This window comes from Labeo rohita, chromosome 2 (genome assembly GCF_022985175.1).
Source record: "Labeo rohita strain BAU-BD-2019 chromosome 2, IGBB_LRoh.1.0, whole genome shotgun sequence".
Taxonomy (NCBI): Eukaryota; Metazoa; Chordata; class Actinopteri; order Cypriniformes; family Cyprinidae; genus Labeo; species Labeo rohita.
The window spans coordinates 3369935-3514113 of record NC_066870.1 but is presented as its reverse complement, the minus strand read 5'-3'; the positions used below and the strand labels follow the sequence as shown (position 1 = coordinate 3514113).

Sequence of the window (144179 nt, the reverse complement as noted above, 5' to 3'; positions counted from 1 at the left end):
ATGACAGGTTTAAAATAAAATGCCCATAATATGATCATTTTTATAGCTCTTTTTTTTCTGAGCCCTTCTTATTTTTAATAAGCATTTTATGTAAGTCAGGTCCACATTGCTCTGTCCATTTCAAATTCAAATCTTGCACTTGAATGAAGACTAAACTATTCTAGGGCAAAAGATTTTTACAAATAGTTTTTGAGGGTTGAATCATTTTGCTATTATGCATCATTTAAAATCTGTATGCTCAAGTGAGTTTGAATGCAAAGAAGCAAAGTTAACCCATGTGAGGAAGAAAAATCACATTCTTAACCTATTGTGACATCCTTCATTCACCCCTGTTGCGGCCATCAAAACAAGCAAACAGCTGAGCAGATTTATGGCTCTGTCTCATGCGGTTAACATAAATCAATAATGTTCTCACAAGACAAAGCCTGTGCAGTCTTTCAGCCTCCTTTGACTTAAAGGTCAAAGAAGAAAATATCACAACCTGAATGTGTGAAATGGATTGGAGGCAACCTTAGAGTGGTAAGCAAAACCTTCATCCGATTCAGAGCAAAATACATACTGGATAAGAGCTGTAAATCACCAATCCTCTTATGGTGCCAAGACCAATAACAAGATCATCTAAAGAGTCAGAATTCTTTCAGAAGCTGATCAAGCGATTTGAACAGAGGCCATGTTACATCTTTTAGAACTATATATAATAATATGTTTCTAGTTTCAAATTAATAAATGACAGATAACTGGCAAATAATCAATCACCAAGTGAAAATAAATACTGGAACAATATGCAGAAAACAGTGAAACAAAAATAAAGTACTAAATCTGCATAATTTATTTATGCTGCGTAGCATTGCTGGTATAGTATTATTATTATTCAGCATTTTCAGAACTTACTCAAAAGTGCTTAAGTTATTGGAAAATCAGAAAGTAGGTCACAGAAAGGATTGTTTTACTGCTATTTTAGATGCTTTCTTTATTTGCTTTGGATGGCAACAGTGCTTCTGTCGCCAAAGGCTTGTCAAATAATCTGGTAACAAATTCAAAAACTGTCAACTTAAAAATGCAGAAAAATCAGGAAAAAGGTGGGTAATTAATCTGTATGTTAACTATTAAATATCTGGAATGGTATGACACTGTGTATACACTAGGGATGCAACAATACAGTTTATCCACGGTTCGGTTTTTAACCACGGTTTTTGGTTCAGTTGCTTTCTGATAGCTTGCCATATGAGTGTTTTGTTTTTGTTTTTTTTTTTTTGTTTTTTTTTGCATCTAATTAACAACAAAATACTCCTGTAGACCTCTGTACACTGGAAAAAGCGTGGATTATTACATGTCTGCTTAATATTTCTTTTGAGAGAGGTATTTTTCCGATTTTTACACAAAATAGGATGGGTTTCATTCATACTGGACACCAGAGGGCGCCTTCGTGCAGAAAATCCACATAAGCGTCAAAGAGATAACACTGATGACGTTTCAGCCATGATAATCCATAATATGGATAGAGGCATCGCTATTGCTGTAACTGAATAAAAACAAGATATAACTTTAAACATTTTGAATGATGAACTGTAAGAACAGTAAACACTCGTCTGCAATAATATATGGTTTATCTGTGTTCTTCAAGCCATCTCGGGTATTTTCATAATGATTATGTATATTTGTAAGCCATTGCTACTCAACATACAGTATAGAATGTATTGTCTACCTCATTCTATGATAAGAAACCACATCAGATCACAAAAGGAAGTTATTTCAATCACTCGACTGATGCTGTGAAGTAAAAATAAGTTATAATGTTCTTTTTTTTTGGACAGAAAATTTAGAAAGGCTTATCATTGCATTTTATTAGAAGGAAAGATGCTCTGCAAGTGTTGCTTTTTCAAATATAAATGGGGAGGCGTTTCCTCATCTCATCATGTGAAATCAGGGACACACACACAGCAAATTTTGAGAGAAATTCACAAACACGTATTGAGCCGTGGATGTCGTACAGAATGGTTCGATATTATATTGAGTACTGTGACATCCCTAGTATACACTGATCAGCTTCAGCATTAAAGGACACTTATTGTGCATGTCCTCGCTCATAATAAAGTCCACTGAGATATCGCGTTCCACCATGAGAAGTGATAAACCTCTACTCAACGTGCGTTGCTGAAACGTGATATCCAATAATAAAATAATTATCCAAATTAAGGCAGATGAAGCATCTTCCTGAAGAAGAGAAATCTGAGTGATGGTGCATGCATGTGTTTTTGGGGCACTGGAGGCGCAGTGCCTCGGTGGGCGTAGTTTGCAAATTGTCATGATTCTGAACAGGCTTCAGACAATCATCACACCCAGATGGTGTTTGCATAATATCTGCATCAACCACTAACATAGCACTGTGTAAAAATAAAAAGGAAACTATCTAACTTTCTTTTTTTATAACTTAATATACTACACAGTGGCACTGTAAGCCTAAAGGAAGTCACACAACGAAAGAGAAGTTAACAGCTATTTGTGACTAACATCATGCAGTTTAATGAAAAACTATGTGAGTGGTGCTCTGTGGCCCACCGGGATTCTGAACAGCCTCTTGAGTCATAGCTGGGAGCTGCGGACAGACATTGATGGCGCCACTGATGTGCTAATAAGACACAAACAGCTGTACTTCTAACATTTTTACTGAATACATTGAATAATCATTGTCAGTGCAGGGTGAAAAAAGTAAGTAAACTCTTGAATTTAATAACTTGTCAGAAATGCAGACTAAAACATTTTCTGTAGCTGCTTATTTTTTTATTCTATTTTTTGGATCATCTCTCCCCACAAATCGGTTTCATTTTATGAATATTTCTAGGTTGTCTTGAAAGCTCCGCTCTCTTTGGGTTATGCCATGGCATATGAATTGGCTTAAGGTCAGGACTCAGGAAAAGCCATATTTTTTCTTTTTTAACCTTTAGTTGATTTACTTGTGTACTTTGGATCGCCTAACCTTTCTAAAGCTTGGAGTCATGAACTGCTGTGCTGACATTCCCCTGTAAAATCCCTTGATAAATCTTAGAATGGATTGTTCTTTCAATGTTTGCACAGAATCCAAACCCTGGAGCAGAGAAGAACCACAGTGCTCCTTCTACCATGCTTCATAACTGGGAAAAGGTTTTATTGTTGGTGTCCAGTGCCCTTTTTTCCCTAAAAAAAATGTTGTGGGTTTTCAGTAAATATTCTGAACTGCCTTTACTTTTGGGTCCTTTGTTTATTTGCATGATGCACATTAACCAGTATTTCTTGAGAGCAACAAATTTATCAGTAACCAGGCTTAGTGTGCCTTTATTTGAAGGGCAGGACACCAGTGCAGTTTTTATTCCTTAATTGAGTCCATATAGCTTTTTAGAGGTTGTATCACAGAGGTTCACCTACTTTTTCCAGTCTGCTCTGTCAATGAAAAGTACAACTGTTTGTGTGTAATTAATCATACTGTGTTTGTCTATAATTGTGAATTATGTGAAGATCAGAGGCTCCAGCATGGTTCAAAAGCTTTATTAGCATTCCAGCGGCCCTACATTTTTTGAGTAAGCAATATAAGAATCCAGTTCACAGACTTATTGTTGTTACTGTATATACAGTGCACAGCATAAATGAGTATACCCCCTCTAAAACTTAATAAATTCAGCAATTACTCTATACTTAGAAGAAATGGTAGGGTTCTTTGTAGATATAATGTTCTAACAAGCCAGCTTGATCAATTACCAAAGAAGAATGTCAAAATTATTCAGCAAAATAAGATTTTCTTATCAAGGTGATAAAATGGTGTGTTGCAAAAATGAGTACACCCTCCTAAAGCTGCGTTCACACTAGCAGCGACTTCTGTTCTGTCCAGAGGCTGGCGACTAGGTTGCTAGTGGGCGTTCTCGCTACTGGTTGCCTTGACAGCGAATCAGGTTTCTTGCCCGCTAAATACAAACATTTTGGAGGCAAAAGACTAAATATAATATAAATATAAATTAAATCTGTACATACAAACAAAAACGAATGAAAAGCAGAGCCTACTTTTTTCCATTGAGTATGTTTATCTATGGCTGAGAGGAGAACGATCACATGAGCTCTACCGTCTTCTTTCCTATTGGCTCCCGAAAGTCGCTCTTCATTTGCATAAAGTTGAGGGATTCTCGACTTTGTCGCGTCGCTGGACATGCCCCATCTGGTCGGCAACGGCCGTTGTAGCTCGATGTCGCTCTTGTCGCCGAAAAATTTAAATGAATGGGATCGTGTCGCTTTGTCGCTGCCTGTCACTTGTAGTGTGAACGGGGCTTAAAGGTTACTAAGTGTAGGTTTAAGGCTATATTTGATCAACAGGTAAGTATATTGAACCAAAACATTTAAAGACAAGAAAGTGTTTATAACCTGCTGAATCATACTAAGACTTAATGCTGGCAACAATGAAACCACTTGGGAGAGAACTGCCAGGTGACTTATTTCTTAGCATAAAAGAGGACAGTGGTACAAAAGGAATACCAAATTATTGTTTCAAGTGTGAAAATATAGCAGAAGTAACACTGACATTCAAAAACAATGGACTTATGACAAGGCTCCTGAAATAATCAGGCCTTCACTTTAAGTTTTTTATTTAGTGATGAGTGAATTTTTGCTAGAAAGAGAGCAGGAGAAATACCACGCAAGTGTCTCAGAACTGGCAAAAGCTGAAAAGAGTGACACTTTATCTTGCAGAGTACGACACGTCCTGCAGAAGTGACATGCTTGGTTGTTGTCACCACTAGAATCACCTACTGTAGCTAAACCACAATAAACTCATTTAACCTCTTCCAAGATCCATATATAAAAAATATAGACTTCTGGGAAACCATACTCTTGTCTGAAGACACCAAGTTGATCATTTCAGATTCAAAAGCATCCAAAATGTTCTGGTGTTGCTAGAGGAGTACAGTGAAAAGTGCCTGGTACCCATAGTGATGTTCAGTGGTAGTAAAGCTCTTCTATAGGGATGTATGAGTGCTGAAAGTGTGCTGGAATTGTGTTTTATCAATGCTTTTGTGAATTCACACACCATTGTGTGATGTAATACAATAAACTGAAACTGAAGATGCTACTCTCCCCTCATTCCCTGCATTATTGGGCATTTTTTCAGCATGACAATGAAGATATCCATTCTCCCAAGGTGAAAATCATACAGTGGATACTCCACTCAATCTTAACACTCTTGAGCAGCTGTTGGGGATTCTGTAGAGATGAGCTGAGCAAAACTCCCCATTAAAGACCAGGGCATTTAAGGAGGTTGTCCTTGAGGAATTAAACAGGACAGATGTGAAAATTGGTCATGAACTTGTACACTCAGTGCCAAGAAGAGTCAGAGCAGTGTACCTGGAGTTCTGGGGGACATACTAAATACTAGAATATTATACATTTGCTGAATTAAATCTTGGGTGTACTCATTTCTGCAATCCGTCATTTAAACAAAATTGGCGAATTTACTTATTTTACAGAAAATATTGACATTTATTTTGTTGTTTTTATTAAGTATATGATTAATACATTTCAATTAATAAATTTCAATCTTTCCAGGAATTGTATTAGTAATCATTAAGAAAATACATCTCTTATATTTATTCAGAGGGGGTGTACTCATTTATGCTGTGCACTGTATATTGAACCAAAATAAAGACAAGTAATTTCCTGACAGTTAAAAGTGTTTTATAGCCTACTGAATCATACTCAGACTTAATGCTGTCAACGATGAAACCACTTGGGAGAGAACTGGCAGGTGACTTATTCCTTTTTATAAAAGAGGACAATGGTACAAGAGAAATACCAAATTATTGTTTTAAGTGTGAGAATATAGCAGAAGTAGCACTGACATTCAGAAACATACATGCTATGTTTGGATTTACTTTTTTTTCTTTAACTCTCTCTGAATTTAAAAAGGTATCTCAGCAATCATGCCATAAACAAATTATTGTAGTCCACATTATTTATTTACTAATTCCTTTTCATTCCTGTTCATTAATTTATTTAACATTTACATTTATTAATTTAGCACATGCTTTTATCCAAAGTGATATACAAGTGATTCATCATAAAGACAAGTGCTCGTAATACAAAGATGCAGTTAAGTGCTCACAGAAGAGATGTTTTATGCAGCATTGTAAAAAACATTGTAAAAAATTTACTGCAACAGGTAGGAAAAGTAAAACGAATTGTAATATGCAATCTACATAAGATACTGTAAGATGTAATCTACACAAGCTTAGGATGCTTTAAGGAGACACGATTCAGAACATTCTAGCAACCAAAAGCAATGAGCTATGCATTTTAAATAAATGCATTAAAAAAAAAAAAAAAACCGTGTAGTATGTTTTACCATGTCCATTGGAATTCTGCAGATTGTCCTCCGTAATCAGTGTGGAAAAGTTAAAATGCAAAAAGTAAAATGCCATAAATTGCATTTTTTTTTTTACAGGTACGTTCTGCAGCCAGAAAACGTTGGCATCGCTGGCAGGACAATCACGCGCTGCGAGTCAGAGTGGCGAGAGCCATGTCCATCCCCACTTCCCCCACCCGCATCAGCTTTCATAGCATCAAGCAGACCACGGCCGTCTGACCTTTACACAATAGCTTTTCCTCTTTAATAATTCAGCCACACAGTTGGACTGCAAGTGGCACGAAAGACCAAGTGATTGTTTTTGGCCTTTAATGGTCAGAAGTGACATCCGACAAGCAGTGAATTTGATTTATATCTCTGTGTAATTTTGTCAATGGGCCTGAACTGAAGGGTTTCAACGGAACTGATGAAATGTTTCTTTTCACTCAGTAGATTGCAGCCATCCAGAACACCCTAGCATCTGTTTCATCTATCTATCTATCTATCTATCTATCTATCTATCTATCTATCTATCTATCTGTCGTAGTTGATTTGTATTTTAACTCTTTCCCTACCAGTGTTTTTTTTAAGTTGCAGAGCCTTTAAAAGAACAGAGCCTTTGCTTTAAAAAATATTTTTGGTTTAAAATATTCATGCATTCATCCATTCTTTTTTTTTAATCTACGCTTGTATGTGGGCAAGTTTTATTTAAAAAAAGCAACATTTGACCAAAAAGATAAGAAAATCGCATTTCTGTAAAAGATTACAGTATCTGAATCAGATTCAGGGTGATGATCAAAACATAGATGGAGTAGATAGAGTCCATAAACTTGCACAGTTCTTAACCACTTCCTGGATCAACATTTAATTTGTTAAAGTTTGGTAGTTTATGCTGTTTGATGTTTAATTGTGTTATTTTACATATGCATCTGCTTACATATGAGACTGCTTCTTTCTGCACTTCTTCTTCACTGTTTTGATCCAGACTTCCAATATTTTTTCAGAAGATATTTAATAGCGTCTCCTACCTATACGGTAAAAACACTGAAAGCCAGAAAATTCAATGGCAGGGATGCGCTGTCTCCGAAATGATGGAAAATTGGTGGGGAAAGAGTTAAAGGATTAGTTCACTTCCAGAATTAAAAAAAAAATCCTGATAATTTACTCATGCTCATCTTGCTCTAGCTCTATGACAATCAAGTTGGAAAAGTCACGCATGGTTAGTTCTTCGTCTGTGTACTCTGGTTCAAAAAGGTAGGGTAGGACGAAAAACTCCATTTCATTTTCTTCTCCAACTTCAAAATCATCTGACATTGTTGTTTTACATTTTTTGTAAAGGGCGTTTTGTAAAGGACTTACTTTGCATGTTCACTTTGTAAACACTGGGTCGGTACTTCTGCCGAAGTCACACGTGACCTTTCCAACATGTTTACGCAATGTGTGAAGTCATAGACATGCATCACAGATCTACTGCAAGACAAGCATTTGTAACGAGTGATGTAGAAACGGCCCTCTCCCGCCCCTGCAGTCTATCTATAACACATTCTAAGGGCTGGCTCTACGTCACATCTCGTGACGTAACCTCGACTTTACTTTTAAACCCAGAAGAACGAAATTGCTCAAAATGAAAAAATAACCAATTTCCACTTTTTGATAACATTTATGAGTGCTATTAGTGTTTTCACTGAAATGCAGTCTGTACAAATCTGTTCACATCTCAAAAAATGTGTTTTAGGGTTTCATGACCCTTTAAAAAGCATATACATTTTTATTTTTTTAGAAAATGGACAATCATTTTGCTTGATAAGACCCTTATTCCTCGGTTGGGATCGTGTAGATCCCACCCTTTGAATCTGCATTGAAACTGCAGTTTGGACCTTCAACCCGTTGGCTTGCATTAAAGTCCACCACACTGTAAAAAACAATTTGTTGAGTCAACTTAAAATAATTTGTAACCTGGCTGCCTTAAAATTTTAAGTTCAGTCAACTCAAAAAAAGTTTATTCAACTTGAAATGTTAAATTATATTAAGTGACAACTTAGATATTTGAGTTGAATCAACTTAAATTTTTAAGGCAGCTGGGTTACTTACCCATCTGTTAAGTTTAGCAAACACAAATATCTAAGTTGTTACTTAGTACAATTTAACATTTCAAGTTGACTAAACTTATTTTAGTTGACTGAACTTAACATTTTAAGGCAGCAGGCTAACAAATTATTTTAAGCTGACTCAACAAATTGTGTTTTTTATTTTTTACAATGTACAGTATATGGAGAAAAATTCTGAAATGTTTTCCTCAAAAGACTAAATTTCTTTCTTAATGAAGAAGGATGTATTCTTGGATGACATGAGGGCGAGTAAATTATCAGGAAATTTTTATTCTGGAAGTGAACAACTTCTTCAAATATAACTGGTAGCTGACTGTGCCACCTAGAGTAGGTAAAGACACTCCAGGAACTCAATAATAATTTTTTAGGGTAGGGAACGGATGAGCATTCAGCACACTGATCAGGCAAATCAATTTATTATAAAAAAAAGTCCCAGAGTTCTATTATAAAATAATCTTAATAATCTAAGTTTAGTCCACACTTGGCATCTGAATCACACTTGGAACTAGAGACTTCAGATCTCTACCGCAGCAGAAGATGTGGCAACCTCTACTAGCTAGTCCAAAAGTTATCCAGCGCCGCTGAAATACAGCAGTAATTATCCTAGTTATCCTGCCTGACATGCCGAGAATCCAGCAGTGCTCCGTTGGCTACTCACTGCTCACAGTCTAACAACAAATGGAGCCTTCAAACAACATTCTTCATCTTGAGCCAATACAAATGCCATTTCACTCTGGACATCATTCTTTCAACAATTGCAAGGGCCAATGCTTCATGGTATCGCTTTCATAAGTTCTCTCACTTTGAAGCTAGACAAACCATCTGAAACTGACACTAATGTCGGTCATTGTTTTGCATAGAACTCCATCAATGATCTTAAAGTGATTTTTAATTATCATTCCTAGGGATGGGATAGATTGTGCGGTTGTGTGCATTTCTTGGGTGAACTGGAAGAAACTGCTGCTTCAACTTCATTCAGTCTCATGAATATGCAGCCGTGCACAGGAGAGAAGCAGCTGAGGTCAAGATTATTACAAAACCAATCTATACATTTTTTTTTTTTCCACCAAACTCTATAATTTGCATTTAGAACACTTTGAATATATATGGCAGGAGTCATGTGGGAACATTCTGTGATATTTTTTCACCTTTTTTTAAAGCTTGAATGTGGTCGCTTTTCACTGCCGTCATTTAAATGAGTGCAAGCAGAAAACGTTTCTTCTGTGACTTTACTACAAATGTGATGTCTTCAACTGCTGGCATGTCATGGATGATAGAGCATTTAAGTCATTTTCATGGATCCGTGTGAATGCAGATCTTTTTGACAATGTTGTTATTTGACTACTTTTCAAAAATGCAAATCATTGTCATGTAAACATACCCTTAATAACTAAAAGGGCAGAACATTTTTAACCTATCTATCTGTCTATTCATCTGTCTCTCAGTCAGTAAACTTAAAAGCCTTTTTAAAATTAGTAGAGGCAACATCAAGTTAGAGAAAATATAAAATATATAATGTTTAATTGCTCCTAGACTGTAGGTTTAATTTACATGAAACTTGGTATCACCCTCATGAAAAATCATTACTAAAAATGTTTGGGATACATCAAAGCAATGCAAAGATATATCTATATCTATATCTATCTATCTATCTATCTATCTATATATCTATATCTATATATATATATATATATATATATATATATATATATCTATATATATATATATCTATATATATATATATATATATGTGTGTGTGTGTGTGTGTGTGTGTGTGTGTACAGCAAGTTGTGTCAAATTCAGGCCATGCTGCCATATTCTTTGCAAATCACAGCAGCCAAATTTTAGCAGCTAGTAATGTCAATGCCAACCATTATCCATTAACCATTAAAAATATTCACTAGTAACATGTACCAAATCTTCCAAAATCAGCCACAAAGTGGCACTTTAATATGCAACTTAATTTCTTGCTTTGAGTTATGCTAAAGTCTAAGTTGTTTCTTCTGAATATTTGCATAAAGCAACAGTATTTATTTATTTATTTTTGTTTATATGCCATTCTACCTTTTTTTTTTTTTTTTTTTTTTTTTAAAGAGACATACTATTTTAAGAAACTCCTTCTAGGCCATTTATGAGATCTTCACCAAACTTCGTACACATCAGCTATAGATTATACAATTGAAATTTCAGAAATATATTTGAATGATAGCTAAGGCCACAGTACTAATGTTCTCTGACATGACAACAAATCCTTTTAGGTCTCAAAGATCAAAACCAGTGTAAATGGTTTAATACATTGACTTGTAGTAATCCTAATGATATTGAAAACACATTGGCTAGTTGCAAGACATGACTGAATACAAATCCACAGTATTTGTCTCTTTTAAAATAATACAAAGAATAATACTTCCGTAAAGAGACACATAATATTATATTGGAATAGTTACATGGCATCATATCACCTACAAGAGCCGTTGGTGTGTGTGTGTGTGTGTGTGATGTCCTTCATACATGTAAATATACTTTACATAAGGAAAGACAGTATTTTATTTTCAAATGATTTGATTAGTCAAGTGTGAAACTTGACTTAGACAAGTGTTATTAAGGTCATTAATATGATTTAAGCGATGGTGTTTTTTCAATCCTATATCAACAGTGTACACTGATACGTGATTTTCATACCTTTGAATAAAAATGTGCAAAAACTAGTTGGTCAGGTAAATTATGTAGATAATAGAAGATAAACCTTTCTCCTCATGATTAATACTGTATATTTGCCAAAGAATACATTTTTGTATTTCATTTAATTTGAAATTAATTTTGTAGTTTTAATACCATGTTTTATATTTGTTTATTTGTGTGATTTTCTGCCATGATACTTTGTATATAATCTATTTTCTGTAATTTAATTTACAAAAAAAGCCAAAATGCCTTAAAAGTGTGAGGATGTAAACAATGTACATAGACATTACATAATCAGTGTTATTGCTCTGTTTAAATACAAAACATTGCGAAAACTCAGAAAGAGCCTCTCTTGTCTCTTGACACTTCATTTATGTAGTCATTAGCCAGCATTAGTTCCTGATTACATCAGACTGATGTTTTGTGCAGGATTCAGGAGACTCCTTTTACTTGACTGTACTCTATCAGGTTAAGACGCTTCTGAGAAATAAGCTTCAGATGAAATGTCTTCCTCAAAAAATGCAATGTTGGGTTTCAGAGATTCTGCATGAAGAATTCTATAAATGCAAATAATTTTCACATGCTTGAATTCTTTGAAATTTCAAATGGCCAGATTGTCCCTGAATAGAAACAACTATATTCTGTAAGTCACATCTGAGAAGTCTGTATTTACATTGTGATTTGTTTACTTGGTTTTGGTTAAGCCACAGGATTGTGTATTATTATTTTCTTTCTTTTTTTCTATGCTTACTATTATTATTTTTACTAATTGTGGTCTTCGGGAGCCTAAACATAAAAAAGATGAGGGTAAATCTGTCACAGGCTCACTCATACTTTCCTTCCAAATACTGCAAACTTGATTCGTCACAGAGAATCATCTCAGTATATGCACCAAATCCCATTTTACTCACATTTTTGCACTTTTTATCACAGTTTACCAATGCATATCACACCCTTGACATAATAGCAAAAACATCAGAATCAATATGGATATTAATGCAGGTTTGTAAAAATATGTTGAATAAAATAATAAGAACATCACATCCAAGTGCAAGGCACTGATGTATCTTGGGAGGACGAATGTTATGTAATTCATACACTGATTTCTCTGGGTGAGTTTTTCTTGGCCAGAAAGGAAATGGAGCATAAATTCATCCTTCATTCACCTTTTTTCCCACCATTAACAGGGCATTTGACACGTTTTCCGGCTTGTGACAACTACAGGTGTTATTACAGTTTGCATATGATAATGTCAGGCATGTTCTGTGACAATAAGTGTGAATGCACTTAAGACATATCACTACGGCAGTGCTTTAAGGCGTATTTGGAAAGGGAAGACACTTAGGAAGTTTATTGGGTATTTGCACACTTTCTGGTTGGCAAAAAATAATGAAATGAACTTGAGGGGAACTGACTTCATACTGTACAGCTACTAAAAAATAAACACCCAGTTGGGTGTTGTTGGGAAAATGTAAGTTCTGAGAAAAAGACACAGAAGCCTCTAGGTTTTTATATTTTGTTATCTAATGCAATAGCATTAGTTCCATCCATGTCATCCATGGCTATATACAGCATTTACTGACAGTGTGTTAGCAGTATAAGCTTGGACTTTGAAGCTATTTTAGTAGGCTGCATTGCCTGGAGAATGACTCATCCCCAGTGACCCTAACATACTGGCGTGGATTAAAACCTCTAGTGGATTAACTGAGACGGTTCAGACGGGACCCAGACTGCAGTGAAGAGCACAAGCTCAATGACATCTGGGTGCATATTGGCCAAATCCCAAATGTCAGTCTAAGAACATGATATCATTAAGAATGCATTACAAATAAGCTCTTAATGCATCATTTGGTATTGTTTTCTCATTTATGATTTGTTTTTATACCTCAGCAAGCAGACAGATAATCTTTCTAATCCAATCAAATGCAGCTCTCACACTTCAGCGTATTCACATTTGGACATTTTGTTATAAGATTCAGTGTCTTTGATGTCAAACCTGGCATAATTAATAATAACTGTGAATAATTTTATTGTGTATTTTATATGTATTGACCATTGGTGAAAATTATACTTTTTTTCTAACTTTTTTTTTTTTAAGAAATATGTTTTATTCATTAAGAGAATATATAATCACACATTTGGCACAATCTGTTTTAGCCTGATCTCAGGGCAATTCGTACATATTTCACGAGGTGGCTAAATCGTACGACCTCACTCATACAAATTACGATTTTTTAAAGATGCGATTTTAGCGAAAACGTACGTATTTTACGAGTTGCACAATAGAGGGTATGCATTGACGTCACTTTCCCGCCGGGACACGCCCCCTCAGCCGGACTGAGTGGCAAAAGAGCCTTCAGCGTGAATGGATTTAATAGGGGAGATGCTAAAACAAACGATAATCGGTTTAAACTAACGGTTGCTGAACTTGATATAATGTTCCTAACAACTAAACAAATATCCAGTGGTCAATGCATATTGATGCAGCCAGAAATCGTGTTTTCTGATTTTGACGCCGGGGAAAATAAAGCAAATTTGCCTGTGAACTCATTTTGTAAATACAAAATAGGTTGGTCTAAACCCCGGTGATCACTTATATCAATGTTATATATATCGTCATATCGTCCAGCTGAAAAACGCATATAGTTTCTTTGAATTGCAGCCATTAATTTTCTTCTTTCAGCAGTCTGTAAAAATGTTCCTCGGATTTCTTGTAAAATCTCTTTGTACAGTCAATCGTTCTGGTTTTGGAGGTGTTTTGTGTGTTCTGTTGCAGCATTCGCGTTGAAACCAACGCTGCCACTTTTTGCCACTCAGTGGGCGGAGCCGCAGCCACTCCAGCTGACGGTGACGTCACGTGCATACCCTCTCTACGTATGAATTTGTACGAATGACCTACACCTAACCCCGCCACTATACCTACCCGTCACTGAAATCGCACGAATTCATACAGCCTCACTCTTTAGCCGCCTCGTAAAATATGTACGAATTGGTCCTCAACAGTTTGAAATTGCTTTCATGTCCTTTAATGTCAATGTATAGCTGGAAACATGTTACTGTTGACTGTGAACTGGTGGGCGTGGTTTTTAACGCCGACAGCGGACACGCCCTCAGCGTTTGAGGTTTTTTTTTTTTTTTTTTTTTTTTTTTTTTTTTTTCTTCTTCACGATTTGGATTTCGTATTTTATTTACGTGGCGTTTTTTATTTATTTAATTATTTTTTTTTTTTTTTTTTTTTTTTTTCAGATTTGACTGGGTGGTTAATAACATAAAGTTGTTAAATTACACGTTCCTTCATTTTATTCATGTCCACAAAAATTCTGTCAACTATGTTACTAATGAAACACTTCCCAAAAACAAAAAAATGGTTTATAATATAACCATGTGACCAGCATCATGTAATGTTATTTTTTTCTGCAGCAGACATTTTAAACATGGTAAATGTCCTCTTAATTTTTTCTATATTTGATCTCCAGTGACCTCTTGTCAAGGAGTATATTAATTGCTTGTGCTGATATGGTTTGCGTTGTTTTTATGATTTTAATTAAAATAAATATTACAATTGGTGGTCAACCTGTTTAAGAAAATAACATTTAGTTTGCCAGACAAAGCGTGCCATTGAAATTCTAAGTCAAAATGGTAAAATCGTTAATCATATTACTTGTAAACCCATACAGTTTACTCAACACCAGCAAAAACTTCTTTTTCTTTGCAATACAAAAAAATATGTTTAATGTTAATCATCTTTAAGGTAAACATATTTTTTTATTACAAAGAAAAATATGTTTTCGCTGGTGTTGAGTGCTTCTAACAGATTAAATATACTGTATCAACTGAAATGTTGTTTTCACACCTTTTTGCTAATGTGAAATGTACCCCTAAATTATAGAATGGCCTGACATGAAATCTCAAAACATGAAATGTCACTGGTAAACAAAATGTAATTGATATTCTCCACACCACTGCAGTTCTATTGTTTATTTGTTTTTTGTTCATTCATATGACGCACATCTTCCTCTGACAAGCACACAAAAGAGCATTTATTCACTGTAATCCTGTGAGACCTCCGGAGAGAAGGGCTAAAAGCCAGGCTGCACTTTCTCTAGCATGCTTTTATATCTACTAAAGCAGAAATTTTAAAACGGTGGCATAAATCTGCGCTGCTAATAATGCTCACTCGCCAGACATATTGCAGGAATCAAATACAAAGCATCACCACATTGTTATATCTGCACTGACAAGTTACAAATCCATGCCTTTGTTCATTTAATAGCATGTTTATGTGCCCTATTAAACTGGCTATTCTCCTAAAGACCAAAGCATGAAGGACACTTCCATGTGCTTTGAACCTGGTGTGCTGACTTTGAGTGAAAATGCCAGTGCCCTTGATCACAGAGGATGCGCCTGAGGTCTGACATAACAGAAACTAAGCTGTGAAATTGCAAGAATGAGCCAGCACGACAGCACACTTTTGTGTGTTTGATGCAACACAGCCTTCATGCACAGAATGCATACACATCTACATTTTTATGTATGTCACAGTTTGTAAAACACATTGTTAGTCCTTTCCAGAGCATCTTAGCAGTGAATTCTAACTGTAAAATCTCATCAGGCACCCGTTGCTCAGACCCATTTCTGACCTATAAAGGGTGTAACATGAGCAATCATCTATTTGTGATCAACCTTTTATAGTTGTTTTGTAATGTGATATTGTGTTATATTAAATTGATTTTTGAAAGCATTGTAAGACATGAGCATGGGGAAATTTTTATTTAGGGGCTGCCTAACATTATTACTTAATGCTGGGGAAATCATGTTTCAAGCAGAATAGTTTACTTTTTTTTTTTTTTTTTTTTTTTAAATATATATTTTGACAATACATTTTGAATTGATGTTAAACCTATTTGAGATTCTGAATACTACAGAACAATTTTGGTTACACTGATGTCTTCTAACGTGTTAAACTAAGCGTTTTTGTATTTTATTTTATAATAAGCTTTTACAGAGCCAGTTAAGCGGTTCTTGAGTCTCCAGTTTGTGTATGCTGCTTGTCTGCCATCTAGTGGCTAAATTATTGAATACAGTCATGATTGTATGATGGCAAGACTGTGTGAACGGCATAATGCTGCCAAAGCAATAAAGAAAAAACATATTACATGAACATATATTAATGGCTTTATAATACATACACTGCCTTTCAAAAGTTTGGAATCAGAGTTATTAAGAGTTTATATAAGAGTTTTAAAAAAGAAGTCACTATTGCTCATAGAGGCTGTGTTTTTTTTGGTCATAAATACAGAAAAAATAATAAAAAAAAAACATTAATATTGTGAAATATTATTTCAATTTTAAATAACCGTTTTCTGTTTTAATACAGTATAAAAGTAATTTATTCCTGTGATGCAAAGCTGAATTTTCAAATCAGATTTTCAGTGTCCCATGATTTAGGAATCATTCTAATATGTGGACCTGGACCACCAAAACAGTAGCATCATTAGACTATCATTAGAATTTATCATTAGAATTGGATATTATCATTATAAAATCAAGAATATTAGGTAAAGATCATGTTGTAAATTAAAGATATTTTGTAAATTCTGTAAATATATCAAAATGTAATTTTTGATTCGTAATATGCATTATTAACTTTACTCAAATATTTACTCAATATTTTGATTTTTTGCAGCCTCAGATTCCAGATTTTCAAATAGTTGTATCTCAGCCAAATATATATCATATCCTAACAAACCATACATCAATGGAAAGCTTATGTATTCAGCTTTTAGATGATGTATAAATGTCAATTTCCAAAAATTGACTCTTATGGCTGGTTTTGTGGTCCAGGGTCACATATGCTGATTTATTGTCAAAGGTGGAAACAGCTTTTTCTCCTTAATTTTTATTTATTTATTTATTTATACTTTTAGTATCTATTTATACTTATTTACAAATAAAATGTTAAAAAGAACAGTGTTTATTCAAAATAGAAATCTTTTGTAACAATATATGAAGAGTTCAGATGCAAAACCAGCTAAAAGCCATCTCGGTCAAAAATGAGATAATGATACTGAGTGAACCTGACACATATTATACGTCCATCAAATACTTTTACTTCAAACTCGCTAAATTCCAGCCTCAGACCAATTAGAAGTACCAGTACTTACATAGAAACCGATACAAAGTAGCCAGAAAGAAATGCTCATTTTAAAGAAATACGTCAGATGGATTTAGAGGCTTTTGCATCTGAACTCTTTATATGTACACTACTGTTCACATTTCTTTCCTTCCTTCCTTCTTTCTTTTTTTATTTCTTTTATTTTGAAAGAAATTAATACTTTTATTCAGCAAGAATGTGTTAAATTGATAAAAAGTGTATTTGTTATCACAATTAAAGGGATAGCTTACCCAAAAATGAAAATTACGGTATGTCACATTTTTTAGTCCAGTTGTATTTGTCTGAAAGAAGAAACTCATATACACCTATGATGGCTTGAGGGTGAGTAAATCATGGGATAATTTTCATTTTTGGGTGAACGGTTCCTTTAAGTAAATGAATAGAGAACAGTGTTAAATGGCAAAAAGGTTTCAGATACACGTTTCCTTCTCTCCCATACAGTAGTTTGTCTATGTGGCTCACTTGCTGGAATTCAGGTCAAATTTGAGCTGAGTGAAATAAGCATCCCTGATGTTCTTTTATTTGGTGCTCTCTGTGAGGAGGCACAGCTCGTCCTATACGACTCTATCAGTGCAGCGTGAAGACAGTCTGAGCTCTCGGGATCTCCAGTTCTGCTGCTGTCGGCCCGTCTCTACACACAGACTCTCTTTAAAACTGTTCAGGTAATGGTGCCAATTTATAATCAGACTTTATTCTTTGAAGTGCCAATTTCTTTAATTGTTCTGCCAATCATGGATGCATTCTTTTGAATGTCTGAATTGTTGAGTTGATGTCTTAAACTCTCTGGGTGTTTTTCTCTGTATGTAAGAGCTCTCTCTCTGTGCACATGTTTTATGTCTGTCTTATCTAACACACCTCATTCAGATCATCAGCTTGTTAGGAGAGCTGCATTTTGATTGGAATGGTCCCTATGCAGTGTTCACCGCTCACTCACTTCACCTGGCAAAATGTGTCCATTTGGAAAACTCTCATCAAACCTCATCAAAACCTCATCAAACACAGACAAAACAACAGTAGCACATGATTAAATGACCAAACTTTCATTTCACAATAGCCTATATCCAAGAACATTACTTCCTGAGTTTTTGTAAATTGATTCATTTAACATATAAATTTGAAAGTAAGTCAAAGATTTTCAAAAGAAGGATAGATACAAAATGTTATTTATGCACCTGCTGCACAGTTACCTTCATGCCGACTGTTTTATAAAAGCAATCAGAAGAAATACAATGCATTGCTGCACTGTTCACTATAGCAACATTGATCTCAGTGAGATGGCTTTGAAAAGAGGTAACATGTACAGTTATGACAAATGGAAATAGGAGATTAATGTGTTCATTCGTTTATGCATTCAACTTTGTACATCTTTGTTCTATGAAAAAAAAATGCATTGTAAGAAACAGAATGTCAGACAATAAACTTAGAAATAGTTTGACCATATTTAATCTAAATTCTTTTTCCATTTGTACATTTTGATGTAATGTATCAGACACAAGTTTTGTGATCAACATAGACTTTTATAGAATATTTTTGAGGGCTTTGACTGTATTCTACACAACAGTACACAATTTTTGTAAAGTATTGTATAAAAACAACAGTATTGAACACAATTTTTTAATTGGTCGGGTAAAGCTGACTATTTGGAAAGTATATAAACATCGAGATCATTATGGTTGAACTGTTTAAAGCTTTTGTGAAGTCTGGAGTTAGAACAAAGTGCTTCATAAACACAAATTTTATTTCTTCGAGTGATGATGATAAATTAGAGTTTTGTTTGTATTAAAGACATTTTTTTTACAAAATTAATAGCTTAATTTTGGAGTCAACAGCTATATTGTATTAAATTGTATTGTATTTATTTATTATCAATTAAAAAACCTTCCTTATGACGGGATGGTAAAATAAACATGTTTTAAATGTTAAAATTTAAAAGCCAAAAGTCTCTCTCTGTCTAGTATATGTCAAAAAAATTCCAGTATATCCTTTTTCTTCTTCTTTTTTTATGACATCAATTTAAAGTGTAGGAGACAGCAGGGGCAGGATAATGGAACACCCCCATTACTTCACAACTTTCTGGACTGTGGGAGACTGTGGGTCTGTCCTGTTAATGCAAGTTAATACAAGGGTGCTAAATCAAGGGTTGATGTGAACTCCTCTGCTGCAGGAAATGAGAATATTACCACTGGGCCCAGCGCATGGGATGACCTTGATTGAAAACAGTGCATAGACTGAGGAGTGAGAAGAAAAAAAAAAAATCAGATGCTGGAATGTGATTTTGCCTTGTGCTGTTACTGAAAAGATTTTTTTTAGCCTCCTGTCAGACAGTATAACACCTCCACCGCCTGTCTGTTTTCACTTCTATTCAAGAATCATCCATCCATCAATCCATCTATCATCTATCATCTATCATCTATCTGTCTATCGATCTATCTATCTGTTTATTTATTTATTTTATTTGGACACTTTGTGAATTATGGTTCTCTCTATGAACTTAATAATAAACATTTTTTTTTAAACTGGGTATAATGAAGTGACATTATTCTACCCATTTTTCAACCATTGAACATTAAAAGGAAATTTAAAAGTGTAAAAATTTATTTTTGGCTGATATTTGGCTGAAACAATTGGTCTTTGGTCATGTAAGTCAGCTGCTACCGTCACTTTGAGAGTCAAAAAAGCATATCAGGCAGCACAAAATTAATATCTGTGACTCCTGATGATATATTTTTACATTTATACATTTAAGGTTTTATGAGACACAACCAGTCTGTGCAAGAAACTGAATATTATTTACAACTTGGCTACCTGTAATCCAGAGCCTCAGTGAAACTGGGAAATCTGATTCTTTTCCATGAACTATTTTTTTTTTCTTTTTTTTTTCCATAATCGTGTAATTATGTCACGTACATAAACACTGATGTTTTATGATATGCTATTTTGACCCTCAAATTTACGGTACTGATTTGCATTTTATGAATCACCAAGGACCGCCTGATGAAAAAAAAATCCTCAGATGCCTGTCGTTGTGGCGTCACACCGACAGAGGCCGCTCCCACGATAGTTGATTGACATGAGCGTCTTACCTCAGATCAGCTGCTCAGAGTCCGTCCTCTTGTTTCAATGCCGGAGCAGGGATGTGAGTTAGACAAGAATATCTCTGATTGAGCGATTGAGGTGGATGTACTGTTCATTTACTCCCAACATCTGAGCCGCTGAAGATGCAGTAGATTACGTTTGTTTGTGAAGGGAATGAGCCTCCCGATCTACATATATCTGTCTATGTTCGCGCAAATCATTCATGATCCAGCTTCATTTACAGCAGAAGTGAGTATAAGGTTTTTTTTTATGAATCTTTGTGATCGCCTTTCCTAATAATGTGCTAGTTAGCAAGTTTACTGGCTAAACGTGGCTAAACACGGCTAAAGTAAACAGGCTCGTCACTCCACAGAGAGAAGAGAGGGGCGGGGCGAGCAGAGCTCATTTACATTTAAAGCAGCCTCGACCAGAATGAGATGATTTTTGCAGAGCTGATTTTGGCAAGGTAAAAAGGGTGTTGTTTTACACAACCATTGAGAATTTTTAACCAAAGTATATTATAGACTTTTCATTAAGACCCTAAAGAATCATATCAACTTGTGGAAATGGGCATCCGACGACCCCTTTAATGGAAGCTGTAATGGTGCCTATTGGTCTCTACTAGTAATTGGTTGCCTTCTATTGGTGGCTTGTTAAAACAACTAAATCCTAATAGAATGTGTCCTAAAACACACTACAGGAAAGCCATTTTTAATGGTTTTAGTGGTTAAAAGTGTATGGTTTGTAATGTTTTAATGGTATTTGTAGTGGAAACCATTTGAATTTCCGGGATGGTATCTATTTTTTTTTTTCTTCAGCTAAATTTTTTTAGCTTTATTGTTCCACTGAAGAAGAAAAAAAAAGTCACCTATCTTGGATGGTTTGATGGGTGAGTAGCTTAAATCAACTATTAACTAGCTGCTTGTTAGCATGCATATTACTATTGGCTGTTTATTAGTACTTATTGAGCATTTATTAATGCCTTATTCTGCACGGCCATAGTTTAGATCCCTTAACCCTATACCATACCTAAACTTAACAACTACCATGCTAACTATTAATAAACATCAAATTAGGCGTTTACTGAGGGTAAACTCTTAATTAATAGTGATTATGTGTTCCCTTTTCTAAAGTGTTACCACCGTTATATTGTATTTACTTGCTTGAAAAACATTCCAGAAAACACTGCTAACCCTTACCAAAAAGAAGTATACTTCAAGTTTATTTTATTAAGTGTACTTAAGTAAAGTTCAAGCATATTTTTAAGTATACTTTACGTAGCAAGTATACAAATATCAGTGTACTAGTAATATACTTGTAAGTGTACTATTTCAGTACACCTTGGGACTAGGCCCATTTTCTAGTATATAAAAGTATACTTTTAAGTATACTTTAAGTATAACACTAGTAAACTTTGAGTACACAACTAGTTTACATCTATGCTTTTAGTTTGTACTGCAACTATACTAAACGCTGCAAGTATACTTGTAAGTTTTCTTTAAGTGAATTTTACATTATGCTGTAAGCATACTACTATGTCCCTATTTAGGTATTAATTTGTATATTTTGTAATATGAATATCTGAACATACAAAACATCAAAAGAAAGAACATCTACTTGTAAACAAAATCATGTTATTCTAGCTTCATGCATTCTTTGTCATAAACACTTGAATGTTTCATAAATAAGGAAAAAAACAAAAAACAAACAACATTTTGAACACAATGCTGAAAAAAGACTTTGTTTGATTCAGAATGATAATCAAAACGTAGATGAAGTCCATCAACAGCCCAAAGCTTGACAATCATTCATTCACCTCTTCATGGGTCACATTTTATTCCATAAGGCTAGTTTTAATGCTTTTTTATGTCTGATGATCATGTTAGATTACATGTGAAACCATCTGTTGTTTCAGTTTCTTTTTCGCTTGTTGTTTTGGAAATTCTGTACAGAAGATGTGTACTAGCGCCCCCTACCGTATAACAATAAAAACATGGATTCTCTGAGCTCAAATATATTTCAACTTCAAGTTTCTAAGTTCTAAGTATATTTTTAGGTATATTTCTGAGAAGTACTTAAAAAGTAGACTGAAAGTATGCTTACCTATTTTTAGTTTAAAAGAAGTATTCTAATAGCACACTTGAATAAACTTATTTTTCATAAGGGAATAGGGATAGGAGTAAACAATTTTGTCTACATTTTAAAGCATTTAAGTGAGAACAAAACTGGAAGAGAAATGATTTGGAGATAAAACATGAGTAGTGCATTCCAGTGAATTATTAATGGGATATTTCTTTTCACGTCATGACACGTTAGGCTAAAATACCAAGCGTTACGTTACTGTCCTGACGTCTAAAATTAGAACATAGAACATTTACAGCTCATTCAGTCAAACTGACAGATAAGGATTATTTGTAGCTCAACTTTATGATTTAAAATGATGTGTTTTAAGTCATTCTGAGTGGCGCTTGCCCAAACCAGAAGTGCCTCCCTTAGTGACTCAGTGGATGTTCACAAGCTATTTAAAGCAAGTCCAATTTGTTACCCTATTTAGTGTACTAGTTGTGTCAGTAACCACGTTACTCACCCGAGGGCATCATCAACATCTTATCAAAACACATGCTGCCATAGTTTTTTTTAGTGAAAACATATGCCACCCATTTGATTAGCTCCTCCACAACACACCTCTAAATGCAGACGTTCCCGTACAAGCTGTAATGTTTTCCAAGAACATTAAAATGAAAAGGATTCAGAGAAAGGAGGCTGTTTAAACCAAGCGTGACATTTATTAAACTTTTTTTTGTATTGACAAACAGGTATGATGTTGGAATCATTTAGGCATAACAGACTGAAGAGCCACACAAAAAGGAACGTTTGAGAGATAGTTGGAGACAGTGAGGACAGTGGACCAATGGCAGGAAACACCTGCGTGGGTTTTAATTTAAAAAAGAACGACGTTGAAATAAAATTGGCATTATGTTGTATCCTCATTTGAAGTGTTCTGATCATCTGAAGAAAAGGAAGAAGAAAAAAAAAATCAACAATTGACACTAATAATAATAAGTGCACATGCATCAAGATGAGACTCAGAACTTTACAGAGTTTGAATTAAACATTTAATGCTGAATGCACAACTCAATAAATAAAGCATTCAAGAAAAAGTGGAAAAAGGGTGGTTTGTCATACCTGTTCAGCCAGCCATGATGTGCTTTACAAAAGCTGTTGGGAAAACAGAAAAAAAAAATCAAAATCAGTATTTTGTTCTAATGCATTTTTAGTTTATACTATTCTGAGCCCAATTTTCTGATTTGAACAAAGTCATTTATGCATAGTTGTTTTAGTTTTGTAAGGTGAAAGAACTTAGACACATCCAAAGTCATATGTAATAGTAGATGAGACAACATTGCCATCTAGAGGTAAACAGCACAATCGCATTCTGATTAGAGATCCAGTATTCTGTTCTCATTATCACTTACACTCCATAGACACGAACTGTGATGTTATCAGTCTAGTGTTGACAGATGTTCATTTATAAGGTAGCACATAATAGTGGACATGCTGACACTGAATGAAACAGCTGAACAGCAGGTGATGGAGGTGTAAAAGCGTGTACAAACTCACCTTCGTAGTTTATACAGCCGTTTGCATCCTCCTGCCCAGCCATCAGCTGCTCAACCTCATCTTCCTTCATCTTCTCACCTACGGAGAAGACATGAGCACATATTCTCAATAGGGTTTCACAGCGCTATACATGAAAGCAGGACAGGCTTCTCATGACCATTGTGTAATTATAAAGTGTCATTTTGTCATCTTGTCTTTGGAGTTGCTGGTCTGATGCCAATGTATTCCTTGAGTTGAGAAATATCCACATTTGTAATTATGGGCTGTTTGCTTTATACTAATTTATATTAAAACAGTAGTGCTATCTGTTGTTTACACTAAGAATTGTTTATTATATTATATTATGCTTAATATATCATATGTAGAAGACCTCCGGCCAAAACCATGATTTTGAGGAATTAAAAATGTTTAATAATTATTATTTGATTCAATAAAAATATTGGAATTATCTTGTTTTAAGGGGGAAAAAATTGCTATAGCCAAGGGATATTATAGTTAACTAAATCTGTACTAGAACTAAAACTGTAAACTGTAAGCTGTAAACATAAAAAATGTAAATAAAAATATTAACTCAAATAAAGTAAAATATAAACTGAAATATATTTATTTCAGCTAGGTTCCAAGGTAACATTTCTCTTTTTAATTTAGTGTTTTAATGACTAAAACTAAAATAAAATGTAAAAAATGTAAAAAAAAAAAAAAACTGATTCAAAACTATAATGGTATCTCAGTGATACAGTAAGAGAACCCAGTGTTAAGGCTAAAAAGGTACTTCCAAAAATTTACTACAGGAATTTGTGTATGTGACAGAATATTAAATTAGTTTATACTTATTATTTTAAGATGATAAAGCTTACCCAGGGTAGCGAGGACGTGTCTGAGTTCAGCACCCATCACTGTTCCATTGCCCTCTTTGTCGAACACTCTCAGGCCCTCAACAAAGTCTTCAAAGGTGCCGCGGTCTTTGGCCTTGCAGATGTGTTGATGCATGGGCAGGAACTGATCAAAATCCAGCATCTTCACATTCATTTCTGCCAAAAAAAGACCCAAGATGAATCTCTGTGGCATGATCAGGCTGAACAGCCTGGCTCTTGGCATTTTAAAGTGGGCAGTCAGACATATGTTCCTTTCAGATTTATAGACCGTGGAAGTCTGATTGTGTCAGGTTCAGGGTCTCACCTTCAGCTTTGGGTTTGCCTAAGACGTGCATAACTTCAGCGTTGGTGGGGTTCTGACCCAATGCCCTGATCAGATCTCCACACTGAGCGTAGGTGATTTTCATCTCGTTGGTTGGCGTCCTGTCAAACAGTTGGAACGCATCCTTGAAATCTGCAAAGAAAAAGACAGTCGGACTTGAGTTTCTCACCTTCCAACAGACATAAACCCTCTACGCTGCCTGTGCTTTAGATCACTGGTGGTTTGAAGTCTCTGTTAGATCTCTGTCCTGGAAATATGGTGTTGAGTTTTTTTTCTATTTCATTCCTTCACTTTTTGCCAAACTCAAAACTATGCGAATGATCTGCTGTGGTGACCCCCCCGTTAAGTTAGCTTCTTCTGCTGAACACAGAAGATATTTTGAAGAACCAAAAAGTTGACGGTAGCCACGGACTTCCATAATGTGGAAAAAAATACTTGGTTACTAACGTTGTTCAAAACTAACAGCATTTGTATAATCTTAGAACTGTACATTTGGATCTGATAACAGACCACTCTTAACTGTAATGTAAAAACATTAATTTCTGCATAAGCTGCTTTGATATGATATTTATCATGAAAAGTGCTATACAAATAAATGTAAATTAAATTGAAAGAGAGGGTGCAAAATCATTGTTAGACAATGATTTTTGATATATGCTGTAATAATAAATTGCACTATTTTCTTGGCTACGGAATTTAAAGGTATCCATAAAATAATATTTAAAAGCTAATTTTGCATAAGACATTAGGAACAGTTTTTCAAAAAAATAAATAAAACTTCTAAAAAATTCCTGATTTTTTTTTAAATCAAGCTTAAATGTAAAATTGTTAAATGTATAAAATGTATCTTTTTACCTTTTGTTTAGTTTTTTTTTTTTAACTGTAAATAACATAATAACAACAAAATGCTGAATTATATTATATTTATTTATTTATTTATTGGAGTATTAGCAATAACAGTTTAATTAACACAGGACTTTGCTTTACATGTACTTGTATTATGTTAAAATAATATTGAAATGCACATAAAAATCTGACTTACCCTCAATCTGCTCAGCAGTGAATTCAATCTGCCAAGAAAACAAAAAACAAAATCAGTTAATAAATAATCATGCAAAAATCTGAAGTTACCAACAATAAATTACCAACAAAACTATAATGGGATTACATGACTATGAATGCTCAGGTCTTATTTGTCCTCCAGGGCGTGACCCGTGCTCCGGACACACGCGGCTGTCAAATGTCTGGCCACTCACCAGGCTCTGGTTACTCAAACTCAATCCTGTTTGTCCTGTGACTCATTGTCCAAAAAAATTTATGAGCAACCTTGAGCCAGAGGGTGTGTGTGGCCCTGTGGGTGCACACCCGATACCCCTTTTGTCATTATAGCACAAACTATTACCAGCAGGCTTGGACAGTGATTGAAGGCTGCAAATGCACAACACTGACAAGATGCTTTTTATGGTCTTAGGAAATGGGGAAATGCCAAAAAACGGAACAGTTAGGCCTACTTAAAAAGATATTACAACCTAACCATGCAACTGCATTTTCGCAGGCATAACTTTGTATTTTGTCCATATAATTGACAAGATACTGATTTGTTAATGCATAATGCCCACTGAAACATCACAATGCCACTGGATGCAGGAAATTATAGTTACTGTAAATTATCATTCAAAGTACTCAGAGTTCATTAGAAATACTGTATCTGTTCTATGTTCTATGTGCTTGCTTTATGTCTTTAGAAATTGTGAATCTGTGACTGCTTCAGAATTAACTATACCGTACAGTTTGGGTGGTCCATTTTAGAGCAGCGCAATCAGAATCACATTGTGTGTGGCCTAAACCTCAATGGTTTGGAACATATATTATGGCTTCTCCCAACCCCAAAATTTCAGACTATGGAAACGGGGTGTAGAGTGGCAATGCTGACCACTGAAACGACTCAAAACAAACGTCAATTTTCCACCATTACACTAGGAAATCCAAATATTTCTTGACCTGCAAAAAACGGAAGGCTCGAAAAGTGATATGCCACCGGGTATTACTGATGATATGTTGTATTTATATGTTTCGTGTTTAAATATGCAGAACTTCTGCGAGTGCCTAAAACATTTGGATGTGGGAAAGACAGAATGCCGGATTCTCAGACAATAACAAAACAAACACTTACAATTGTTTAGTTCAAGGAAATGGCTTTTCAAATCAGTTCTGGGTTCTGCGTATTAAACAAATATGTATGCCAAGCAGTGACTGTGGAAGACAGAATTTTGTAGATGCTCAGCCAATAAATCTGCAGGTTGTCCTTTTGGACGCACTACACCCTCGACATCAAATGGTGCCTCTGATGTTGCTCAAAATAGCTCATGAACATCAATGAAAGCAGTAAGAGCATAGCAGTTGCCTGTGAGAAGGTAACGTATGTCATCAGGACATTCAATTGAGGAACTGATACCAAGATACTCTACATTCTTAAAAACAGAAGTTCTAAAACAGGGTTTTCGCAGTGATGCCATAGAAGAACCATTTTGGCTTCCTCAGAGAACCTTTTAGTGAGTAGTTCTAAAAAGAACCATTTTTCTTAGTGTGAAGAACAGCTGATATTCTAAAGTATTCTAAATTCTACAATATTGTGCAATGGAAAGATTCTATGGATGTTAAAGGTTCTAAATAACCATATATGCCAGTAAAGAATCTATCAAGAGAAAGTGTCTTAAAGTCTTTGGTCAGAAACATATTTACCAATAATAGGAAAACTGAAGGCTAGTAAGATTTGTTGTTCAGCGTAAACCAAATGGACCAGTGGTTACATAGATCTTACTCAGACTAGACACCATATTCAATTTGATAGAACTGAAATTTAAGTTTTAAGTCTCAAATGTTCACAACATTTCAACTGGAAGCTCTATTTCTAGTTTTTGTCATCCAAACGCTCCACATCTACGTATGTGACACTGCAAGCCACTGATGGTTTGCAGTCTCCCCTGACCAAGATCTATGTAAACGTATTTCAAGTCCATCTCTTGCTGTAGATCTCAACAACTTAGATGTTAGTACCTTGACTTCAGCTGGGTTAAACTCTGGCTCCTTGGGGGGCTCAGGCTCTGGGGGCTTGGGTGCAGCTGCTGGTTTGGGCTCTTCCTTCTTCTTGGGGGCCATGTTGATGGTTACGATGCAACACAGAGGGATGGAGACAGCACAGGGTCAGACACACTCTGGGTACAGGACTCCATGCTGCTGGAGGCCCCTTTATCCTCAGTCTGACAGGTATGCCCTGCCCCCTTTTGTCCAAGAAAGGTGTCAAATACAAAGAGGAACGCCGTAAAAGGACAGGGCCAATGGCTTCTATTTGAGACACATTGTCCCCTCACAACAGACGCTCTCGTCCATCTGTACTGGGCCGTAGGGGCTAAAGAGTTTGTTAATTTAGCTAGAAACTTGGGATTGTGGATTCTGGTCATTTTTACCGCCACAGTGACTCATTCAGAGTCAGACTTGGGGTCTTCATAATGCATGCCACATCTTTTCTGAATACAGTTTTCAGCTGTTCAGAGATAAATTGGAACAGCAGGGTGTACATTTCTCAAGTTCAGTAAAGAACCATTTTCTAAGAACCATTTTTACCGTGTGAAGGTCTTGATGTTATTTTTGGAGATTAAACAGTTCTTTACATTTATACGAACTAGTACATCTTTTATTATTCTACAGAACTTTAAATCTTCTATGGATTTAGTCTGCAAACCTTTTTATTTCTAACACTAATTTTCAAGAGTGTAGAGGCAAAATGATGTGCATTTCACAGCTGAATGTAAATAAGCAAAATATGGTGCTATAAGTGCAGGTTATTACTCATCAGTATTCATCTACAACATACAAAAGCTCTGAGGGATTTTCTGCCAATCAAAAAGTAATGGAAAAACTAATTTCTATAGCAAATAGAGCAGAACACTAATTAAAACCTAAATACATACATAAACGAATAACGTCAAAGAATTTTCCTGGGTCTTGCCAAAAATAAGTGGTATACTAGATATTTTCCTAGACATTCAGACTAGATTTAAATCTAAATTAGCTAAAGAAAACAGCCAATAAAAGAAACTGGTGTACCTGAGGAAATCTTCAGACCTCCAAATCAAAAAGAAAATAATATTTTGCATACAGAAAATGAAAACTATTTTGAGACCATTAGATTTTATTTGCAGTGTGACATTTTTTTTTTTTTTTTTTTATTTTATTTAGTAGGATTTTTTTTTTTTTTTTTTTTTTTTTTTTTTATTATTATAAAATTTCAATTGCCACAAAACTTGCAAAACTGCTAAATTCAAGTTATTTTTATTAAAGACTTTTAGGCATTTTTTGTACTTTTTTCATGCCAAAAATGATTTTAAGCTCTTACTGAAGTGAGTAATAATAACATTACAACACATTAAATTTTCATGGTCCTGATAGCTTCTTCTTCTTCTTTTTTTAATCCACCCACATGGACCAAACTGTATTAACTCTTAGATGATTTTTATGCATTTATGTATGTATATATGTATGTATTTCTTTCTTTCTTTCTTTCTTTTCTTTCTTTCTTTCTTTATTATACTATCATAGTAAGGTTTTCCCAGTGGAAAAAAAAAATATTGCTCAGAGGTTGCTTTTCCTAAGCTCAGAAGACTCCCTGATTTTCCCATTTTAGCATCAACAGTGCCTCCGAAGGTTTTGGTCACACTTTATTTTAAGATCCAGTTCCCACTATTATCAAACCATTAACTATAGCTTTTGCCTCAATAAACCATGGGAGATCTCTTTATTTTCTTGCTGTAATCTCATTTAAAACTTCATTTACTGAAACATTTGAACATTTTTTCCTCCTTTGTTCTTTCATTTTTTTTTCTTCACCTTTAATGGATAGGGCTGTAGGAGGAGAGACAGGAAACAATGGGAGAGGTGAGAGGAGACTCGTGGTGTCTGAGGAGCAGCTGTGCCACATGTCAGAGCACAGCCCGCATAACTAAGTGGGGATTGTCTTATACGTCACATTCAGATATCGAATTTGAGTCACACTTTCATCTGGGGACTAATTAACTAACTGTTAACAACAATTTGCCTCATTTAACTCCTAATTTGCTGCTTATTAATAATAAAGTAGTTGTTAAATTTTTGGTATGGGGTGGATTAAGGGATCTAGAATATGATCATGCAGAATGAGGCATTATTATGTGCTTTGTAATTACTAATAAACAGCCAATATGCTAGTAATATGCATGCTAATAAGCAACTATTTAATAGTGAGAACTGGTCTCCAAACTAAAGTGTTACCTAAATTTGTCTTTCCCTAAAACTTTATTTTTGGAGAAACATCTTAAATGATTGTTTTCCCGTAATATTAAAAACATTGAAACCGTGCTTTATAATACTGTGCATTTCAGATCAGTAGGTTGATAGATTAAATTCATCTCATCTTCATGTTGCAGCACACACTTCAAAGGGATAATAAATGTAAAAAGGGCAAGATATGTGCTTGCATTTAAATATAAGTCATGATTTCTTCATTATAATCATTGCATAAGTAATAACTGCCTGCACTAAAAGACCGTAATGATAATGATGAGAATGTATGCGACCTCTTTGATTGTTGGGTTGAGTGAGAATGAAATGGATGAGAAAACAAAAACACTGATCATGAAATTTAATGTCTATATTAAGAGTGAAATGATGTGGAAATAGGAGACGAAAGTTTTCATTTGATGTTCATTAAACTTCAGCTCCGTCTAAGAGAAACGTTTTAGATGTTGGAGAGATTCCTCTGGGTTATTCAAATTCGAAAAAGCTATTTTAGGTAAACTGTCTGTTTTGTGACAGTTAAAAGTGGATGCTTTTTGGTACCCCTGGAAATGTGCATTTCCAGTAAGCAATTCTGAAAAAGTTCTAGGGCAACGTCCTGGAGTTGTCCACTCTTCAGCCAAAAGACCACCAACAGTTCTTAAGAGATGCAAATGTGAGGGATCACAGCTGATTCAACTCAAGTGTTCAATGATAGTTTGACAAACAAGATCAGCTGTTAAGTGATTTGTTGTTGTTTCCACAAAGCAAACCTCAAGTGTTTCTTTTTGTACAAACAATTTGTTCTGCTTGATAACTAATAATCAATTAACTAATGTTATTGCCGTTTAATTTATAGGGACAGTAAACAGGATAGGAAACTATGAATGGTGAAAACATTGCACATGCATTCTGTATAAAATGTTGCAATTTACAGTAAATGCATCTTCAAAGCAGCAGCAATGCTCTACAGAAAATATAGAAATAACAGTAAAACTTTAATTTAAAGGCTTTATGCATAATGCATTATAAATATATTCATAATGTACACGTGCAAAAATATGCAAAGAGTTAAATGCATTATCATAAATGACGGTTTGTTTATCATGTTTCAATGCATTACACTTTCTAAAAGTGTATATAATGTAATATAACTGTTTATAACTGCAATTATTCATTACACCATAAAATGCATTTTAAGGTTGAGCATTTAATGTAAAAATTCTTAGAATAACACTACTTTAAAGGTTTTAAGGGAAAGAAAATGATAAATGATCAACCTGTTAGGTGCAGCTGAGGTATATATACATAAACACTAAATATGTAAATATGTCATTGTTTATAAGCTGAGAACATGTGTTGCTTTCTGATTAGATCATTCACTCTAATTTAAAGTTGTAACATCTAAATGAACACAATACAGCTGCTTGTTGTTAGGACATTATGTGCTGTAATGCGCCCTGCCGAATAAAAAAAGTGCCTCTCATTGTACAATGAGCATATAACCACAATTATAATAATTTTATGAATAAGGATCAATGTACTTCAAAAAAAAAAAAAAATGGCTTGAAGTGCTTTAGTATAGAAATTGACTGATTCTCAGAACCTCCAGAATAGCCATTTTTGACACTTCTGTGAACTTAATATGAAGTTCCCTTCCCAGCCAACCTGCCACAGATGGAAAGAACTGTGTGCCGGTCGTGGGTATAAATGGCTCCAGGTTTGCATAACAACACAAGCTGTGTAAAGACTATATCAGGTGTTCAGTGCTGAACGCATTTTAAACATGCCTGCCATGAGACCACAGAAGACAGGCCTGTAAACCATGCAAGATCTGTTTAGAAAGTTATTTTGGCAACGACCTGTTGTTCACTTGGTATGAACTCTGGGAGGAGTGCAGCTGAATTACAATGGCAATTGTCATTTGACCCTTTCTGAAGTGACCTTCATGTCTAAAAGCAGCTGCTTGGGATCAGCAAACAATTTACAAAGGCTGTTATGCAAAGACAGTGAAAAGCAGCATGCATGCAAGAGAGAACAGAAGCAATTAGAGTGACCAAAAGAGAATAGTAACATTTAATGCTACTCACTTCTAATCTGCAGTGATGGTTAAGCTGAAACAGCCTTTATGAATCTAACTCCCATGAAATGAAAAGGTCATTGTGTAGAGTCACATACTTTAGTTATAAAAAGCACATACGTATCAGAGGTCTCAGAGCTTTTCATTGTTCAAACTAATGATTTTCCAGCTCTATATAATTTCTTATGTTTTTAAAGCTCTCATTTATACACAGCTGAAATGTTTAAAATTATTACATTTTTGATCACAGACAAATTGGCTAGTCTATTTGTTAATGAGGGATTTGTGGACACATTAATGCTTGTAGATTTGTGGAGTAAATATTACAGTTTTTATTTTTTTTTTAATTTACTAATTGCCTCATAACTGTCCCCGAGTGGCATGTTGTTACTAGTTACTATTTTCTAAATGTAAATGTAAATGTACTTATTGTAATTAATGGCTTCATACTTCACTTTTCATTAAAACCTACCTGAATTGAGTGAAATCATTCAGTTGCATTCATAGTGTTGCTATTATGCCATATCTTCAATAAAAACATGGGAAATTACTTATGAAAATATTCATATGTCTGTATATATATCATATAATAAATGTACCTTTCATGAATCTCTTTTTACTGGGATTCTGCTTTGCCTATAATCACTTCATATTAATTTATTAACTACACTGTCAAAATACAATTTTAAATAAAGTAGTTGATTTATTTTACATTTTTATTCATACACACACAAACACACACATACATATTAATAAGAATGATATCAAAGTCATTTATACATTCTGTATATGTAAATTTATACATATCAGTAAATTAACAATTGTTTATTTTTATTTTCTATAATAACACATTGACTGGTGCATCATCATCCCGCACATGCTGTCTAATGTTGCAAATTAAAAGTAAATTCACATTCCAAATATTTAATTAGAGAGACATTTCATGTATAAAACACAATTATATTTAACTAATATTTCAAACTTGGATTAAATCAACTGTTTTAAGTATGTTTATTGATTTGACAGTTTGTAATGTGATGTATATCATTTTATTTTCAAATTAATCAATTTTGACAATTGATTTTTCACTCCTAGTCCTTTAGACTGCACAGTGTCATTGCTGCAGCTTTTAGAGGATCTGAAATTTACTTAAGGCAATTAGCATTTCCTCTTAAAACATGTCCTTCAGAACAGCAATGATCTGCCTGTAAATTTCCTCTGTTAGTTCAACTGTGTTTGATTTTGCTTGATTCACTATAGGTGTGCATTACATTGGAATGTGATCCTAGATGTAGATCTCCTCTATATAGCTTCTGAAACAACAACAAAACCATGGAAAGTTGCTTTTATAAAATAAATAATTTTTTTCTGACTTTTGTGTATCATAGCTGCGTCACAGTGATTGCTACTGTATTTCAGTAGTTAGTGATCCTCCTTTCTTTGTAGACGTACAACATTCCAGTCATATGCCCTTGAAAATCACAAATGACCATCAATATTATGTGTACATATTGACTAAACATTAATGTTCCAGCTTTTAGGGGAACAAAACTGGAAAGAGAAACACACGATAGATCTGTCTACAAACAAATTGTACAGATAAACAAATAAACAAATATTATAATATAAGGAAATAATGTCTCAAAATCTGATCGGAGAGACTTTGAGATGTACTTTATATATTTATACTGTAATGGTGAGTGGACTGCAAAGTTTAGTAGATGTGAGAATCTAATCATAGGCTTTTTTTATTAAGGCTAGCCAAATAACAGGAATATAGGAATTCAATACAGATCCACAGAATCATAGTTTATTGGAGACATTTACACTAGGATATAGCAAAACAGGAACAAGACAAAGGAATACTAGAACAAATGGCAATATATACAAATGGAAACAAATGGCAGTGACAGGTGAGACTAATTAATAAACAATGAAACAAACTCAAGCACAAGAAGAACACAAGAAGTGAAAACAGAAGAAGTGGGAGCATGATGCAACAAGTCTTTAGAAACACTTCAGAAGCAGCATCCTATGAAGGCCGGGCTGAACTGCATTGTTAAACAGGAAATTGAGACAAATGATAAAACAGCAACAACAACAAAGCTAAAACCAGTCTAAGCTGGTTGGCCCGTCTTAGCTGGTTTAAGCTGGAAGTAGCTGGTCTCAAAGCCTGACCAGCTAAAGAAGTGGTCAAAACCTCTCTAAAACCAGCCTGCAAACCAAATGACCAGTCTGGAAGACCAGCTAAAACCAGTCAACCAACTTAAGTTGGCTTTAGCTGTTCTTTTTAGCAGAGATAAATCTCAAGATATTCTTAAAACAAAACACGGTACACAACATGGCTAAATAATAATAACTATAATAATAATAATAATAATAATAAGAATAAAGAATAAAAAATAAACAATTTATAATATCACATTTTGGTAATATGTAAGTCAACAACAAAAAAAAAAAAACAATTTGTTGAGTCAACTTAAAATAATTTGTTACCCTGTTGCCTTAAAATTTTAAGTTTAGTCAACTCAAATAAGTTTAGTCAGCCTGAAATGTGAAGTTGTACTAAGTGACAACTTGGATATTTGAGTTGACTTAACAAAAAAACTGTTTTGTTAAACGTAACAACTTGGTAAGTTACCCAGCTGTCTTAAAATTTTAAGTTGAATCAACTCAAGTATCTAAGTTGTCACTTAGTACAAATTAATATTTCAAGTTGACTAAACTTATTTGAGTTGACTGAACTTAACATTTTAAGGCAGCCAGGTAACAACTTATTTGAAGTTGACTCAACAAATTTTTTACAGTGCATACATACATAAGTATGTATGTAAATAAGTAAGTTAGTTAGTTAGTCAATTAGTTACCACCACACTATGAATCTATGGGTATTATGGGCCAAAAAGGACACATTTTGTATTTGTTTGTATTCACTATGGTTTTAATCAAACAATGGTTCAGAAATATTTTTTGTTATGTTGGTTAAAAAAAAACAAAAAAAACACTCCACATCCCGATAGCAATCACTAAGTTAAGTGGTCTAAAATTAATTTATGTGTATTTAAATCATCTGCGAATGGTTTTCCCATGAAATTGGGCTACTTTAACACTGTTGCTATGGGATGTTTTTCATGTCCATGGGTTTAAGCAACCCCAAAAACCTCATATTTATCCCCTGAAATGCAAATTTTACAAGGGGAACCCTGCCAAAAAATGTGTATTTTACCCCGCCAAATGCGAAATGCGATTGGGCTAGTTTTGGACTAGTTTTGAGTAGCAATTGGGCAGGATTTGTTGTGAAAGCCTGGCAACCCTGGTATGTCTTTGCATAGCACAGCACAACCTGTTCGCGCAAACATGATACATCACGGCAGTGCATTAGTATTTTATATTGTGATGCATTTATATTGTGTTGCATTTAAATATAGGCCTACCTTACTGAAATTCCCAAGATGGCTTGATGAACACAAATTATGCTGTCACAGTTGCATTTACTGTCTTCATGTTTCATCAGTCAAACCATCTCTATCTGCTTTTTTCAACTACAGCAGCAATAGTTTAGTGCCCACATGGTATTACATCATTGGTTTTAATGACTTCTATGAATTATTAATGGACAGCAGGACAATGATAAGAGTGTACGTAAAGCTCACATCAGCCAGTTTTGGAGTAAACAGCTCGAGGGAGTTTGTTTAGTAAAGGTCACAGTATGTAATACGATCGATAGCAAAAAAAAAAAAAAAAAGGTTTTCTGTGTGTGATGTCCCAAATGTTGTTTCTGCTGATGATTTGAGCTCTTCTGTGCTCAGGATGCTGGGGGCTGATGTTTGAGGTAAAGCCACTACTGATTCTGGTACAGCAGGTGGTGGGACATTTTCCAGAGATGTTGTTATGTTACAGGGGTTAACAGTTTCAGAAGGGAAGGGTGTCACCTACTGGCTCATTTGTGCTACGTCTTAGCTTTCAGGCCCATGTGTGCCTCTTACAAAAATGTATGCATATGTCAGACCTAAAATATATAATAATAAATAATATTTGTTAAACCAGTGTGAAGCTCTCACTAAATACTCAAGTGTCATTTTGCTGTAACTACTTGTGGTCTTGACCTTTATATTAGTTTTTTTTTTTTACAACCACTAGGACACATTTCTCAATACTTAGGTCACTTTTTCCAAATCTGCACAACAGCAGTCAATGTGGGCTAAACTGTGGATCATTTATCACTGCTTTGGCACAAAATGCATTCAGTGATTACAGATTACAAATTACATGATTTTTTTTCTCACTCAGACACAAACACCACCAAAGCTCTATGCACCTACAGGCCAATTTGCACGTTTACATACTCTTTTCGAAATTGGTAAACATTATTTTTAAGACCTAACATAATACTAAATGAATACGACAGAATTTTGCTACATTTCTACAGCAATACAATGTTGAAATATATTTTACATTTTAATAAACAAGTACTTTTAAAGCAATTTGCTATAGCTGAACACCTACACAATTGTAAATCTTTCAATTTCATTGCCATCTGTATAAAAGGGGAAAACTTTTGTAAACATATGACATATACAGAACTGCAGTGAATTCTATGCAGTCAGTATCATTCTTGTTTTATAAACAGTTTTATCGAAGAATGCGTGGATTTACAGTTTTTTTTTTTTTCAGTTGCTAACAAGCATTGTTTAATACTGAAGTCATATTTTTAAAATTGTTCACACCTTCAGTGGAACAGAAAGTCTATGATACATAAACTGTGAATCATTTTTCATTGCTTTCAGGCAAAATGCATTTAATTTCCACATTTCTCAAAATCCATGGACACTTTTGTCATTTATGCTTCACAACCTGCAAAACAAATTGCTTTCAAAACTGATAAACACACATTCAAATCAGAATGAAAGCAAACTGTCCATTTCTGCAGGAATTTTCTTAAAATATAAAATATTTTACTATGAATACATTTTACTATGAAATTGAATAATAATTACTCCAAACACAACTAGCTGCAATTTCAGCTAAAAGCCAGGACAGATGTCCTATTTTTGGCCAGTCTATCACAGGGATGACAAACATGCACAAATTCATACTCACACTCACAGTCTCCAGTTCACCTATGTCTTTGGATTGTGTGTGTGTGTTTTAAGTATTGCTTATTACAGTTTTTTTTTTTTTTTTTTTTTTTTTTTTTCCATTGCTAACATCCCTTTGTCCAATTTGTAGTCACATTTTCAAAACTCTAAGCACAATTGGCACAACATCTGTCTGTTATGGCCATACCCTTAACACAATTCATGTTGTTTTCACACAATATTCAGTCAATGGCTTTGTTCAAAACAATACAGAGAAGCAAAAAGAAAGAAAGAAAATGTCTAGATGAGGGAGAGTTGGACGAAGGAGAGGACTGGTTGGACCAGGGAGAGGACAAGGTGTGAGAGAGGAGTAGTTGGACCAGGACTGTCTGGTTTGGTTCAGCTACCAAATCAGACATCAAGAGATTACAATGGACAGTTAGGACTGCTAAGAGGATTATTGGTGCTCCTCTGCCCAACCTCCAAGATCTTTACACCTCCAGAGTGAGGAAAAGGGCTAATAAAATCACTTTGGACCCCACACACCCAGCTCACTCTCTCTTCGAACTGTTGCCTTCTGGTCTGCACTACAGAGCACCAACCTCCAGAACGGCCAGACACAAGAACAATTACAACATTCATTACTATAAACTGTCCATCATAACTGACACATTTATACATATAAAATGGAAAATTGTACATTTATAAACTGCACACTTGTAAATAATATCTGTACATTCATTTAAACAATTACATCTTTTATTATGTAGTGTTATATTACAGTAGTGTTATAATTCATACGCATGTCTGCACCATCATGTATGTTTGCACTAGTCTGTATACTTTCTGCACTGGAAGCTTCTGTCACCATATCAGATTTCTTGTGTGAACATATTTGGGAATAAAGCTCTTTCTGACTTTCTGACATTCTGACTAGGGAGGAGAGGTAGAGGGCAAAAGGCAAGGGGTTGTGTGTGTGTGTGTGTGTGTGTGTGTGTGGTACTTGTTTTTGCTACATTGTGGGGACCAAATGTCCCCACAAGGATAGTAAAACCTGAAATTTTTGACATTGTGGGGACCAGCCTGCGGTCCCCATGGGTACAAAAGCTTATAAATCATACAGAATGACATTTTTTGAGAAAGTAAAAATGCAGAAAGTTTTCTGTAAGGGTTAGGTTTAGGGGTAGGGTTAGGGTAAGGGGATAGAAAATACAGTGTGGACAGTATACAAACCATTGCGCCTATGGAGAGTCCCCACAAAGATAATGAACCAGACATTTGTGTGTGTGTGTTTATTTATGATCATGGCTTTATTGGCCATTTCATTTTTCCTAAAAAAAAAAAAAAACCTTTACTGCAGCAATTCTGTCACTTTTCTTTTACATTCCTTAAAGTACTGATGACTCCTTTACGATGCTGTACACATACTATTTAAATGAATCCACACATTGACACACACACAAAATGAAGAGTTCAGCTGACTGAATTTTTATTTATTTATTTATTTTTTATTTATTTTTTTTTATGGATCTTATATTGTGTGTTATATGCACAAGTAATGCAGTTTTTGTAATGTCATTAATTATTAGCATTTTGACAGTCTGTACACTATGATTGACCATATGTTCCTGTTGGATAGAAAACTAGTGCTAATGTTTTGACCGAATGGGTTTGCTGTGTTTTGATAGAGTATATGTAGAAAAAGGGACTCAGTATTTTGAAATGTAGAGTTTGTATTTATTATTGTTATTGTGTGATGTAGGTGTGTTGCTGTGTTAAGAGTTTAGAAAAATGACTTTAAGTATTGGAAAATGCTTGTAAGCAACTGAAAAAAACTGTAAATTTGTTTTAATTTATAATGCTTTCTGAACTTATTAAATTTATTTATTTATTATCACAAGTGAAAAAAAATTGTAAATATTGATGGGTTTTTTGTTTTTGGTATTTAAATAAATGGTTGGAAAATGCTGAATTTATCGATCATCCTTTGTACTGTAATACAGTCAGTAAAATGAATGTAATTTTATTCTTATCCTATAACGAAATACTGTCAACTATTAAACTCCATCAAGCCTTGTTGTACTTCATTATAATTTGTTTCTACAATCTATCATTGAACATATAAGACCTGATTTGATTATTTCAATCATAAATGAAATAAAGACTGTCTAAAAAATGCTTTTGAGACTTATTTGATTATCATTGTTTACGTACATAATTTATGGAATTGTATATTTAAAATACCAAGCCAAAAATAATAATGATGGTGCTGGACAATTTTCACAATTTGTATTTCCAAAGCATTTATGCAAAAGTTAATTAGCTCAACCTCATTCACAAAGTGATTCATTGAGCCTTGGTGTATATAATAATGGCCACCTTTTATGGTCACACTTTATTTTAAGGTCCAATTCTCGATAATAACAAACCATTAATTATGACTTTTGCCTCAATAAACTACCAATTTGCTGCTTATTACAAGTTAGTAAGGTAGTTATTCAATTTAGGTATCGGGTGGGATTAGAGATGCAGAATATGGTCATGCAGAATATGTGCTTTATAAGTACTAATAAATAGCCAATATGTTATGAGTAGGATGCTAATAAGTTAATCATGAAAATTGCTCCCTATGCTAAAGCATTACCCTAATAGATCAAACCCAACACAGCCTGATCTATAGGATACTACTGGGTCATGCTATAGTCAGTCTTCACAGGCAGGAAAAGGCCACCAAAGAAGTCACCCTCTGAAAATGACAGCTTTGAGGGATTTCAGTGAATGAGAAATATCAGTCCTGTTAGGAAAGTGAAAAATCGCAGCTCGTTCACATAGAAGATTTATTCAAAAACACAGATTTGTTTCTGAACGACACGGCTAATCAGACACATCTCTATTTGAAGCTCACCCAGCTCTTATCTAATCAATACTAATCCTAGTGCACACATATCTTTCAATCTTTTGCAAATAGGTGGCTTTTTTTGGTACTCCTCCTATAAATGAGTTACAGAGAAAGACCTTTCCAAATGTGGCCAAGGCTGTGTTTGTTGTTCTGTGCTATTAGGTTAAACATTTACATTTAGTCATTTTGCAGACGCTTTTATCCAAAGTGACTTACAAATGAGGACAATGGAAGCAATCAAAATCAATACAAGTCTCAGTTAGCTTAACACAGTACACGTAGCAAGTTTTTTTTATTATATAATAAAAAGAAAACAGATAGAACATATAAAAAATAGAGGAGCTAATGCTATTCATTTTTAAAGATAGAATTAGAATAAAGTGTGCTAGAGGTAAAGGGTCAAATAACATAAAGTTAACAATGCTAATCATTGCTCGGTCTTTCTAACGTGGTTCTTCAGCTCTCAGGTTAACAGCAAACTGTTCACAAATGCTTGCCCTCAATATAAAGTGTGCCACAATAAACAACAAGCACCTGAATGGAAGGGTGCTTTCTGTTTTGGCTTAGCACTGCACAAATATTTTTACTTTTCAGCTAAATAGTTGTGTGTGAGAGTGTGTTCATTCTCACCTCGAATCTCTTTTCAGTATTAAGACAAACACATGTTCAATGGTCACGAAACACTAAACTACATTTTCTGACATTTTAACAGATGTATATGTGTTGCACATCAGATGGAAGATAAGGTTAGCATCTGTTAATTTCAATTAGAAGAAAATTGAAATTAACAGATGCTAACACACACACACAACAACCCTGTACATCTATCTTTGTGAGGACATTCATGGGCACAATGCAATCGTTTTACCCTAACCCTACCTATCAGAACTAAAACCCTTACCCTAAACCCTAAACCCTAAACCTAACCTTTACCCAATTCTAAACTGATCCCTAAAGTCTTGACCCTCACACAGGCATTTAAAGGGGTCATCAGATGCAAAGTTCACTTTTACATGTTGTTTGACCATTAATATGTGTTGGCAGTGTATGTACAAATCTACCCTATAACGATAAAAATCCATGCAGTGGTTTTTAATTAATCTGTAAAAAAAAAATATGCCCTTTTACATCGAGTCATTCTCAGATGCCTGTTGTTTGTGAAGGGAATGCACCTCCCGATCTACCCATATCTGGCTATGTTTGTGCGAATCATTCGTCATCCAGCTTCACTTTTTTTATGAATCTTTGCAATCACCTTTCCTAATAGCGCGCGCTAGTTAGCAAGTTTAGTGACTAAACGCGGCTAAAATAAACAGGCTCGTCATTCCACAGAGAGAAGAGAGGGGTGGGGCGAGCAGGGCTCATTAACATTTAAAGCAACCTCGACCAGAACAGAATGATTTTTGCAGAGCTGATTGAGAATTTTTAACCAAAGTATATTATAGACTTTTCATTAAGACCCTAAAGAATCATATCAACTTGTGGAAAATGGGCATCCGATGACCCCTTTAAAGGGGTCTCAGAAAGTGAGAACCAGCTAAAATGTCCTCACGTCGATGATCTAAAACTCAAACTGGTCGTAATTTAATGCATTTTTTGTGCCTTAAAAATATAGCTATCACATTTACCTATGCCTATGCATTTGTTTATGGTGTCAAAATCATGCATAATATATTATATTTACGCATTTAGTTGTGTGTAATGGTGAATTGCAGCACATGTTTGCACTTACCACCGGTGGTTTTAACTCAACGAGAATGAAATGAAGTTGACTGGATCAAAGCCCTTTTTTTATGTCTCCCCTCTTCCTCGAATCCATGCCCAATTTTATAGATTTTTTTCAGATCTATAGTGGAAACAATAGTGCTGAAATTCAGGGTTTCATGACCTCAATCAGTATCTGAGTTTCCAATCTCTCCAATCTTTGAGTCTTTGAGTCTGCAACATCTGTACCATTTCTATCATGCATATACATTCTATTTCTTCTTTCATTTGTGTTCTTTCAGTCCTGTACGCAGCGTTGTTTCTGTATTTCTATTTATTTGATGACATTCTTATTATTGGCAGCTCTATGAACCATATGAAAATGATATAACTTGGCACACTGATTGTGGTGGTCCTGAATGAATAAACTAAATTTGGGGTCTCTACATCAAACTCAATAGCAGCATCAGTTATAGCATCAGTTTCTTTCAGTTATAACTTTTGAGGCTTTTGTCTGAACATAATTTCGATATTAATCATTCTGTATATTTATGTGCAAGACATGATATATGCAAATATGTTAATTTACTGCATTCAAGGGGGCGCTATGTACTCATGTTCCAACTTTTGCCCCGAGCCTATAGTGGCTGATGACTCTTTTTGCAAATTCTCAACAGTTTTTCTGTTATACTGTTGAAACAAAAATAATAATGCTTGGGAGAACAATAGGGTCCTGCATACTTTTAGTGCTTGGGCCCTAAAAAGAATAATCTTGTTGTAAATAAACAAAATAATACACAATGTTCATTCAGTGCTAGATTTTGCCATTTAACTGTTTGATGTACTGGAATCCAGCATCCCACAAAGCCAAAGTTAAAGATAAATGACGCGCATGATGTCACAGTCTACTTCAAAAGCATTCTGACATGGGAAAAAAAAATTCTCCATTGCATTAGGTCAAAGCAAACAATGGTAAGTATGGCATTTTCAGAGCAGCACACAGAAAATCTAACCCACTTAGATGTCAGGAGCTTATGCTGAGGCTGTCGCAGGAGATTCAGGTGAGCCCTTCTGCGTCAGTGCCGGGGGCAGGAACCTCAGCCCATTGTTTTCATCTTCCAGCTCAGTGATCACAGATGGCTCTATAACGCAGCAAAGGGGGAAACTCTGGTCTTTAACCAGGCTGGTTAATTTTGCAACTGCACTGCAAAATCCGGAATAAAGTAGATTAAGCAAAGGATTAACGATATGATAGCTGGGTATATTTTAAAATCAGTGCATTAATTTCAATTAACTTTGATTTCAAATGAAAGGATTTGGATTTGATTGGCAAGGCTGATGATTTTAAATTATAATGTGCAGGGGAAACGCCTATGGCTGGTTTAATAAATCTCCTTGCACAAACTCATTGAATAAAACTCCTATTTATATTCACTACATTTCTTACATTTAATTACATCACTGTGAATGACAAATCAAACATTTTAACTCTAACCTATTAGTTGTTGCTTCGAACTGTAAGTAAAGCAAACTACTTTTAAATTAAGACTGGAAACTGATATTTAGAATTTTAAACACTGCTAAACAGCTAAACACTGTTTGCTATTATGTGTAACTCACCCTGCAGAATTTACATACAGAAATGTGTAATACTTTGAATTTTGGGTCAATGGTATTTTGTTATATGGATATATTTATTTTCAAAATACATTTAAAATGCAGTTCATCAAATAAATACATTGACTTGGATGCAGTTTTCAAGGTCACACTTTATTTTAAGGTCCAATTCTTACTATTAAGTAACTATTAACTATGAAGTTAATAATAATAATAATTAATAATTAGGCGTTAATATGTACTTTATAAGTACTAAAACACTGAAATAGTAATATGCACGCTAGTTAGTTATAAGGGGTCCTTAAAATAAACTTAAAACTTGAAATAAACCCTTTTTTTTGGCCGAAAAGCAAAAATATGGTACAAGTTTCCTAATGAAAAGCAGCAGTTTGCGATAGTATTTTATTATTTCTATAATAGCCTATTTGCTACAAATAATTAAGAAAAAGGTTCAGTCAACAAAGTCACATAAGTCAATTAAAATATTAGATAACATGGCCTTTTATAGCATGGCAATGTTTTTTTTTAGGCTGTAACATGTCATGTTTTTCTTACATTTCAATTGGTCCTGCAGAATAACTGTGGCTATTGCTAGAAATTATGACTGTGAACTTCAGAGTGACACAAAATCTCAGTCTGGCAAACCTCAACAATCTCAACAACAATCAATGAAACATTATTACAGGGATTACCTACAAGCAATACATTCCACTCAAAAAAAAATACGGAAGGGACCCATCATTTGGAAAGCTGCTTTCACCAAGGCCTGACTCTCTCATTTCAGAAATGAACAGCTCTCTCTATCTTAAAGAGGCTTAACACTGTCATGATATAATTCTCATCTGCTCTGCTCGGCTGCAGCATGCCGCTGTTTGTTTTGCGCTTAACAGGGACTTGTGCTGTAGGTGGATTTTAATGTTGCCAGATGGCAGGCAGAGATCAGAGGCTATCTGTTTCAATGACAATATAGCGACTAATGGAGACTATAATTTCGACTATAACGATACAGGCTTAAAAATGTGCACTGCGTGTGTGTGTGGTGTGTATGATAGGAAAATGAAATTGCTGCCTGCCTTTAGATCATCACTGCAGGGGTTTAGTCTCGCTGTGGAGGATTACGAGGAGGTGTTAAATAACGTGTGGTGGAATGATGCCCTTTCTGCTTGCACTGGACCTGCAACGATACCATTTTTGGAAAACGATAATGGCTCATTTGGGATGGAAAAGTCCCAGTTTAGAAGCATATATTAGCATTGTAAGCTTCAAACATGACACTGAACCTCTGCAGAGGCAGATTTTCCGTGCAAAATATTCTATTCAAATGCAAGTCTAAAATTTCAATACTTGTCTGCTTGAGGTGGTTAAAATGAGAAGCAAGCACAATGATTTGAACAGACTGAAAAACAACTCAAGGTTACCTTTTACAAATGATAACAGAGAAACTACATGGAGTTTAATATGAAGAAAGACGGAAGACGGATGAAGAAGAGAAGGAAGGAATTCAGTTGGAATAATCGCTTCTGATATATTTTTGTGTTTCTTATTATTAATATATAGTGATAATGCCATAATTCATTAACATTTTTATATAGTAAATGTAAAAAAATAATAATAATAGTACAATTATGCTTAAAAACATGGAAAATATTGCAATTTTAAAATGCTGTCATGGAATATTGTTGGCATGCTTTCTCTTAGAAGTTCAGTTTGACAACTGATATTGAGTTTTTAAAGCCACAGCCCTCTCTGACTTAGCTCTTATCTTTTAATATGACATGGGAATAATATCAAATTGCAATTCCATATGTGCTCTGACAGACAACAGATTAATCTACTGATATCGTAAGATTGCTATTTTCTGCAGCTTTTCCCCTCTTTGAACATATTAAACCTTCATTTAAATCCCCTTTTAGAGCTTTCAAAGCTCACTACCAATTTTTCTACTATGATACAGTTTTTAAAGGTATAGTTCATCCATAAATTCAAATTCAGTCATCATTTACTCGCACTCACATTGTTCCAAACCTCTATGAGCATCCTTCTTCTATATTGAACACAAAAGAAGATATTATGGACATCAGTGTCTACCATCAACTGTTTGGTTACCCACGTTCTTCAAAACATCTTCTCATACAGGAAATGATGACATCATTTTCATTTTTGGGTGAACTATGGCTTTAAGTCAAGCATCACTAATACTTCTAAGCTCATTTACAGGGTATGGAAGGTAATGAAAAACACACTGGTACCACTAAAAAAGCTTTTGTAATATGCTCTATGCTGATGCACTTGAAATGTAACTTGTTCTTTCATTCCAAGAAAAAGTGTGTGCGCCAAATATAAGTATACACGTATACAAAAATGAATAATATAAATGAAGCCAGATGGGTAAACCAAGATGTTATCACAAGCGGACTTTACTGACTGTTGAAGAATGTACGAAAAAGCAAATACGAAAACCTTGCTGAAAGATGTATTTCAGAAGCCAGCAAAAATTTAAATCCAAATGTTACCCAGCATTGTATTTGCATAATTTCATCGGTTGCATTGCACGGTGTCGACGCGGACGGCTAAGAAACGCTCGTCTGCCAACATAAAGTACAGCACTGAATGCGGAGCTTGTGCAAAAGGGGCGGGAAGCGCGTGTCATCTCGAGTAGATGTGTAATAAAACCCAAGAGACCGTCAGCCAATCAAACCGCTCACCATTTCCCCGTAAGCCAATCAAAATCCTTCACGCCTGTCAGCGATACCTGCCTCTTTCTATCCGCTTCTTCAACATGTAGTACACTCAGAGGTTCAGTGAGCGTTACCGACGTGTGCCGTCTGGAGCCGTTTTGTCAATGAGGACAACTCTAAACTTGCGTACAAGTAACCTTAAGAGCAACACTGATTTTCTTCAGCTGCGACCTGACGTTAATTGTGAAGTAAACGTAGGAACGCTCTTTCTTTAAAACAAATCCCTTTACTTTGTCACAGTTATCTTACGTTTGTATCGTCGCTTTAATGCGGCTGTCAGATTCACGTCTGCCTCAAAACTGAAGCGAACACCAGTGTAGTAGATGTTGAACTTTCAGTTTATTTCAGCGAAACCCGAAGCATGTTTTTAATTACTGAGAAGTGACACATTTCACTTTAAGTCAGTGCTGTAGTGAATAGCAAAAGCCCGAATATTTTCTTTATTGTGGCTTCAGTGTGTAGATTCACCACGTCGCACCATCATCAGTCTTCGTTAAAACAGTTCGGCTGTTTCTTTTGCCGTTTTTGATGTCCTGAGAGAAAAATGAAGGTTGAGCCTGAGGGACACCGCTTTATTATGTCGCTTTTTTTACAGCAAGGCTGAAGGGAAATTTAAAGACCTAAAAATAAAGTGTCGGTTTCTACTCCACAAAGAATCATTTGAACTTCCTACCGCAGAAGGAGCAGGACATAAATAGTTCTGACATGTGGATGTAATTTCAGAAAAAAGGCAGACAGATGCAGAGAAATAAAACGCGAGCGGGAGGAGAGAGACTGGGAACAGTTTGAATCGAGCCTGCAGATCTGTGACAAGGAAAAGCCGTGAGAAAATATTCATAATTTTACAAGCAAACGATGTAATGGGAGGGGAGCGGACAGCAGCGAAATGACTGGCTCTTTGACGGCGCTTTAACAGACGTAAACATCAGAGAAATCCCATTTAAGTTGACATCAATTTGCGTGAACTTGTCGGGATGGGAGCCACGCTGATCGTACACACTTTAGGTTTTGTCTTTTGTGGCACCTTGCTGAGTTTCGTCTATGGTCTGGTAAGTTTACTACGTTTTCTTTCTTGCTTTTCTTTCTTTCTTTCTTTCTTACGGTCTTCTTTCAAAGCGCTTACTGATATGTCTGCCTGACTTTCTTACCCAGAGTAACACTTATTAATGAAGACTGTCAATGATGAATTTCTTTTAAATATTAAGTAACATTTTAGATATACAACCATCCCTGGACTGTGCCATTTCTTTAAACTCATTAAGGTTGTCTTGAAATACCCTACTTACAGAGAATCGATGTTCGCAGCGCTTCTGTCGTATTTTCCACTATCGCACGTAGGCTGGACATGCTAGTTATCGTAATTAGTTATGCTCATGATTCATATTAACAATCTAAAACTACAGTCGATACCATATAAACTAAATTGACCTGGCACTTATGATATCATGTGATAAATATCTTATCGGCAAATCCTTATGATTCCCAACCTCAGAATTCATCAGCGCTCTCAGATATGATGCAAAGCAAAATATAATATTTGTAGTAATAGGGCTTTATGCGTACTTTATGTGTATATATTCACAGCAGTGACTCGTTATGCTTTGGTAGAGTGCCCTTATTCAAAAAAGGGACTCTTGATGCCATGGTGATGGATGTTCACTCTCAGTGATGTGGCAGGTAAAGGATGTTGCTTTTTAAGAACTTCACACAGTCAGATGTGCACTATATAATTAAAGCCACTCTATGGTGAAAGCTGCAATTTGTCACAGCATGAACAGAAGGCTGCGCTTTGTTTCTCACTATAAGCAAGATCAATTGCAATTTCAACAAGTCATCACTGTATATTTTGCATGTATACCAAACTATTCTCACTCCCAAGGCATCCAGTGAACAGAAGCATGGGCAGCTGCCTTGTGCATCACTATTAAGTGAACTGCATTGACAAACTAGGAACTCCACGGCTTTCAATTGCCTGTCTTATGCATCAGATGATAGCGTGCATTTGAATACGTGCATGCAGTTGCAAAAGCAGAAGTGTTTATATATATATATATATATGTATATATATTTATACTTTAGTATCTTTGAGCACCTAACCCCACCCCTACCCTCAGGACCAGCCGGTGGGTTTGTGGCGCCCTCGGCAGTATCATGAAAAATGAGCCCCACCAATATTGACATAGTATTAAAACTACATAACCACTACAAACATGACAACTGCATTGAAGTAAAATTGCAAAAAAAGGTGCATTAATAAGCATCAACATTAATGTATATGTGAATGCATTAAGAATAGTGTATATTTATCAAATAAGTGTTGCACTAGTTTTAACCACCTTTCATCTGTAATTAGTTCATTTAAATAAATTATTGAAAGTACAAATAAATCATGATTAATATGAGGTTACAGTGTATTGTTGTATAATAATTGTATTGTATAATTAAAGATTATATATTTTTTTGGCAACCACTCACATAACGGTATGAAAACACTTCTTTAGTGCAGCCAAACTTTATTGCATCTTTATGTTCACAGTCTTTGAATTCATTGCGAAAGCAACATAAGACTTTGCCAACAAAAGCGCTGTTTCTGCCTTCCCAAATGCTGCTTTCAACACAGAAAGCATCTCAGACAGCCACAAAGTAATAATTTTGTGCTTATTTTGTGCATTTGCAACAACTTCAGCACATTTGAGGAAAGTTTAAAGTCTGTGGATAATAATACGTTACCGGTGATGCTACATGACAGGAAAGCAATTTTACAGATTACCAATAGTTTTTTTGGTTCACGGTTTGCTGTGCCCGTTTATGCTGTGTTTATTGTCACTTGCGATTTAACTTATTTATTAGGTATTTTTCATTTAGTGATTGAAAGCTTATCTTATACTTCACATGTTTGGTTGTCACGTCATTGTGGTTTGTGTCTTAAAGGATGAGGTCCTTGTACGCATGCTTGTTTTTGCAGTATGCTGGTGTGTGATCACGTTTTGTTAATGTAGAACAAAGAATGTTTATTTGGCAGTAACTGTATTAAACTTATAATGTTTATCACCCCGCGGGGACCCTGAGGCATATTGGGACCCCAGGCGGACGTCTGTATCGCCTGCAACATGGTCTGGCACTGCCTACTCTAAACCTAAACATATAAAACACAAAACAGGCAGGTAAAAGTACAGTTCCAGTTATTTAATGCAAAAGCTGACCAAAAGTATTGCAAATGAGTCGTGGTGCATTCCAAGTCTTCTAATGAGTCATGAGACACACAAGAGCCAATGGCGTTTCACAATCAGAGCTGATGCAATGCTTCTTCAGGTGGCACATTCTGAACGTGTTTGTGATTTGAGCTTTACGGTGAATGTAGACTATGATCATCAGATTTGGGTTTGTTTCTTACACAGAGGAATTGTTTGGCCTCAAAAGTCCTGGAATATTTGTACGTTTGTAACAAATGTGACTGTACCTTGTTTTATATTGACAGATGCTTAGGTTTAGGGGTAGAGGTCAGGTTACTGTAGGTCTAAATGGTGCAGTGAAAATCTAATTATCAATATGATAAAATGATACTGAAATAATGATTAAATGCTAATAAATTTACCATGGCCTCTGTGTATTGACGGCAAGGATTTCTCATTGAAAACAATTCCAAGTTTGTCAATATATTGATGCCTAGGGTTAACTTTTGCATCTTTAGCAAATGTGCTTGACTGTGCTTCAGTTTTTTTAAAGCCTTGGGAATGAAAAAGGTTGTGTATCATGTGGATTGTGCAACACAATTTCAAAAATAGCACTAGCAGGTTTTCAGTCTCAAAGGAGATAAACAGAATATGGTCCACCGTCAGATTTGCCATTTAAGAACCCACAGCTTAAGTATGTTGGGCGATGTAAGAACAAAAAAAAAAGCTGCCAATTCAAAAATGTTGGGATTTGCTTCTAACTACATTAGATGCTGTAGGTGATAAACAGAGCTTTTTTGAAAAGTACTGGATTTTTACATTTTCTGTAGAAAATGTGAGTGCAGCTTATTTTGGGGTGATTGTCAGGGTGTGTTTTTGTTGCTTCACTTTGCTTTGTTAAGCGGTCATTATTGGTGTTTTAAGTGGTTGTTTAGTAGACCAAGTCTCTATGATATTCTGTTTGCTGTATATTTGCTGTCTGTTTTCTTTTAAATGATCATTCATGAGAACCAGTGCGTTTTTCTTCACATTTAACTTTACACTGGCTACAATGCATAGATCTAACTTGTTGCTAGAATGTGATTTTGTATAATTTATGAAACATATTTAAAGTACACTGACCCACTGTGATTTTCCTGCAGGTCTAACAGAACGATCACAATATTCTCTGGGTAATATTTTACCAAAATCAAATACCTCAAATGTATTTTTCTCCCCTGGGTTACACTAATACAATATTTTGTTGATCTTATATTGTTTGCATGCATGCCTTTCACATTGTTGCGTACACACCTTCACAATATGCAGTTACAGTATGTACACCAAAATACACCTAATAGCATTAATGTGCATTGTCAACAGTTTTTGGTGCCCAGTCTTGTGATGGCAGATTTTACATTTTTGGGTGGACTATATACCTTTAGAGTTGTGCAACAACATTGAATTATCATTGAATAAAGTGCTGATTTTGTGAAACGATTCCACATCTTTTCAACAGTAAATGAATTTCAACTGTGCATGCATATGTATTAAACGAAGTTTGCACTTAGATCAACGTATGACTGAATCACTCGTTTCTTGTACATATTTTTAATGCAACTTTATAATTCAACTTGCTGTGCAAAACTTGCGGTAATACTGTATCACATATTTCAAAATACACATCTCAATAAGTTAGTGGTAAAGCTCGAATGTGATCAAGTGAGAGTCCCTAGAAAAAGAAATTATGTCACTTTTCTAATTGTAACAGCTGTTACAATTTATCTTCAGTAGATGAATGAATGAATTAATTAATTTCTGTGCAATGGGCAATAGAAATCCACTGCCCAATTTCCAAAAGTTATCAAGACAATTTTTTACTTATTGAATTAAAATAATAATGATAATAAAATCAATTAACAGAACTTTGAGGTTAAATTATGCACAATATTAAGTTGATGATCAATAATAATTAATGTCAACAGAACTTATAATGTTTGCAACTTAAAAGGTTTAATTAAATATATAAATTGATCCAAAAACAAAACAAAACAAAACAAACAAACTTGCATTTATTTGTGTCTGGAACTCTACAGAAGAGATGGATCATTTTTCTTTAATTTTTCATCACACATTGCCCTCACTAATCTTTCATGTTGGGGTGTTATTTCATACATCAAACAAACTCCTTGACACACGTTTGTTAATTTTTATTGTGAGCTTTTGCCTGTATGGTGATTAGATTTGCCTTGAACTTAAGAAAAGAATTATGTGTTCTGTGTACAATGCCTGTGCAACAAGCAGGGGGCAAATTAATTGAATTCACTGACTGATTAAATTAATGATTGTAGATACCATTCAGTGACTGTACCTTGTTTTATACTGACAGATAGTTAGGTTTAGGGATAGGTTAGGTCTAAATGGCGCAGTGAAAATCAAATTATCAGTATGATAAAATGAGACTCAAATAATGATCAAATGCTAATACATTTCCCATGGCCTCTGTGTATTGACAGCAAGGATTTCTCATTGAAAGCAATTCCAAGTTTGTCAATATATTGATGCTTAGGGTTAACTTTAGCGTCTTTAACAAATGTGCTTGACTGTGCTTCAGTTTTTAAAGCCTTGTGTATCATTTGGATTGTGCAATTGATCTTCAAACACAGTTACACAAATTGCACTAGCAGGTTTTCAGAATATGGTCCACTATCAGATTTGCCATTTAAGAACCCACAGCTTAAGTATGTTGGACTATGTAAGAACAAAAAATAAGCTGCCAATTCAAATATGTTGGAATTTGCTTCTAACTGCATTAGATGATGTAGGTGATAAACAGAGCTTTTTTAAAAAGTATTAAATTAATGATTGTAGATACCATTCTAGCACAACCAGATCTAGCACAACCTGTATTCAGTGCATCATTGAAATAACAGTACTGTTAATAATCAGTTATCTCTTGATGGAGCAGTAATCAAATGGCTAGAACTTCTGATATTTGACAATAAACGCTGTCATTTTAGCAGATTCTGTTAAATTGCACAATTTCCTCCTTTGTGTGGAATATAAAATTATTCAAGTGCACCAGTTTGACTGCTAATGCAGACCATTTTTTAAAGGGCAAAGATCTAGTTGTGGATACTCTTAAGGTGAACCACTCAGTTACAATCAGATGCAATGCAATTCTCAGCGGGTCACCCAGCATGCCTTGTTATAGAAAATGTTGTCTGGACGAAGTGGCTCACTGTATTCCTACATTTATTAAAGAGGAAATGCAACTTTTCAGGAACCGTGGCATGCAACTAATGGCTGGCGTATGACTAAGTTGTCACTTTGTTACTCAGCTGCATGCATATTTGTCCACAGAATAACACTGAGGACACTATACTCTCTTGTCAGTGGAGACAAATATTGTGACCTAACACCCAGGCTTCACGTTTAACCAAATTGACAATAACAAAGGGTCATGTTGCAGGTCTTACTCGCTACAGGAGGTGAAATTGGGGTGTTATTACAGTCCATCATTGAACATGTGGGTGCTTCAGGAGCAAGACTCAGAATTCATAAATCACGGAGTATGTGTAGCTGTCAACACAAGAAAAGAAGACAGTAATTCGCAAAAAGATTTATGGTTCCACCGCATCAGCTTATCTTTGTGGAGCTTTTTAGATAAGAGCCACACTTTTAACGGGGTAGTTAAACAAAAAATTAAAATTCAGTCATCATTTATTCACCTTCCAGTTTATCCAAACCTGTATGACTTTCTATCTTCTGTTGAACACAAAACAAGATATTTTAAAGAATGTTGTAACCAAAGATTTGCTGGTAGCCATTGACTTCAACAATACTATGGAAGTCAATGCAGCTACCATCAACTGATTGAGCCTCCAGCTCAAACACTGCCGAATGAAATACAATAATTTAATCAGCCGATCGCTAACAGTAGACATTATTTAGTCACCTAGCATGCAAATTTAATTGAGTGAATTTATTGCACTGTAGAAAGTTGTATTATGTAATAAATGCATCCACAATTGTCTTTTTTAATTACTTGTTAAATATAAAGGTAAATAATTTAAACCTACATTGTGAAATTAAATATTTGGCAAGACCAGGCAGAGGTTTTGCCCATTTGTCTGTGTTTTTTAAGTTAAAAAGGAGTTAATCTTTGAAAAAACACATCTTGAAATTCCTGCATTTTGTTTCATTCTGTTGCGTTCCATCTAATATCCTGTCTGAATGGTCTTATTACAGCACTGTGCACAGAGAATAAAGGTCAATGCTGAGTCTGAATCGCAAGCTGCAATGAAACGGGAGCAGTGGCAGATCTTTTTTTCCATATTGTGACGTACACAAGTGTAACAAAATATCAGAAAAAAAGGTGTGCTGGGACTTGGTTTTCCGCATCATTGTCGTCATCAGAGAGAAGTCTGTCATCTCAAAATAAAAATTTGCACAGATGGATTGTTTAAAATAAGATCAATAACATGTATTTAATGCCAAATGTAATCAGCTACATACCATATTAAAAATACTGTAGCACTGGATGTGTATACAATCGTAATATTGGGATACCATAAAACTTTGTGTTTGAGTTATATACACATATTCGTACTGAAAGTAAGAAATTGCACAGCTAGTGTGAAATGGGTTCAGGTGTCAACATGCATTTTCTTTTTATTTATAATCATTCCAGAATCATTCTGTAATCAACTTTATAATCATTTCTATGACATAGATTTTTTAGACCTAAATAAATTAAATTATTTATTCATTATTTATTATTGACTGCTTAAAATCTCGCTGGCAGATACATCTATCCTATGGATGTGACTGAAGCTGAATGCCTTATTTGGAACGGATAATGACTTCTAAATGCATTGTAAAATCAAATCAATAATAGAAGAAAAAAATTCTTTAGATGCAGTCAGTCTTTGTTCTTGCTGAATGACAGATAGGCCTGATAAAGAAGTTAATTTATTATGGCATAGTGAGTGTGTAAACTAAATGTGTGTAAACTCTATGAATTAAAATTAGCACATCATGATCAAACAGCCACATTGCAGTTTCTAATTTGCATCAAATGTGTGAAGTTGTGACAACAATCACATACACTGCACGCTGATTTCCTATAAGGGCTTCTATGAAGAAGTGGCTAAAAGCATTGCAATGTGTAGGCGGAAACCTCGTTCATTAGAGTGAACACATTAGGACATCCTCAGCATCAGTTCTCAGTCATTGGATTGTACAGCAGTTCAGCGGTTCAGCATTGGGTTGTACACTGTGTTCAGCATTTGTACAATACCGTGTCATCAAATCTGATCATCTGATAATAAATCAGCTAACTATTCGACTACAAATGTATTTGGTGTTACATGTATGCATGAAACTATGCAGAATGAGGGATTGGAAATGCTTTTTGGTACACAAGCTATATTTTACAATTGCTTTCAAAATTTGGCAGTGTTGTCCTTATTAGGACAGGGAAATATTTGGCAGAGATACAACTATTTGAAAATGTGGAATCTGGGGGTGCAAAAAAATTGAGAAGTATTGAGAAAATCGCCTTTAAATTGTCCAAATGAAGTTCTTAGCAATGCATATTTCTAATCAAAAATTAAGTTTTGATGTATTTACAGTGGGAAATTTACAAAATATCTTAACGAAATATGATCTTTATTTAATATCCTAGTGATTTTTGGCATAAAAGAATGTTGGCTATTGCTACAAATATACCCATGCTATTTATTATTAGCACACTGGCTATTTATTAGTCCTTATAAAGCACATATTAATGTCTTATTATGCATTTAAATCCCTTAATCCACCCCTTACTAACTATTAATGAGCAGAAAATTAGCAGTTTTTTGAGGGAAAACTCTTAATTAATAGTAAATATGTGTTCCCTGTTCTGTGCATTAACTAATGTTAAGAGATTTGATTTTAATAATGTGTTAACTAAGATTAATAAATGCTGTGTAGGCATTGTTCATGTTAGCTAATATAGTTAACTAATGTTAACAAATGAAACCATATTGTAAAGTGTTACACAGAATTACATTTCAAATAGATTTTTTACATATTTTGGACACATTTTGCCATTGCAACAGATACTGTCTTCACTGCACACCTCTAATCTATCCTGTTATTATTGCTTTTAAAACTGAAGCACATGTGCTGAGAGTTTATTGTTACTATCCAGAGAAGTATCTCTGTATTTTCTGTCTCTATATTTAATTAAGTTTTTAGAAGTCCTTTGAACAAATGATTAATTGATTTGTGCTTTCTTCTCCAAATGGGTTTTTTAAGATAAATACAACAAGGAAAAATGTACAAGTTAAGCATATCTTCTCATATCAGCAGTCACGATTAAACTGAACATTTGAAAGATACTTGCAATATGCTTCTTTTGCAAATGAAAAGTACAAGGCATGCTGTAGTGCTGTTTTGAACCCTCTTTCAACAAAATAGAAAAACATAAAAGATGACGTGTTTATTGTGACTTAAAAGTATTACAATGAATTCTCCTTTTCAGAGTACATCTACTCTATGCAATTTTGTTTACATACTGTTGAGTGTTATTTTTTTACTATTCCTCATGCATGTCTAATATATGTTTTTGCTGAGATCCATACCTTTAAATATACACTATTTGAATGAATACATTACCTTTGAATTGCATTATCTTTGAAGCCACTGTGCAGTTTCAATACAATTTTACAGCAACAGAAGACATTGCACTTTGTTTTTATGTTTCTTCCGTAGTCTTCTTACTCATATGCATCTTATATAGTATGCAGAACAATGTTTCAGAAATGTTTTTCTTTTTCATACCCTCGCTATCTTTTCCAGACATGTGGCCTAAAAAACTGGCTAGTTTAAATGAACTGAACATCCAGTAGTACAACATGAATCATTGCGGCTACACAAACAGACAGTGAGCACATTGATCCGCTTTGGCTTTAAACCCCCGGTATTTCTTTCCCAGCTCTTCACACCGAAGAAATATTGGAGCCTGATCTGTTCTTACTGTGTGCTGCATGTACTTCAGCTGGATTTGGGACTGAAAATTGACAGTGCAAATCGCTTTACTTTATCAGTAGTGTTTTCACAGTTACTATGACAGCTTTGACCTTCAGGAAGAATTCCCACTGATTGGCCCTTCCATTTGTGCGTCTATTACTAGGTACAAACCGTCATGATTGCAATCAGACTTTTTTTTTCCTGAATTCATGCCTTGTAACCTTGCGAGCACTTGATGGGAGAAACCAGTGTGTCAGTCTTAAAGTAATGGTGTTTGCCATTATACGTGGCTTTAATTGCAGGACACTGTGAGGCACAAAATTGTTTCACTTTAGGCATATCCAGTTGAATCCTGCTACTTCTGTGTAGTGGTGAAATTTTTTAAACAGGTTTCCCATCATCCTCCACTGGTTTGACAAATAGAAACTCCTACCCCAAACTCACACCATTGGTTGAGCCGATGTGCAGTGTTGGACTTGACGGAGAATTCAAACAAACTCAGCAATGTTTTGAAAGCACCACAAAGTCACAGAACGTACACTCTTCAGGAAATCAGCCTACCAGTGGCTCATTTGTAATTGATACTGCACATTAAACTGGTATAGAGTATTTCTCGCTATAGCAGCTTCAGGACATGTTATAATTTTTCCTCTTCTGCTAATTACTTGCTCATGCTTGTTTTGTCATTGACCAGAGATGAGAACGACCTTTCATAATGATTGCAAATCTCATATTTCACAGGCGCTAGATTGAAGCAAATGAGGGTGTCGTGAGTTATTCTCAGCAGTTTTTGCCATTCATAAGTATGACAATGACTAAATTAAAATTTAAAGTAAATGCAATTTAGAGTAAAATGACAGTCCATCATTATAAGTAGGATATGTCTTTACCGTAGTTAATTAACTTTTTCCCCTCCAGTGTTTTTTTTTTTAAGTTGCCAGCCACCACCAGCATTACTGGTCATTTTTACAAAACCTTCAGAATATTTAGTGTGTGAATATCTGAATGTACAATATGTCAAAAAAAAAAAAAAAACAGTCTCTGCTTTTTAACAAAACAAATCACTTTATTCTAGCTGTATTCTTTTTTTTCTTTAATCAGCACTTCAATATGGCAGTTTAAATTATTTATATATATATATTAATAAAAAAAACAACATTCTAAACAAAGAACTTGATGATCAAAGCATAGATGGAGTAAATTGAGTTCATTAACACCTCCAAAGCTTTACAGTCCTAGATCGCTTCCAGGCTCGACATTGCATTTAGAAAATTTATTTGATGTTTGATGAGCATGTTTTATTATATATGCAGATGCTTCCATAAGCAATCGCCCGTTTCCGCTTCTTCTTCATTGTGTTTTGATCCAGATTTCAGTATTCTTTCAGAAGATGTGTAATAGCTCCCCTACTATATAACAGTAAAAAAACAAGAAAAGCTGGAAAATTCTGTCAAAGGCAGGGAAGGAGTTATTTAGAGTTGTAGCTTTAGGGCAACGTGGTTGTCTAGAAGAATTGTTTGGGACAGTGATCATTTCTTTCTCATAGTTGGACATTGTCACAAAAATGCAACATTTGAATGTTTTCCCTCTTGATTTTTAATCGAGTTTGTGAGAATGGCTTTTTTGTATCAAAACAAAAATGAACCATTGGCCTATTAAGACAGATATTAAAATAATTTAAAGACATATATTTACAATATGAATGTAAGTACATAGAGATTATATGAGTTATATTTTTATATAACTTGGCTGTTTTTGTTATAGTGTGTGCACACTAAAATCAAATGCACACCTGAAGTAAATATTCACAATGCATAACTCGCTCTAGATTACTCATTGGATGTTAATCGTGAATAAAATCATTGTGTAGTGCTTTCCTCCATCTTCTGATACAACCGGACATGTCAAATAGGACAGTTCATCATAGATGTTTTATCAAAACATATTAAACACAGTTTCTAATCATTAATCGGGTACGACGAAACGAGGAAAAATGTTATGATATTCCGACGCACATTTCATGATTTAAATGGGAGCGCACAAGCTGCGTATGCACAGTACTTCAGAGACAGACCAGCTTTTTATTTAAAAAATGCAAGAATAGCATACAAACAACACATCACATTCACTATGATTTATCTCCAATCTTTATCTACAGTATAATGCTATTAAGTCACTGCGCTCAAATCTGGAGGATATGTCAGGTTTAAGATGGTAACCAGTTATCTTAGAATAACTCTGGGATGAAAAATACAAATTTATTTCAACTCCAAATTGACCTAATACGTGACGACTGGATTGAAAATTAAAGTAAGTGCACGAAAGTAATGCTAACATGATTTCTGTTTAATTTGCACAGTCTAGTTGTGGTTAATGTTTTATGGATAAGCTTTTATTGTCCTTTAATGTGATGTGTTTTTGTATTCTGTTCTTGCATTTTTAAAATAAACTGCTGGTCTGTCTCTGTCCCATTTAAATCATGAAATGTGCGTCGGAATATCATGACAACATTTTTCCTTGTTTCGTCATACCCGATTAATGATCAGAAACTGTGTTTAATATGTTATGATGAAACATCTATAATGAACTGTTCATTAATAAATCACAACCGTCCCGTGCTATGGGCATTGCCATTCATACAGGCTACAGCGGAAGTTATTTTACACAACTATTTGACGCTTCCGGTTTCCGAACATGGACAGTGAAAAAGCTCTTGTTGCTTGTGTGACAACACGCCATGCAAATTTTTCACTAGTTGAAATTTTGAAGACACGATTGGAGTGTATATTGCATGTTCACGGCAATCGCGTTGCCCAATTTGTGCTATTGTGTCGCCTGGCGTGAATTCGCAATTTTGCATTCACTTTGTATGTCATCTACTCGTGCAAATAATTCAGTTTGCTTTTGATGTGCATGCACAATTAGAGGTATGGAACTTGGGGTATGTTTACACGACAACGAATGTCCTAAAAACAGAAATTTTGGAGAATTTTGCATACAGATGGCTACTGTGTCAAAGTGATCACTGTTTACACAGATCAGCAAAAATCACTAAAAACACTGTATTATGCATGCCAGGCCAGAAGTGGGCAATGTCACTTTGTAAAGTAAAACAACGTGCCTGCTCACATACCTATAGACTGAACACATAATACACCTACAAAACAGCGATGCTGTGTGAATGAGCGGACATAGTGCATTAAAAGTTTTCAGTTGAAAATGGAGTTAGAACAGTGTTTTTTCAGTAACACTTTAGTATAAGGAACAATTCTCACTATTAATTAGTTGCTTACTAGCATAGCTATTATTAACATATTGGCTGTTTATTAGTGCTTATAAAGCACATATTCTGCATTATTGTATTCTACATGCCTAATCTTACCCAATACCTAAACTTAACAACTACGTTATTAACTATAGATACGCAGCAAATTAGGAGTTTACTGAGGTAAAAGTCGTAGGTAATGGTTTGTTAACAGGGAGAACTGGACCTTAAAATAAAGTATGACTGTTTTTTTCTATGCATTATTTACATAATCCAAAGCATTTCCAGATAAAACTAGGCATTGTGCTCAGCTCATAGAGTCCAAACGTGACTCAGAAATGTTGAACTTTCAAGCAAGCATTCATGTATAACTTAATAAATGTTTGTATACATTGTTGTGTCAGAAACATCATTCAAAAAGTGAATACAGTTCTGTGAATACATACGGATCAGGGCAAAGAAAGCACAGCTTGTGATTGGGGGTCACTGCGTGTTAATGCTACCATTGTGTTGAAAGGGAGTTTTGATGGTTTCCATCATCTCTGCTGTCTACACATTAAAACTAAGAACCCAACAAGCAGACTGATATCTGTGCATAACGCTTGCACCCACTAAGGAGTCAACATTCCTCTCTCAGAGCTTCTTGCTAAGGATAAAAGTAACTGGAAAGAACTATACCTCAATTGTAAGGGCTATATTTCTTTCTGGATGATGGAGACAATTAGAGAAATATTCCAAATTTGCAGCCGGTCTATGGACTGACATACAGCATGTATTGGCAGCAGTTCATGACTCAGAGCTCATAACGCTCGTGTTAATAGTTAAGGCCTCAGTTTCACTGGCGTGGCAAGGCAATACGATGGCAGTATTTGACTCAGGAAAATGTTGTTTACTTGACTTCCCTTGACCTTTGCAAGGATTTTCCCCCCACCTTTTCCACTCAAAGAATGTTGGAGTGTGAGTAACTCAATGCCAGTTTTACAGCAAACTAAATAGGTGACACAGCTAGCACAAATATTTCAACGAGAAGCGTTTTGCCTGTCAGATTTTTGGATGGAATCCACGACGTGCCGAGCCGTGAGTAAAGGGACTCATGCATTTCTTTTATGCATTATATACCGATGTCTCCATGCTGGCTACTGATAATTTTTTGGGCATCCAGTTTATGGTGAAAAACGAAAATATATCAAAAATATTTGGGGAAATTATAGTAGACTGATAACTTAGCAGAATGTTTTCTCAGGCACTTTCGCTCATTGGTGTGGACCCAAGTCCATTGGATGTCAGTCTGAATATAAGAGGTTTTCTGATCTTGGATGCCCACCAGCGATCTGCTTTAAAAGGTGGTTTAGGATACAGCTTATGTGTGTTTCTCTACAGTTCAAGTCAGTATGAGTGAAATCCATTCTGACATATACAAGTAAACTGCTTTTATTCTTATGATCCATATTAATATCATATGATATAGTTTAACAATAGCACACGATCCAAAGTGCATTTTTTCCTGGATATCTGCACAAATGCAGCATTTAGTAAATGTTGAACGTTAATATTGTGTTACATTGCAGACATAATATTGTCTGTGTTTGTTCTGTTTCGCCAATGGAAGTAGCTCCAAACAAAGCCACAGCTAAGCAACATACACTAGTGTTTTGTTACTGAATGAATTGAGTGAGTCAGTGAGTCAGTGACTCACCCTTAAAGACAGTCACTTGGTTCATTTCTGAATGAATCAGCCGTGTGAACAAATGGGTTGAATGAATGACTGACTCAGTAAGACAATAATTTGCCGCCACCTACTGTCGGTTTTAGTTTCTTTTTTAGAGTTTAATTTCATTTTTACAAAAATAGAATTTTATATTTCAGTAATAATTAAAAAAGTAAAAATAAAAAAAAAAAAAACAGTGTAAATGCATTCATGCCAACTCTAATGCCAAGTAAATGCACCTAAATGCCACTTTAGATGCAGCTTCTGAAAACAATGTTATGGCCACATTGTGGCTTTAAAAATAAATGTGTCATAAAAATTCCCTTTAAATCTATTTGTGACCCTGGACCACAAAAGCAATAGGCAACAATACATTGGGTCAAAATTTATACATTTATGCCAAAAATCATTAGGATATTAAGTAAAGATCATGATCCATTAAGATATTTTGTAAATTTCCAACCGTAAATATATCAGAACTTAATTTTTGATTAGTAATATGCATTGCTAAGAACTTCATTTGGACAACTTTAAAGGCAATTTTCTCAATATTTTGATTGTTTTTTGCACCCTCAGATTTTCACTTCCAGATTTTCAAATAGTTGTATCTCGGCCAAATATTGTCCTATCCTAACAAACTATACATCAATGGAAAAATTCGACCCTTTCACATTAGTTGCAATGTCTGTTCAATGCTTTTCTCAGTTAACAAAATAATGAGTTCTCAATGCAAATTGATGTGTGATTGATTTGTGATCAATTCGATTGGTAAATTTGGCACATCATGTAATTATCTAGATTATAAATTTTAATTGGGTGACAGTACAACTAGTATAAATACTTCAATAATACAGCTAAACTGGTATCTGTCCTCTTGAGTCATTACGTGGAGTGGCAAACCAGTGCCATTAGTTTTCACAGTGCTACTCATGCTGATGATGCAAACTTATCATGGTTCTTACCCAGAAGTACAATGTGAAAAGAGATGTGTTGGGGCAGGAGGAGGATGGTGCAACTGAGCTCAGTTTCAGACCATGCAATTGAACCAAGTGTGAAAATGGCATGGAAAACACAAAATACACATAATCAAGACACAAGGATCATTATTTCAGAAAGTAGGAGGCAGCTGACTTTTGCTATGCTTTTGCATAGACCTACTATTAAAAGGAATCTGGCTTTTTTTGTGCGTCTGGTTGAGATGATGTGTGCCATATGTGGGCAGATGACAGGTTTCAAAGGGATGTGTACAGAAGAATTGTGTGAAGAGGATAGTCGTTTCAGATACTAGGAAAACATGTCGAGATGCTTTGACAGACCTTAGAGAATTCCAGCCATCTCATCTGGTGTACAAACCCACACATTTTATATAGTATTATAGCTGTGTACCTTTTTTGTCAGTTTTTCTGTCTGACACTTTATGAATTTATGATGTCAGATGCTTAAAGCTATATATCTACCAAACAACAAACTAAATCTAATTCTTAGGGTTAGCTCATCCAAAAATGAAAATTCTGTCATTAATTACTCATCCTCACGTTGATCCAAACCCATAAGACCTTCTTTAATCTTCAGAACACAATTTAAGAGCTCTCTGATCCTCCCATAGACAGCAAGGGTACTACCACGTTCAAGGCCCAGAAAAGTACCACAAAGTTGTTATTTTTGTATTTGTATTTTGACTTAATTGTGTCTCGGATCTTAATTTGTGTTCCAAAGATGAACGAAGGTCTTAAGGGTTTGGAACAACATGAGCGTGAGTAATTAAAGACAGAATTTAAATTTTTGCATGAACTATTCCTTTAGTGCATTGATATTACTCTTTGGATGCTTAGTTTGCCTGAGTTTGAGTAACAGTCTACTAATACAAGTACAAATACTGTAGTTGTCTTTATATATATATATATATATATATATATATACATTTTTTCTTTATTTTTACTGACCATTTGTGCATTTTTACATTAAAACAGACAGAACAACCAGAGAAACACATCTAATTGCAATTATTATTATTATTTATTATTATTGTTGTTGTTGTTGTTGTTAATAATATTATTATTATTAAATTATAAAAAATGAACAAATCAGTAAAGAATATCTCTGAAATACCAATAAGTATTTCATAATAATAATAATAATAATTTTAATTTATATATTAATAAGCGTAGTAGTAGTAGTAACACTAATTATTATTAATACAATTATTAAAAAACAAATCAGTAAATAATATTTCTAAAATACGATTTTATAATAATAATATAATATAATATAATAATAATAATTATTATTATTAATGTTATTAATAGTATTAGTATTAGACTCAAACTCACACCAATTGCAGAGATGGAGTTCATGTGAAAAATCACAACGCATCAGATTAAATATTTATATAATTACAAACTTAACATTTGACCCTGGGCATAATTCATACATTACTGTATCGCGCAACTTAGAAAGCATAAACAACACATTGCCGAGACAGAGATTTACTTTAGAAAACTTTCTAAAGTTAGTTTCACTATTGTATATATGTCAATAATACTAAATAGCACAAAACAGGTTCAACTGTTAGTATCTGTGTTTCTTATTCACAGCCACAAGCTGCTAAAACTCTGATGTAGTTATATCTCTACCAACCATTCAGTAGATCACGCACATGATAGTTTAGCCAGAATGGCATACTTTGACTCGGTTTGACTCAACCCCTGTGAACGTTGTCTTCTTTCCTGCATTTGCCTATCAATGTCCCGGCCCCTGAATTCCAGGCAGCTCTGCATTCCACAACTCCCAGGTTGACAGAGTAGTGTTACCATGTGAAAATTCGCAGTCATGAACTTTTGCTTCTCCACCTTTTTTTCCTACTCTAGTAGCAAGAAGAATTCGAGTCAAAGCTATCAGGCATCTTGGATCTGAGGCACAGGAGGTATACAGCCTCTTCACCAGGCGGCACCAAACTCTTGGCAAAGGTGGCTATGAAGGGGGTGCGGAGGGCTTGGGTGGGGGATTCTTAAAAGGACCTTTATTAGTTTCATTGCAAACCTCAGGGGCTTATGGGAGTTTGTAAGTATGCAGTTCGCTGCTCTAGATTTTCCAGCCAGGAGACTCAATACGGCTCGGGAAAAATAGTAAGCGATTCAATATTCAGATAGCAGAAAGGCCTCGATGCAAAAACTGGGCAGCATGCTGTATAATGCTCTTGGCTTGACACTAGCGCAGATTACCTCTCCCGTTATTTACCCTTGCCTTTTTCCAGCTTTTGTGCTTGAGGAAAGTGGCAAGTTTTGTAATGTAGGAGGCCTATTCTTTCCCAGGGAAGGTAGATTTTGTAAAACAGGGTGATAGTGCACCTATTCTTTCTCTGGGAGGCCATAAATAATTACCGTAGGTCCAATGTGTTCTGGGTTTGTGCTGCTCTCTGCTCTCCGTGTCTGCGAGTGAAGGTTTGTGATTGAGTAAGTTGAGTCACAGAGTGTGAGCGCGGGCACAAGCTTCACTGACGATGTAGCAAAACACTGGGGTTCATTTATCCAGTGCCCCGCGCCCTTGTGACTGCCGGTTAATATATGCAGAGACCATGTGCTGTAAATGCTGCACTATCAGTGCCTCAACCTGAATTCCTCCACACGGCTTCTCACTCACACACACAATCTGCTTTTCCTCATGAAGTCGAAGATAAACAAAGTAAGAGATCTCTCTTATTTTTCAACGCCTCCAAACATTTGGCTCCATCCTAGTTTGTAGCAAACACGTTTTTGTGATCCAGTCAATTCCCGATGGACAAAATAGAGTCCCACCCTAATTTTTTTTTCTAACTCTGATGCATGCCATATTGCGGAAGTAAGACAGAAATGCATGATAGGTCAGCCTTTTTTTTTTTTAATGTTAGAGACTGACGTACAAGTTACTACAAAAGCTCTACAAAAGATGTACGTTTAAACACTGCTGTTCAAAGCAACCCAGGCTCATGAAAATACATGCCTCTATACATTTCTGCAACACTATAATTGTGTACTTTACTGCATGTTTCGCAGCAGTTTCAAAGTGAAAAGTCCAGAGAGTGGTGTTAAAACACACGTTCAATACACGACCGTGGCACGTTTTTATTATGTTGGTACAGGCACGTATTGCCGCATTTTTATTCTGCTGCTTGAGGTACGTATTGCGGGTGTCTATAATTCAAATATCCAGAGACTGTCACTAAAAGTTTATGCTCTATCGTGTTGGAAATATCCCCTACACCAAACCCAATCCTAAACCTACCCGATAGTGTTAACAAATGCAAAATTGATATAAAACTCGTTTGTTGGTGCAGCTGTGCTATTTGAACTTCCGTACACAACTGATTTGAGCAGTTTTGTTGAATCTGTTTCGTACTGGAGTTCTTCATCACTTAAGTGCAACGCCACCAATTTTAAAAAAAATTTATGAAAATATATGACGACAACGTTCAAAAGTATCAGTTTTCAAACTGCACATTATGTCATAACATAATATTCTGCAAGTAATTATGTGCAGATTTGGCTGTATTATCTAAAACGCTGTACCTGTAAATCATACTTTGTGTAAAAAGAAATAATAGTTGAGTTTTACTGCCTCTAGTGTTCATTTCAGCTGGAAATTGCAGTGATTCGTACATATAGGCATTTTTTTTCTTCTTTTCTTCCTTTTTTCAGAAATGTATATAAATGCACTTATTTGTAGTGAGTCTAGGCTGGTTTAAAGGTTTGGGATCAGTAATATTTTTAATGTTTTTTTTTTTTTTAAAGAAGGCTGCATTTATTTGATAAAAAGCAAAGAAAAATCTGTCATATTGTGAAATATTATTACAATTTAAAATAATGGTTTTATATTTTAATATACTTTAAAGTATAATTTATTCCTGTGATGCAAAGCTGAATTTTCATCAGCCATTACCGTCAGAAATCATTCTAAAATGCTGATTTATTTTCAGTTTTGAAAACAGTTGGGCTGCTTAATATTTTTTTTGGAACCTGTGATCATTTTTTGAGGAATTTTTTTGTTGATAAAAAAATAAATTCAGAGTAGAAACCTTGGTCACACTTTATTTTAAGGTCCAGTTCTCTCTATTAACAAACCATCAACTATGGCTTTTTCCTCAGTAGACTCCTAATTTTCTGCTTATTAATACTTAGTAAGGAAGTTGTTAAGTTCAGGTATTCTATAGGATTAGGGATGTAGAATATGTTCATGCAGAATAGGTGCTTTTTAAGTAATAAACAGCCAATATGTTAATAATAGGCATGCTATTAAGTAACTAGTTAATAGTGAGAATTGTTCCCCATACTAAAGTGTTACAAAAGTCGGTAACGCTTTATTTTACGGTTTCTTAACTAGTTGCTTATTAGCATGCATACTACTAGAATATTAGCCATTTATTAGTACTAATTAAGCATTAATGCCTTATTCTACATGATCTTATTCTACATCCCTAATACCCAGACTTAACAACTACTAACTATTAATAAGCAGCAAATTAGGAATTTATTAAGGGAAAAGTCGTAGTTAATAGTGAGTAAGTGTACCCTATTCTAAAGTGTTACCCAAAAATCTTTTCTAAAAATACACAATACCATTCAAAAGTTTGGGGCCAGTCATTTTTATTTTTATGTATGTATGTATGCATGCATGTATTTATTTATTAACAAAGATGTAGTAAAAAGACTTTTGATTTTTGAATAAATGATGTTATTTTTAACTTGTTCATCAAAGAATCCTGACAAAAAAAAGAAAAAAAGTATCACAGGTTCAACAATATTAAGTAGCACAACTCTTTCCAACATATAATAAATCTGCATATAAATCAGCTGATGAAAATTCACAGGAATAAATTATATTTTAAAGTATATTATAATAGAAAATGTAAAAATTTTGTACAAATACCTCAGTGTGAATTCTAATGAGCTCACCTTGTCACCTTGTGTTTACAGAGAGAGAATAGGGTCTGTTAAACAGAACTTTAACAGAACGCTAATCAAAACCAGGAAATTATCTTTTCTAGCTTTAATTAACAATTTGTCTAAAAATAAATTATTAATGTTGATTTATGATTCATCACTGCGTGCCTTGCTTGAGGTAAATAGCTAAGGATTTTCAAAGCTGTTTGACATCACTTCACACATGTTCATTGTTTAGCGGTGGAAAGGCTTGTAATGTTTTGACAGGACGCTTCATTAGCAAGGTCTGTTAAACAATGAGCACCTAAATGAGATACTGAAAACAAACTGTTTTCTTTTTTTGTTAACAAATTTAATTCTGCATTGCACTGAAGCAAACATTTGTCATTTGAACATGAAACTTGAAATCCCACTACATCATTGTCCTTGAAACGCACCCGTTTTAGTAAATTTCGCCAAGAGATATTACTAGCCAGATAAGTTGTAATACTGGAGTAATGACATAAGCAAAAATGACTTATGCAAATCAGAAATTCGGCTTAAATAACAAGCTAGCAGGCAGCAGTCAAAGAGGTGGAGCTCATCTTAACTCAAAAGGGGAATCAGAAGTGACATGAGGGTGTATTTTTCTATTTATTTATTCATTTTACATGTTTTCAGAAATGTTTCTTGCTTCCCTCTGTAAATAACCATGAAACATGTTACAGAAACAAACTCTCAGCAAAATTGACTGGATGTCTGATAGCTACACAGAAATACATTTGACCTTGCCATCAAGGTTCACTTACAATAGGCCATTTAACAGGCTAATCAAAGGGGTGGGATGTTTTGAAAAAGATGAGAGACACCTCCTGATAATTAAGCAATCTCTGATTAACTCCCATTGGGATGCCCACTATTCACCCCTGAGTACTCTTTCTGTCCATCCGCTCATGCTTCCTCGGCTCCAATCAGCCACTTACGCAGAACATGTCTTTGTTTCTTCTGACCTCTGCCAGTTCACAGCAGGCTGCACCGCTGGACAGAGTGATGCAGACCAGCTGAAAACTGCATCAGCTTGGCTCTGCTGTTTGCTTAAAGGGACAGTTCACCCAAAAAATGAAAATTCTGTTATCATTTACTTACCCTGAAGCTCCTCTAAATCTGTACGTTTTTTTTTTTTTTTTTTTTTTTGAGCACAAAAAAAGTCATCAAACAACTGATAGCAGCCTTTCGCTAACAAAGTACACTGCAAAAAAAAAAAATAAATAAAAATAAATAAATAAAATAAAATAAATACAAACTAAATACTTGAAATACTTAAAAATTCTTAAATTAAGATGCAGTTACTAGATAAGCAAAATTACATAAGATATTTAGTCTTGTTTTCAGGGGGAAAAACTAAATTAAGTGCATTTTGCCTAAAACAAGCAAAATATCTGCCAGAGGGGTAAGTAAAATATTCTTTTTTTTTTTTTTTCTTGGAAACAACACTAAAGATCTTATGTCATGTTGCTTATCTAGTAAATGCATCTTAATTTAAGAATTTTTAGATATTTTGACGAAACTAAACAAAAGTACTAAGTAAGATAAGGCTTTTTTTGCAGTGTATGGGGGAATAAAATACTATAGATGTCAGTGGCTACCAACAACTGTTTGGTTAGCAACATTCTTCAAAATATCTTCTTTTGTGTTCAACAGAAGAAGGAAACTCAGGTTTGGAACAATTTTGGTATGTTGTTTTTTTCTTAAATGTGCTTTGTCACCTTAAAATGTACTGTATTTAATGTTCTGTACTTGGTCATAATATTCTATATTGGCTATACTGTATGTTTACACCGCATATGTGACACATATACATAGAACTTTCTTTGTAGTTTGAAAAATATAACTGAACACTGAATCTTATTGAATGGGTAACACTTTACTTAACACCTTTTTGTATAATACGTAATAAAAGTATGTTAATGCATTAATTATGCCTTGTAATGCACTTTATAATGCACTATACAATCTCATGAATAATTGTAACCACAGTTAATACATTATAACACTTATCAATTCATTGTAACACTATGCATTTTGAATTCAGTTATAATTATTTGCGACAAGATATAATTTATTACACATACGTTAGGAATAATTATAATGCATTATACCTTTTAATAACCTTTAATAAAGCGTTATACATAAAGAATTTATGTAAAGTGTTATCAATTTTTTTTTTTTCAATGTTTGCTGTGACTAGTCAGGTTAGAATTTTCCTCATTTGCGTTTCAAACTTCTGTTTACTATTCATCATCATCACACAGACTTGTTTTGCATTGAAACTAAACTCTTTGAATTCCGCTATATGAATAATTACAAAAAGGTGCAAAATATTGTCTTTAAAAAAGTATTGCTAGGTAACAAATATTATGGAACTTGCTCTCAACAGCCAAAATTGGCAGTGGGCGCTTGAAGTGTGAACATACTGAGATAAAAATGAGATAAAACCCTTTGTTCATGCATTCTCTTGTGACTTGTAATTACTGCCTTTTGCAGAATAGATTGCTTAACATGTTAGCTTTGAGTTATAATCTTATTTCTACATCTCTCATGATTTGCACACAGAGCTTTCATCCCCCTTTAGACTACACAGTGAACAGGATAACATCTATCAAGGTGTCGTCATATCTGGCTAGACCAGCTGTGGCAAAGGGTCACTGCTCAGAACACGTCTTATCACATTTTACACTGAAAAGCTTTTCACGAGCATAGTGTTAGGAAGCAGCCACAATTCGTTCTGACACACATGAGTAGGCAGCAGTCTGACAGCGGCCGTAGAGCGACCGAAGGGCAGCGGAGATCTCTTGATAACAACATGTATTGGGTTGACGCTTGCTTGACATTCTCCCACTGCATAATGATATCAGGCGGTGTTTCCTACTATTTGCTGTGTGGCAGTTACAGCCTTCATGTCATTTGGCACTGGCTATTTGTTAGGTGCAACTAAAAGGATGTGACAGCAAAGCCTTGGTGTAATTTCACACTGCATTTTAGATATGTTTGCAGCTAGGGACCTTCAGATGACATTAAACTCTTACAGTAGTGCACAGAAGTGAGCTTTATTAGAGACCATGTTTTGGATTTGGGCTATGTTTATATTATGGCTAATTACATTAGCACTCATTTTCAAATAAGTGGCACTGAAGAACATGCATTCCGGACTTGAATGTAAAGGGTTGCAAAAACTAATAATCTTCTCATGTTAATTTATGCTAACAGCACTAGCCTGTAAGCTTATACAGTATTAAACCAAAAAACTAAATGTTTACTTTTTGTCTTATTGCTCATTTATTGTGAATGATTAACTAGTGCACATTATTCCATATTCCAAATAATTGTTTTGTTTGCAAAATTTAATCAAATCTTGCCAAGACATAAAACATTTTACCTTTTCACTAGTATTACCGTTTGTATGTCACATTGCATAGACTGAGACTTTGGCTGAAGCTACAGACCTTTTGGTGGTCTCTTTTTTTTTCTCCAGACTTGTCATTATTGATTTATGCTATTTATTGCAGGATATCTCTCTTTGGAGGGCTTTCAGACTCATCCTTAGTCATATTTACTTTCCTGAAATCCTTTAATTTGTCTGTTCACTCCTCTGCCTCAGGCCTTTGAAAATTTAATGAATCCATTACATGCACCTGTATTTCAGAGTACATGCTCTGATGTCTTGCTCATTGCTCACCTGCACAACTCTTCTTTACTTGAAAAAATGATACATAGACAAAAAGCATCAGTTTTACTAGCTGCATTTCATGTCTTGTGCTAGAAAGCAAGAAGTCGTGATTGAGAGTACATTAATGAAGATAACATTGGGGGAAACTGTTGTTGAGATCAAGCTTTTATTTTATTTGGTGCAATTTCAGACTACATGTGTCATAATTATCAGAGCATCCAGCTATGAAATTGCTTCATATGTCAATAGTACCAAAAAAAAAAAAAAAAAAAAAGAACAATGAGATTCTTTTAGAATTCAGATATGTTTATACTGATATGCTGGGCAGACATAAGTGGAGACAATGCAACATGCCAAGAGTACAGTATGACTTTACCATAAATAAATGCATGCTATAAAACAGCACATCATATTAAAAATATCTGTGCATGTATGTATGTATGTACTATGCAACCTCTTTAACATTTGTGTGTGTGCACGCACACATCCGTAAAAGTCCCTCAAACATTATCGTATCACAAAGCATTGTTAGCGTCTTAGTTAAGAGCATAACATCTGTAGTATCCAAAAATAGACAGCACTTATGAGAATTAAAAACATATCTTCTAATCCATAATCTAGATGGGGTTATTCTGTCATTGCATTAAGATCGCTATAATGAGCTCACATACAGGTTCACTGATGTGTGCAAACGATTGTGTTGGTGGCACACAGACAACCATTCTGCCTCCGTGACATACGAACATCCACCCCCTGTCTGGCCAGTTACAAATGAATGACATGTTGTAAATATCCATTAAGGTATCCTAGTGTCCACTCTGCACTTTATGTAACCCGTTTTTAAGCTTTAGATGAAAATTAAAATGCTATGTTGGCAGTGTTCGACAAGAAAATATACAGTATATTAAAAGATCTTATATAATAGATAAAAACACGCTTTTTTTTCAATTAGAGGGAAAAAAACAGAGGGAGAGGCCGCTTCTGGCCCACGAGTGCACACTAAAGCAGCTCACAATGTTTCCATACCAAATTCAGCTGCCGTTCTTGAGTCGTATCTGGCCAAGGCAAGACTGTAATTAGGGAACTAAATGCTGCACTAAGTCAGAATGTGGTTTTGCAAGCATTTCCAAGGGACAACCAGTCTTGTGGTCTGTGGTTTTTATCATCAAATGCAAATTGCACAGTTGAGGAGGAGTGGCACTGACTCACAGGCTTCATAAGGTCCAGGAAGCCGCTCGGCTCGAACATTCATGTGGTGCAATATGTCAGAAGCAACATATTCATGTCTTTTCCAGATTGTGGACGTGCCATTAAAAACACGATGGCAAGGCTATAATTTACAAGATCACTGCCCTCTCTCTTTCTCCTCCTTTAAAAAAGGGGTTATTTTGAAAGCATGCCAACAACAAGGAAGGAAAAGTTAGGCCATGGTGTAAAGAAGGACAAAATACTAAAACAAATATATACTAGAGAAAACAAATATACACTAGCATTTCCATAATAAGCTCCTTTTATAGTAAGATGTGTACATTTTTACTGCTGTTTAATTTACTACCATGGTATTTCAGTAAATAGAGAAATGATTTGGTTCTTTTCCCTTTAGACTGAACATGCAGTTCACCCAAAAATGTGTCACGTATTATTTGTGTTTGTTTTTCCCAGTGTTTCCATTTTTATCAGTTTTGTGTATATTTCCAGTGGCTGAATTTGCTTTTTTTAGTTACCAGTTGTTCACACCTGTTCACACTCTTGTTTAGTTCTCACTATTCTGTATATTTATAGCCCTGTGTTTCAGTTGGCTTTAGTCTGTTATTGTCTTGATGTTTTTTGAGTTGCTGTTGTGCTGAGAGTTTTGCTGTGGATTCCTGGTTTTTTTTTTTTTTATTATTATTTTTTCTCTGACTTTTTGTTAATAAAGCACAGCTTGCAATTAGATCCTTACCTTACTGCAGGGGTGCACAAACTCAGTCCTAGAAAGCCGGTGTCCTGCAGAGTTTAGCTCTAACCCCAGTTAGACACATCTGAACCAGCTAATCAAGGTCTTACTAGGCATACTAGAAACTTCCTGGCAAGTTGAATCTAAACTCTGCAGGACACAGGCCCTTCAGGACCGAGTTTGGGCACCCCTGCCTTACTGTAATTCCTTGGCCCTTCCTCCTCCACTGGTTCTGGTTGACATGGATGACTCCCTGGTTCCTTCTGGTTCCCTGGCCCTTCCTCTCCCATTGGTTCTACTCGTAATGGATAACCCTCTGGTTCTGTCAAGTTCTCTGGCTCCTCCTCTCCTCTCTTCCTCTCTTCCTCTTCCTCTTGCACTGGTTCCACTCAACATGGATGACTCCCTGGCCCCACATTCGCACTGGTTCTGCTCGTAATGGATAACTCTCTGGTTCCAGCCAGTTCCCTGGACCTTCCTCCTCTATTGGTTCTGCCCAGAATGGATTACTCCCTGGTTCCACATAGGTCCATACCCCTTCCTTCCTCCACTGTCATCACCAGGACTTCCCTGACCAGCTGTCCTGCTCCAGTGGCTCTCCCCAGTCCTCCAACATCACTGGTGCAATCACACTCTCCTGGCCCGCCATATCCACTGTGGTCTTTTGAGTCATGGCCTAGTCCTGGAACTTCTAACCCTCTTACTTTACCTTAAACCTCTGACTCCCTGACTGGGCCCTATGATCCTCTGGCTCCTCTGTGGTCCTCCATTCTTCCAGTTCCACCATAGTCATTCAATCCTTCCAGTCTCGCCATGGCTTCACCATGGACTTTTTTTTAGGCTACAGACTTTGCAACGACATATCAAATAGCGCTGTGTGTAAATGTACCAGTCTTAAAATAAGTCCTTATAAGTTTTTGTCCTTTTTGCAGCTTGGCAGTATAAATCACTATCCTTTTTTTCCCTCATTGTTTAGAAAAGAGCAAAACTTTTTGGCTAACACCTCCTTTTATGTTTCATAGAAGAACGAAAATAATGCAGAAATGAGAACATGATGACAACATTTTCTTTCTTTTAAGGGTCAGTGAAGGGGGCATTGTTCTTTGCAGGAGGACACAGGCCTTGTGTCCACATACCACTGATCTTTACACTGATCACAGAATACAATTTTGTTAATGCTGTCACTTTTACCGGGGTTCAGGACTTTTGCTCTGACTTTATCTGTCAGATTCATACTACTTTCTTTTGAAAGTGACATCTTTGTGAGCAGTCCTTCATGCATCAGTACACTATTGCAAATGGCAATGAACCTTTTTTTTTTTTTTTGCCAATGGCAATGAACCCAATATGACCGCAAATGCACTTCATGTACACTTTTCTATAGAGGTCTGCACAGTAGTGCTTTTTTCTGTCCCCCGCCCACATTATTTTACCTTCTGTCTGTCTATTCCCAGCGTATAATGATCATCTTCCTGATCTTCACGTCTTGTCCTGCAGCCTATATATTTTTGGTAAATTCTTATTTTTATGACAGGTTAGAAATGATTTCTTAATTTGTTTTTCACTTTTATAGTGGTGTGGCTACAAATAAATCTTGTTAACCACAAACATAATAAAACCTGCATATATATGAACGTGATACATGTAAAATACTGCTGTCTTATGTCTTCTGCATGTTCTGTATACAGTGGAGTGCACAGGAGTTGGTTCATAGCACCCACACACACATGTATGTGCACAAATACTGTATATATATGCATGTCCTGTATATTTTGACACTATAAATAGATGTGCATCATTCATTTTTAAGACATTTTTGTTGCATTCGACATCCCGAATTCTACTGAAATGGAAAATATGGAGAATATAGTGGCAGACTGAGCATCAGTGAACTGACTGAATAAAACCAATGCAGTCAGGTGGAAGCTTACAGTGTCCCAGATGGCAAGACACCTGGACTGATCTAGTCCATTCCTCTATTACTGAATGTTGTGTTGTCACTCAGTGATGATTTGTTGATGCACATGCTGTTGCTTGCTACAACCATATTTACCATGTGTGGTTCCTGCTCTGCTGTGAACAACCAATTTCGTCCTCCAAGGATCGTTTAGCAATTCTGCAAAAACATTATGTGAATGGTTAGGGTGCAAGATTTCCTTCAGTATGCAATGAAATATTACAACAGAGTTGTAACTGTCAGTGAAACCATTCATTCATATACCAAATCTTCAGATCAAGTCTGCAAAACTGCAAGCACGTTATCTGCTTTAAACTGTAAATCTGTTATCTGCTTTTGCAATTGTAAAATTCTAAACACAGTTCACTACATTAGACCCATCACTCCAAATTAACAGCTCTTGTGTTTAATTTGGGAAACACTGCCTTTTAAAAGCCACACTTATTTAATGATTACATGCATGCATTATGCATGAAAACAATTATACATCATTTGTTCACTTAGAAGAAAAAACTTGTTTTCAGGGAGAAATAAATGATTTTACCCCCTTGAATTTCATTTTATAGTGTAAATATGACTAATTTGACCACTTAGAACTCAAAACTCAGTGTTTTGAGAAACAAATACATTTTTCACTGTTACATTTCTTTGTAAATACATACTAAATATTCATACAAGTCATACGATATAAGTCATATAAGTTAAGTAAGTAAAAAAAAAGAAGGTTTCCAAATGAAACACAAGAGCTGTATGTCTTGAATAATGTATCTTAGAGAACCGAGTTTTCCAAAAAGTTTGTTTTACAATTTTAAACTGTTTAAGCAGATAACGTGCTTGCAGTTTAGCAGACTTGGTCTGAAGATTAGGTACTGAATGACTGAATGTTTTGACTGAGTGGACCTCAAGTACCACTTTAGTGTGTCAGGAATTTTTAAAAACTGTAATTTTCAGTTCCAAAACATAAAACAGTATGTCTCATGACTCTCTGGCTGATTGTTTTCTTTCCATTGTTCTGGGAAAGCTTGAACAAAAAATTGCTGATGACCACAGTAAAGTCAACTCAGCAGCAAATATCTGCTTCATTACTGCCAAAAACTGAAGGCCACAAATATTGTGTACATAGTTTGTTTCTCAGAAATGATGACAAACAAAAACATCTCGGAACCTGACCGTGTTTGCCCATAGTGATGATGCAGAAGCTTGACCACTGCTTGGTTTGGTGTGGCTAACGTGAACAGGGCTGCCATGTTCTGTTGCTAAGACTGAGCTATCGCCAAAAACACTCTCCGCCACACAGAAATGGTTACTGACACTGGGAAATGCACTGAAATGTTCTGCGTTATGATTCCAAGATCCTGCAATTACACATTTTTATGTAAAATTCGATGCTTTTATTAAGCATTTACACAATCACTACTTTCACAAAGATGTACCATAGTAATCTTAGTTTACACGAAGACTTGAGTATCTAGAGAAATCTAGAGCCAGCAAGCAACCACATAACGGCCCTAAATCCCGGGGCGAATTTTACATGGGCAAGCTCCCTCACATTTCCTTCAAAACACGTTACAACAACCATAATAAGTGAACATAGCATCCCCTTGAAACAGCGCAGGAAGCTTTTTTATTTTTATTTTTTTCTTTTCTTACCACATTTACCGCAGTTTTGTTGTAGTAACAATCACTGTAGCAATTATATTATTTTGGTGGAAACTGTGGTTACCATGGTACATTTTTGTGAGGGTAACCTAATATAAATCAGTATGTGGGTAGTTGACACATAATGTGTCCATGGATTTTTTTCATCAATATCTCGTTAAGCCTAATGCACATATACTAATATAAGGGTAATATGGCAACACTTTATATTAGTTACTTATTAATAGCATATTGGCTGTTTATTGGTACTTATAAAGCACAACGTAATGCTTTATTTTGCATGACCTTATTCTAGATCCATTAACCCCACCCAATAACTAAACTTAACTATAACATCCACCTTATTTACTGTCAAAAAGCAGCAAACTGTGTTTATTTATTTAGTTTATTAAGGCAAGGCAAGGCAAGTTTATTTGTATAGCACATTTCATACACAAAGGTAATTTGAAGTGCTTTACATAAAAGGAAGTAGAACAATCATAAAAACAGTGATCACAACAATAAAACAAAAAATGTAAAATGTAAAAACTGATTGATTTAATGATTTAAAAATGATTTAAAAATTGATTTAAAATAAATTTAAGACAGTTAAAAACAGAAAATGATTATACATAATGCAATCAGTTCGGACAAAGCACAGCTCAAAGCTCATTCAGTAAATGCACAGCTAAACAGATGAGTTTTGAGTCTAGATTATAAGTGTAGCTAACGTTTTAGCACATTTGATCTTTTCTGGAAGCTGGTTCCAACTGCGGCCAGCATAATAGCTAAAAGCGGATTCCCCTTGTTTTGTGTGAACTCTTAAGGGAAAACTCTTAGTTATTAGCGAATATATGTTCCCTAATCTAAAGTGTTAGAAGAAATATATAAAGTATGTATGTGTGTGTGCCCACTTACCATAATTTGGTGACACATTTGTACCCAGAATTGAGCTAAACCTGACAAGAATTACCAAAACCTGATTTTGTGGACATCCTCATTTGTAGTAATAGTATAAAATTAAATAGTTACTGTGTTGCAATTGTTTTCATCCTTTTTGACCCCTCACTGTGGAGTGACAAACTAATTTTTAAAAGTACAGATAATCCATTATATATACCAATTAAAAGAATTGCATCCATAATAATTATTAAAGAATTGTTGCAAAATGCTTAAAATAGTTATAGTTGGAGTATAGCATGTTGCATTGAAAGACAATTTACTTGCACTTTTCAACAAAACAGTACGTTGTTCTTCATTTGTTAAAATTATCACTAAAAATGAGAAATTTTGGCTAAATGAAATGAAATTGAAATCCAAATATGTTTGTTCCAAAGTTTCAGTTTTAGGCTTTCAGAGCTTGTTAAAGTGCCAATTTTACATAATCAAATTTTAGATTAAATTCACAAGATATGTCTTTAATATTTTAAATGAATGAAAAACAATTGAATGAAAGACAGACATTGTATGTTCATTAAAATATATATTCAAAACTTTTAAAGTGATTACTGTCAAGTTTCAAGTTGTTTTTTCCTGTTTCCCAAGGACTCTTATGTTGAAATTTCATGAACTCTTAATTTGCCTTTTGTTTCATCGTTGCATTGTTCTCATTTCCTGTGTTTGTTCTGTTTCCTTGGTAACTTCTTATGTTCACCTGTGTCTTGTTTACTTCCTTCTTTACTGTGTATCGTAGCTTGTTTTTCAGTCGTGCTTTGCAGTTACAGGAGAAACTTAACACCCATCACTAGTCTCTTGTCGGTTCTCATGACTACTATACTGTGATGCTGTGGTTTTTGGTCTGGACCTTTAGGATTTGAATTCGTTAATAAACGAGCTACATTTAGAGCCATGCCTCAGCTATTCCTCTACTACACGTTACAATCACATTATTTCTTTTATGATGCCACAGAGTAAATAGGGCTACACATAATAACTTAACGAGGTATGACTCAAAATATGACAGCATGCAGATCTGCTGAAACTATATTTGTGTTTGTATTAATGAGTCAAGTAGAGTCAGCAGCCTATTCATAAAATCATAAAGTGGCACGGTGCCAGGCTGGATCCTCTACTCTCTTAAGCCTAAATACAGCAAACTCAATATTAGTTGAGGTATTTCCTTGAAAAGACACATTCGCTTTAGAGACAGAAATGCACGGTGTCATTCAAACACAGGGTGTTCAAAAACCTCGTTTATTTATACCCTGTGTATTTTTCTCGTTTTCTTCCTGGATTGCCTCCAGCACTGTTTAACAAAAAGAAGACTGTTTTGAATGAAATGCTATAAATTCGAATATCTTAGCTTCCCCCTTGACTCTAATGTTTACTTTGGTGGCTGGGAGTGAAGCCAGTGGAGAGGGAACAGTTTTCAGAAATAATTGTGAGGCGCAGTCTAATTACTTGTGATCCGCCTCTGGGGAAAGCTTAATCCCGAATTATGCTCAATATCTTGATAGAGCGGTAAAGACGATCGGTATCCTGCCAGTTATTGTGCGTTGTTGCTAGCCTCGTCTGCCTCACAATCGGAGGTCTGTTTAGCGTAATTGTGGAACACCTCGCAGCCAATGGCTTATTTCTGTATCTCTGCAGGACCTACATTGTGTTCCTCTTCAATTTAATATTATTATTTAAGTAATGTAAGCCAGCTATGAATGGCACCAGGATGATATACATCCGATTGAATTAGCCTCAGGAATGCCGCCGACGAGAAGAGCTGCTGACTGCTTGTTACTCTCTTGAGGAAGCAGCAGTTGACGTCTAGCGAATGAGGTCGGACTTGTGCGACCCCGCGACATAAAGCCGCTCGCAGAAACCGTGTATCTCGACAAAGCATCTTGTTTTCATTAGCTCTGGCCTCAAATGTATTTTGTTTTGACAGCCCAACCCAGGTGACCAGTCACACCCAGATACACAAAGATACAGACACAGAGATAGACAAGGGGTGAATTCACAAACCGTTTCCAAAATTAGAAAAAAATGGGCCTGTGAAGACATTTCTGTGAAGTGATGTTATTTTTATTCTGGCAATCTGGTAACACTTCTATTAAGTAGTTGCTTATTAGCATGTATATTACTAGTATATTGGCTGTGTATTAGTACTCATAAAGCACATATTAATGCCTTTTTCTACATGACTATATTTTGCATTTCTTAATCCTACCCCATACCTAAACTTAACAACTATCTTACTAACTATTAATACGCAGTAATTAGGAGTTTGTTGAAGCAAAAGTTGTAGTTAACAATTAGTTAATAGTGAGAATTGTACCCCAAAGTAAAGTGTGACCACACTTTAAATGTTTTATCGCATTTGAACATGTACTATGCTGTAAACCCTACACTAACTGATGATGTCTGTGATTGGGATAAGATGGGAAAGAAACCTTAATTTACACAAAATATCATGTCAACAACTCATGTATGGGACTTAGGATACGTTTAGACAACAGTGGTGAACCAAAAATGGGGAAAAAAAGTTTTTCCTTTACTTTTTTTTAAGTTTTACATACAGACAACAATGTTGTCAAAATGATCTCCATTCACAAGGATCCAGGAACACGACTAAAAACTGTCATATTTATGCAAGGCCAGCAGTTGCCAATGTCACTTAGTGAAGAAATACTACACACCTGCACACATCTATAGACTGAACACGTAATACACGTGCACAACATCACTGTTTTCACAAATTCGCATTCTTCTAGTTTACATGGAGATGACAAACGGTATTGTTTTTAAAAACTTGCACAAAAGCTTGGTTTTATAGGCCCCCAAAACACGTCATTTAAATGAATAGCCAAAACGCATAAAACGTTTCCATTTTTAAATGTGAAAACAGAGTTGTGCAAACACCCCTTTAGTCAGTCAAAAGAGTTTTGAGGTTAATTATTTATTTATTTTAAAATGTGTATTTGTTGGTGAGGGATTTGTGGACACATGAATGTATTTGTGGAGCAAAATAAATATTGTTTTTATTCTGAAGTAAAAAGATTACCTCAAAATATTCTCAATTTTGGCCCAGAGTGGCATGTTGTTACTAGTTTTTCTTTAAAAATAATACTAAATAATATTCAATAATTCCACAAGCTACATTTAAGACATCTTTAATATTCATTCAAACCTAGAGTCTAATGGAATAAAATCATTCAATTGGAGTTCACAGTGTTGCTATTCAGACATATCCTCAATTGAAATATGGGCAAGTTAAAATGAAAGATATTCATATGCTTGTACTTAAATCACAGAATAAATTTACCTTCCAGATGAATCTCTTTTATTTTAAAGACCATTTCTCACTATTACCTCGTTTCTTATTAGCATGCGTATTAATAGCATATTGTCTGTTTATTAGATAGATGTATATTATTGCCTTATTCAGCATGACCATATTTTAGATCTCTTAATCCAACCCCATACTTAAACTTAACAGCTGCCTTACTTGAAAACTCAATATGTGAATATGTGTTCCCTAATGTAAAGTGTTACCTTTATTGTTTTATTGGGATTTTGCTTCGTCTGTCATTGATCATTCAATTAATCAAATTGCCCAAACTATTTTAAACCCCAGTAGTAAGATGGTCTGTTAAGTTTTGTCCCATGACAACAAAATAAGCAAATGTTTTCTAATGCATCATCATCCTGCACGTTAAACCTATAACAAACATATGTCAGATTTTAAAAGTAAATGCATTTTGTACTTAAGGCAGGCACAAATCTTACTCTATATCTTTTCTTTATTTGCTATTTTGCTAAATGTATATTTGATTAAATGTGTCAGTTCCTCACTAATCTCTGCATAATGTTACGTCAATATTGAGCAAATTTATATCTTGGTCTTCTATCCTCAGCTGTTTGGATTGGATTCTGGAATATTCTATATCCCCCCATCTAGAACACCAAACAAGTTGTGTCTATCCCATGTTTGCTTGTGGCAAAATGTTGTTCCATTTGTGGTTGTTTACTGTGCGTAGCCATACATGTCTTTCCTCTGTACACCCTTTCAGTGCCCAAAATATGACTTCCCTTTACCTCCGTACTTGAGAAAAGAGAAAATATTGATGGACAGAATATTACTGTTACAGATGCTGCCACTCAATGGGGTCAGAGATTTAGGCGTCATAAATCCCCAGCCTGGAAAAACAGGGTTGGAAAGGATGCTGTGAAGGAGACTGTGATTGCCACTGTGAAGTAGACAATTTTGGTTGGCTGACTACTATGTACTTTGGATGATTCACATGCGTGTCTAGCCTGTCTGTACTACTTAGGGAGAAAGGAGGAAGCTCATCGAACTAGAAGGATGGTTTTCTTTACTGATGTTTTACTGTCTACTGTATGATAGTGGTGTAGTTACAGCATCCACCAGCAGGGGCGGCCGGCACACTTTGAGCATTTACAAGCCCTTCCTCCAAACATCTGGCCCTGTTCTGATATGTGACGTCCACTTTTTCATCAGTTCCTTGATGAATATAATCACGTCCTGCTCGACATTTGTCTTCTTGCGGTTAAATGTCCTACATCACAACATGGACTATAATTTTTTAAAGGGGTCATATAATTCCCTTTTACAAAGTGTTGATTTAGTTTTTGGGGTGTACTAGTATATGTTTTCATGCATGATTTTCTATTATTGCAGCACCTCTCTTCCCAGCCTTCACAATATCCAGAAGAAGTGTGTTGTAGTCTGAATTGTAACCTTGTATGCAGCTCTTTTTTATGCTCAAACAGCAACATTACACACTAACTGAAGTTGAAAATCATGAAAAAAGCATAATAGCACCACTTTAAGGCTATTAAAGCCATTTAGTGTTATTGATTAACCTGTATTTTTCCGCCTTTCTTTGGAACATAATGTGATGTGTTTGTCTTTTGCATTCAGTTCGGACAGCTCCACTCCACTGTTCTTGTAATGAGATATCTAGAAATATTTTAATAGATGCTTTCATATTTTAAAGAACTTTCCATAGTCAATGGCTGCCATCAGCTGTTTGGTTATCAACATTCTTCAAAATATATTCTGTTGTGTTCAGCTGATGAAAGAAAGTCATGCAAGTTTTGAACAATATGAGGATTAATAAATTATGACAGAATGTTCATTTTTGACTGAGCTATTTCTTTAATGACCATATATGCTATTATTACTACACATATATCCCAATCATATCTCTTTTTAATGACATTTCCCTTTATCACTCAGTCTAAGAGATTTTATGAAAATTGATCATATTTTAGGAATTTTAAACTGTCACTCCCATTTTTGAACATAGATGTGAAAATGCATTATTCAAACTTAAATTTTTATAAAATGAAAACATTTTGTAATATGATTTAAATGTACATTTTCAATGATAATGCAATGTCTGATTTTAAAATGGTTTTCAAAGGATGAATTTTGAGATTTTAAGTTTTCAGCTGATATATAATTTCGGTAACACTTTATTTTACGGTTTATTAACTAGTTGCTTATTAGCATGCATATTACTAGAATATTAGCCATTTATTAGTACTAATTAAGCACATATTAAAGTGCTCCTATTATGCCATTTTAAAGGTTGCTAATATTGTTTTAATAGACTCCCAAAACAGGTTTACATGTATGCAAGGTCAAAAAGTTTTCTCCAAAAATAGATTTAATTTTACCCCATTTCTAAATGATTTGTAAACGACTCTTGTGAAGCAGTTCAAAGAATCAGTCTCTCTAAACCCCTCCTTTCCGTGAGCCCTCACTGCTGTGATTGGTCAGATGGCGCAGTCCTTTATGATTGGTCTACCGCGTACAGCGTGTTGGAAATCGAAACGCCCATTGCCATAACTGAATGACAGCCCTGGAGACTTGTCAATACATAGAAAAGATGGTATCAATTTTACCATACCAACTCAAGCCAGAGTCTGACGGTGAAGCGGCTGAAGTGGCTGATCGACCTCTGTGTTGTGAACTTCAACATTGTATAATGCATTAAGGCGGTTTTAAAACCGAACGCGGAAAGCGCTGCGCTGCCGCTGGGTTCAGTGCAGCCCTTCAGAGCGCAGCAGCAAAAGTACATTTGAACAACTCATTTGAACTTGATTCATTTGAAGCAGTTGAAATGAATGGGTTTCATAGCACAGCGCTTTCCGCATTCGGTGTGAAAGCTGCTTCGTGCTCATCCTTTATCATTACTCCAAATAATGAGATAGACAGTCAGGCTGCATCAATCACAAATTGTCAGCCTACAGTGGGTCCACAGCTGAACAACAAAGCTACAGAAGCGTGAATTAGCCGGTTAGCAAGACATGTGCAGGGTTGCTACACAACATAACATACACAACTACTTATTTTGAATGATCGCTAGAAAATACAATCTTTGTAGATTCATCTTTTGGAAGTGAATATAAAACAATTTTACTCACAGCGTACGATACAGCGTCTTCTGTATAATGTATGTGTAACTTTCCATGTGATCCAAACCGCATGTAAATTTTACTGTTCGTGGGCGGGCAAGTTGTTCGTGACGTAGAACGTGGGTGGACATTATGCAAATGTGTTACTTCGTGACATATGGGCGAAAAAGATTTGAATTCCTGACGACTCATTCAGGCAAATGTGAGCCAACTCCTTTTTTTGATAGACAATAACTTTATTTATCGTGCACTGTCGGCTTCACAACTTTGCAGATAGTTTATGTTCACATACAGTTATATGACACACTACATGAAAGATCGTATTTGAAAGGCATAATAGGAGCACTTTAATGCCTTATTCTACATGACCTTATTCTACATCCCTAATCCTACCCAATACCTAAACTTAAGAACTGCCTTACTGACTATTAATTCAATAATTAGGAATTTATTGAGGAAAAAGTCGTAGTTAATAGTGAATTAGTGTTCCCTATTCTAAAGTGTTACCATAATTTCTTGTCATAAATTAATTAATCTGTTACTTTTCCTACATAAATTGTAACACAAAACAGTTTTAAAATATCTATTTAGGAGTCTTAGACCTTTCCAATGAATACGGGACGGTGACAGTTAGGGGGTTAAATACATTGCATTCATGTCCTCTTTTCTTATCCATTTTGTAATCGTCTCTGAATTTTCTACTTTTTAATTTTTTGATTAAAAAAAAAAAAACAGCTATGAAACGGTGGCCTCATTATCATTTCCAGTGGATGCGAAGTCACTCAACCATTCAGTCTTGAGATAAATGACATGCTATTCATGTCATTAATTTTGGATTTTGGCCTGGCCATTTGGAAAATATTGTGATTTAATTTAATGAAACCCCGTCTGGCCACTGTGCTTACACAAATATAAAATGTTGACTGTCGTGTACTGTGAAATGTAAATGTTTTGAGACAAAAAAAGAAAATGTTGACCTAATGTCTAAATTAGTGCTACTGCATGCATGTCAAACTAGAGGACCTTTAGATTTTCATATTTATCTGTCTTGGTTAATGTCTTCAAGACATGTAAGAATGTCACTCATGTAACTTCCAACTGTATTTCTTCATGACTGTCAAATGCTGGGGCAAACGGTCCCTTAATTCAGGATACACACAAAAAAATAAGAGCAACATTTGGATTGCATCAAACTGCAACCACAATATTGACCCGTATACAAACCGTAATCATGGTCTGACATTGCTGATTAAAAATACATTTCTGTATTTTTGGATTTGTAAAAATAACTACATATTCTAATGCTTGCAGGGCAAGAATAAACTGAATAAACAGCATTGGTTGAGGGAGTTTTGCTGTGTCGGCTGCATCAGTGTTTTGATAGCTCCACAAAGCCACAGTGTTTAGACTTTTCAGCCTACGAATGACTTGCTTCTTCACTCTGAATTTTATGCGTAGATAAAAGAAAGTACTGTAACATCCAAAAAAATGATATACATACCTTTGAAGAACGAAAACACGCTTGCCTTATAATGAAATATTGACTCTTGTGAATCTGGATGCGGCCTTCAGTGTTTCTTATCCTCAGGTCTCTCTCAATAGAGTGCAGCAGTAGGGTTCATCTGCTATAAAAATCCTATTCATGTTTTCCATTGATAAAAGTATGACATACAAAGTTCATTGATGGTTTATGTTCCTGTCAAACTTTTTCCAGTAATTCTGAAGTGAGAGCCACCAATTTGAGAAGTTGCTGTTATCATAGAAATGCTGCTTTCCAATTATACCTTAATATTTTCAATTTCAGAATTTTAAAACAGCAATAAACAACAATTAACCTTGCACACCGTAAAGTAGATAAGTGCGGTGAATTGGTAATTATGTATCATTGCAGTGATAAGGATGTACCTGAATAATTCTTGTATACCTGATGAAGGTCATAGCACTGAAACGCTGTTAATGGAGTATTGTATATATTTGGAAGCATTGATAGTGTGCAGGACTTTTGAGTTTTTTTTTTGTTTTGTTTTTTAGAAAAAAACTGGTTGATTTTGTAAAAGACATTTAAAGAAATACTATAGAAATGCAATTATAGAAATGCTGGTTCACGGCAAGTTCCCTATATATACAAGAAAAACAGTAATAGATGTAACCTTACATTTAAAAGTAAAATACTGTTAAATATATCATTTTTGGGAGTATAAAATAAGTCATCATCTTTGTGACTTTTGTTTTAATTAATACTTTTATTGTTATCAGATATGTATATTAGGATTATGTATGTTTATGTCAAAGTCTTTGTTGTTAAATTAACATTTACTGCATCATTTTAGTGTCACATGTAATTATTAGTGTATAGTATGTTAACAATATAAAACAGAGTTTGGTAGCAGTGTAGCCTTATTAATTCAGCAGAAAAGAGGCTGTTGGATTTACTTTTTCTTTAAACTGCAGTTTTAAACTGTAAAATATACAGGTTGTTCTGTAAATATGTTTCATGTAAATATTTTGCTGTATTATTATTTTTCCCCTACAAATCTATTTGTATACTATGCATATATAGTGTATGCTGCAATTTTAAAATATATATTTTTTAATGTTTTTGCATGGTATAGTATGCTTTACCAGTGGCTACATATTAATATTAATGAGACCTTCAAACTTATTTATTTATTTATTATTATTTTTTATTTGTATTTTTTATTGTTTTATTTTTTAAGAATTATTCTTTAAGGCGTGAATAGATTTTTTTGTTTTCCCCTGGCTCAAGTTCAGGATAGTCATTTGTACAACCCAGGCTCATGAAAATACATGCCTCTATATACATGTTTCGCGACAGTTTCAAAGTGAAATGACATTTTTAACTCGTTGGTACAGGCATGTATTGTTGCATTTTTATTACGCTGCTTGAGGTAAGTATTGCGGCTGTTCAGAATTCAGATATCCAGGGAGTGTTGCTAAATGCTCTATCATGCTGTAAATAACCTCTACACCAAACCCAACCCTAAACCTACCCGACAGTGTTAGCAAATGCAAAAGTGATATAAAAATGCATTTATTTATGCAGCTGTGTTACTTATGCAGATCTGAGCTGTTTGTCAAACTGTAGTTTCACGAGGTTCATAACAAAGCTCATCATCACTCAAGTGCAACACTGTTTTGCGTGAGCTACCGAGCAAACAAACTGAATTAGAAAAGTCATGCATCTGAAACTGTATTTGCAACAACATCCTTCAAAACTATCAGTTTTCAAATCGTGCAGAATGTTAAAATTGTTTTGATGTCATAACCTAATATACTGCAAGTAATTGTGTGAAAATTGGGCTTTATTAATCAAAACTATGTACCTGTAAATCATACTTTGTGTGAAAAGGAATAAAAGTTGTCAGGTGTACTGCCTCTAGTGTTCAGTGATTTATACATAGAGGTACGTTTTTCCAGTTTTGCAGAAATGTATATAGAGACATGTATTTCCAATGAGCCTATGTTCCATTTGTAGCTTTGTAATGTAGTTTTCCTGTGTCTCTAGTAGTCAGTAGTCATTAGTAGTGGTCAGTAATCACATGAATGGTTCAGTAGATATGGTTCAGGTAATAACCTGGCAGCAGATAAGTTACCATGAGCAAGAGATGACAGATTTCAAAGCACCAGCCAAACAAGTGCCACTGAGATGAATATGAACTGCTAATGGATAGTTTTGTTCCAGGTATTATATTGACGTCCTTACTGGAAATGGATTGTCAGGAAGTGCAATGTTCACATATACTGCGTAGTATGCTCTGTTAAACATAACCAGTGAATACATACAAAGAAAGAAACTCCAGTCCATCAAGGCACCGCAGGCACTGACACCTTCCCTCAAAAGGAAATCAATGTACTACAATCTAAACAGTAACTGGAACTCAGCTGGATGTAATCAATGTTGACAATCAGACGCAGGGTTCATTTTCTCTGTGTCAACATGAGAAATATTCATTTGATCTTATAAGCGGTGACACTGACATTATTAACAAGCTTGTATGCGACATACTATAATCTCTGAGAGACTGATGTGGCCATTTGTCATCTATAAATAGCACATTCTTTTGGTTTGGGGAAATGATGATGATTTTAACTAGGTGGTTCTCCCATAATCGTAGCTTGTTCACAAAAAGAGATTGTCTAATTATGGCTGTGGCGGAGTCTTTTAGCTCACATCTTGATTGGAAATGTTCAGAGGCATCATGGCTGTTCAAATAGATATGCCCCCTCGTGTATTTGAGCCAATGGATTTTAAATGCAGCTTTAAAAAGACACTATTCACTCTTAGCATATTACCATATTAACATGTGATCCCTAATCTAAACGCTACCAATATTATTTTTATCTTTTGGAAGCTGTATTCACAATCCATTTTCGCATCCATAAAAGCGTTACCATAATATGTTTGCATTTGATAACAATCAGTTAAGTAAAACAGCAACATAAGGGCAACATTTGAGGGCATGAATTCTTTAATTTTTAGCTTTTTGTGAAAATGACCTTTACTGATCAGCCAACATCTGTGTCTCTGTGTCTGGGTAATCTGTATCTCAGGTGCGGCATGTTTCCTTGAAGAACAGCCTCTGGATTTGCAAAATGCGTTGTCAAACGCAGAGAAAATGTGCAGTCTTAACCTTGTGCTGTTCAGTACTTATGTTGTAAATTCATAAATTTATTTCTTTTAGCTACAGAACATGTGGAAGCCTGAATCGATGAAGGAATTATAGTACTAATGCTCTTAATATTCTGGAGTAACAACAATAAATGCATAATGTATATTTTCGTATGTTAATATGTATGTTAATAATGTTACCTTAACGTTACTGTATTATTTTAAATCATAATTTAAAAGTATATAGACCATTTCGCTAGAAGTGTTTCCAGTTTTTTTTTTAATTAATTTATTTTTTTTATTTCACATATACAAATACATCTTAAAGGTGCTAATGTAACATTTTCATCCAGTGAAATGTTATGTTGGTTGTATTTTTTTGTGATGTTTGTGTAAAGTAAAAAAAAAAAAAGAAACAGGAAGTGTATCAGGACCAGTATGTTTACATCTAGTGAAATGGTCCATAATTAGGTCTGAAGATATTGCAGCAGTTATTACAGTGAAATGTTAATAAAGCAATAAGCCCCAAGAAGCTGTGGTTTACAGTGAATTTATAACAGCGTCATTAGGCACGACATGAACGGTTATTCCATGTTGTAAGGTTTCACAAAATAAAACGTGAATAAAAAATAAAAGTGTAATGATGTTAATAAAAACAGTATTCTTCCACCAAACAATGTAGTTCCTCAGAAACAGTTGTGGTTCCAACGAAGTGGTTGCTAAGCAACACTCAGAAGTAAACAAAGGTGTGTGTTTGTAGAGTAATTTACAACAGCTTCAAATGTGGCTCAACCAGTCAGAATCAAGGACCGGAACTATACGTTTTATAATTAAGCAATAAGCCCCAAGAAGCTGTGGTTTACAGTGAATTTAGAACAGCTAATGGGGGATTGTTATGCACAACGCGAAGCGGAGTGCCTAAAACCCCCTTAGCTGTTATAAATCCACTGTAAACCACGGCTTCGCAGGGCTTATTGCTTTTATAAAATGGTTATTCCATAGACGTAGTAAGGTTTCACAAAATAAAACAGAGCAAATAAAGTATAATGATATTAATAAAAACATTATTCTTCCACCAAACAATATACAGTACTGTGCAAAAGTCTTAGGCCACTAGTATTTTCATCAGTTAAAAATGGTTTAAAGTCAGTTAAAGTCGGTCTTTTGCTGTAGTGTGTCAGTAGGAAATATCAGATTACATTTCCAAACATTCTGTTTGCCATTAATCGTAATAATCCAGTGAGATTTTTGTTTGCGCAAGGAGTCTGACAACAGCGAGTGCTCTCCACAGAGATCTGATCTCATCATCATCCAGTCTGTCTGGAATGACATGAAGAAACAGAACAAACTCAGACAGACTAAATCCAGAAGAACTGGGACAAAGTCTCCAGGATGGAGTTTACAGCAGCTTTTGCTCTAGGTGCACTTGCGCAAAATTTTTCAGGTAGCTTTGCAGGAAGGTCTCTTGAAGCATCTTGGAGACGTTGCCAGAGTTCTTCTGGATTTAGTCTGTCTCAGTTTTTCTATTTCTTCATGTCATTCCAGGAAAACTAGATGATGATGAGATTAGATCAGTGTGGAGTACTGGCTGTTGTCAGACTCCTTGTGCAAACAAAAATCTCACTAGATTATTACAATTAATGGCAAACAGAATGTTTGGAAATGTAAACCGATATTTTTTATTGACACACTACAGCAAAAGATAGAAATAACTTACTTTAAACCATTTTTTAGCTGGTGAAAATACTAGTGGTCTAAAACTTTTGCACAGTACTGTAGTTCTTTAGAAACAGTTGTGGTTCCAACAAAGTGGTTGCCAAGCAACGCTCAGAAGTAAGCAAAGATGTATGTTTGTAGAGTAATTTACAACAGCTTCAAATGTGGCTCAACCAGTCAGAATCAAGGACCAGAACTATACATTTTATTAATATAGTTTTAAATAATAAAAAAAATAGTTCTTTTAAATTCAGGCTCTCTTTCTCTTTTTTTTTCCTTCATAAAAATCAAACAATTCTGCTGTTTTCCATACATAAAATCCCACCACCTCCAGTGTGCCCTCTTAAAAACTAGATGCATGATGCCCCTGAATATATTTTATTCTATTATACTTGTATGAGTTTCTGTATGTTGCATAGAGTGTTGTTAATGGAAAAGCAGTTCTTTAAAACAAAAATCTGTGAAACAAAACTCCACCCTTTTGCCACCACAGCAAATCTCTTTAAATTTTTTGGCCGTTTTAGTGGGACATGCTGCCTTCAAGTGCACTTAGTAGACTCATATTTCAGAGTTGGCAGTTATTATGACACATCATGTATTAAAGAAGGAAATAAAATACAGAAGTTGAAAAAAACTAAACATATAAACAATGAACACTTGTTTCTGTTGTTCCAGTGCTTTAGCATAACTGAATAAACTATATTTAACATGATATCTAGCATAAATAAACGGTGGAATCATTAGCTTAACGTTTACTATAAGCTCTGTTGGATCTGAATATTACTGAAATACAGCACTGAAAGTTGAAAATCATAACCTTCCATCTAGTTACTTTACACCAACTGGGGTATTATTCATATATCATTAATAATTCCAGCTGTTGCTCTTGTGTGTGTAACTAGAAATTATGGCATTTGTGGTGTACTGTAACAGTAGAAGACAGGAGATTTTTAGAGAGAACAAGCCAAATTCAAGTCACACCTGCACTGGCATCACATCTCAGTGTGGATGAATCATGTCTGCCACTCAGCTGAAACACCGCAGTAAATTTTATTTAGCTCTTGTCTAGCCATTCAGTAAAGATCTAATATAATTGTAATAATCACCATATCTTTGATACATTTTTAAACGCAAAAAAATAAAATAAATAATAATAATATAAATATATTAAATCACTTTCAGTTACCCAAAGCCCAACTGGGATATGAAGTGCATAAACTGTAGAGCATTGTTCTTTTTGTTTACTGGGTAAAGCATTTGTTAGCGAAGACTATGCACTGATATTAAAAAGATAAAAATAGCTGGATTTATTCAAAAGCTTAGAGTTGGTTTTGTGTTTGTCTCCCTGATATGTAAGACCGCTGTGGGATCTGTTTATCACTACAGGAACAAAATATCCTCTTTTCTTGTTACTCTTAGAATGTACACTTCTAATAAGTCTATCTATCTATCTGTCTATCTATCTATCATCTACTGTATAATTTCGAAGTTGCAAATAAAAGATTATTTTGCATTTTATATATTATATTATAGTGTGCATATAAAAGAATAAATGTGTACAATTTCATATTTAATTTAAGGTTACTTGATGTTTCTTTTTTATTATTGCTGAAATCTACTAGGAATTTCAGAGTAATTTATTATATCAATTGTAACTATTGTAACTAATTAAATTGTAATTTGCAACTAAGCAGGGCTTGGGTGGTAAAATTACACTCAAATTGACACACACACACAAAAAAACCCTCCTGAAATTGAAAAAAAAAAATGTCCGTGTGTTTTAATGGATTTATTTAATTTATATAAATTATAAATAATATATAAATGTTCTACACAACGTTGTACTACATAATCACAGTTAATAAATGTAATTGTTGGGAAAATTTATGTAAATGAAGTACTACACTGAACTCTGGCATGTTTGAGTTTTTTAAGATTAAAAAATATGTTACGTTTATAAATTAAAATTATTTAGATATAATATTAATTATATGAATATAAATATATACATGTAAATACATATAAATATTTTCTAAATATTTACTGTATGTGTGTATCTTTATATATGCATAATAAACATAACAATATACACACATATATTATGTAAACAAAAACTTTTATTTTGGATGTGCTTAATCGCATATTATATTATATTATATTATATTATATTGTATTATATTATTTTATATTATATATTTTGTGTGTGTTTGTACAGGTTGATGCTGATGATGTCCTCACTAAAGAAGAACAAATCTATCTTCTGTTCAACGCAAAACGAAAATGTGAGCGAGCAATCAAGTCCAAGCATAAAATCACTGGTAAGTTCTACATGTTCAATTCCTAATCTCATGAGAGCGACACTGCGTAGATATCCACTGTGACTGAGCACTGCCTAGGGTACAGTTATCTTCACTCTCAGGTTAGTTTAGTATTGCTGGAATGACAAACATTGCAGTTGTCAATACCTGTGTGTCTGTAGGGAGGTGTGCTGGGGTCAGGCCTCAGATGCCGAGATGCCTGCCTGTGACTCTGTGCTACACCACATCCAATCAGGATGATGCTAAACATCATCCTGACATTGATTAAGTTGGATCTCTCAGGAACACTTCATCAGACAGAGCCAAAATCTACTGAATTCATTAGCTGCTATTACACTGCCCTGACACGTCGTTATTTAGGATATTTAACAAAATGTCAGCTGTCAGTCTTAGAAAATGGTCAAAACCCCTCAAAAGTGTCTTTACTGTCACTGTACTAAAAGAATGATAAGATATGTTTGTTGTGGATATGACACTCTAAAGTCTTCCTATGTAATTCCTCAAATAGCTACAAATATCAGATATTGTACTTGTAAATGTTTACAATTTATTGAACATTATGCAATGATTAACGAATCATTAGTTCATGTAAAATGTTTAATAATGTTATTGTTAAACATTTAATTCATAAATGATAATGCATTTAAAACTGTAAAAATGAGAGCACTTTATAGCACTTATTGATAAATCATTAATAAACATGATTTAATTCTTACCAGATCATTAATTGTGAGATAATATGCTTGTAATTATTTACTAATGAACTTAGTGAATAAAATCAAAATGCTTAATTTTAATAAAAAAAAAAAAAAAAAAAACATGATCATGAAGTTTTAAACAGATGTTATTCACAAATTAACAGCTTATTTATTCATCTGCATTTGAATGCTTAAAAATGCCATTAACCTGATCTAACCTGAACATCTAAGGCACATTATGTCAAAATCCTGTCAATTTTAAACACTATTTATTCCAACATTTTTAATTTGGTAACCTTTACGAATCGAATCAAGTCTGTAAAGTTGACATATTTGCATCTTTCTACTACTCGGGTATTTTTTTTTTTCACAAATCATTCATTCTTAATTTGTTCATGTTTTTTTTTTCTTTTGTGGTACCCAAGCTAGTTGAATGTATTCGTCATTTGTAAATGTTTATAAATGTTTATTGTTAATTATTGTACTTTTGTACTACTGTGACAAAATTTGAGTAAAGCACGATTAGTTTAGATGATGATAGCTTTAGATTAGATGATAGCATTTATATTCGCATATAAATTCTAAACATTATGCAGTGTTTGTTAGTGATTGTTAGTGAAGTGTTACCAGCAACGATAATTGAACGAATAATTAATGACCTAATGGCGTGGTGTCTGAAAGATATGTGGGCACTGCAACATCAGAAAAGAGCTGCTAAATGTGCCCACCAGTTTCCCTGGAAAATAGCATAGCGCAGTTGTGTGTAATCCCTTTTGGGTGATTTGCCACGCTAAATAGAGATCTGGGAATAGAGTGTGTGAAAGGCTTTCATTTTTATGGTAACCTCAGTTTCCTTTCACTGTGGTCACTTCATTCTCCCGTGGAGCGTCTCAAACGCTTTTTTTAATAACCGTTTTTGGCGGCCCATTGTCATGGCCAGACTGGTGTATTATTTTCTTCTCATCAGAGGCTTATTTTATTCGTGTTAAGTCACTTCTGTCTCGCAGCATGAAACAGTTAAGGATGTTTATGTCCGAACGGGAGTGAATGCTGAGGAATCTCGATGTCAGACTCTCGATCGCCAGTTCTCACACAATGGGAATATGTGTTAGGCATTGCAGTTTTCAGTTTTAGATTCGAACCGTAATGAAACATGACATAAGCTGTGGAAGATTAGTCACATACAGAAAGACTACTTTTCCAAGACATTTGCAAGACATCCTGTGCCTAAAATATTTATGCGTTTTTAAGGATTTCAAATTCAAATTAGAGTATCGCCTTCTGCATTTCATATTTTTCATATTTATATCAAATGGTTTAACATATGCTTATGATTTGCATTTTTTTCAGAAGTTGTAATGTATTTTGCCAGACAGTAACTACTAGCCATTATTTTATTTTTAGGTTTTTGTGTTTGTACTAGACAGATTAAATTATTGTGAGCAGATGGCATGACGACATGCTGCAGACTGCAGGTCTTCTCTTCTTCCCGTCGCATATCAGCTTGAAGAGGCATTTATATTAAATACAAAAACACAATAAAATCTTAAAAAGTAAAAATAAATCTATTATTCACTAATGAATTGTGTGTGATTTCAATAAATATACACTGCAGTTATTATTGCACACTGAGTCATACTATTTGGTCAAAATAGCATATAAATAGCAACACTTTTTTCCCCGTTTATTTATTTTTTTGTTATTTATACTTAATGTAAACAGCATCTAGATCTATTTGCTCTTAACTCAAATAGCCACTGTCCATTTTAATTTTGTGAGGGAAAACTTCACTACAAATGTGAAGTAACACTTTACAGTAAGGTTTCAGGTTAACATTATTTAACTACGTTAGTTAACATTAATAAAACCTCTACAGCTTTTTTAATACATTTTTAAGATCAAAAGTTGTTTCTGTTAACATTAGGCAATGCACTCTGAATTAACATGAACCTTTTTTAAGAACTAACATTAACAAAGTTGAATAAATGCTGTAAAGTATATTGTTCATTGTCACTTTATGTTAATGCAATAAACTAATGCAACAAACTAATGTTTAGAAATGAGACCTTATTGTAATATGGGTAACGCTTTACAATAAGGTGTCATTTATTATACAATGCATTTATTACACTATTCATCTTTGTTAATGTTAGTTCACATTGCATTAACTGTTAACAAACACAATTTATGTTGTTGTTTTTTTAAATAATGCATAAGTAAATAATAAATAAATAAATAAAATAAAATAAGTATTACTAGTTATTAGTTACATCTTTAACAGTGTAATTAGATTACTGTACTAAGTATTGCATTACTTATTACTTATTACATTGACAGTACAGATTGACATGAAACTGCTCTTTTTATTCTTTTAAATAGATAATATAAAAATACTTCTCAAACTGATTGAAGATTTAATGGGCGATGTTTTGATGTTAAATCCATTCCATCCAATCCATCGTTTTATATACATATTAATGCAATACACTGTAATGCAATTGCATCAGACGTACTACGTGACTGATTAAATGATAGAAAAATAAAAGTAATCCCTGGAAAAGCATGGAAATTCATTAGTCAAAAATGTGAGAACCCGGTTTAAATTCAAACATATATTAGTAGTTATGGTTTATTTCAATGAGAAAGAAATGCAAGTGGAGGCCGATTTGGCCACCACTGTGTTTCTGCAGTAACGGCAGCCAGCTCGATGTTGAGTTGTTCTGATGAGGGCTTTGTGAGACCTATATCTCCTATTAACGGCTGCTGATCTCAGTGCAACTGGTCGCTGATGTTAAGCAGAGGTCTGGCACTCAAATGACGTCTCATTCAGACGCTGTCAGTGTTAGCTTGTCTGAGCTCTGTCACACCTAATGCCTCCTGACGTCTCTTTCGTGCCACTGCCAAGACGGACAACTGTGCTCTTTACACTCTTTCAAAGTCACTTGCAATGTCTCATTTACTTTGGTTCGCAGATTTCATTAGAAACATAAAATGATGAATAACAGACAGGAAAAATTATAATATACATTGGGGTCCAAAAGTCTGAGACCACTAGCGTTATCGTATATTGCAGTTTTCGAGTTGGGGCTCGGTGAAGCCTTGCGACTTTGACATGTTGCTCATTACCAAATATTTAATGTCTTAAATAGTCCTTGTTTATATTACATTATAATTATTCAGTTTTAAAATACTACACGAGCAACCAAATAATCAGTTAGTAATTGGACTGATGGTTTATCCTTTTTTTTTTTTTTAAGATATATAATAGAAAACCAAAAACCAAGCCAAAAATGACAATTATACTAAAGGTAGTTTCAGTGACATTATCATGATGGCCTATTCTGGTTTAGAAAAGAGAAGAGTTGCACATAAGCTGACGTTTTGTTTGGAATACATGTAATGCACTTGTAAACAAATATGTGACTCAGGTTGCAAATTTATGGTTCATATAAACAAAACATGCAGAAACTCAAATCTTGGGTTCATTTGGAGCGAAGAAAAAGAATGCATATTGTTTTCTTAGAAATCCTTTTGTTTGTTCTGGGTGTTCATTAACTGCATTCAGATCCATTGTTCAGAGAGTGTAAAAACAAATCCACTTTAATAGCATAGCTCAACTGCTATGTTAAATCATGGAATTTTTGCAATGAGAAAAGACATGACAAAAGAAAGTTGGCAAAAGGAAAAATAAAAAAGGAAACACACAAAACCCAAAAATAAACATGAACATGAGAGCATAAAAATGAAAGCAGAAGAGAAGTTAATATAAATAAGTAAATGAATGAATGTGAAGGAAAAGGGAAAAGTAAAAAGATAATTTTTTTATGTCATTTAAGTATATATTTCAGTAGTAAATAGTAAAAGGTTATTGTTGTTGCTGTCACCATTGCCAGCTTCAGAATACTACAAATACAAACAGAAATCATAAATAAAACAAAATAAAATAAAATTAAGTAAAATTAAGTAAAATTAAATTAAATTAAATTAAATTAATTTAAATTAAAATAAATTATGTTTTATCAAATCTGTTCAAAGCATCTCAATAATGTGAAGTGATGTTATTTGTGCGGGATCTTGGGTGAGATTTCCTGCGATCTGCTCTTTGCTCTCGGCCCTGTGTTGTGGGGTGGGTGAGTCAGATCTGACCTGTTTACCTGATGACTCTGCGCTCTTTCTGGTGGCTGTTTTCTGACCCCTTTTGGAAGGGTGCACATGTCTTTCTGATCATAGAACAGCTAAAGAAATTAGGCTAAGCGTGTAACCTCTGAGACAGAGCATGCATGATGTCTTTTTGCTGTTTCTGAAGTGCTGAGACCAGATGTGACTGGTGATGTTTGCAATGCATTTTGTATTTGGGTCAGTTATGTGACACGTCTTGTTTTTTTTTTGTTTTTTTTGTTTTTTTTTAATTTTGAAAGAAAGAAGTAGCAAGCAATTGTCAGGGTTCAAGGACTTTAAGATGTTTAAAATGATTAGCAAGTAAGCACCTTATTAAAACATGAAAAAGACCACATTCTCAGAGAATTTCAGAGATTTCAGTTCAGGTTCAGTTACAACTTTGCCTTTAGAATCATGCTGTGGTTTTGTGAAGTTCTAATATTTTGTTTAAGAATCATATATGAGTAACTTGGTCACATCAAGATGTGACCCTAGACCACAAAACCAGTCATAGGTAGCACAGGTATATTTGTAGCAATAGCCAAAAATACACTGTATGAGTCAAAATGATTGATTTTTCTTTTATGGCAAAAATCATTAGGATATTACGTAAAGATCATGTTCCATGAAGATATTTTGTAAATTTCTACCATATACGCCATAAATATATCAAAACTTTTTTGTTTAGTAATATGCATTGCTAAGAACAACTTTAAAGGCGATTTTAGAATATTTAGATTATTTTTTTTTTTTTTGTTAGGCCCTATCCTAACAAACCATGCATAAATGACATCAATAATAATAAAAAAAAAGACCCTTATGACTGGTTTTGTGGTCCAGGGTCACATTTGTTTTAAAAGACCCTGTTAAAGCCATTTACATAATATATTGAAAATTGAGATTGAGACAAATTTATTTATTTATTTATTTGCAAATATTAAAAAAATAATTCAACTTACTCCAGTGGTTCGTAAGTGAACGTTCAGAATGAGAAGCTCTATCTGATGAACAATTTACATGCACATAAAACGTGACAGCAGTGGCACGTATGTCACAGCGATGAATCAAAATGTCAACATTTTTTTGATAATTATTGATATTAATATTTATATATATTTGGCAAAATCATGTATTAAATGTTATTAAATGTAAGTTTAACATTCTGGAATTTTGTTATGAAAGAAATGAAATGACAAGCTATGTATATGTATAAAATGTGTGAAGTGGCTAGATTTGTTGAAGTGGTGTAATTACCCAATTCATTTGAAATTTTTCAAGGGCATGGAAAATCCTTCCCAAAAACTTATGAAGCCAATTTAGTTTCCTTTTCACCATTTCAGACATCCTTATTTCACTATTATCATTTTTATGTGCTTTTAATTCTGTTCAAGGTCTTTTAAAGCAGGTCGTATCATCGCGTGAGCGTTATCATCTCAACAGTGTTATAAATTCCGTAGCATCTGAGATTGTAACAGCATTTACTGTAGCATGAAGAACGAATAGATGAATTTCCCTTTCTTTGTGTCTCAATTGATGCACTAACCGCTCATCACTGTCTTACTCTTCACCGCCGTTGAAGCAATGCTCAATGTGCTCTTGCTTTTGTGAGGAATTGCCAAAGACATTTCTGGCCCAAGTACAATAAATGCATGTCATAGCACATTAAGGAGATTTCCTACAGTAGTAGCAGCAAAAACAAGTCTGTTTTTAAGAATTCGTCATCAAAAGGAAACGGCTGCCCGCTACATCCCTCAGTCTTGCTGAGTGAGGAAAGACAGGAGGATTGATTCAGCAATGGCTTTGCCTCGCCCCTGACCATGTCTTTGTGAGACCACCCTTGACGTTTTATGTGCCATTTATGTGGCATTCTCCACTAACCGTCGAGCCAACTATTATTAGACCCTTGCATCGTCGTGTCTATCTGAGATTGTTTGCTCAGCAAATAGTTCGCTGAGTCGGTTTATCTATTCTAGTCCAGGCTGAAGGTGGCGGAGCCCAACCTCAAGTCAAGGCCCGGCCTCAGAGCTCGCTGCACGGCACAGCTCTTATTTGTTATTATTGCACGTTTGTGCTTCGGTTAAGACCAAGTCTCCATGGCGGGGCACGAACAAGGTTCTCATTGAGAGAGACACTGAGGTTTCGGCATGGGTCGCACAGTGCAGGGATGTGGCTTCTTCCACAAACGCTGAGACTCTGTGGCCTGTGTGTGAAAATAGCCTGACGCTCAAACTTTGCGGTCAGGTGTAAAATAACACCGCCAGATTGCTATAAAAGCTTTCATATATCAAAACGCCGGCACAATTCGTGCCAGGCCCGAGAAGGGGGCAAGAAGACAAATATTATTCATAAACCCCGAATGACATCATCAATAGCCACAACCTCATCAGATACGATGATAGCTTCCTCGTAACCTTGGGTTTGGGGAAATTATATACGTGATGTTTCTGTATATCTGAAACCATTGGACTATTGGAGGTGGTCTGCGGCTTAATGCCCTATATATATATATATATATAAGACGAAAGCCTCGACATTTGGCTATTGTTATTTTGGAAATGTGAAACACACATGGCGTACTCCCTCCAGGACAAGCGTCCTGCAAAACAGGCCTGTTGTCTAAAACTCTCCTTTAATTACTTTTTGCAAAAAAAAAAAATTGACAAGCTGGTCTCCAGGCGTATAAAATGTGCTCCATCATATGCTTTGATTTTCCCTCTGAAAATCTTTAATTACAGGCGTAGGAAAATAATGAATCTGCAGTAAAGCCATACGCCGAGATTTATCCTTAACTAGTTATTTGTGGCAAGTTGGGGGCAGCTGGTTTCAATAACAGCGACTGAAAGCAAAGCCAGAAATACTAGCGTTGCCAAGAAAATGTGGAAAAAACAAAAAGGCATTTCTGTGGGGAGAGAGGACCCAAGAGTGAGATAATTCTCAACCAAAGCTTTACTTAGTATAAATATCTAGTTCTGTCATGAAACTCTAGATGGCGCAGGCTGTAAGGTCCTTAAGGGGATAGTTTGCCCAAAAACAGCTTTGTGCTTTTTTTTTTTTTTCAAAGAGTGTAGCATTAAGCCATGCTGCAAAGCACACATATCTAGCGCTTATGCAGTCTTCAATGCTTGTTGGAGCAGCAGCAGTACATATGTCTTGGCAGTAGATCTGCCTGTTTTGGAGGGCTCTATTATCCCGTCCTCTCTTGTTTACTGCCATGCCATGTGTGGGGATAGATGCATGTCTATTGATGCAACAGCTTGTTTTATATACTCAGAACAGCATGTGTGTGTATTGGCTTGTATTTTTCATTTTATTCTGTCTCCTGCTTTGTTGGAGGGTACTTAATTTATGCTGTTTGCACAGTTTGTGTATGTTTTGGCAAGTCTTCGTACTTATAATAATAGCACCAGCATGAATAGTGGATCTTGTTCTCCACAAACAAATACATTAAAATTGTCACATCCATTACCATGCATAACTATTCCAAGAGCTGTCATAGTTAAGTTATTAAACTTTAAACAGTTATTAGATAGTGCAGGGTGATAGGATGACCCTTTACATCCTCTACGATCTGCTAGCTGTCATTTACAAAATTGCACAAGTTATTTGGTCTCTGATGCATCTGCAACCAAAGAGCTTGCTCTCGTCCTCCCCCAGCTCCACCTGTCTAGATGTGTTAAGTGTGATTTCATGCAAGCTGTTTGTATGTATTAAATGCTTACAGCAGTGTGTCTGTGGATGTTTTGGAAGTAGCAAGTTTCCATACTTGCTCAGCAGTAATAATAATCAGTAACAATAATTTCACCAGCATGCATTGCACAGTCTGCCAAGACCAAATACATTAACATTTTCATATCCATTACCATGCTAAACCATTCCACGAGTTGTCATAATAGAGCTATCTGATGCAGTCATGAAACTCTAGAATGGTCCAGACTGATAGCTATCACATCATTTACTATGTGAAACAAGCTGATTGGTTTCTGTTGCATCTGCAGCCACTGAGCTTGCTGGTCAGCAGTTAAACCGTTTGATTTAGTGTTTTCTGTATCAGAAACCCTCCATCTCCCTCAGCTCCGCCTGTCTATTTGTTTTTTTATTATTATATTTGCTCTTTGTGCAGCAGCAGTATGTATTAAATGCTCACAAAAGCATGTCTGTGTATGTATTTCCAGTAGCAAGTCTCTGTATCTAGTTCAGTTATGAAACTCTAGATAGAGCAGTCTGATAGGTAATGTACATGCAATCTGATAGCTTTCACATAAATTACTACATGGCACATGCTTATTGGAAGTCTTTGTTGCATCTAGGGTTGCAAAGGCACAAAATATTTCTAGTACATATGTGAAAACTTTCCAGAAGTTTTGGAAACTTGCCAGCATTTTGTGGAAACTTTAGGAAAATTTTTTGGAAACTTTTGGAAAGCTTTAGAATTGCCCATTTGCCCTTCTACCTCCCCCAGCTCCACCTGTCTAGATGTGCTACAGTTAATTTTATGTAAGCTATTAGTGCAGCAACAGTATGTATTAAATGCTCACAAAAGTGTGTCTGTGTATGTATTGACAGTAGCAAGTCTTTGTACTATCTAGTTCAGTCATGAAACTGGAGCAGGCTGATAGGTCATTTACATGCAGTCTGATAGTTTTCACATCATTTACTACGTGGCACAAGCTGATTGGTCTCTGTTACATCTAGGGTTGCAATGAGGCAGAACATTTCCAGTACATTTGTGGAAACTTGCCAGATGTTTTGGAAACTTTCCAGGATTTTTTGGAAACTTTAGGAAGATTTTGAAAAATTTGAGAAACCTTTGGAAAGTTTCCAGAAATTTACTAGAATTTTCCTGCCCATTTGCATCCCTAGTTTGCATCTCTAGTTATCACACTAGTTATCACACAAACCCTCCACCTCCCCCAGCTCCACCTGTCTATTTGTTATTTTGTCCATTTGCTCTTTGTGCAGCAGCAGTATGTATTAAATGCTCACAAAAGCATGTCTGTGTATGTATTGCCAATAGCAAGTCTCTGTGCTATCTAATTCAATCATGAAAATCTAGATGGAGCAGACTAGGAGCAAATAGGTCATTTACATGCAATCTGATAGCTTTCACATCATTTACTACATGGTACAAGATGATTTGAAGTCTCTGTTGCATCTAGGATTGCAAAAGCGCAAAGTATTTCTACTAGCACATTTCTGGAAACTTGCCAGATTTTTTGGAAACTTGCCAGGATTTTTTGAAAACTTTCCAGGATTTTTTTTTTTTTTTTTTTTTTTTTTTAGAAATCAGAAGCCTTTGGACAGTTTCCGGAAATGTACTGGAATTTTCCTGCCCGTTTGCATCCCTAGTTATTACATCATTTGCTATTTTGAACAAGCAGACTGGTTTCTGTTGAATCTGCAGCCACTGAGCTTGCTGTTTAATAATTAAACGGTTTGATTCAGTGCTTTCTGTATCAGAAAAACTGCACCTCCCCCAGCTCCACCTGTCTATTTGTTATTTTGCCTGTTTGCTCTTTGTGCAGCAGCAGAATATACTAAATACTCACAAAAGCATGTCTGTGCATGTATTTTCAGTAGCAAGTCTCTGTACTATCTAGTTCAATCATGAAAATTTAGATAGAACAGACTGATAGGTCATTTACATGCAATTTGATAGCTTTCACATCATTTACTACATTGCACAAGCAGATTTGAAGTCTCTGTTGCATCTAGGGTTGCGAAGGGGCAGACAATTTCTAGTACATTACTGGAAACTTTCCATAATTGTTGGAAACTTGCCAGGATTTTTTGGAAACGTTAGGAAAAATTTTTGGAAAATTTTTGGAAACATTTGGAATGTTTCGAGAAATTTTCTGGAAATGTTCTGCTTGAGATTGTTGCTCAACAGTTTAATGGTTTTCTGTATTAGCCATGTCTGTTTACTACATGGTCTCTGTTGCATCTAGGATTGCAAAGGGGCAGAAAACTTCTAGTACATATCTGGAAACTTGACAGAATTTTTGGAAACTTTTAAAGATTTTTTAGAACTTTAGGAAACTTTTGAAAATTTTGTAAATTCATGAATTTTCCTGCCTGTTTGCATCTCTAGTTGCATCTGCAGTTAATGAGATTGCTGCTCAACAGTTTAATTTTTTGATTCAGTGTTTCTTTTTTTTGGATTAGAAACCCTCCACCTCCCCCTGCTCCACCTGTCTAGATGTGCTGTGAGTTATTAAATGCATTACATGCTTACAAGAGCGTGTCTGATGTATTGGCAGCAGCAAGTATCCATACTTGCACTGAAACAGCAATAATCAACAGCAGCAGTAGCATGCATGGCAGATCTGTTCTGCCAAGATCAAATGCATTAATATGGTCATATCCATTGCCATGCTAAACTATTCAGAAAGTTGTCATAATAGAAATAACTAAAAGAGTGTAAGGGCCAAGTGAGAGTTGAAACCAGTCAGCGAACTGTTGACAGCAGACAGGTCGATAATCAGGCAAGCAGAGCGGTTGATAGTCAGGTGGTGAGGAAACTATAGGGACTGAAGCAGGATCTGTCAATGACAGAAAAATGGGCAGTAAATAAGCAGGCAGTCCGCACAGGCAAAACCAGGGGTCAGAGCCTGGCGGGACAGTTCAGAGGCTGGGATAAACAAGCTGGCAGAATCTACTGTCCTGAGTTGATGGCTAGAACACACACGGACATGGGTATACAACACAATAACAGGACAAGGCAAGACAACTAAGAAGCAAGAGGCACAAAAGATGCAACAGTAAATGTGTGGCACTAAACAATAGGAAAGAAGCACAAAAGGAAGGAAATCAGACAAGGAACAGGTGAAAATTAACAAAATGAGGACTCGATAATGACTAAACAGATGGACATGGTAAAGGGACACAAGGAGGCATGGACAAGGGGAGCACATGGCCAGCACAAACACAATGTGCTCATACATAAAACAAACATTGACACACAAAGTCAATAATGACACGGCTGCCAGGACCGAACCCCGAACCCCTGCTCACAAAAGAAAAGTATTTAAAAGTGCATATAAATGTGTGGTTCCACTTTATATTTGGTGGCCTTAACTAGTGTGTACTTACATCTAAAAATAAGTACAATGTACTTTGTGTTGTGTTCATATTTTATTGCAAAACACTTTTGCTGCTATTAAGGTGGGATACAGGTAAGTTTAGGGACAGGTTTGGTGGTATGGGTAGGTTTAACGGTGGGTTAAGGTGTAAAGGATGGGTCAACAGTGTACTTATAAATGTAATTACATTCAGGTATTTTTTCCAAATATACGTACAATGTAAAACATGTATGTACATAATAAGTGCATTGTACCAAATTATTAATTTAAATGTAAGTACATAGTAGTTAAGGCCACATAATATAAAGTGGGACCAAATGTGTTAACTTTCATTAATCATTTAGATTCTTATTGGCATTGATGTATTTCAAGATATTTCGATTTTTCTATCAACTGTGGCCATTTTTCATACTTACATTCAAGAACAGACTTTGAAATATTGTAGGTGGTCTAAATCTAAGCTTCGTTCTTTTGTTCCTACACTCTTTCATTTTCAGAGAGTTGATTGGCGTGAGCCATTGTTACTAGTGCAGGAATAGAAGCTGCTGAATAGAAGCTTTTGGTGTCAGTTTGGTCTGAAGTTTAAAGTTATAGCATGTCGTGACACAAAGCAGAAATAAAAGATGTGATAAAAGTTTGCACTGTGTTGAAGTTGTTTAAGCAATTGAAAGCAATTTTGCCTGTATATGCTGCAGTTTTGAAGATGGTGTCACATGTGTAACAGAAGTCATTGTCACACTAAAGTGCTATCCACCAAAATTGTAAATGCAGAAAGTGCAGAAATAAATCATTCCAGGGGGTTATAAAAACAAGTTTAAAGACTTTATATGCAATCATACACAATCTATCATTAACTCTACAGTGCTAACTTAAAGTTTAGGATCATTAGCTTGTATTAGTCATCCCACATAGAACTGTGGGCGTTTTCTTTCAATTTGTCATATTTCTGACAAATGAGTGAAACATAGATATTTAAGGGGTTCATGAATCACATTTCCTGGGGTACACTTATAATGCTTGTACTGTACATCAAAAACTACCATCATAGAAGTAAATTGTACTTTTTACCCTGATTTTAGTCCTCGGATTTGAACACTTTAAATAGATGGATCTCTTTTAAGACTTCAATGTAAAGACCCACTGCTATGACTGGTTGGCGTCTTTACGTATCAAAGAAGTATTATACTTGGAGCTCTTTTGAAAACGTACACCTGCCAAGATTAACTAAGAATGAAAGGTGTTAATTATAATATTATATTTAGATCTACATGCATAAAAGGTTGCAGCGCTGAGAATCGTAGCCACGTCTGTTGAATGTAATGATCTCACTGTTAATTTATGCACTCTCACAAATGCTTTTCATCATAAGAAATTCATTAAGCATTGTAGTCAGCATCACTGATTATAATAGAAGTGCAGAACTGAAATCACTGATAGACTTGCACTGAACTTGAAATCTCAAAATGCAAAGACAGTCTGGCTGATATCTAGTTACATTATGCAGTTAAGCATTTAATAAAATGTACTCATTGTGTACATACATGCAAAACTGCAAAATTCTCTCAGATTCATATTTGCTGTTATTGAAATTGGTCAACAGTATTATAATACATATTGAATTATATGCAAATATAATGCACTGTGGAAAGACACAGAAAATTAATAGCACATTTAGTGGACCCCCTAAAGGGACATGGTGATGGAAAAAATATATAAGATGGGAGGGAAAAATATATTGCAATGCTTTTGCGTTCTCTCACAATTATATAGTTGGGAAATTATATTGCATACAATTTGTGGGCATCAGGAAGACACTGTAAATAAGCAGGGTATTGAAATTGTTTTTGAATGCATGCTCACCATTACTTTTGCTTTCGAATTGTCCCAAATCACACCCTGAATCCTCACAGTCTTTCTCTGAGTCCACATCTTGATGGTGTAATTCGGGTCACAGTATGGCCGTACACCGTGTAACACGCCAACTACCGTGGCAAGCCTAACCATGTCCGTTTAGGGGCTCAGTAGAATGCATTATTCATTTTCTGTGCCATTCCAAAACAAGGTATTCAGCTTCAGGCACATCCATAGTTTTGTATGTATAATGTAACATCATATATGTATAAGTATACTTTAGGACTTGAGAACTTTTGACTGTTGAAGAAAAATAGCAGTACTAGAGAGATCATGGTTGTGTGCAAGGCATTTCACTCTTGAATGCCCTGAAGGCTCTGTTTACATCTGGTATAGAAAGATGCATTTTTTGTTAATCCAGTCACAACTGGACAATGCTAAATACAGTGTAAATGGGGTCTAAAGCATGTTGGTTTATTCCATATGCGAAAACGCGTTTAACACTTTCCTCTCCATTGACGGAATTTTCTGCATTTCCATGTTTTCACAGTGAATAAGAAGCAGAAACATGATTGTGTATGTAAGATGCATATGTAAAATAACACACTCATCAAGCATTAAACAGCATGTAAATGAGAACTGTCTAATGTTACAGAATAAAATGCTGATCCAGGAAGTGGTATAGGACTTTGCAAACTCCAGACATAGTCTTTTACAAAAATGTGTTTTTTCAGTTTTTTGTTCAAAATGTTGATTTTAGCATGAAACTTACGTACATTCAAGTGCTGATTAAAAAAAAAAAGATTGCATGAAGCTAGAATAAAACTAGTCCCACATATCCCTACATTCAACCAGACTGCTTTTGTAGTATAAACACTCATGTGGTCGAATGCGTACAAATGACCACCTGTTCTCCGCTTACTAAACTAATACATAATCATTGTAATAAAGCAATACCAAAACAAATGATTCAGACTTGGCTGTATTCTACCATAACGCACAGATTACGCTTGAAATGCAGCTGCTTTCTTCATCCCTTCATTCGTTTCTTTTTCCAATGACTCATAATGTGTGTAACTTGGGTTTGTTCAGTCAATAGCATTTGTGTGCCACACTCTCTGTTCCCGAAAAGGTAATGTTGAGTCTGATTAAATTAGATTGGAGTGTCTCAAGGATAAAAACAGAAGTGGTCACGAAATGCATTTGAAATGCATTTAATATTAGGTGGAAACCGTATGCATCTCCGCTGACCACTTGTGATCGAATCATTGAAAGTGCATCTTAATACCAGGTGGAAATAGAGCATAAAATCTGAGGAAAAAACAAAATGTGCTTTTTTGAAGCTGCGTCTTTAAAATCAACACGAAACCAAAATGTACCCTATTTACGGTTGCAGTGGTGTGCACTATTAAAAATAAGTCATGAAAAAATATGTGTCCTTATGATTAAAATGTAATAACCGCAGCAACTTTCCAGAAACAAATCCATTTGACTTTTTAGCCCCTTCACTCGAGGGGCTCATTCTGGTACCGCACTGCTTTTCGTGATCCAGTTAATTCTCAATAGATATGTTTTTTTCTTTTCTAGTTTCACATCAGATTACTGAAGTAAAATAGGTTATAAACGCCGTTCCACGTGGACTTTAATCTGCAATAGAAACATTCACGTAAAGGGCGAACAAGATAGCAGTGCATTGAAATCTATGCATTGTTACAGTGATTGACACTTTCTGTTTTGTCTGAGTATATCGAGCAGATAGAACAGTAAAGACTGTACCACTGTCATTCAGTTAAATGTGTCCGAGTGCCTTCTGTCAGCTCCACTGGATCCTCTCTGTCTCTGTCCACAGATTGTGGAGGAGGTTATTCATGTATTGCTGGAGTGGGTGGGTGGTGCAGCTTCTGGAGGAGTGGAGTTCACTCTATCTAAATGTCAATCCTGCTTTGTGTTATAGAGGGTTACTGCATGCCGGAGTGGGATGGCATTGTATGCTGGCCCGAGGGACTTCCTGGAAGGACGGTGTCCGCTGCCTGCCCGGTGTACATACATGACTTCAACCACAAAGGTGAGCTTGAAAAGCGAACTGATACGTGTCTAATGCAGATGGCGTGTCCTTTACAATATTGGACAACCTCCAGCATACACATATTTGGAAACCACCCCCTCCAAAATCTGTGCTTTTGTTAATGCTCCAAATTCTTGACTCATCTTTCAGACAAACATTTTGGAATATTTCCACACATTATTACATGCTTGACTTGTATTCATAACAAAAACAGGGTGTGTTTTCATAAAGCAGATGTATTTTGTACCTGGACAGTGAACTGAGAGCTAGCGGTGCCGTTCTTAACTTCATTACGTTTGCATTTATACATTTAGCTGTTGCCAAAGTGACATGAGCATGAGCAATCCAAAATCCAAGGGAGAAAACAATACAAAACAATCCGGGCTCATTGGAAATACGTGCTTGTGGTGTCGTTTCCGCAACATGGCTGTTACATACATTATTGCAGGTTTCACGGCAGTGAAATGTCCAGTGAGTAAGGCTAAAACATGCGTTCAATACGTGACCACGGGCACATTTTTATTACGTTGCTTCAGGTACGTGTTGTGGTGGTTCAGAATTCAAAGATAGTGTTAATCAATGTGAAAGTGATGTAAAAATGCATACACAGATGCAACTGTGCTATTTTACTTCTATGCAGGTTTGAGCTGTTTTGTCAAACCGTAGTTTAAAAGGATTTGTACTGGAGCACTTCCCTTTTGAAGTCTAACACTGTATCGCATGAGCTACTGGGCAAGCCTAATGCGTCAGAAAACTCATACATATGCCGCTGTATATATGATAATAACATTCAAAAGTATCAGTTTTCAAATCTTGCAGCATGTAAAATTGTTATAATATTGTGCAATGAATTGTGCTGGCAATCATGCTTTCTTAATCAAAACTGGCCCAGGAAATCATACTTTGTGTGAAAAGGAATAAAAGTCGTCGGAGTTTCACTGTCTCTAGTGTTCATTTCAAATGGAAACTGCAGCGATTTGTACGTATAGGTACTTCACTTTACATTCAGTTCATACTGTTTCAGTCTTTCCCAAAATCTGAAGAATGACAGAAAAATCAGAAAAATGTCTGTTTATTAGTATTATTAAAGCACGTTTTAATGCCTTATTCTGCATTACTAGATCCTTGTATCAACCCCATACCTAAACTTAACAGCTAGCTTACTACCTATTAGTAAGCAGCAACTTAGTTGTTCACTGAGGCAAAGCAAAATATTGCTTGGATTGTTTTACTGAAACTGAATAAATATTCCACCACTATATCTTAATTAGTCAAAAAACAGTGTGAATAACGTAATTATTTTAACTAGATTTGTACTGTATATTACTTACATTAGATATTTTAAATAGGATATACAGTTGAGGTTAAACGTTTACATTCACCTTGCAGAATCTGCAAAATGTTAATAACTTTATCAAAATAAGAGGGATCATACAAAATGCATGTTATTTTTTATTTAGTACTGACCTGAAACTATTACAGAAGGTTCAAATGCTCACTGATGCTCCAAAAAGAAAAACGATGCATTAAGAGCCAGGGGTGAAAACAGGATGAAGATGTGTACATTTTTCTTATTTTGCCTAAATATAATTTTTTTTTTTTCATTTAGTTCTGCCCTTCAAATCTACAGAAGATACTTACATGTTTCCCAGAAAACAGTTACATTTACTCTGACCATCAAATTCAAAAAGTTTTCACCCCTGGCTCTTAATGCATGGTTTTTCCTTTTGAAGCATCAGTGAGCGTTTGAACCTTCTGTAATAGTTGCATATGAGTCTCTCAGTTGGCCTCAGTGTGAAAAGATGGATCTCAAAATCATACAGGCATTGTTGGAAAGAGTTCAAATACACAAAAATGCTGAAAAACCAAAGAATTAGTGGGACATGAAGGATTTTTCTGAAAAACAGAAGGCAGTTTCTCTGTTCAGGACAAACAAGAGACTCATGAACAACTATCACATTTTGTATGATCCCTCTTATAATGAACATTTTGCAGATTCTTCAAGATATATGTAAACTTTTGACCATGACTGTATCTCTATATATAATCACAGTTTCATGATTCCTTTAAAAATAAAAGGGGAAAAAACACCTTTATAAACCACTTCAAAGGCAATACATTAATACTGAAGTGAATATCCGGTCACAGTTTAATTTGGGGACCAGTTCTCACTATTAACTAACCATTAACTATGACCTTTGCCTCAAAAAACTCCTAATTTTAAAATGTTAATATGTGCTTTATAAGTACTAATAAAAGGCAAATATGCTAGTAATATGCATGCTAATAAGCAACTAGTTCATAGTGAGAACTGGTCCTTAAAATAAAGTGTTTCTGAATAACCTAAAAAGTTGAAAAACTCTAAAACTCACATATTTTTGACGCAAAACGCACATTACTTTCCCTAAAAGTATATTTTTGTATTGTTTACATTGATATGTATTAGGTTGTATTATATTAATTCCTGAATTAAAACAGTAATTTAACACTCTATTTTAATAGGTAAAGTTCTTTAATGGTGGTAATGACAATCTTGATTTTGAATCATGATTCAAACTGCTTTCCAAACAACAATCTTAGTTGCTAAATATCTATTTGCAGTAGAGCTTTAGAGATCTGTTAGTTACACTAGAGACCTACATACGAATGCACTAATTGGACATGTTACTCAGGCCTCCTCTGTTGTGGTTGTTTTTTATTGTATTCCTTTTATCAATAATTTAATCCATATTTTTAGCACCGTTTGGTGCTAATAGTGGCAAAAATTGATAATTTCATACGCTGTAGCTCTGTACTGTCAGTCTGATTGAAAAATCAATACTTGAATGTCCTAAATGAAGGCATGGTTGCTTTGTTAGAGTATGTTTGTAATGTATCCACAGGACATGCTTACCGGCGCTGTGACAGCAATGGGACCTGGGAGTTGGTGTCAAATAACAACAAAACCTGGGCTAATTACAGCGAGTGCGCCAAATTCCTCAACCATTCTGACCCGACTCAAGAGAGGGTAAGAACTTCAACATTACTGTTGCTCTTATCAAATCAAGTCAAATTTGGATTCAGAAAGCATTTTTAATATGTAGATTTGATGTAAAGTACCATCACCTGAAACTAATGAAAACTGTGGTATTTGCTAATTAATTCCACATTTATTTGTTTATCCTCATATTGTATTCCTCATGGTGCCTGCTAAAATTGTTGTTTTCTTTCACATCCTGACTGAACTGGTTTATCACCCGTTTTCTTATGCAGATCAGGCAACTTGCAGTAGACAGTAACATTGAAGCAGATGTACATATAAATGAATGCAATGCATGACAATGTGTTTGGACAATAACTGAGATGATATTTGTTTGAAATAGCCTTTCTCTCAAACACAATTGTCTCTGTTGCTTCATTCAAAAAGCAATAGCTAGCAATATTAGAGCAGTGATAACTTCTCACTTTAATCCAAACATGTATTATGTTTTAGCCATTTACTATTTAGAAAACCATATATTATTTTTGTGTAGTTATTTATATTTCAGTAATTCACCATCTATTAAGTTAACTGAATAATGTGAAGTTAGTAATTATGTTTACTTAGTGGTGGTTTTGCAGTTGCTAAAATAGTGTAATAAAGACAGTTTGGGCCCCATTTATTGTGGCACTTATTAAGCGATATTTGTGACCCTGGACCACAAAACCAGTCATAAGGGTAATTTTTTTTTTAAGTCCCCCTGTAGAGAAAATCAAGATTCCTGTTATTAGCATGCAAAATAGCATGGAAACCAAATATTAAATAGAGCATTTAATAAAGCATATAGAGCACAACCGCTAGGCGCTAACTTAAAAAAAAAACCCTGCGGTAACAGTGTAAAAGTAGACCGGAGTCAGACGCACCTCTCCCGCATTGCCGTCTGCACTTTACTCGCATATGGTCACGGGCGCAAACTGGAATCACAAACTAGGCTGCATTTGAGCCTTCAAGGCATTTTAAGGGGACAACATTGCCAAATAAGTAACTTTAACAAATGTTACAGTATCCACTGTAGTTGTCCGCTAGTAAAAACTTAGTTTTATCAGTCATTGCGTGGGGGCGTGGTTAATTGCATATTCATATATCCGCGTATAGTAAATGAGGCAAGGGGGGTAGAGTTACATTCAAGCTGTTCAAGTGCATATTACCAAGCAGAAATTTGTTTTGATGTATTTATGGTAAAATCTATCATTTTGATCCAGACAGTGTATTTTTGGCTATTGCTACAAATATACCCATGCTACTGGTTTTGTGGTCCAGGTTCACATTTAAGTTTACTGACCAAAATAAGCCAATAATTATGGCTAAACTGCTACTAATATTTAATTTTGCTTATTTATCATATGAAAGTTAATCCTTCAATGGCTAATATTCCCTTGCTATATGTTAGGTTAATCATTATTACTAGTGTGTACATGCTTAACTAATGCATATTTTTGGACCCATAAAATAAAGTGTTACCAATAATAATAATAGTAAAAACCGTTGACTATTTTACTAAAAGTGTATGTCAAAAAGTAAGATCATTTTGTGTAATCACAAAATATTTTTTTCAGTGTAATGTTTACTTAGTCATAATGATTATTTAATTAGAAAAAATATTGACTACTAACGAACAAGGGTTAATATTACTTTATGTAAGTAAATAGTTAATAATAATGCATTAAGATTTTTTTGTATCATATATATATATATATGGGTGGATCTCAGACTCTGCTGTAAGTAGTTATAAATCTAAAATGTTTAATGAAGAAAGAATAAAATATGTATTGATAAATTAAGACCTAATTTAGTGTGTTAATAGCTGTTAAATTTAGGTACTCTTTACATGCACACTTAAAAGTTTTCAGCAAGCAAAAGTTTTTAGCTGAACTTAGGCAATGCTTTTTAGTTATATCAGCTTAATTATATTGACTAATTATATTGACTAGATTCCAGTATATAGTAAACTGAAAAACCTTTTAGTAACCTTTTAAAAGAGTTGTAACACGTAGCATGCAAATTCAGCAAATAAGCAAGAAGTTGCTCATCGCTGTGCTAACATTAGCAGAGCTTTGCTCCTTGAGAGCAGTAGCACACGCTATAGTCTTTAATCATGTAGCTGCCCACAATCTAAACACAGACTTTATTCTTCAGCACAATAACCACAAAACTTACTGAAGCTCCTTTAAATGTCAAGCGCAAATGAACATTTAACCCCAAAAGATCTTTCCCTTGACCCAAAAACACATAAAATAGTTCTTACTTTCAACATTTACTGTCCTCATCTAACCCGAAGCAAAGAATACTGTGAATTAAACATCTAATGCCTAGTTTCAGTTAACATATGCATGGACTGAACACAGTGAAATTAATGTGATGAAATGTTCAGCAGTTGTGTTGCTTTAGCTCATTTAATTAAGTACATTGAACAAGCAGCTAAGATATTTTTCAGTGCATAAACTACTACCTCATTAGGTAATGCAAATTGCGCCAGGTTATTTTTGTGAATAGGAAACAATGTTAAATGAGCATAATTTACATAGAAGAGGCATGTGTGCACAGTGACTGAAGATGCAGCACATTTTCAGCATTGTGCACGCCGAACTGGATTGCAGGTGTTTTGCGAATACGGCACAGGTATTTGTGTTGCCATACAGTAGATGTTCAAAGAGTCACAGCTGATTAATGAATTCCCGCCTTAGTTGTTGCGAATTTGATTTGGTCCTCTATCAAAGCTATCGTGCCTTTAGAAAGCATGCGGACTTGGAACAACATCAGTAAATTTTTTTTTTCATATTCCTTTAAAAGTCAAACCAGATTGTGTGAACACAGTTCATTAGTCATCAATGTTGACACTGAAGTCTTCTGTTTGTTTAGTTTTGTTTAGATTCGTTTCTCTCATCTGTGTGCTTTTGATTGTGGCGTAGACGAGCAAAAAGCTGAGCTGTGGGCTGAACTATTTATCATTTAGATGAGGAATGCACATCAGCTGAACTCTCAGTGAAACACTATTCCACTTCACAAGTCTGAACTGAATTTAATCAATGGAATCAGCATAATCAATGTAGTTCACCGAAACCAGTAATAGAAAACATCTGGATTACTGAGACACTGTGGAGATACTCGCTGTAGCTGAACATCTAAAAGGATTTGAGCTTGTAAGTGTGCTGTGATGTGTTTGTTATTATGGTGTCTCTTTAACAACATCAGCTAATGAATGATGTTTTGGCCACCAATGCATTCCTGTTGTAGACATTACATTACACGCCCTTTTAAGGCTGTAATCTGGCTATAACATTGTTTTCAGAAGTTGCATCTGAAGTGACGTTTAGCTATACAAATTGTTCAGACTCAGAGGTGGCATGAATGCATTTACAATGCTAAATGTAAATGATACTCTAAATATAAAACTTAAACCACCAGTAGGTGGTGGCAAGACTTATTGAGTGAGTCATTCAATTAACGGTTCATTCAAACAGCTGATTCATTCAGAAACAAAGCAAAGTGTCTCACTTTATGAATAAGTCAATGAATCATTGGCTTACTCGATTTGTTCAAAAACAAGGATTCATTCAGTAACTAAACAACACTGTGTTGCTCAGGAAAGCTCAACTGCTATGGTTTGTTTGGAACTATTTTTGTTTGTGAAAATGAGCAAAAGCAGACAATACTTATGATATTGTGATTTGTAATACTCATTACAAATTAATATTAACATATTAATAAATATTAACTTCTTGTTTATTGAACTATTGTATAAAATCGATATCACATTGATTTGGTCATGCAGACATGCAGGAAAAATACAGATTTTGCTTATGTGCTGTTGCTAAATGTGACATTTTTGCCCTCATACTTTGCATTTTAGGAGCATATAACTGCATTCTCATAGGCTACATCATATATGTTTATCAGAAACTGCATTCAGTGTAAGATCATGTACAGGTCTGGGTCATGTTCGTAATTTTAACATGTTAATTAATCACACCAAATTAACAAATGAACTTGGCAGCCCTAATCATAATGTACCTGGTTTCACTTAAAATGCAATAAATAAATAATTTTTAAAAAAAGTTTACATATCAACTAACCATATGTTAATGCCTGTAGTCCAATTAATTAATTAGTTTACAAATGCAAAGTATTTAATTTCTTTTTATTTAGATCTTGGTGTAAGCCAGAAGGTGAAAAGATTAAATTAATGTAAAATATTTGATATATACCTGTGACCACATATACCATAGGGCTACACAGGGCATACACATATACATATAGAGCTGTCAAACAATTAATCGTAATTAATTGCATACAAAATAAAAGTTTGACATTGCCTAATATATGTAAATGTACTATGTGTAATTATTATGTGTATATGAATACAAACACATCCATATATATTTAAGGAATATTTACAACTATATATATTTATTATCATTTTTATATAATTTATATTATATATAAATACAAATATTTTGTACATAAACAACATATTTATCATATAACATATTATATATAATTCTTGGCTAGCCAAAGTTGATTTCAAATATATGCTAACTATATATTAAAAACTAAAAAAAAAAAAATGTAAATGCCTTTAAAATTATATTATTTTAAATATATTTAAAAAGCATACAAAAATGGTCAAAAATATAGAAAATATATTTATTATGTAAATATATTTTGACACATTTATCAAACTATTATATATATATATATATATATATATATATATATTATATATATATTATGTATATATTTGAGATTATATATATATATATATTTGCCATTAGTTAAAATCTATAATAATGTGCCAAGATGTAATGTCCACTTTGTGTTGGACTATATACTTAAAAAATACTCTTTAACAGCAAGCTCTTCGTCGTTTTGTCTAGTTTGAGTTGTGTCCCGCTCTGTATTTTAAAGTTCATTTTGCTCTCACAATTAATTTTAGCCTGTCGACTGATTTACTCTGTAATACTCTGTGATGTATCTACCACAGGATAATAAAATCTAAAAAATGACACATTTTATGGTCATACCACTCATCTTTGGTTCCACAATCTGACATGAATAGAACAAAATGAGTCCAATTCCTGATGAAGTGGATCATCAAGGTAATCTGCTAAAATTCAGTTCAGACGTTTTCTGTTACGCGTCATCGCTCAAATCTCATTTGCTCATCCATCGTTCAGGTCTGAGCAGGATGTCCATGTCATTAGTGCTGGATCAGTTTATTCATATTCATAACAATTGTGTCACAAAGGCTTTCCAGATTAGCTTTCCAGATCCCTTGGTTGCTCGCCGCACAAGAATTATTTGTTCAAATGTTCAAATAGTCAATTATGGTTTCCAGTTTTTATTTGCCACGTTTTTGGAAGATATTTTCCTTTGATCTGTAACGCAGCGGGACGAGTTTAGAGATCTATATTTTGAGGTCATGCCTTTTTGCTTCACCAATCCCAAGAGCCACTTGTGCAGTTAATGAGAAATTCATCCATGCAAATGAAATGCTTTGGAGTGCAGCGACTCAACAGCACAAACACAGCGCTGGTTTGGCCATCGCCCCTCATGCTAAATGTTAACAGCTGGCAAATCTCTAGTTCTATCAGCCCCAGATTGCTCTCCTCTAATGCACACCACTGATCCAGCGCGCTCAGTTAGTGCGGTCGCGATGTGAAGTTACTCGGCTGCCTACAGCCTGAAGTAATCGGAGTTGAAAGCGTGGCGGCTCACCGCTCAGCTTTTGTCGGGTCTCTGAACTTGAAGACAAACTGTTTTCGCAAGAGGCCGAGAGCAGACACCTTAGTCACCGGGTGTCAGCCTGCTCTCCAAATAAACAGTTGTGCTTCTAGCGGAAAAAGCGCCCAAGGCAGGGATTCGATAGGTAATTCCTTTAGCGGCTCTGCTTTCGTTTACACACCAAAGGATGCAAATGGTTGAGCTCTGAGTTTAAGCCCAAACAGAAATTAGATACTGCTGGCATGCGTTTTCGTGTGGTGTAAATAGCAGTAAACATAAAGAAACTGTGGGATTGTTTCAGACGAGGTCATAATATACTGTGTCGAGAAATGTTTTTTTTTTTTTAAAGTTTCCAGATTTTGAAGTAGTCCAAAGAAAAATAGAAGATAATGTGTCTTTTAAAACACATTAGGGCTGCCAGTGTTATGAATGTTATGAAATGCATGATTTAAAGAGGTCATAAATTGTATTTTTTTTTAAATAATTTGTCCTGTGGCGCACTTACAATGTCAGTAGGATTTTTTTAACAATCAAAACAAGCATAATTTAAAAATAAAAGACCATTTACCCATTATAGCCTGATTTTAAAGGAATTTGTCTTCTTGCATGAATCATATTTAAATGTCTTGTTGAGTATAAGATTGCAGCTCTGAGCATAGCTGATCACAGTCATGTCTGTTGAGAAAACAAACACAGTGCAAACAATGTAAACAAGAGATTAATTGAGCATCATTGATTACAATGGGAGTTTGAGCTTTGCTTGCTTTCTGTAAATAATTTAATTGCAATTTAAACCGTATGCCCCCCAAAAAGTAAATTCATATTAAATATATTTCAAAATATACCAAAATATATATATATATATATATATATATATTTAGGATATTTCATCCACATTTAACTTAAATGTAAGCTACTGTGAGACTGGAAATGTATTTTCCTGCCCCTAAAATACATTTTGAAATGTACTTTGGTGTGTGTAGGTTGAAACTTTCAAAAATATATTGTTTATATCATATATTTAGTCTTTAATTCAAAATATGTTTTGGACAGATTTTTGTTTGATTGTTATTCCTGTATGGGAAATAAGGTTACTTACATGTTGCAGCATAGCATTTGAATTACAACTAGTTTACCAAATATTGCACATTAAAATGTACCAAACAAACAAATTATGCATTAACATTCTCGCTTGAACACCAAGACCTACAGCCTGTTTTGTTACTGGTGCTGTTATTTGTTCTTGTTCTCACTTTCTTATTTTTGTCTTTATTCTCAGGAGGTTTTTCACAGACTTTACCTGATCTACACGGTGGGCTACTCCATCTCTCTGGGATCACTTATGGTGGCGACAGTCATCCTTGGATACTTTCGGTGAGAAAAACCCACCTCCTTGTTTTCACAGAAAGGATTGACGAAGCCCTTCACAATGAAGAATCTGAAAAAGTAATTTTAAGGGCTTTCTTCTCAGCCTGAAGGCTGTGCAGAAATGATATTGCCTGGACAAAAATGTCACATCGTGTATACATAAAATATTCCGGCATTGTTTGTTTTCTTCATATTTGACATTTTTTATTTTTCTCTTTTGCTCTTTCTTGCATAAAACTTGCCAGCGTAGCAGCTGTAACACTACCAGCGTTTCTGCTGCATAACAGACATGTTGCAGAAATTTGAAGGATTAGTTCACCCAAAAAGGAATTTTTTTTTCATCAATTACTCACCCTCATGTCGTTCCGAACCCGTAAGACTTTCATTCAGCTTTGGAACACAATTTAAGATATTTTTGATGAAGTCCAAGAGCTCTCTGACTGTCCCATAGACAGCAAGGGTACTACCATGTATAAGGCCCAGAAAAGTGCCAAGATGATCAACAAAGTAGTCCATGTGACATCAGTGGTTCAACTGTAATTTTACGAAGCGTAGAGAAAACAAAAATAACGACTTTATTCCACATTTCCGTCTCTACTGTTCACGAGAGTACCACGACATATGCATGTGGCGGCGCCGGTGCTGCCCCAGATCCGGCGTTGTGACGTTAAACACATGTGCCGTACCTTGTTTACAGATGGAGAAAGACACACTCTGTATTGAAAGTTATTGAAATCTATTGAGTCAGCTCTGCCACATGTGTGCATCACGGTACTCTTGTGAACGTGCTTCCAAAGGTGACACATTTGATTAAGAGACATTTTGTGAAACAGCTTTTTTCTCGAGTTTGTATTCTGCAATTCATACTTTTTTCTTGCATTTGCGAGTTTTGTATCCCGGTATTCTGCCGTCTTTTTTTTTTTTTTTACAATTGCAAGTTTTTGTTTTCCATAATTCTGACTCTCTTTTTTTTTGCTCTGGGAGTTTATATCCCATAATTATGATTTTTTTCTCGCACCTTATATTCCATAATTCTGAATTTTTCTCACAATTACGAGTTTTATATCCTGCAATTCTGACTTTTCATTGCAATTGCAAGTTTATATCTGGCAATTTAGACTTTTTTTGCGAGTTTGTATCCTGTAATTCTGACTTTTTTTCTTGCTAATGCGAGTTTGTATTCCACAATTCGGACATTTCTTCTGCAACTGTGAGTTTGTATCCTGCAATTCTGATATTTGTCTTGCAACTGTAAGTTTGTTTCCCGTAATTCTGACCTTTTTCTGGTAATTGTCAGTTTGTATCCCACAATTCTGACTTTTTTTCTTGCAACTGCAACTTTGTATTCAGGAATTCTGACTCTTTTCTTCGCAATTGCAAGTTTATCTTGCGAGTTTATATCCTGCAATTCTTAGTTTTTCTCACAATTGTGAGTTTATATTTGGAAATTCTGACTTTTTTCCCGTAATCACAAGTTTTGTATCCTGTAACTCTGACTTTTGTCTCGCTAATGCAAATTTCTATCCCACAATTCTGATGTTTTTTTTCTTGCAATAGCGAGAAGTTTGTATCCTGCAATTTTGACTTTTTTCTTGCAATCACAAGTTTATATCCCACAATTCTGACTTTGTAACTTGCAATTTTATTTAGTTTATAACTTGCAACTCTGTAAAAAAAAAGTCTGAATCGAGAGTTTAAATCACACAGAAAAAAACTCGTAATTGCAAGAAAAATGTCAGAATCCTTATATACAAGGTTGCAATTCCGTTTTTTTATTTTTTATTCTTTCATTGGCAGAAACAGACTTCCATAATTAGGTGATAAATAGAGCTACAGTACATACAGTACAGTTAAGCGTGTAACATGCCGCAAAGGTTCAGCCAAAACTCTTTTTACAGTGCTGCTTAAATACTGCAACCTGTCGATATGGATAAATACATTTGCATTGCTTAAACACCACAAATGTGTGAAATGGCTCTTAGTCAGGGCTCTTCTACAATCTCAGTACAATATACATAACCCTCTTTTGTTGACATCTAAATCTCTTTACTTGATGCAAGTGTTATGATATCCACATGTAGCTGAATGTCTGCTAGCTGCCAATGTTTACATATTTAATTGAAGGAGGAATGATGTACAATAAACTAAATGACTTTAAGTCATTTTTTGATTTTTCTTATTGAGTTGATATGTGCTTTTATGGTCATGAAACATGAGCTTTTAAGATTAGTTTTAAGATAAATAATTTGTAAAACCTGTTTTGGTAGCGCTATAAAAAAAATTGAAGTAACGAAGCATGTATAAATCATTTGCAAACTATTAGTTTGTAGGTAATTCATAATTAGTTTATAAACTGTTGTCTCTACATTGTACAGACAGTGAATTCTTCATTCATTGTCACAGTAATATAAATATAAACAGTGCTTGAAGTGGAAAAAAAGAAGTGCCGCTACTCCACGCCCCGATTAACAACCCCACATAAATAAATAAGTACTTTTTAATTTTCATATTTCGCAATGTAAGTATAGTGCCACAATCAATAACAGCCCTGGCTGTTAATATAGATGGATCTATTCAGAATCACTACACCTCTGACCACCACGTAATCTAAAACTCCTTCAGCCAGCATTCACTATAAAACACTCCTGCTATTGAGCCAAACACACACTGAAAATAATAATTTACCGGCATCTGGACACAAGTCACTATTCTCTGTATTATCGCTATTTTGAACTTCCAGTTTGAATGATTTCACTTACTGAACCCTTGGACTTTCCAGGAGTTTACTGGTTTAAAATTATGTGATAACAAAAACCTGCTTCTTTTCATTTTAAGGTATTGCTTTCATTAAAATGCACTGATTCGAGAGCCCGGTCTCATAGAAATGGGTGTAAATAGCAAGATTTTCTGTTTCTATTTGGCATGTTATTCTTACGCTGAAATTGACTTTGGCGTGCATATGATATGCATGTGTTTGTCATGCATATAATACACAGCTTTCGCGTGCATATTATACGCATCTACCCCACACACTTTCATGAGAATGGGTGACAACCCCTGAAGTAGACCAACTCCGCTTGCATCCGTTCACATGAATTATCGAGATGAGACGACTCCTCCTGGTATTGTGATTTATATAGTGCCATTTCTAATCGTTCAGACACTGACACGTTGACTCTGAATATCGGCAACATGTTAGAAGTGCCGGTACGCATGAAAAAGTGCCAGTACGCAAAAGGCTAAAATACGGAAGTGCCCACTTCAAGCACTGAATATAAATACATAAATACTGTATGTTTTCATGTCTACACAAAAGCAAGTCAATGTAAGTTATGTAAAATACATGCAAATACTCATGAGGAAGTCTAATAAAATAATTAGTAATTAGTAAGCTGATTAAACAATAATTATTAATTACAGTGACTATGATTAAAAAGCTGACTATTTATAAATAACCTATTAATGTACTAACAATTTAGAAACTTAGATTTCTAAACTAAATAATTTGCAAATTAGTGCTTTATTACAGTATATATATTATAAAGTGTATTTGATTTTTTTGTATTTGATGTGTAAATGGCTTTGAATGGCATGTTGTGTTCGTGTTTCAGGAATGAGGCACAATAGTTTAGGACGTAATGTTTTTGCAAGTGTGCTGAAAGTGACCATTTTACATCTAAAGCTTAAATTAAACGTTGTGTTTTGACTTGACTGAAGCGATCGGTTTTCCAAAGGAACGGCATCAAATGAATGTTTCTCTAATAGGTCGCCCAGCGTGTGTACTGGCCCTTTTTCAATATGAAGACATATGAGTGCATTTATTACTTTTGCGTTCAATCGTTCCATTTTCATTACTAATTAATGCAAAGAGGTTCCCTGCGTTATTTATCCAGTGGGCTTATTCAAATAAAGGGTCGGGTCGTGCTCGGAACGAGCCGCTGACAGGTACCAGATTAGCTTGACTCGGCTCCAGTGCTCCGTGTTTTTAAGAGCCAGCCCATTGCCTGGGCACCAGGAAATGCAGGTCAGGAAAATGACTTTAATAAGGGCTCGTTTGGGCTGCTGCTGATCCGCTGCCAGCGTTTCCATGCTCTGCGCTCACAGTGTCAGTAGTATGGTCTCAGGTGCATGAGCTCCAGGACATCAGCCATGCAGTACGGTGACTCTCAAACATTAGCTCCAGTGTTTGAGGCACGCTTCGAGAAGCCAGGATCTACACAGATCGGCTCTCCGGAGCTTCCCGATCAATAGTTCCCAACGGGACGGTGGTTAAACAGCAGTTAGTCTAATGACGAGGAGGCAAGCGATTCCACACAGCTGCTCTAAACCTCTCCTCAGGAGAGAGAGCAATAACAAAAATAAACCCCAAAGGTTTCATATTTCAACGTGCCTGGCTGCAGAAGAGACCAAACTGTACACCTGAAGTGTGCATTTTTAGAGTGTTTGTAAGAAATGACACAGATGTTAGCTGATTTTTTTCTTTCTCTGAATGAACAAGAATAGGAACCAAGACCACAAAAATATATATATTTTTCAATATATTTGAAAACAAAAAATGCATACATATTTTCTACCAATATATCTTTGTGAAATTGTTGTGTGTGTGTGTGTGTGTGTGTATATGTGTATATATATATATATATATATATATATATATATATATATATATATCCTTCACTTTTCTATTTCTTTATATTTTATAAAAAAAATATGTGTTTTTGTTTTCATTTTAGTGGCTTTAATTTTTGTCTAGTCTTTTTTTCTTTTTTTTCTTTTTTTTTTTTTACTGTGCCTAATTTTCCTAATGTAATTTCTCCTAGAAAAACTCTCAAAGCCACGAAAAACCTAGAAATATTACTGAATTTCAAATATGTAATTTCCAGGCCTGGAAAAGTCATGGAAACAAAATCTTAAAAAGGTCCAGAACAAGTCCAGAACATTTCTGTAGTCAATATAAGACTGTCTAGTTCTGTTATTTAAAAGTGTTTCTTAAAAAGTGTTTCCAAAAAAATTGATTTTCTGAGTGTGACAACTAATTATTTTTTATAAATCCATATGCAATTATCCAGGGCTATCAACTTTTTCAAAGTCTTGATTGTGTTTTGGGGGTGTACTAGAACATGCTTTCATGTTTGCTGTTCGAAAAACGCATTATTTTTCACATAATTTACATTATTACAATACCTTTCTTCCAGCCTGGCACAAATAGCTCGATTAGTTCCGGGTTTAATGAAGGCCAGCCTTCCGAAAAAAGGAAATGTGTTGTGGTTGGTTAGCTGTCCCACTGCGTTGCGATTGGCGAACAGCTTAGGCGGTGTTTCAGTACTGCCACGCCCCTTGTCAAAGCAGTTAGCACAAGCTAGATTAATAGTGAAACTTATGTTTTAAATATGGAAATTTTTCTTACAAAAATTGTAATGCATGGATTCGCTACAGGTGACCCCCGGGAGCCACGTGAAACACTTTTTATTATGGACGGTTGCACTTTATTAGACTTTATTAGACTCTGATTGCATTCGTCTGAAAGAAGGAAGTCATATACACCTAGGATGCATGGAGGGTGAGTAAATAATAGCCTACGGCAGTGTTGAGTCCCATCCTCAGCCTGCGAGATCGCCAGTACATTATATTACCGTGCTAATACATTGAACTCGTTGAAGCGGTTCTCCACGCTGCATCACTAAAATTTGGCTAATCCCCCACCTCATCCCTACACCCCCCTCCAACAATTAGAATTTCTGTAGGAGGGATTTAATTGAATGATATTCTAATGGACTGTGTTGTGACATCATTGCATGCGGAAAACAGATGTTGTAGTCCAAAGGAGCCGTTCATTGTAGTTGTTGAAAAGGGATTTTTTAAAACTAAATATTTCCCTTTGGAGTGGACTTTGAGATTTGTAACTTTGTAGATCTTTTTTTTTGCCCAAAGATACACACCACATACTGACTAAAATTCAAAAAGTGAAAAAGCATAATAGCACCCCTTTAACAACACATCTAAGACCTTATTGTAACATTTAGGGAAAGCAAATTAAAGAAGAACTCCACTTCCAGAACAACAATTTACAAATAATTTACTCACCTCCTTGTCATCCAAGATGTTCATGTCTTTCTTTCTTCAGTCGTAAAGAAATGATGAATTTTGAGGGAAACATTTCAGCATTTTTCTCCATATAATGGACTGATATGGTGCCCCAAGTTTGAACTTCCAAATTGTATTTTAAATGCGGCTTCAAACGATCCCAAATGCGGTTGTAAACAATCCCAGCCGAGAAAGAAGGGTCTAGTGTAACAATCGGTTATTTTAATAAAAAGAATACAATTTATATATTTTTTAATGTCAAACGCTCGTTTTGTCTTACTCTGCTTGCACTGTTTTTTTTCCAGTTCATGACAGTTAGGGTATGTCGAAAAACTCCCATCTCATGTTCTTCCTCAACTTTGAAATCATAAAATTAAATTGTATTTTTTTAATGAAAATAACCAATCGTTTCGCTAGATAAGACCCTTCTTCCTCGGCTGGGATTGTTTACAGTCGCATTTAAACTGCATTTTGCAAGTTCAAAATCGGGGCACCATAGCAGTCTATATATGGAGAAAAATGCAGAAATGTTTTCCTCAAAAAACATCATTTCTTTATGACTGAAGAAAGAAAGACATCAACATCTTGGATGACAAGGGGGTGAGTTCATTATATGTGAATCTTTGTTTTGGAAGTGGACTTCTCCTTTAAACTGCTACTTATGCCACCTACACACTGCATTATTTTAGCCCTGATTTTCCTCTCACAATCAGTCAATAGAGATGGCCAACAAAATCACAAAATCAGATGCAAAACAGTGCTTGTGCAGTGCGAGTGACGAATGTTGGGTTTAAATTATTATATTTTGACAACTAACAACCACTCAGAACACTCAGTGAATCATACCAACAATCATACTAATAAGGGCAATTCATTTTGATTCCATGTTAGCTTTAACATATCACACACAATTTGTGGGGATTGTCTGGTTCTGGACCAAAGCAAACACCTACAATTATTATTGACCAGTGGAGGTTCTGAAACATTCTGAAAATATTTTGAAATTGTGCTGTTACAGCACAAATTTATCTGCTAATTGATATGCTAGCAGTATTTAAAATGCAAACATATTTACAGGAAACAACTGGAGAAAGGTACAAATGTTTATGAATCATTTTAAGTTCACTGAATACTGAATCGGAGCTTGAAAATATCCATACAATAGTATATGGTAACTAAAACATTTGTCACTGTGCATATTTGCATGTGCATTATATGTGAACTGTGCATTAAATTGTAGCTTTTTTATATTATTTGTATGTGTTGAAGGGCAAACTATCTGTATAATATAACTGCACAAATATATTTAGAATATAAAGGATTTGTGCAGATTTTTATATTTTGAATTTTCATGAGATCAGGCTGCAACATCACTGCTTTCAGAGGACTGCAACAAATCTGGAGGGGCTTTTACTTAATAGACTTGCTCCGGTCAAACTAGTTTGAGAGAGTGTAGACAAACCGAAGAGAATTTGGGCAACACATGCTTGCAATTTTGTTTTTATAGCTTACTTTTCAAGCCCTGCATTTTCAACATTTGTGCTTTCTGAACCTTTTAAATCCAAAGAATGTGTTACAGTCAGCGGCAGACTCATCTGGCTCTAATTAAGATCAGTATTGTTCTTTTAGCCTCTGTGAAAGGGCATTGGAGAGCAACTAAACACACACAGAGACACAGCTCCAAGTATCTGCTATTGTACTGTACTAATCTGCAACATTCTGGTCTTTGATTTCATGTACCTTGATACCTCTCACTATTTATATCTAATTACAAAATAACTCCTGCTTGACCTCATTTCACTCTTTTTCTTATGTTTTATTTTTCAGGCGGCTGCACTGCACCAGAAACTACATCCACATGCACCTGTTTATATCGTTCATGTTGAGGGCCATTAGTATATTTGTGAAAGATGTGGTGTTGTACTCCGGTGCCGCGCTGCTGGAAATGGAGCGCATCACTGTGGAGGATCTCAAATCCATCACAGAAACCCCTCCTGCCAACAAAACCAAGTTTGTAAGTGCAGCACACATACAATCATATCTAACAGTGAAAATCCGTAAGCGAGGAATCTCACATTATGTTGTTGCCTAAGTAGTACTTACATCGTTATCCTCTGATGCCATTTGTTGTTGTTGACATGCCACTAAGACGTTCCTGTAATCTCCACATATGTGCGTAACCAGGGAACTGGGATTTTAATTAAGCTTCATATGAATTAAATTAATTTCCTTTTTAATTAAACATTGTAATTAAGACTATTAAAGTAACTATGGTAGTTGCTCATACCCAGTAACAGGAAGGATCATGAATAATCTCAATTGGCATGAGTATGGGTCCCAAGATCTAACAGAGATTTGAAGTTCAGCTCTTTTGACTTAAAACAGTATGCGGTCATCCAGCAGCCACCCGGTTCCCTTCTGATTTTGGTTCACTCTGCATTGCATCAGTAGCTGACGCTATGGGGAAACACCTTTTACCAAAAATACTTAAGTCTTATTGAATCACATGAGTGTCTTACAAAGGCCAATGGCATTGGACATCAAATCACAGCTGCTTTTAATCAAATCACAGCAGTCAACACACTTTTATTGTCTTATTTGATTTTACTTATTGGGCAACACTTTAGTTTAGGGACCAGTTCTCACTATTAACTAGTTGCTTATTAATTTGTGTGCTAGCTGGCTGTTTATTAGTACTTTTTAAATCACATATTATTGCCTTATTCCATTACCATATTTTAGATCCCTTAATCCACTAATGCCTAAACTTAATAACTACCTTATCAATGATTAATTAGTAGCAAATGAGGAGTTTATTGAGCCTAAAGTCATAGTTAATAGTGAGAACTGGTCCCCAAACTAAAGTAAGACCATTAATTGTGTACAGTTTGTTTTAGTACTTTATACCTTGATATATCTCCACAGGCCTTAGAGAAACGCAATTTCGTTTCCTCTTTATACTTGTATATGGCTGGTGTAACAATAACGCTCTCTTGAATCTTGAATATAAGTAGATAAGAGGCTTTGAGAATCTTGACACCTTCCGCAGCAGATAACATTGCATGTTCACTTCCAGTGAACCAGCCATTCTCCTTCTGTGATCCATTGAGGAAGAGTACAGGTACATTGGATGCATTGTTTCAAATGTGGAGCTGTGAGTGGCCATAATGTAAGGGTCCCTTCCAGTCATCTGGCAAAAAGCAGTCTTTTCTCCCTTGGGAGATTACATGCCGAAACTGCTCTTGATGTGACAGGTTTCCCTCACTGTGATGATATTATTCTCAGGAAACTTGCTCTTGTTATGGAAGATGAGCTAGCTTCACAGGTTGTCCCACTGCCTTCCTTTCCCTGTTCTTGTAAACTGCAGAGGAAGCAGCAGTTGAGCATGAAGTAGAGCAAGAAGATTTAAGCTCACATCGGTTCAGGTTAGACTGTGATTTGGTCACATTTGGCAAATCAGGTCATGATGTCATGTTACTGGCAGCCTCTGACAAGGAAAGATTGTCCAGCATGGCAGAAAAATCTACCCTTCTTCATCAGAGTGAATTGGAGGAGTCGGGATCCGACACAAAATTCTTCTAAATTAACTAAGCAAAGCTTGTGCTTGTCAAAAGACTTGGCCTTCAAATACCTCATGGAGACCTGCTCCATTCTGCCCGGAGGTGGACCTGGTTCAATTACACTATAGTAGGATTCACAAAGATTCACAGCAGAATGAAAACCTGACCCCTCACCTGACTTAATCAGGCTTTTCGTCTGCTCACTACCCAGCAAAGGCATCTGCTAGCACCTTCAAAAAAAACCCTGAGTCATCTGTCCAGTTGCAAAGCTCAAAAAGTCGTCTTATCCAAACCCGCAGGGACTCTGTCCAAGTGGAAAACCTTCACCTGATAAACAGTATCGCTTCTCACCTGGTGTGCTTAGAGGAGTTTGCACTTCGATGTTCTGTATGAGCCAGCTCTAAAATGAGCCTGTTCAACACTTGCATTTTCTCTTCCCCCGCATTTCAGGATGGAGAGGTAGATTGATGTGTTATGACTGTTCAGAATTGTCCGTGTGCAATAAAAAAATCAAAAAGGGCATTCCTTATCTTCTTACACTTACTCAACCTCACTCAGCGCTTCAGATTGTTCTTTTGAGGTGAAATTCCTTAGCTGTTGCCCTAAGGTAAAGCGGGGAGTTTATCTGACACACTCAACTAAAGTGCGACCAAAACTCATAACATTAATTTGATGTTGTGTGAGAACCACAACAATTTGGTTCCCCATGCGAGGCGTATTACAGCACTTTCCCCACAGGGAATGGGTGAAGTCTGCATGCTGAACTGCCCAATGAGAGGTGACATTGTGCAAACACAAACTTTCGTAAGGCCTCTTTCATTGCCTTATCTTGTGCTTGTTGTGCACCAGCGATTTGATGTTGCTTTGTATAACAAGTACTGGTGAAAGATACATTATGCAGATGTGCTGGGACACATCATCAGTAATGTATCCTGGGTTATTGGGTGTTTTGGGTCTTTCAACATCATCATTGGGTGTTTCAAGTCTTTCTACATCATACACCCTTGCCCAGGTGACCCAGCTGAGCCCCCACCCCTGGACACATCATCAGTAATATATCTGGGGTCATTGGGTTTTTTGGGTTTTTTAACATTATTCACCCTTGCCCAGGTGACCTGGCTGAACCCCCAAACACATCATCAGTAATAAATCCTGGGTAATTGGGAGTTTCGGGTCTTTCTACATCATACACCATTGCCCAAGTGACCCGGCTGAGCCACCGGCCCGAGACACATCATCAGTAATGTATCCTGGGTCATTGGATGTTTGTGGTATTTTAACATCATACATCCTTGCCCAGGTGACGCGGCTGAGCCCCCACCCCTGGACACATCATCAGTAATGAATCCTGGGTCATTGAGTGTTTCGGGTCTTTCAGCATCATAAACCCTTGCCCAAGTGACCTGTGTCCCAGCAGTGTTTGTCCGCAGTTCTGCCCTCTTAATCCAAAGGCACGTAGTGGCTTTCTCTGCAGCTTCGTTTGCAAATCTGATCACCTTTCTCTTTGCCTTCTGGTGATGCCTAGTAGTGTAAACACTTTGCAAAGTGAACGCCCTGCAAATCCTCTGCAGCCCACCTCCAGAGGCTCACAGTGAGTTTGCCAGCCCTGCCTCCTGTACTCTTTAACTAGATCCTAGTGCTTGGCGCGCTTCGTCTCATTGGGAATCCACCACTGTTAACTGTATATAAAGATGCTGGAGTTGCTGTAGTCCATGTTATATTCAATATGCACCAGTAATGCCACTGCAGTCCTGCTTATACTAACATATTGTGACAAATGGCTGGCTACTTAACCACTGAGGATATGTTTATATTTGTCTGTATGGTGTTTGCAGTGATTGCCACCTAAATGTTGCATGAATAATATTCTTCCAAGACACCACTCTGTGAGTTAGATCAGTTCTACGACACTGGACACTGTTCCCCATATGATCAGCTATCAGTGCACTGTGGAGTAAACCAAAATCAAAAGGGAATGTATCCTAATCTATAATCTATATCTATATCTAAATGTATAATCTCTGATCATTCTTGTAACCTCAGTTTCCAGAGATGAGGGAACGAGACATTGCTTTTACTGGCTGTTATTGTACTTGAACTATCAGCAGAGCTGCCAGTTACTCCTCAGTCACAAGCTTTTGATGATTTGCAATTTGGCAGCACTTTATATAGGCTTAGAGCCACTTACATTTGGTGCACTTTAACGCCACTGGCCAGTGCAAGACACTAGTGTGATTCAGTAATGCTTCAGTATTTTTGGAGAAAGGTAATTTCCCATAGCATTAGCTATTGACGCCACGTCTCACTTCCTCATCTCAGGGAACACAACTCAGGGAACCACTCACATTTTCTTTAGAAACATGTTTTAAATTGTCCTTCTCTATACACTATTGATATTTAAGCTGCATGTAGCTTGTATCTCAAAACCAAATGAAGGTGCTTCTAATCAATATGTGCTGAATCGATTTTACTTTACCCTTCAAGATTGGCTGTAAGGTGGCCGTCACTCTCTTCTTGTACTTCTTGGCGACAAATTATTACTGGATTCTGGTGGAAGGCCTGTACCTGCACAGCCTTATCTTCATGACCTTCTTCTCAGACAGGAAGTACCTTTGGGGCTTTACTTTGATTGGCTGGGGTGAGTAAACAGTCTTCTTCATGTACACTCATTTCCAACACACGACACTAGGACATAATTGTTCGGCTTCTGGCTATGGAATTAATGCTTTCTTCGGACATCTTCTCCAGTTAATTTGAAATTGGCTATCAGTTGGGCTAAATGGTATATTGAACAGATTTTTAATTTTATTCTTGAACAATGGTTACTTTGTTACTTTGCAGTTACTTTGAGGTATTGCTAATTGTTTCCAGTGCAGCACAGTGGTATACGCTATATCTTCTGGAGACTGCAGCAAATAGTTTTCTACATTTGTGGATTTACTTTGGACTCCACGGTTCCTGCATTGTACACACTGTGCGGAAAAGTTGTACATGCACAGCGCATACAATGTGGATGCTGTGAAGCTAAGCCACTTCTCTGTTGCTAATACCAGTGTTGCAGAGCCAGGGATCAACTATAGGATTTTTTTTTTTTTCTGCTGGGCCAGTACTTCTGAGTTACTTATAAATGCTTTGCCAGCATTTTCACCACCACCACCATAAATAAATATTTATTTATTAATGAAATATAGAATACATTTGCAATGACCACTGGAAATTATACAGAAAAAAAGACTAGCAATTTGCAGAGATGGGAAGTAACTAAGTACAAATACTTCATTGCTGTAATTCACTATTTATTTTTCTAAACTACTTTTTAATTTTACTCATTACATTTTTACACAGATATATCTGTACCTTCTACTTCAGTTTCAGTCTGCATTTTGTGGATCACCATTCGAATACAAATCTCTAAATCATGAATCGGTTAGTTTGTACTGGCAACATGAATCAGCTTGTGCACGCTCTGCATCTCCACCAAACATTTCCATCAGAGTAATCTATGGGAGTGAGTCAAGAATAGAGTGTAGTTTTGTCTTTGTTTACTTAGTTAAGCACTAGCAACTCTTAGCAGTATCCAGAGGATTAATAATACCTACTGTAAACTAAACTAAATTAATTACTATCATCACTCAAAATACTGTATGCTAAAGAACATCATTATTATCTACTGTAAAGTTACAGTAGTAATTTAGCAAACAAATGTTATAAGACAACCTTTTATAATACGTTTAGAGTAAGCCAGGACAGATAACAACACAACAAAAAACCATGGTTACTATAATTAACCCATGGTAACCACAAATTAACATGGTTAATTTTGGTGAAAAAAAAATACGACTTAATATTAGAATTTTTTCTGTAAAGATGTTGTCATGATGTAATTATTATTGTACTAATTTTGACATTTAGGCAATTTAGAAAATATAGAATTATTAAATCTATAGTATTTAGGTAATTTTAAGATAAAACAACCAACACATGGTCATAATGTGATACTTTAAATTGACCTAAAATAAACTTATGTTATTGCAAACCAAATACAATGAGGTGGTTGTTTTGCAAGAAGGTGGAGACCTTTCTGTTCATAGCAGTAGATGGCTGACGGGAAAAGGGAAAGGTACAAGAAAATTTGTGAAAAAACGTAAACACGCACAGCGAGATGCAGAGAGATATCATGGAAGAGTAAGAGACTGAAAAGGAAAATGTAAATGAAGGTGCAGTTCAAGAGAGAACCTTTAATTATTTTGCACGGCCCCAGTCTAAGGTTTTAAATCTTTTTTTAAATGTGATGGCCATACAAAAATAGGGTTTTCTGTGGTTCAGAATTTGTTGTCAGTGAATGGGAATGGCCTGGATGAGTGTGAGACTTCCCGGCCTGAAATTTAGTCCCAGTCCTGCCCTGTTCTACATGCTATAGTGGTTGTTCAGCCTTGATACATTCATTAGCTAACAAAATTTTAAATATACGTTATTTTGTATTAATGTGTCAATATGACGTGAGGTCCAGTTGCCAGCGTGACACTAAAACAGGCAGTAGTAATGGGTACTTTTTACTTAAGTACATGTCAGAGCTCATACTACTTATTTTAGCTTGAGTAAAAAAAGTGTAGTCAGTACTTCCACTTTTACCAGAGTATTTTTAAACATGAGTATCTGTACTTCTACGTAAGTGAAGGATGAGTGTACTTTTGCCATCTCTGGCAATTTGAAAGTGAAGGTCATTAAAGGTTTCACTAAACAGGTTTCATCAAACAGGTGTTCCTGCGATGTTCGTAACCATCTGGGCCAGCATGAGAGCCACTCTTGCTGACACTGAGTAAGTGTTTGTTCTTGAAATTGTTTGGGGCAATATTGGCATGGGTGCATTTACACAGGAATGCAATATTAATTCAGTCTGTGGAACAAATAAAATATTCTCTACTTAAATAATGTAAATAATGTATGCACATGCAGAATGTTTTGCAAAAGACTCCAGAAATAAAACACTCTTTGTATGCTGTCTATTAAATATTAATAGGATGTCTGGATTGAGCTTTCAAAAAGTGATTGATCTGGTTTATGATCTACAGGTGCTGGGATTTAAGTGCAGGGAACCTGAAATGGATTGTACAGATCCCTATTCTGACAGCAATTGTTGTAAGTTTCAATAAATACAAATAAGTAGGAAAATAAATAAGTAGGTATTTTTATTTATTTATTTATTATAAAAAGTTTTATAATATAAAATTATGAAAAGTATAAATTGTCAAGTGTCTATAGTTCTTTTAAGCTCTTTATGATTCATACAAGATTCTCAAGTCTATATTATACAATATTATACTTACTGTATTTTTCTGCCAGTTCCTTGAATGTGAATGCATTGTAAGAATCATTTGGCAATGCAGTTATTTCATGTGTCTATTAGTTGTAAGTCTTAATTATGATCCATTAAAGCAGTGTATATACTTTTCTCCCAAAGGTAAATTTTTTGTTGTTCCTGAATATAATTAGAGTTTTGGCAACAAAACTGAGAGAAACAAATGCAGGAAGATGTGACACCAGACAACAGTTTAGGTAAGTTTATTCATTTTATTATTACTATTATTATTTTGAATACACAACATCTGAAATACACACTACCATATGAGATCAGTAAGATTTTATGTTTTTGAAAGAAAATTCTTATCTTCACGGTGGCTGCATTTATTTGATCAAAACTACAGTAAAAAACAGAATGTTGTGAAATATAATTATTTATTTAAAATATATAATTATTTTAAAATATCTGATTTCTATTTTAATATATTAAATTATCAATAAAAACCTATATTTTAAATTTATCATATATATATATGTTTATTACATTTTAAAATATATATATTTTTAAAAGTGCAAGAAGTTGCTGATTTGCTAAAGTTAAAGCCACTTTTTTTCAGGAGTCTCTAAAGAATAGCCATTAGTGTGACATTATATGTGTACAATAATGTATACAATTATTTGTATCAATATACATGCTTTTACTTTTATTTTTGATTGATTTAATGAATCCTTACTGAATAAAAGTACTTAAAAAAAAAAAAAAAACATACTGACCCCAAACTTTTGAACGCTACTGAATATTGAAATATAGTTTGGTTATTTATCTTCTTTGTTGTCCTTTATCTTTTTCTTTATGCTACAGAAAGCTGTTAAAATCAACACTGGTTCTTATGCCGTTGTTTGGGGTTCACTACATTGTGTTCATGGCAATGCCCTACACAGAAGTGTCTGGAGTGCCTTGGCAAATCCAGATGCATTATGAAATGCTCTTTAACTCATTCCAGGTAATGTTTCAAATAAGATGTAGACAATCAAGATATGACATAGACACCAAAGTATGTTGCTATAATTTGAATCTTTATATTTAAATTCATGCTCTTTTTTCCAGGGATTCTTTGTTGCAATTATATATTGCTTCTGCAATGGAGAGGTGAGAACAAACTTTTATATAGTTGTAATTATAAATTATTTTCACTGTTTGTATTACTTTTTTTTTTTTGCTAAATAGCATGCTGCTGCAATAATGGAAATTTGTTAGTAAGAGCACTTTATAAAATTGTATAGCACTTACTATTAAATTTTGAATTTGCCCTATTTATTTTCAAAAAACGATTTACTGCTTTAATCATTTCATATTTAATTTGATATGTTCTTTTAACCAACCCCCCCAAACCCAAACATTACCACTGGTTAACCTCTTGAAATATTTATTTATCCATTGTTAGATCATGATATTTCTTTCTTAATGATCCTACATCACTAATCGAATATTAAAATGAATTGGTATGTGTTTACATTTACATAATTAAAGTATTATAAAGTATTTACATGCTAACTGTTGTTTTAATGTATATGCAATTGTATTGCAGTATTACTGATACATTCAATCAAATAATCATACAAAATTTGACCCTGCAATATCATGCACTTTCTCAACTAAACCTAAACTTTTTTCCCTGAATAGTAAAAATGACTTTTTTTGTTCTCTTTCTCCAGCTCACAGTGTATTCACTGGTGATTTAGGTGCTTTGTTCTTAATAGCTATATTTATTTATTGTTCGCATTTGTTTGAGAAATGGCACACAAGAGGGGTCTCGAGGCACTGGTTTTCCCTTATTTATGCACATACTTGTGCAGTTACTGCTACAATACTGCATACTTGCTACAATACGTGTGATTACCTATGGCTGAATCTTACCCATTAGTGTGACTTTGTCCATATGCCTATTGCACTTCATTGCACTCTAGTGTGCTGTTGTCAAGAACATTAATGAGAATTAATGGGTTCATTTAAATGACTGTGAAGAAACAGTAAATGTATAGCTTAAAAATGGCTGAATGCGCATCTCCTTTGCAGGAAAATCACTAGTCTTGACCAGAATATGAACCTTTGAGAAAACAGTGTCTGTCTTTCATTAGTATTTCTAGCAGTTGTTTATAGTAGAATATAGAAAAAAGTAAAACAACAACTTGTTTTCAGTATTGGGTAGATTACTTACAAATCCATTACTAATTCCAAATTACATGATAAAAACTGTAGTTAGTAACATAATCCATTACATTACACATTTTAGGTAACAATCAGACTACTCTTTGATTACTTTTGACCTAACTCATCACATTGATTTGAACAGGATAATGTTGTACCATATTGATATAATTAATTAAATCATAAATGTAAAACAATATAATAAATACAATATAATATAATTCATGTAATTAACATAAGACACTTACTTTGACACTTACTATTTCATTAGTTTACCTGCATGTCATGTGACCATTAATGAACTGTGAAAATGTGCTAATTATAAACTTATAACTTTAAAATGTCAGAGTGTACTTCAAGTAAATTTATTAGGTGAAAGAGGTTTGCTTGACCCCCAAAAAAATAAATTCCTGCATTACATATGCACAGCTATTCAAAGTTTTGGATCAGTAAGATTTTTTTAATGTTTTTTTATTTTTTTATTGAGTCTCTTATGCTCATCAAGGCTGTATTTATTTGTTCAAAAATACAGAAAAAAGTAATTTTCTGAAATAGTATTGTAATTTCTAATACTGCTTTTCTATTTCAATATACTTATAATATAATTTATTTCTGTGATGCAGCACTGAAATTTTATCAGCCATTACTCCAGTCTTCAGTGTCATGTGATCCTTCAGAAATCATCGTTTTGAAACTGTTGTGCTACTTAATATTTTTTGGAACCTGTGATACATTTTTCTTTGATGAAAAAAAAAGTTAAAAAGAACAACATGCATTCAAAATATAAATCTTTTCCAACAATTTTCCTAATGTGCCTTATGTTCTATTTTGAATAAACACTGTTCTTTTTAACTTTTTATTTATCAGAGAACCCTGAAAACAGTGTCAAAGGTCCCAAAAAATATAAAGCAGCACAACTGTTTCCAACATAGATTGTAAATCAGCATATTAGACATCTGAAGGATCATGTGAACCTAAAAGAAAATTCAGCATTGCATAACAGGAATAAATTTAATTTTAAAGTATATTAAAATAGAAAACTCTTTTGATCAAATAGATACAGCCTTGAAACTTCTTTAAAAAACATTAAGAATCTTACTGATCCCAAACTTTTGACCGGCAGTGTACATAAGAAATAACATGAATTTGTGCATTTGAATGTGTGTGAAAGACAAAAACCTTCCAAAGACAAAGTAATACATGATTAAATAATACACTGAGTGATAATTCAAATAAAAATCAATGTGTTCATCAGTAGTTGATGCAATGTTGAAATGATGAGGGGGAAAAAAAATGTTGTGTGGCCTCTTATGTTTCTGTAAAATTACAGTATCTCAAAAAAGTGAGCACACCCCTCACATTTCAGCAATCTTTTTTGTATATCTTCTCAAGGGACAATACTATAGAAATGAAACTTGGATATATTTTAGAGTAGTCAGTGTGCAGCTTGTATAGCAGTGTATATTTACTGTCCCCTAAAAATAACTCAACATACAGTCATTATTGTCAAAACAGCTGGCAGCAAAAGTGAGTACACCCTAAGTGATAACAGCACTATGTCATTTAACCATGCAAAGCCACATGTCCTATTCATTCATGTTTTTGTCTGCATGGCAGGACCATACAAAGTTGTGTATCTTGTATTAGAGCAGTTAAAATTTGGTTCTTTGAGTACAATTCTCTCATTCTGACCACTGGATGTTCAACAATGCACCTCATGGCAAAGAACTCTCTGAAGATTTGAGCAGAATTGTTGCTCTCCACAAAGATGGCCTAGGCTGTAAGAGGTTCAGTAACAACCTGAAACTGAGTTACAGTACTGTGGCCAGGGTCATACAGAGGTTTTCCAAGATGGGTTCCATTTGGAATAGGCCTCACAAGGGTCGATCAACGAAGTTGAGTGCTCGTTCTGTGCGTCAGGTGCAAAACCTGGCTTCAAAAAACAGATGCATGAGTGCTGCCAGCATTGCTTTAAAGGTTGCAGAAGTAGAAGGTCCGCTTGTCACCGCTCAGACCATACGCTGCACACTGCAACAAGTCGGTTTGCATTGGCGTCATCCGAGACAGTTGCTGAAGACAACCTGTCCGAGAGCATGAATTACTGGAACCATGTCCTATGGTCCGATGAGACTAAGATGGTGTCCAGCGTGTGTGGTGATGCCCTGGTGAGGAGTACCAAGAAAACTGTGTCTGTCCTACAGTCAAGCATGGTGGTGCTGCATGAGTGCTGCTGGTACTGGGGAGCTGCGGTCCACAGAGGGAAACATGGATTCCATTATGCACTGTACATTTCTGAAGCAGAACATGATGCCTTCCCTTCAGAGACTGGGCCGAACGGCAGTTTTCCAACATGATAATGACTCCAAACACACCACCAAGATGACAACTGCCTTGCTGAGGAAGGTGCAGGTGAAGGTGATCTGACCTGAACCATATTGAGCACCTATGGGGCATCCTCAAGCGGAAGGTGGAGAAGCGCCATGTGTCTAACATCCAGCAGCTCCATGATGTCCTTATATAGGATTTGAAGAGGATCCCAGCAACAACCTGTGCAGCTCTGGTGAATACCATGCCCAGAATGATAAAGGCAGTGCTAGATAACAATGGTTTGACAGAAAATATTGACACTTTGGACACAGTTCTGACAAGTTTACTTAGGGTGTACTCACTTTTGCTGCCAACTGTTTTGACAATAATGGCTGTCTGTTGGGTTATTTTTAGGGGACAGTAAATATACACTGCTATACAAGCTGCACATTGACTACTCTAAAATATCCAAGTTTTATTTCTATAGTATTGTCCCTTGAGAATATATACTAAAATGATTGCTGAAATGTGAGGGGTGTACTCACTTTTGTGAGATACTGTGTATCCACCTGACTAGTGACTGTTCTTTGTCACTTTAATTGTTTACTAAACTGGAATAATTTCTGAATGGATATAAGTGATATGAATAAATCACAAATCATGAAAAAAAGGGTAAAAAAAAAAAAAAAGAAATAGGGAGAATCAATAAGTTACGATTCATTTATTGCTAATGTGTAAATCATTGAAACAATAAAAAACGTAACTGTAATCTGATCTGATTACATAATCCAGATTACATGTAATAAATTATTACCCAACTCGCATATATTCTCTTTCTTTTCACTCTTTAGGTCCGGGCAGAAATCAAGAAGTCATGGAGTCGGAGGACACTCGCTCTGGACTTCAAGAGAAAAGCCCGGAGTGGCAGTAACACGTATAGCTATGGACCCATGGTGTCTCACACCAGCGTCACTAACGTGACCGCACGAGGCCCTCTGGCCCTGCACCTCACGACCCGCCTGAGGCCCGTCTCCATCAACGGCCACCGGAACCTTCCGGGATACGTGAAGAACGGCTCAGTCTCTGAGAACTCCATCCCGTCCTCGGGTCAGGAGCTCAACATACAAGAGGAAGAACCTTCGAAGAACTTCCACATGGAAAAAACCATCCCGGTGGTGGAGGAGGAAAGAGAAACAGTCATGTGACATTAACAAACTTTAATAAAGACAATGAAAAATGCTGAAGGATTAGAGAGTCCTTTGTTTCTCAGGATTTCCTCACAATTTGGGTTGTGGGACCATCTCAGATGTACAGTTGGAGACACAGCGACGGACCAAATGGACCAGATATGATCTGTGTCTTTTAAATGAGCCACATGTTCTTGCGAGACTGGAAGCTACTATAGGCACCAGGCCATCTTCACCAGCAGTATTTGGAGGATGAGAACGGTGAACGAACAACGCTGATGCTTTTAGATTGTCACATCACTTCCTTACATGAAGAATGGTGAGTTTGCTTCAGGATCAAGTCATATGAAATGTATGGCACTGTGGACCGTGAATTGTAAATAGTACACTCATGATATTTTAAATATATATATAAAATGTTCTTGATCAGCACTAATATAATTTTATTTACAGATGCAACTGCCAGTAGGACACTCTTTGCATTATGATAGCAGGTGTTTGCTAGTAGGATGTGATATTTATATGTCTCGAAGCCGATTGTGTCTCGTTTATCCACGTGTTTAATGGGTAGATTTGCCAAATCTTGCCAAACTGTCTCTCTTTTCTTCATGAGTCTGACAGTGAAAACAAAAGTTGATTCCCTTCGAATCTGTGTAGGTTTATACAGTTCAAGCTTGAGTTATTGCCGGTGATGATAAAGTAATTAATGCCAGTGGTGAAACGTCAAAGCATTTTGTTATTACGACAGACATATACTATACTAAGCATAAAAGAGAAATTCTGTCTGTATTTTTTATTTTCAGGGTCATTTTGGGCTGCCTTAACCATTGCAATTTATTATAGCAAAGCTTTATAATACTATTAATAATAGCATTTATAAAAAATAACAGTCCACCACAAAATCTCTTGATACGTGTGGGTAGCTTTTCAATGACCATTTTCATAATCCAAAGGGGAAATTATCATATAGTCTGAATATATATAAGAAGTGTTGGCGAAAGTTACTTGTAACAGTAATGCATTACAGTATTGTGTTACTCCCTAAAAAAGTAACTAATTGCATTACTAATTGCATCTACCCTGGACAGGGCTTGCTTGTTTGCTTTTAATAAAAAGTTTTATTTTTGTCAAATGTAAAAGCTCTTTCACACCAAAAGTGAACTGAATAAGCCTCAGACTAAGGGAAATGTAAATTCACATCTGTACAGAAGTGGGCACAGCTCAAACAAACCTTTCAGCTGAAGAATTGCATGAAGAATAGGATGCAGGAGAAGAAAGTTCAACATTCTTCAGCAATTAAAAAATGAAACACCAGTGTTATGTTTATCTAAAGTCATTTTTGAATATTGGTGTGGTTGAATTGGATCATCGAAGGTCACCAGCAAAGACACGTTATTTGTGCTATCTAACCTATTTAAAGCTGCAGTCCATAACTTTTGGCATTCTAGCGGTTAATAAGCAGAACTGTGTGAATCTTGCTGAAGTCGGAACTGCTTCTCTCTGTTTACAGTTGAGGTCAAAAGTTTGCATCCCCCTTTCAGAATCACTAAAAATGTTATTTTACCAAAATAACAGGGATCAAACTAAATGCATGTTATTGTTTATATAGTACTGCCCTGAATAAGATATTTGACATAAAAGATATTTACATATAGTCCAGAAGAGAAAATAATTGTTGAATGTATAAAAATTACCCAGTTTAAAAGATTACATACGCTTGATTTGTAATACTGTGTTTTTACCTGAATGATACACAGCTGCTTTTTTCTTTCCAACAATAAATGTATGATTTTGAGATCCATCTTTTCACAATGAGGACAACTGAGGGACTCATATGCAACTATTACAGAAGGTTCAAACACACACTGATGCTCAGGAAGGAAAAACAATGCATTAAGAGCTGGGGGGGGTGAAAACTTTTGAACAGAATGGAGATGTGTACATTTCTCTCATTTTGCCTAAATATCATTTTTCATTTAGTTTGTTTAGTTTCAGAGACTACTGAAGATGTTTCCCAGAAGACAAAATAAGTTTAATTTACCCTGATCTTCAAATTCTAAAAGTTTTCACCCCCCAAGCTCTTAATGCATTGCGTTTCCTTCCATCAGTGAGCGTTTGAACCTTCTGGAATATTTGCATGTGAGTCTCTCAGTTGTCCTCAGTGTGAAAAGATGGAGTCATATTCTGAGTTTGAATCTGTTTTTGTGCAAGTGAGATGGGTGAATGCATGTTGACATTTAGTCTAAAACTACAGTAACATCTTGTTCACACAGCACACATGACGCCTCTGCACTTACTCCCAATTTTTCTCAACATGAGGACAGGAGAACTGTCTGTCAAAAAAAAATAGGAAAACAATGTAACTGACGTTACTTATTTGAAAAAGTAATATTTTCTCTAAATAAAGATATACAGAAAGATATAATAAAAATATTTTTTATTTTGTAAACTAAAAGTAATGCATTTACTAGTTACTAGTAAAAAAAGTAATCTGATTAGCCTTTTTCACACTTCCGTGTTTCTGGCTTCCGGATTGGCGCTTGCAGGGTAAACGTTTTTCCGGTGACAGCAGCGGCCGTACTGAACAAGAGTAAGTTCCGGAATCAAAGTCTATTTTTACAAAATAGATACTATGATACTATGATATATACCGGTGTTTTACTCTAAAAATAGCAAACATTTATTCAAAAACTTTGTGTCAGCGTCTGGTCATCACAAATACTATGTTTATTTAATTATGAATGTTAGCACTTATAATACAGTACAGTTTTAAGTTTTGCCGTACTGTCTATTTGGTGCTGGCTGTGCATTATGACTCTTCACATCATTTTTTTTCGCGATTAATACTGTTATTATTATTATTATGAAAGTAATATTGTATTTTCTACTTGCTCTCCTTTGCATTATTAACTTTAGGGTGTAAATGTACGTTGCATAATGTGCCCAGGGATATACATAATAAAATAATATAATACTAAATAAGACATGACTCCGATTAATGGCTTTATTCCTTTTGGATCTGGATTACGTTGTTGTACTGAGTTTATGCATCATCCGGACTCAGAATTGTTTCATTTATTCTTGGGGAAATGTGCATTTGGATATAAACGCTGTCATAATTTACCATGATGTAGTGATTCGAGGGAAATGACTGAGTAAATTGAGAAAATACGCTTAAATATACCGGAGATGGAGAACAGAAACTATGTTGTGCATATATTATATTGACGAGTACCGGTCTGAGTGCCCATATAAATTACAAACAAGTAAAATGTTGTTTCTTTGTTGATTATATAACAACTTGGAAAGCAGACAAAAAAGAAAAGGTAAAAGGCATTATTTGAGACAAGAGCATATTAATATAATAGGCACAGACCTGTAGCGGAACTGACTTTACCCTGCGCTGACGTCATTTCCGATTTTTGTGAAAAAGGCTAATTACATAGCCTGCAATACTTGCAATGTGTTACCCTAAACACTGTATATAAACACTACATTACTAATAACATAATATGAGGCAGCAATTATATATGAGGCACAAGCAGTGCAGGATGAGTTATGCACAAACAGACATTTAATACTAAAGATAAGGTGTGCGTGCACATCTTTAACCTACAGTATTAATTATTGCATTATGTAACACTTAACGGATCATTACAGTTTGCATTCAACAGGAATTATTTTTAAAAAATGTTTTTTTGAATTTTTTAAAAAAAAAAATCATGAATAGTATTATATTGTCTTACAGTATATCCTTTGGCAGCCCCCAGTATACTTATCATTTGGTGTTTTCTGTTATTTTATTTTCATTTTTAGGGCATGAATGAATAAAATACATCTTTCATTCTGAGTAAATCAATTAACAGCATCATGATCCGTACTGTAAGAGTTTTCAGGGAATTCTCGATCTCCATTAAAGGCATCACAAGAGCTGTTCATTGATAACACCTCTTCATTATTACACATTATCCTCATTATCGAATAATTAATGACTCATATTTTTTTCACATCTAGATGTCATCCTGAAAAGCCTTTTATTGTATCTGCTCATGCTTCACTGCCTCGCATTACATGCAATCGTTTCAATACTGTATATGAGAAGCTGAAAAGCTTTTTTTTTTTAACAGCCACAAGGAAGAACAAATGTGCATATGGGGAATGAACCCTTTATTTGTTGCTATTTAAATGGAGCCAGTATTATAGGTTTAGAGGCTCATGGTCTGTTATGTATAATACAGTGCTGCTTTTTGTTACTCGGTGTATATATGTCAATATTGAGTTTGCAAATTCATGAAAATGTCCATCCATTTATGAGCTAAATGTTTGTCTTCATATATTTTGGAATGTAATACAACTATGAAAAGACTGTAATCAAGGTTATGATTTTATATGCTGGCAGTTGAGTATTAATTTGAGGACATTTCCATCACGTTTTTACCATTACATGTAATTTCTTATTTTCAGTTGTATTATTTATAAAATGTCATCTGTTTTTGCACTTTGTATGCCTTGGTACTCAATAGCAGCTCAGGCAGTTTGTTTTAGATATTAACTGCTTGGATGATGGATGTGCAGTTCTGTTAAATATTGAG

The 144179-nt window shown here is 35.1% G+C and overlaps 3 protein-coding genes across 3 annotated transcripts in view; 2 read left to right on the top strand and 1 right to left on the bottom strand.

Moving 5' to 3' along the window:
* LOC127153978 (corticotropin-releasing factor receptor 2) overlaps nt 1-10150 on the top strand; it is a 110828-nt gene extending 100678 nt beyond the window's left edge. Inside the window, exon 12 of the mRNA XM_051095313.1 lies at nt 6458-10150. Coding sequence (XP_050951270.1) covers nt 6458-6598 — 141 coding nt within the window. The 3' untranslated portion in view covers nt 6599-10150. The remainder of the gene's footprint in view (nt 1-6457) is intronic.
* A 13010-nt stretch (nt 10151-23160) lies between these two features.
* Nucleotides 23161-28454, bottom strand: myl13 (myosin, light chain 13). The gene is made up of 7 exons (XM_051095362.1): nt 28274-28454; nt 26259-26286; nt 25199-25348; nt 24877-25050; nt 24020-24097; nt 23585-23617; nt 23161-23407 (listed from the first exon to the last, which is right to left on the bottom strand). Exons 1-6 carry the CDS (start codon nt 28373-28375, stop codon nt 23589-23591), a joined length of 561 nt encoding a protein of 186 aa, XP_050951319.1. The 5' UTR covers nt 28376-28454; the 3' UTR covers nt 23161-23407; nt 23585-23588.
* An 18247-nt stretch (nt 28455-46701) lies between these two features.
* pth1r (parathyroid hormone 1 receptor) lies at nt 46702-141481 on the top strand. The gene is made up of 13 exons (XM_051095277.1): nt 46702-47691; nt 92878-92980; nt 108721-108831; nt 111714-111838; nt 118851-118945; nt 126851-127037; nt 131068-131221; nt 133342-133402; nt 133656-133722; nt 134045-134139; nt 134747-134888; nt 134993-135034; nt 139252-141481. Exons 1-13 carry the CDS (start codon nt 47617-47619, stop codon nt 139603-139605), a joined length of 1611 nt encoding a protein of 536 aa, XP_050951234.1. The 5' UTR covers nt 46702-47616; the 3' UTR covers nt 139606-141481.
* Nucleotides 141482-144179: the final 2698 nt, after the last annotated feature.

Coding starts and splice junctions, on each gene's coding strand:
- pth1r (XM_051095277.1), top strand. CDS start 47,617: ATGGGAGCCACGCTGATCGTACACACTTTAGGTTTTGTCTTTTGTGGC. Junction 133,403..133,655: donor GCCACTCTTGCTGACACTGA/GTAAGTGTTTGT, acceptor TATGATCTACAG/GTGCTGGGATTTAAGTGCAG. Junction 134,889..134,992: donor TGCTCTTTAACTCATTCCAG/GTAATGTTTCAA, acceptor TCTTTTTTCCAG/GGATTCTTTGTTGCAATTAT.
- myl13 (XM_051095362.1), bottom strand. CDS start 28,375: ATGGCCCCCAAGAAGAAGGAAGAGCCCAAACCAGCAGCTGCACCCAAG. Junction 26,287..28,273: donor TTAACCCAGCTGAAGTCAAG/GTACTAACATCT, acceptor TTTTCTTGGCAG/ATTGAATTCACTGCTGAGCA. Junction 23,618..24,019: donor CGGCTGTATAAACTACGAAG/GTGAGTTTGTAC, acceptor TTTTCCCAACAG/CTTTTGTAAAGCACATCATG.